This window comes from Lissotriton helveticus, chromosome 4_1, assembly GCF_964261635.1.
Source record: "Lissotriton helveticus chromosome 4_1, aLisHel1.1, whole genome shotgun sequence".
NCBI classification, from domain to species: Eukaryota; Metazoa; Chordata; class Amphibia; order Caudata; family Salamandridae; genus Lissotriton; species Lissotriton helveticus.
Genome location: NC_136063.1, coordinates 135,952,128 through 136,096,306, shown reverse-complemented (window position 1 = coordinate 136,096,306; position 144,179 = coordinate 135,952,128). Strand labels below are relative to the sequence as shown.

Below are 144,179 nucleotides of genomic sequence, written 5' to 3'. Positions count from 1 at the left end.
GCTTGCCTTTACCCTCTTTCGGGCGGGGCTGGTCGCGTCCCTGCTGGCCACCCTGACCTCTGCCGCCTCCTCCACCACCGGTCGATGAGGCCGATGAGTCCTGAAAAGAACGAGGAGAGCGTTGTTCAGAAACCTGAAACGATAAGGAGATTTTATCGTCGCGCGATCGCGCAAGTAATAAATACGTCTGTAGGTGCAGGCACTGGTGATGCAGGACGAGACCCCTGTTTCTGTTGCTGTTGTTTAGCCTGTTTTTGTTTTTTCTGCCAAATTTGCTTCTTGGCCTTGGCTGGTCAAGTGTTTCCGACTTCTGCCCTTGGGGTTGTTTTTTCTCTTTTGTAGAAAAAGTCTTGACACCCAAACTGTTACGGCCCGCGGTTTTATAAGCCGCCGTAATAATTCTCGGTAACTGGCGGGGTTTATCAGCATCGGGAACCGCCTGCAAAGCATTAGACACCTGAAAGCTTACCACATCTCCCTTGACATTTGCAAGTACGAGATCGGAAACTACGTCAAAACTGCCGCAGAGCCGCATACCCAATTCAACCGCTGCCTCAGATCCGTGCTCATCTTGAACACGCTTAATGACCGAGGGTAAGACGGTCATTGACGGAGTGCCGAAGCACCTCGTATACACCGCCGCAAAAATCTTACCCCAAGATTCACAGTCACCTGCCTATGGTATCAAGTCTTTTGGCAAACTAATAGTCAAAATCCTGTGTTTTTCAACAGGAGTCGTGTTAGGAAATACTGCTTCCAGCTGGTCAAATTTCTCGGCAAGCCAGAAAGGCAAATCATCCTTATCCTGGGGGCGCTTGCCCATCACTGCATTAACCATAACAGGACTAAGCTTCATACGACCCAGTCCTGCTGGAAGCCCCGAGATTGCGGGTAATGTATTGTACCAACGACCGAATTACACTAATGGCGACTGCATGTAGCGGCCGCAAGTCTGCAACGGGAACCGCTCCATGTCGAGGATGCGGTGTAAAGCCAGCCAAAACTGGCCAGGTAGCGCCTGGAATGGGCAAAGGACCTAATCGTGAGATTAACAAAGAGTGGGGTAGGGAGCAATTAAACCAAACTCGATGCTGCCAGGCATTAATCGGAACCTCCTGTGTCCTATATGGAACATATTCCTGAGGCATGGCAGTAGCAGTATAAGTGTCGAACACAATAGTATTTGCGTTCACAGCCGGGAAGGTCACCCACGAATAGAAAAGTTTGTACGGGTAAGCCACTTCCACACTCACAACCATAATAACTGCCATGCCCTCCAACCCGACATTATAAGCTTTCAAATGATTGCGAACTGCAATTCGACTATGCTGCGGTGTGTCTACGTCAGCCATAGTGACACAGTAAGATAGAGGTACAACAAAAACTATGTAGCACAACTGGGTAGTAATTCAAAAGGAAACCATTTGAAAAGATTCAAACTTGAAAAGACCTATGTAACTATAGGTAGGTTTGTCCAACACCACTGTCTTCCGGAAACAATAGTGAAGGGGGTTAAGGACTGATATAAGCACTACTCAAGTGTCATGTAATAAGACCACCAACGATTGGGCCCCATGTCGCAGGGATTCTGCTCCTACACAGAACTGTGCATTGAGACCTAGAACCTTAGTGAATTAGGGTGTACCAAAACTCACCTCAGTATCCAAAATCCCCTACCAGACTAGCAATCAGTGTCTCATTGGTTCTTCCATACCCCCAATGATTAGACAACCCAGAACATGGACTTAGAACACCTCGGTTAACGTGGAACACATGCACACTCTTTCGTTATACTAACATACCAAGCCAAAACGAGGAGTAAATGAAGACACGTGCAAGTTTGAAATGTTTCTTTTTAATGCCGTGTTCTCAGGCGCAGTATCTTAGCTAATACAAGCAAACATATTATAAGCAACAAGGTTATCAGCTTAGTTACTAGTCTTACCCTCCCTTGCTAGTATATTATATTATATCTAAAGAAGGTGTCTCTGGGTTTTAGAAGGGCGGCCCCATACCTCTGATCTTAGTGGAAAGGGATCACATCAACTTCCACCAGCTCTCTGCATGCGAATATTCATCAAGTGTGTGTGCATGCTCTGCGCAGTGCATTATTAAACGCGCCTAAAGTCAGAGTTGGCCGCAGCTGCATATGTGTTATGTCTAGAACGTGTGCAGATCAGACCTCACAACAACCACTGTGTTGAAATAACCTTGAAGGCCTCGGCACTCACTGTTCAGACATAGCTTACCAAGCAAAGCTGATACAATAGGAAAACATATTATTCTCATGTGAAGCAAAATATTCTACTAGGCTCAAAGCTCTAATAACAATATGTGCCATGTGTAGAAGCAGCAGAAGAGTAAAATGGCGTTTAAACTTCTAATAAGTTCATACTAACTTAACACAGTGCAAAGGCAACGCCTATCTATATGACAGTTCCTTATTTGAGTTGTATGAGTTCTCATAGAAAGAGTGGAAGGCATTTAAGATGATCGTAGTTGAGGTTTGGACATAGTTACATTCTCTTTATTGGACTTTTACTAGTTTTGCCTGCCTTGTTTCTCTCGCATAGTCTGTCTTTTATTTGCTTTCTGACACACGCTGTAGTGTTGATCTGGTTATTAATGTGTGCCTTCTCCATTGAACATTATAAGCTCTAGATTGTGAGTATGTTGCGTAACTTGCGCTCTGTAAAGAAGAGGCTGTTGTTCAACCCAGTCATTATCAAAGGGGCTTACTGCTCTCACTTGCATTGTGCTTTGGTGATGAGGACTTACTGCAACTGGGCAAAGGGTGTAGAGTCCAAACCTGCGTGTCACATACAGGCTCCCCGACTCTCCACCTATATGGTGTCAAGGCGCTGTTGGATATCCCCTCCATTGCTGCTGTTGATTGTTGGGTGTGCTGGTGCTCACTCAACATGGAGCTGTACATATACAAGGATCTTTGATGGAATTGATTCCTCCAGATTAGGATTCCCCCCCCCTGTTAAGACAGTTGACCATTGGTCTCAGTGTGCAACAAAGGCGTCTCGCGCAGAAGTCTCTCTGCAGCAGTCGGGCTCATGGATTAGAGCTAAGACATGGAGCGGCGATGTGTGTATCAGCGTCTAAACATGTAATGCAGAGTGTGCAATGCTTGCACACACACATAAGGTTTTGTCGGGGTTTCACTATGCAGTGACCATATTGCTACAGAGCTGAAGGAAAGATCGCCTGCACTTCTATTAAAGTTATGATCTAATAACATTTAACTGAAATTCCCTTTGAATTAAAGAAGGATCCGCTGTCTGCTGTTGTCTGGGATGGAAAAGACGCACAAAACATTCACCTCTATTCTAGAGATCTGGGTTAAATCCATCATCCTTATGCTCACCATTCCACCCTCAGAAAGACCTGGCCATATGCAAATCAGTCTTTTTGAAAAAAGAAATATATTTTTGTTTTGCGAAAACAAGAACCAAAAGAAAACATAACAAAATTAGGTACAATCGTACAGAAACATTCATGTACAAGCCATATCATGAACATCCCCACATTGGTATCCCTTAGGGCCACTCGAACCCTCAAGTCCCACCCAAACCCCCTGTTTTGTTGTAGCATCTCATGTTTCTTCCCCTTCAGGCTTAACGGGAAACAAGCAAACCTGTAGTCATGTTTAGGGTTACAGGAGGGTCCCCAAAAGGTCCATTACCCTTCACCTATACCCCATCGAACCCATAGTATGTTCTCTATTTGCCCTATACCCTGTGAAACTTTCTCGGGCAGCCTCTTGCCTTATAGGTGACTCGTTCAGCTGCCATATACATGTCCATTCCCGCCTTCCACTCTCGGTCTGAGGTGCCAGTGCCACTCCCCATGTTCGTGCTACATCCCGCTTTGCCACCACCAGTGCCAGCATCGCGAAAATGAGCTGCGGGCATCCCAAATCTACATCCCCAGGTATGCCCAGCAATATGAATTTAGGGTCTAGTGGTAGTGGTGTTTCTAAAACGTTGCTCAATTCCCCCAACACCTTTCCCCAGTAGGTCTGTATTGTGGGGCATTCCTAGAGGGAATTCCCAGACAAGACGGAAGTCCTCATCCTGGGATCATCACCCTCCGCCTGGGACGACTCCTGGTGGCCCCAGCCCTGGGCACCGCCCCCAAGCCGACAGACCACGCACGCAACCTGGGCTTCATCCTGGACTCCTCCCTCTCGATGACCAGACAAGTCAACGCCGTCTCCTCTTCATGCTTTCACACCCTCCGCATGCTCCGCAAGATCTTCTGATGGATCCCGATCGAAACCAGGAAGACGGTCACCCAGGCCCTCGTCACCAGCCGGCTGGACTACAGAAACACCCTCTACGCCGGAACCACAGCCAAGCTACAGAAAAGACTACAACGCATCCAGAACGCCTCCGCCCGACTCATCTTGGACATTCCTCGACGCAGCCACATCTCCGGCCACCTGAGGAACCTTCACTGGCTCCCCGTCAACAAGAGGATCACGTTCAGGCTCCTCACCCACGCACACAAGTCTCTCCACAACCTGGGCCCCAAGTACCTCAACAACCGCCTGACCTTCCACATGCCCACCCGCCAGCTACGGTCTGCTAGCCTCGCCCTCGCCACCGTACCACGCATCCGAAGAGCCACCGCCGGAGGCAGAGCCTTCTCCTACCTGGCGGCCAAGACTTGGAACTCCCTCCCCATCCACCTTCGGCTGACCCAGGACCACCTCGCCTTCAGGAGACAACTCAAGTGTTATGATTGATTGATTGATTGAGAGGGTATGATAGAAATCTCCCTGTTCACATCCACATCTCTGGCAGCTAGGGTCACTAGCACGGCCCATTCGTTGTAGTCGGGTCCTATCATATCTCGTATCTTGTATTGGATGAGGCGGAGACGAGATTTAATGGCCACCTCTCGATGATGCATCAAGGCTGCTTCCCAGTCAATGTTTCGAGTGTACCTACCTTAGTTTCCCAGGCCTCCCGCAGCCCACCCAACCTGTCTGGTGCATTGTTATTCAAAGTGCGGTATGTGAGTGATACTGCCTTAGCAAGCAGCTGTTCCTGTATCAGATGTCCCTCCAGTGGGGCATATTCCGGCAGCGAGGAGGATAAGGAGCTCTCCACCTGCCAGGCATGTCATAATTGCACATACTTTAAAAACTGGGATGCGCGCAACCCAAAATCTGGTGCAACAAGCGGAAACTTTTAAGTTTTCCTTTGGCTACAATGTCCCCTACGGCACACATGACTATGGCGTCCCATCCCTTAAAGCCCCGCAGTTTATGGATTTATTTTAACCAGGGACAGTGCCAGACAGGCGTCTGTTTAGTAGGTTTGAGATCCTATCCCAGTGCTTTCGACGCTCTGTCCCACACTTCTAACACGACTTGAGTGGCTGGGAGAAGTCGCCCTCTACCCTGTCCCCCATAGAGATAGTGCAGACAAGTGCGGTACACCATGGTGCCCCTTTCCAGTCTATAGGTGGGGTGGTCTGCCGTGAGGGATGCAGGTGCGGGTCATGAGGAGCACAGCGGCAAGGCCGGGGCCAGGCACTGAAGCGGCACTCAAGCAGCACTCAATCGGTGAAGGGGGGCGAGCTCTCCACACCCCCTGTGAGACTCCCCCCAGGCGTGACTCTAGACCACCAGGTGCCGCAGTGTCCCCACCATGTCAGGGCGGTGTTGCTCAGGTAATATAGGTCCCTTCCAGAGTGTCAGAGCTCTGGGGCCCGCAGCCAATGGGACAAAAGAGGAGCAATTCACCACCACCACAACGGAGACTGAGACTGTCTGGGGCGCGCCGCGGTTATATTGGGCAGGGTGGATCCAGGCCAGGGCATCCACTGTGGGGGGCACGGGGTCCGACAGTCCTCCCGATAGCCTCTCATGGGCCCCTCCTCTTGACAGCACAGCTCCGGATCAAAGGGCTTGCTGGGCCGTCTTCGCCTCAGGTCGGCGCCATTTTGCCAAGGCAGGCACAGAGTTGGTCCGGGACTGGCTGCGGTGACACGGAGGCCAGCAGCCCTCTCAAATTCCCTCAAAAGTGTGGCTGGGGTGTCCGCATTCCCTGGCTGTCAAACGCAGATGGTGTCCGAGCCTACAGACTGCCGGATTCTTTTCCGGATGGAGCTTTCAACCGGAGCTCGGTGAAAGCACGTCTTACACGGCCATGTTGTTGGCCACGCCCTCCCTTATGCAAATCAGTCTTGACCCTGTGCCTCATGGGAACAGTTATTTTTGCATTTGTCACTCCGAATGGGACGGGTATGCCCAGACGTGGGTCCTGTGCTGTCCATGCCACTGGAGTCAAGCTATCCAAGATGATGAGGGGTGAAACCCCAAAAAAACGGTCCTAGGATGCTTGTTTCCAGTCCAGGGAGGACCTGGACTGGCAGTTTGGGCTGGACTGTTCCCATGAGGCACAGGGTAAAGATTGATTTGCATATGGCCTGGTCCAAACTCGAATGGTATGGTGAGCAAAAAACAATGGATTTAGGCTCAGATCTCTGTACTGTGGTGAATGTATGACATTGCTCTTTATTCTGTCCATTAATTGTTCATTTTGCACCGCAGGATTTAAAGCGCCGGCCTAGCCAGGGGTACCAAGAGAGTGGGCACAGCCCAGACTCATTCGGCCGCAGACGGGCCTTGTCTACTCTTAGTACGGTGAAATGACAGGTGATGGGTTTAGGATTGGCGATGGATCCTGTTCCCGGGATCCCACCTTCCTAGGAGAAGGACCAAACAGCTTTAACACCTGAGCCCCGATTATAAAAAAGTGACAAGAAGGTGTAGAGAGTTTTGCGAGGGGCAACCAAACACCAGTGCATAGCCCTACTGTTCCCGGGGTAGGCCTTGAGTTTGAGTAACAGCTGTCAAAGTAATAAAATGTTGTACTGTTTATACTGTACAAGGATAGAAAAGGTTCCCACACAAAGACCCCCATGACATTGTTCTAAACCCCCCAGCAGGCCATAAAGGGTGGTGGGGTCTTCTAATTAGCATATAGGGACAAGTATAAAAAGGCCCCTTAAAGATCACTGCCCAAACACCCATTCAAAAAACCATTGGGAGCGACTTGCGTGGATTGTTCTGCTGCAGCCTGAGGACTCCTGCACCAACAACCCATTCAAAAACCTCTGGGAGTGACTGTCCTGAGTTGCTTTGCGCCACCTTGTGGGTTCCTGCACCAGCATCTATTCAAAACCCTTGGGGAGCGACTTGCGTGGATTGTTTTGGAGGCACAGAGCCAACCCTTGGAACTTAAGGCAAGAATGGACCTGAGCAACTTATCCCAGATTGACGCCGCCTGCGACAGTTTAAGGAAGGTAAATAAAGGATGGCGCAATGATGTATGTTTATGTGGTATTTAAAGTATATGGGGTGTACATGCAGGTTTAACAAAGCTGTAGTTTTGAAAATGCTAAATAGTACTATGTAGCATGGTTTGTAAACAGCTAATCTTTAAGGCGCTGCAACATTTTTAATGTGAATAATGGTGACAATGAAGGTTTTTTTAAAAGACGTGAATTGTAATGTAAATGTATTTAAAGTGAATAAAGGCTTTGTCGATGCAGTGAGTTTAAAGCTATGTGTGTAGGCATTTAATGTTAATAGAGGCGGTGTTGTTGGGCTGGCGCAGAGTTTGCAGGGTCTGTATTTAAGGAGTATAATGTTGTAGGCCTTAGGAGGGTACCTGCAGAGGGAAAAGTGTATTTTACAGCACATATAAACATTTTACCAGGCTGTTATACATTTAAGGTCAATAATGTAAGAGGCTTTGAGGCGGTTGTTATGCAATGTTACCAGAGGTCCTTTAAATAATATACACTGTTACAAATTCAAAATAAATAATGCATTCCTGTACTCACCAAGCCGTTGTTATTTGAGGGTCAGAAGCAGTGGTATGGATCCATGGAGGAGATCCTGCAGGGTTGGATCCTTCAGTGTGCTGGGCCAGGATGGTGTGTGCCCGGTGGTTTCAGGGTTGCTGGTCGCTTGGGCCATGTGTGTCCCGGTTTTTACAAATTAAGCCCCCGAGCCCACTTGCGGCTGGAGCTGCTCAGGGGTTCAGAGGATGGCTCCATGGTCCGGTGTGCGCTGGGGGCTGAGGGCTCAGTTTTGTTAAAATGACCTCCCGAGCCCACTTGCATCAGGCTCTGCTCGGGGGTGTTGTGGGGATGGCTCCATGGTCCGGTGTGCGCTGGGGGCTGAGGGCTCCATTTTGTTAAAATGACCCCCCGAGCCCGCTTGCATCGGGCTCTGTTTGGGGGTGTTGTGGGGATGGTTCCATGGTCCGGTGTGCGCTAGGGGCTGAGGGCTCTGTTTTGTTAAAATAGCCCCCCGAGCCCGCTTGCAGATGGCGCTGCTCAGGGTGAGGGGTCATGGTGTCCCGGGGGCTCTGTGGCCCGAGTTCCATGTTGTTCTGCTTTTTTTTTGTTTTAAATACCCCCGAGCCCGCTTGCGGCAGGCGCTGCTCGGGGTGAGGGCTCCTAGTGTCCCCTGGGGCTCCGTGCCCCCGAGTTTTGCCGCGTTTTTAAAAAAAATAACCCCGAGCCCGCTTGTGGCTGGCACTGCTCGGGGTGAGGGCTCCTAGCGTCCCCTGGGGCTCCGTGCCCCCGAGTTTTGCAGCGTTTTAAAAAAAAATAACCCGAGCCCACTTGCGGCAGGCGCTGCTTGGGGTGAGGGCTCCTAGCGTCCCCTGGGGCTCCGTGCCCGCGTGTTTTGCCGCGTTTTTTTACAAAATAACCCCGAGCCCGCTTGCGGCAGGCGCTGCTCAGGGTGAGGGCTCCTAGCGTCCCCGGGGGCTCCGTGCCCCCGAGTTTTGCCACGTTTTAAAAAAATAACCCGAGCCCACTTGCGGCAGGTGCTGCTCGGTGTGAGGGCTCCCAGCGTCCCCTGGGGCTCCGTGCCCCCAAGTTTTGCTGCGTTTGTTTTTTTAAATACCCCCGAGCCCGCTTGCGGCAGGTGCTGCTCGGGGTGAGGGGTGAGGGCTCCATGGCCTTAGGGCAGCGTTTATTTTTAAAAAAATACGCCTGAGCCGCTTGCGGCTGGCGCTGTTCGGGGGTGTCTGGGTCTGGGCTACGGAGGTCGTTCCAAGGCGTTGCAGGGTCCTGGAGCATTTCCAAGCAGCCCACATGGATCCCTGGGGCAGCGGAGGCATGGCGGCTGGGAAACTTCTTACCCGGGACTGCTGTGCAAGGCCCACCCCTTCAGTGATGTCACCAGTGCATCACTGAAGGGGCGGGCTTTGCACAGCAGGCTTGTGTGTGTGTGTGTGTGTGTGGGTGTGTGTGTGTGTGTGGGCGTGTGTGTGTGTTGGGTTGTGTATGTGGGGTTGCGTGTTTGGGTTGTGTGTGGGGTTATGGGTGGTTCAGGCTAGCTCGCTGCGCTCGCTCGCGTTACCGTGTCCCTGAAAAAAAATTCACAAAAAGGTGTGTCACCAACATGAAAAGTGTGGAAAGCTGTGCCTTAGGTCGTCGAATAGCACTACTGGAGCGACTTTATTTAGTGGTTTCCTGTGGTAGTTAGCAATTAGCTGCACCATTTAGTGTAGAAATATTCAACTTTCACTTAGTAGGTCCTGAAGAATTGCCACGGTATTAAGCAACCATCAGGCAAGAAACATGTTGACCCCAAGAGATGAACATAGCTTCAACTGAACCCCCACCGCAGGGGAACTGCCACTCTACATGTTTTTAATGAGGTGAATTACAAACCGGAATAAAAATATTACTGGAATATCTAACCTTTTTTAACGCACTCACTGCACTTCACTATATCTACACCTTCACAGGCCACACACCCCCACTTCATCATAATGCAATGGACGAAAGATCTCCGACAAAGAGCCCCTTCGCGGGTGCCCGTTGGGTGTTGCAGCGCCGACCCAACGAGGAGCCGGTCCAGATGATGAAGCATGACACCTAGCTTGCTGGGTGTGTGAGGATCCGAGTTCCGCAAGAGCGGGATCCCCATATCCCTCTTCCTCCTAGTATTACCCCACGACCACCACCTACCTGTTGGCGGGGGATCCACATATCTAAGTTAACTAGGCACCACGATTAGAGGAACAGCATCCACTTTTGCATGAAGGATCTGACAGGGCACCTATGCTGGACCTCTTTAAAAAGCCCCACTGTCCCTCTTTTTGATGAAGTGATAAATATCAGTCCCTTTAACGCAGTGTGCTGCGTTAAAGGGGTGTGCAATGGGTGTTCCCAGCAACATCCCTGGCCTTTTGACACTGCCCCAGATTTACAAGAAATCGTATCCCCAGGGCAGGCATAAGAGAGGCGCAACGGGGAGAAATATCTTTATTTCTCCTTGTTTTTCCTTTTTCTACGTGTGCTGCATTCTGCAGCACACGTAGAAAGACGAAAAGCCTCTTGTGATTATTTTGGTACAGAAAGGTTTCCCTTCCAGTACAAAAATAATCATCCCCGCAACGCAGGCACCCTTGCACCATTGTGCAAAGGTGCCTGCCTTGGCGCAGGAATGCGCCGTGTCTTATAGATACGATGCTTTCCTGCCCTTTTCTTTTGCCGTAGGGAAGTGCAGCAGGAAGGCCTGCTGCGCTTCCCTATGGCAAACCTCATAAATGAGGCCCAGAGTGTCTGTGCCCAGCCAGAACCAGTTCTGTCCTCTCTGGTGTAGCTTCCTGGCAGGGGTGGAGACAGCATTGTCAGAGGCAGACCAGGCCCATTCAGGTGAAAGGAAATCTCCTCCCCTACTCTAAATACAGCCCAGGTCTGTTCAGCCCTGACCTGACTCATCAGACTTTTGGAGCCACTGCTCCTCCCCAGCCCTTGTCATACAAAACCCAGACAGTCAATCCACAAACCCAGCAGAGGCCTCCTGGATGGCTGTGCAAGAAAATACCTACTTTCTAAAAGTGGTATTTTCACACACAGAATGTAAAAATCACCTTCAATAAAAGATGCATCTTTAGATTCTGAGTTCAGGCAGTTTAAACTTTATTTCTCTTCCTAGTTCCCAGGGACAGTTATATTTATAAGATTTTATAAACAAACTCCCCACTCCATCCTATGGGAACAAGTAGCCTTGCAATAGTGAAAAACTAAATTGGCAGTAATTCAATATCAGGGGAGGCAGAGCTAGCCTGAGACCAAGATGGCCGCTTGAGCCAAGAGCTGAGATATCCCGCCACACTATCCGTTCAGTATCCTGCATCTATGACCCACTCTCACCTGAAACGGTAATTTACACCCCCCTGGGGTAACACAGCATTGGAGGAAAGAAGCGCGACTCGGCTACCTGCCGGGCTGACCGGGCTCTGGATGCTGGAGCTGTCCGGAGCCTGATGTGGTGCGGCGATTTCCCCTCCCCGGCCGGGGGGTGACGTGTAGCCCTTGCGGAGGGGCCGCTGTGGAAGCCCTGCTGCTGCAGGACCGGCCTGACGGTACAGGGACCTTGCTGTCTGTGCCCACGCTTGCTGACTTTCTGCGCCCCCGATGACTGTGATGTGGAGGGCCGGCTGCTTGAAGGGAGCGGCGGAGGCATCCCTGCAGCAACCCGAGAACCGGCGCTGAAGAGGGAGCGGAGGCCGCGCTACCTCGAATGCCTCCCAGACGCACGGTATGCCGGCGGTGAGTGCGCCCCTGCTGACATCGAGGCCCTCTGGGGGTTTCTGCTGATTTACCAACGCAGCGATCCTGTGTGCGAAGACCCCCCCCCTTGGGCTGCTGGACTTTGCAGGCCTTTTGACCGGGAACTGCTCTGTGGTCTGGCCCCGTTCTGCACCTGGGTGTTGTCCACAACCTACTTGGAGCGTGTCTGTGGTGGTGAAGCTACACACTGCCTCATTAATCCCTGCTGGCTTCTGCAGACCTCGGCGAGTCGACCGCACGAAGACCGCCATTTTATGTTGAGCGCCCTACTAACACCATGAGAGGAGGCTGATCAGCTCTGAAATACATTACGCTTGCACCATTGTCTGGCAGTGGTGCGGCGGGACACCAAACAGCGCGCATGCCACTCTCTACCTACACGGCGGCTGGATAGTGGGCGCTGACTGCTATCTGAAGCCCCTTGACAACCCCCTGCATGTCACTGCTAGTGGATTGCTGCGGAGCAGCCCACCGGGTGGATAGCGAAATCTTTCTGGAGGTGGACGGGGTGGCCTCTGCTACTGGGGCGCTGGGCTGCGGGCCACATATCTAGAAGATTGTGGCGCGCCACCATTTTGTGATATTCACTCCCGCACCACTGTGTGGAGGCCCTCCTTCAAGGGGATCGAAGAACAGGTCCTGGTTGGACTGGGCGACCTCACCGGGCCTTCTGCAGTCACTGTAGCTGTGAGGAGACTCCAACGTTGCTGCAGCCCTAACACGCGAGCGGAGATTTGAAAGCGTAACGGCATCCACGTGAAACCAGGATGGGGCGAGTGGATAGAACGCAACCAAAATTGTCGTTCGATCAGAAGCGGTCCAAGTCCAGTGAAGCCACCGTCGAGGACAGAGCTGGAGAACAGGAACAGACCATTGAAGAACAGCGACAGGACATCCGCGGACTAATATTGGCTATAGAAAAGAATCTCCACGGCAGTATATCCTCTCTGGGCACTAAGAGGGATGCCCTATCCTACAGGATGGACTGCATGGCCGAAAGGCTGGACAAGCATGCAGAGCGGCTCGACATATCGGAGCATAGATTGACAGAGGCGGAAGAAGCCCAGACTGCCCTTGATACTGAACATAAACAGCTGGGCAGGGTACTTCAAGTCTTACAGGACAAAACAGAGGACCTGGAAGCCCGTTCCAGGCGCTGTAATCTTCGCATCACAGGCCTTCCGGAATCTACATCAACAGGTAACATGGAGCTCTTCACGGAAAGGCTCCTGAAGACTCTACTGGGTGATTCCTCATTCTCCAGTATGTTTGTGGTGGAGAGAGTGCACCACTCACTTGGCCGGAAGCCGGGAGCTACCCCAGACCAATTATAGCAAAACTGCTTAATTACAGAGATCGAGACGTCGCGCTGAAACTGACCCGTGAGAAACATTCACTACTCTTCGAGGGATCGACGATATCACTGTTCCCGAACTTCGTGGTTAGAGTCCAAGAAGCACGACGCCTGTTCGCCCCCATGAAGAGACAACTCCGTGAACTTGGAGCAGACTATGCCATGTTATACCCAGAGAAACTGAGAGTAAACCGGCAAGGCCACTCACATGTTTTTACCGATCCGAAGGCCCTATAAAAGGTGTTGAAAGACTGGATGAAAGAGAAGCGTCTACACCCGGAACAACACCTCCTAGATGAAGCGACAGGTGGCCCTATGGAAGAACAGGACTGATCACGCCATGGTGACACTAACTACTGAGTATGGCTGATATTACGTGGGGGAAGGGTTACGATTTCATTGGTAATGTGTCTGGGACGGAGGTCTCCTGTTTCTTGCACATGTAGCCCCCACTGCCCCGCCTTATGACTGGGTCGCCTTACCTGCCTAGCGGGGCAGCACAAAACTGCTCCTTTCCAGGAGGAGGGACATAACGATGGGGCTGCCGTCCACTACCCGACCCTAGCCTTAGCTTTGTGTGTGGATGGGGGTAATAATAGATCTAATGTGCCTTCTTTGGGCTGAACTCCTTATGGAATAACTCAGGGCTGAGGTCCCGATCAGCTTAGTGCCTCCTGAGGGCCTGCTGGGCTATGTTACCCTACACTATTCCACCGTTGCAAGTTTTTCTTGTGGCGGGGTGCGGATTATGGCCTTTATGGGCCTCCCACTCTTATTGTTGAGCGAGCTACATCCACCCCTGCGGGCATGTGTTTTGTTGTTTTGGAATGGGTGGGTTTTCTGTTCAGGAGGGAGGGATGGTATCGCAGTCAAGTTGGGGTTGGGCAGGCGTGGGAGGGGGCTGAGGGGAGTTTGCTATGTGAATTGCCGCAATGTTTACATGCACAGTTTGCCTTTACGTGCTGCATTATTTGTGGGTTGAAGTTACAAGGGGCAGGCCACCTTAAATTTGACCTGACATGGGTGGGGGGTGGGTGCATGTTGAAATTGTTTCTAGACGTATTCCTTACTGTGACATTCCATGATATGAGGCTTTACCGTGACGTAGTCCCGATGAGATCAACCTTGCTGCCTCTTAACTATATACTCTCTCATGACAGATACACCGATGACTTGCCATGACAACACTCTTGACTCGATGGTCCTGCTCACTTGGTATGTACGCAGCCTTAAAGACCACAGAAAGGTCCATGAAATTCTGAGCTATCTTTACAGACATAACATTGACGTGGCCCTCCTACAGGAGTCTCACCTACACCCGGATAGTCCAGTTTTGCATACTAAGGGGCTGCTGGGCAATGTGCATGCTGCGGGCTTCACTACTCATGCTAGGGGGGTCCTGACATGGGTAAATCTGAAGACATTGATGACGCTGACGTCCTTGAAAACAGACAGAGAGGGTAGGTTTGTCCTATCTAAATGTTGTGGGAAGGGACTGGAACTTTTTCTTTCAAATGTCTATGGCCCTAATTTTGACCATCCAGACTTCTATACTAACTTGACAATTCTGACCCAACCATACGCTCAGGAGCATATCTTGTGGGGGCGATTTTAATTTTGTCAGGAACCCGACTTTGGATAGGTCGGACAGCCCAGACAGACACCCCTCCGCCTCAGCCAGAGTGGTGGAGATGTCCCTGATTCAGTTAGACATGTGTGATGTGTGGCGGCACAGACATACAAGCCAAGGTGGGTATACGCATTATTCTGTGTATCATAATGTCCACACCAGAATTGACTACTGGTCTGCTTCACGACACTTATCCCAGCACATTCATACATGCACGATCCTTTCACGCACAACTATTGACACTTGCTTCTCCCAAGAAACGAATCCCCCCTTTCCTATGCCGCTTCCCGCCTTACTCCCTCCTTAATACTGTTTTTATGGAGGAACTTGCTATGTCCATCGAGACGTTTTTTGAGGTTAACATGGGGTCAGTTGACTCCTTCCAAACTGTTTGGGAGGTTTTTAAGGTATATATAAGGGGGCTAACAATTACAAACATGCGGGGTTCTTAAGTAGATTTGCAATAGGTTGGCAGCTCTGAAACGCAAATAGAAAGACCTGGAGACCTCCCGTGTGGTGAACCAGTGCAATGAATTCACCCTAGAAGTAGCGCAGACACTCCAGGAATATCCTGTGGATGCAGATGCAGAAATAAAACACCTCGGTAAATACGACATCTCCCAAACATACAGCGAGGGCGAACGACCAGGGACGGTTCTCGCACAACTCCTCAAGCATCACAGGGACAGAACTACGGTACCTGACATCAGACCGCAACCTGGGGACCCCCCGCTAATGGAGGTCCAGGTGGCGGAGCAATTTCGAACGTATTATGCGGAGCTCTACTCCTCCCGCGGCTGCAGCCCAGACGACCACATACTGGACTACCTGACTCACATTGAGCTTCCGTGGCTGTCCAAATTGCACTGTGAGTTCCTGATGCGACCGATCGAGCGTGAAGAAATAGTCCTAGCCCTCTCTGATATGAGAGCGCCGGGGAGTGATGGTCTTACTGTCGCCTTCTATAAGGCATTCATGGACCTAATACTACCACACTTATTTACATTGTTTGAGGACATATGAACCTCAGGAACGATGCCTGAGGCGATTATCGTGGCTATACTCCAGCCGGGGAAGCATTCAGGTGAGTGTGCCTCGTATCAACCTCTGTCCCTCATGAACATTGACGAAAAATCTTCGCGAAGCTGCTTGCCAATCGTTTAGCCCCACTTGTCTCTACCTTGGTAGCAACGGAGCAGGCTGGCTTTGTGCCTAGCAGGAACTTAATGTATAATCTGCGTACCATTTTTGCTGCCCTACAGCACACATGACCGGAGGTTCTGCTTATTGTCTTCTTTTTGGACATGGAAAAGGCCTTCGACTCGGTCGAGTGGCCCTTCATGAGACAGGTCCTTGGCCGCATAGGAGTTGGGGCGGTTTTCCTGCAGCTCCTCGCGACACTGTACTTCACTCCCACGGCGCGCATCCGGATTGGCTCCCTGGTCACTGACTCCATACGAGTTTGCAGGGGCACGAGACAGGGCTGCCCCCTATCACCAATATTATACGCCCTGACGGCAGAGCCCTTGGCCTGCGCCCTACGGGAATATCACGGGCAGAGGGGTATACGTTTCCCAAACTATTGTTTAATTGTCACTACGTAAGCAGATGACACGCTTATCTATGTTAGAGAACCTGAGACCAACCTCTCTCCGGTCTTGCGTGAAGTTGTCTTCTTCGGTTCCCTATCCGGTATAAAAAACAACTAGAACAAGTCCATCATGTTCCCCCTTACCCCAGCCACGGTCCGCTTTGACCCAGAATACCCCCTGCAGTAGACCACAGAAGCTGTGCGATACTTGGGGGATTCGGTTGCATACTGACTCAGAGGTTGTCCTCTGGGAGAACTATGGAGTTGCTATCTCCAAGCTCAAGGAGGATGTTGACAGATGGGTGTGCCTCCCTTTATCACTGATGGGCAGAGTTTCCCTTGTGAAAATGATTGTGCTACCACGCTTTCTCTTTCTCTTTCTCTTTACGAACATACCCATGGTTCTGTCCAGGATATTCTTTCAGTGCCTTCACTCCCTATTGGTGCGCCTGGCCTGGGCGGGTAAGCAGCCATGCGTTGCTTAGAAGATATTGACATTCACCCCAGTGTCATACGCTGATGACACCCAGCTGCTTTTCCCCTTCAACTCTTTCACGCCTGATGTGAAGAACAAATTCGCCGAGGGCATGAGAGCCGTGTCCCACTGGATGGCTACCAACTGCCTCCAGTGTAATGTCGGGAAGACCGAGGTGATGCTATTTGGCAAAGCTAACATGCTTTGGTCTCCCGACTGGTGGCCTTTAGATCTTGGCCCCGTCCCATGCCCAAAGCCAACTGTTAAGAACTTGGGGGTAAAACTGGATCAGAACTTGAGTTTAAAGGAACATGCTAACTATGTTACAGGAGCGTGTTTCAGAACAATTGGCCAGTTAAGACGAATCTTCCCTATGTTGCCGGACAATCACAAGAAGACCCTTGTACAAGCACTGGTGATTAGTCGCCTTGACTACTGCAACGGCCTCCTCATATCAGCAAATGAGGAGGCGTTAAACCGTTTGCAGGTGGTCCAAAATACTGCGGCCAGACTAGTTCTAAATGCTCCTGCAAGGACCCCGTCCAAACCTCTGCTAAGTCACCTCCATTGGTTACCTATACGACAACGTATTACATTTAAAATCTGCTGCTTATTGCACAAATGTCTTTATGGGCAAGGCCCCAGATATCTGGCACAAAAATTTCAGATATACAAACCTGAACGTTTATTACGTTCTAGTAACCAATGTCTATTGGAAATCCCCTCTGTAAAAAGAGTCAGACAAGGAGGACGTGCCCTATCATTTATAGGCCCAACCATGTGGAATAAACTTCCATCTGACCTAAGACACAATGACAACCACCTATGTTTTAGGAAGGCCTTAAAAACCTTTTTGTTTCAGGCAGCATAACCTTCCCTGTGGTATTCCGCAGAGACAATATATTTTAGAACTTTTGCGAGCAAAGCGCGGAGATACCTCATGGGTCGATTCTGGCGCGATACAAGCAATTAAAATAAAAATAAATAAAAATAAATTGGCATATGCGATTGGGTGCCTTGGAGCTTAGAATTATATTATAGAGCTGCTCAACGCTCTCACGCATATCACTGGATACACGGACGCCCAGACATTCCGCACATACGGATTGAAACCATAGTTGCTGCCCCCAGGCCTCTTCCAGCCCTGCTGTTCGCGCCTCGGGGTAGACGCAAAGGCATAATAGACTCTATAAACTCGGTCACACACGCTTGGCATTATATACTGGACGCTCAAGTCGGTAATATACTGTACGCTCCAATAGCCCGTCTTGATTGGTGCCACTGGCTTGCTCCGTGTAAGGACAGGGGAGTCATAACCGCATTGCAGACACTAAACGTACATACCGAGGGAGACCTCTTTGCGGAGGGCACTGCCCGTTCCTGGGAGGATGTTTCAGAAGGGAATGTAGTACAAACGCTCCTGGCACAATTCCAATTTCACAGACTTAGACATGCTCTCAGGGATTTACTGGGGGAGGATATGGCGGAGCCCCCGATGTTCCGGCACTAACTGCTGTTATTAAAGCACATGTTGAGTTTTTACGGGGTTATGCCCAAGTAAAAACTACCCGGCCTGGGTCATGATACAGTACGTTTACACAAATGGTCGGAGTAGTTAAAAAAATCAAATATTCATCAAAGTGCAAACAGAACACATGAAAACAAAAAGAGCGGACATTTAATTTTCAATATAGCACCAGCATTAAATGCAATTGTCAGTCAAAGCATTAATGGGTCAATATGCATTACTTATTGATAGTGCTCATAGGTGTAGGAAGCAAAAAAGTGGAAATTAGGGTAGTGGTAGTGAGTTGACGAGTGAGGGACAGGGTAAAGGTGTTTGTGACATAAATACAATACGCAATATATACAAATTGGCCTTTCCAGCCTGTAAAAGGTCAGTTAGTTCCTATATACATTGCTCATAGGTACATCTTCAGTCAATACATTTCGATCCATGAGCATGTGGAGGTTTGGAAAGACGGTCTACTTTTCGACCCCAGTGGCGAAGAGGGTTAATGGTTGCCTCACAACGGGGTCTTCATCAGGACAGATGAGCACCTACGGGTAATAGATAGAATTCAGTACCTAATACTGATATACTTGTGTGTGGTGAAAAGTCTACAGTAGGTAGGAATGACTGTCACCTACTTGTGTATAGGAAGGACGGGCGACAATCAGTCCTTAATGGGCGTTCACGAAGCTCCTGGCTCACTAAAAGAAAGACATGTTGTGTGAGTGTACATGTCAAGACAGGATTTCCAAAGCATAGGAAAGTCCGAGTGGTAATGTACTCACATGGATTAATGATCTAGCAGGGCACGGGGAATCCATCTCCCGATGCAGGCACTGGTAAATCCAGATAAGAGACTGAGGGAGGAAGGGATATATATTCAATCATGGTGAGGAAGAACCCAGTGTGGGTCAGGTACTGTCTAACAGGTTAAACACATTAGGAAAATGAACTAAGGAAGATTGCTGGCAGCCAGAATCATTGATGTGTCAGGTAGTTACAAACAACGGACAAGTGAAGGAGTTCCGTTATTCGGAGGCCGTCATGCCTGATGTGGTGGATAAAGAGGCCACCCCAAAGTGGGGATGTGGAGGATTCATTAGGCACAGTGTGCAGGAGACTACATGTAATAGGTGCGCTGCATGTAAAATAATGCTCGCTGATCGGCGTGTGTACCATTGATACTTAAAAACTGGCTCAAGGCAGAGGAATGAAAAAGCAAAATTGTGGGCGAAAAAAATGGATGAGAAAATAGGCCAGCATCAGTGTAAAAAGTGCATTTCCCTGGTGGTTGCTCCCGTGAGGTTCCTTCCTTCCTCACACACATTTTTCTACAACACCAAGTGCAGTGTTTGGAAGATAATATGTATAAACAACAGGAATCCTACCAGAGGAAAAGTGCTACCCAAGGAAGGTATGGGAGCACTCAAGGTTTTGTAAAATACCCCTCACACACCAAAAGGCCCCTTGGTGTCATGCTTCATCATCGGGGTCTTCGCACCCCTCTAACGGGATGCGGCGTGCTGCGACCTACGACTACGCGGGAGCACTTGTCAAATGACTATGTGTGGTGTGTGTGGTGCAAGTGAGTGATAATGTGAGTGATGGTGGGTAGTGAAGAGTTAAAAAGTACCTGGCTTGTAGGTGAAATTTTTTTTTTATTCAGAACCTCGAGCTGGCACTGTTAAAAGAAGTGATGTGCGAGGTGATTCTGTCGTGATAATGAACAGCACCTCATGTGTGCGTCGACATGTTTCGGGGCTGGCGCCCCTTCTTCAGGACGGGAGCACAACTTCCCCACCTTACTCACGTTTTACTATTTGTAACTTTAAAAATATGGTTAGTTAAATAAAAGTGACAAAAAAATGTACAAGTGGTATATAGGCTATAATGTGCCTACAGCGGAATTTGGCTCAGGATACATGCAATTGCATGACCTGAAAAAGAAAAAGAAAACAAAAAGAAGGTTACCCAGAGTCTGGGAGGTTCTACAGGTGCAGTCACCTGGAACAACCTTATAAAACAGTTGCCCTGTAAAGGAAATAACTCACAAAACATACAACATAGAGAACACATAAGGTACCAAAGAAAATGTAGGTCATACTCAATAGAAAAGAGTTGGTTGCTTCATGAGCTCATAGAAACGTCTGGGGGTTGATTGCTACTTTGTGCAATCTGAGTGGAGAAATAAAAGTAATAGGGACGAGATTTAGTTGTTAGTTCTTACTTGATATGGAAGTGAAGTCTTGTTAGCTCTGTTGAAATACTCACAAAGTAGGGACGAAATTGCCACCTTCTTACCCCTCGCGCTGCTCCGCTCGTATGATTTTCAGAGCCTTTGACTCGAGGTATATATACCAGATGGAATTGATTAATTAGCCCAGAAACTAATTGCCGGATTAGGTGTGGTGCCTAAATACGGGCTTTCCGCCGGATTGATTGCCGTTTGGGGGCTGATTGTAATGCCCAAGATTGATTGGTTTGTTCGGAGGTTGCAGGGACGCACCTATCTGAGCGAGCGCCACTGGCCAAAGTATCCCAGCCTCGCGCATGCGCGTGGCTTAGTGTGGAGCATGCGCATGCGCGTAGAGGAGTGACTGCACCTGTAGAACCTCCCAGACTCTGGGTAACCTTCTTTTTGTTTTCTTTTTCTTTTTCAGGTCATGCAATTGCATGTATCCTGAGCCAAATTCCGCTGTAGGCACATTATAGCCTATATACCACTTGTAAATTTTTTTGTCACTTTTATTTAACTAACCATATTTTTAAAGTTACAAATAGTAAAACGTGAGTAAGGTGGGGAAGTTGTGCTCCCGTCCTGAAGAAGGGGCGCCAGCCCCGAAACATGTCGACGCACACATGAGGTGCTGTTCATTATCACGACAGAATCACCTCGCACATCACTTCTTTTAACAGTGCCAGCTCGAGGTTCTGAATAAAAAAAAAATTTCACCTACAAGCCAGGTACTTTTTAACTCTTCACTACCCACCATCACTCACATTATCACTCACTTGCACCACACACACCACACATAGTCATTTGACAAGTGCTCCCGCGTAGTCGTAGGTCGCAGCACGCCGCATCCCGTTAGAGGGGTGCGAAGACCCCGTTGATGAAGCATGACACCAAGGGGCCTTTTGGTGTGTGAGGGGTATTTTACAAAACCTTGAGTGCTCCCATACCTTCCTTGGGTAGCACTTTTCCTCTGGTAGGATTCCTGTTGTTTATACATATTATCTTGTGGAGTAAGGATCCTACTTCTACTACTCTACCTCCCTTCCTTGTTGATTTGTGTTTGGAAGATAGTAACACATGCAGACACAGACACACAGGATTTTTTAGTAAACAGAAGTGAGGCACACTCTGTCCATGAATGTGTGTTGCAGACTAAATATATCTCCACACAGTAGCAGACAGGTGATGTTATAAGCGAGTTCCTCTGATAATCAGGACCAGGTTTTGTTTGTTGAGAATACTTTGAGTGGTGGGTAACCTGGGTCCTCTGTTTTCCCTCTATGCTCCTAATTGAGAGGGTTAGTCAGTATGCAGACAAGCTATTTGGGCATATGTAGCATATTGTTCATTCAAGCCATTCATCACACTGTTGAGTCGGTGCATCCGTTTGCATTCTCTGGTGTTGAGAATTTGGCATAGGTCCCCTCCCTGTTGGCCAAGGTGTGGTAAATAAATAATTAATTACCGGTACTATTTTTGAATACAGTGAATAAAACAGATAGCTCAATAAATAAGAGACAGGATTCGAGGTATCTTGAGTCTACAGGCTTTAATCAGGCATAAGGGACAGGAACAGGACAGCCTGCATGGGAATAGACGGATGGCAGCTGCCGGGGGCAGGGGCATAAGTGGGTTAACTTTTAGTAACAGTGCACAGTATATATACTTAAACAAATACATTACATTCAATACAGTAGGCGTAGCAGTAGGCGTAACTAGTAGCAGTCGCGAAAGATAAGGACAAAATGATGTAACAAGAAGGCGTGTACAGGGCGTATACATAGACATGTGATGTAAACGTAACAGAAGTGTCACAAACGGGGCGGAAACATGGAGGGGGCTACCTGAGCAGCCGAGACCTTTAACCTAGTGGTGCGCGCAAACGGGCAATGACGTGTTACCAGGGAGAACTGGGGGCTATGACTTCTGCGCTAGAAGAGGAGACTACAGTCTGCAGTGTCAGAACGACATGTACCTATATCATATCTGGTATCTGGTGTTTGGAGTACATATTGATAGAATCCAAAAGTTATCAGGGCAAAGGCTACTAGACACTAAGACGGGTGCGTGCATAATTCTACATGTATTGCGTGTGCGAGGAATATTCTATGAATATTAATACAGTATTTCTCTTACATGGAGACAGTAAGGCTAGACCATGGCTGAAACTGTTGATGCGATTCAGTAGCTTAGGAATGCAGAAAAGGAGGGCTGGACTGATAACTAGAAGCATAACATACTCTTGGCAGACAGGCAGGCAGAGCCAGGCCGGGCCGGGCACTGTGAGGCAGGAAGTAAGTGAAGGGTCAGGGATGCAGGTGGGGGCTGTATCGCTCCTCGGAGAGGGTTCAGGAGACAGGAGCTGAAACTGGTGTCCGGGCCCTTTTGAGGCCTAGAAACGGGGACAATTCAATGAATTAACGTGCACACTGTAAAACGTGGCAACATAGGCCCAATACTCGTTGCTTTCACGAGAACTGGAAACTAACATACTAGAGATGGACACAACTGTAATTGCGTCTTTAATCGATCATAGGGGGATACATGCATATCGATCATGCACATATAGCATAAGATGGGGAACACGTAGGCACATATAACATGGCAAAATTTACTTTTCCACATTCCCTCCTTGTGCCCTACGTTTCCATCAGGAAACATCAATATTCATGATACCATCTATCATTTCATATAGCATCATTTGCTCGTCTCGGATTGTCTTGGAACGGGATTTAGGACTAGGACTAGGAATACAAGAGGTAGCACACATGCCGCAAATCGCAGGGCCACATTGTATACAGAGGCAGCAACCGAATATGATCATTACTGCAATACCTAGAAATGACAATACTTTCCATCCCCAGGCAGATATAATACTCCAGAGCCAACCGGACCATGTCCAGGTGCCTGGATTCTGGTGTAACTGATGGGCAATTTTATGAAGTCTGGTTATAGCTGAATAAACAGACGGCGCGTTATTAGGAATGAAAATGCAGCAACTAGATCCGATGACTCTACATGCTCCTCCTCTATCGGCCAGTATGACGTCAAGAACGAGACGATTTTGGAGCACGACAAAACGCATAGCAGATTGCTCTTCAGTTAAGTTACCTAGAGCAGAAGTAGTCTCATTCACTACTGCTTCAAGGGTTCTGGTTAACCTACGTATTAACTTACTATTCTGGACAGGACCTATAAAGAAAAACAAACCTTTATTGAAATCTTGATATTGTTCTAGAGTAGTTTCAGTTTGATCGACAATTGGGGACTCGATCTCCCTTCTATGTCTGACGTCTATGGGAAAGACCTTGCTTGTCTGGGAAACATGTTCGATTCAGAAGGGACATATCAGTTGAGGATGACGTTAACGTGGACCATGCTCCACACGAACCATTATGTGAAAACGGATAAGGAAAAAGTGGCAGAACTCCCTTCGGTGTCTGGAAAGGGGGGAGTCGACCACACACCCAACAATTAGTGGCATTGCTGGTCTGGTGTGAATAGTGTAACATTCGGATGAATGTGTTATTACGCATAGCAAGACGATAGGATAGCTCGTGAGGAGGCAGATCACTAAATGTGTGCTCTACTGTAGCATTAGAAAACATATGTACATGTGAAATTGGAAAACATAAATGTAAAGCATAACTTGTGCATGTAACCATAAGACTCAAAAATAACAAGAAAAATAGAACGATAATACATCTTTTAGAGTTTTGACTAACTCTCTCACTGTGTGGGTCTGTCTCATACATGTCAGGAACCTGTCTAACCGTTTCACCCGAGAGGGACTTAGACAATTAAACTGGCTGACTTATTTTACTAGACCGGAGTTTATCTTTATACTCCTGCTGCGGAGTTTTCTCTAACAGGGGAAGCTTGAGTTCAGAGTCTGTTTTTAGGCAGTCTTTAGGAATAAGGCAGTCCTTAACAAAAGTCTTTTGTCGTAATCCATGGAATTTCTTGATATGGCTGGTGTGGACCCACCCCTTCCGGCCCTCTAGCTTGACCGCGGTCCTTGTTGTCAATAACACCATTCGAGGCTCTTTCCACCGGGGCTCCAGCGGACTTGAACGATCAAAATTGCGGACCAAGACATATTCTCCAGGAACGACTTCATGCGGTTTCACCTCGGTGTTGTCTGGAAATGCAGCGGCAACCTGTGAACGACAAGAGTGTAGGGCAGACATCAAGGAAGCTAGGTAATCTGTCAGCATATTACTGGAAACGTCTGTAATACTACGGGGTCTAGGTGTACCCCACATGTTTGGAGGACGGCCGAATACGACCTCATACGGGGACAGACCTGATCTGGAATGTGCAACCATTCTCATGTAGAATAGAGCAACTGGCAGAGCTACTAGCCAGTCTACACCTTTTTCTTTACAAACTTTAGCAATTCGGATTTTCAGAGTCTGATTATGTCTCTCTACGAGACCGGCTGCTTCAGGATGGCGTACACAATGGAACTTCCACTGGTACCCTAAAAGAAGGGAAACATGTTTCATGAGCTCGGATGAGAATGGCTGGCCGTTATCTGAATATACGACCCTAGGGAGTCCATAGCGGGGAAAGAACTCACGAACCAACTGCCTGGCAGTGGTCGCAGCTGTGTAATCTGGAACTGGATATGCTTCTGTCCACCTGGACAAAGCGCATACAACTACGAGGACATACTTGAAACCTCGACATCGCTCCATCTGAATATAATCCATCTGGAGGACCTCAAAAGGGTGGTCAGGAGGTTGGAAACCCCCTTGTTCCACCGGGACACTTTTACCTGGATTGAACTGACAACATATCATACAGGTACGGACTTTCTGCTTGGCTGCAGCTCGTAAATGCTTGTTGAACCAAAGGTTCTGAATACTGTCTAACATAGCTTTTTCTCCTAGATGTGCTGGACTATGTGCGGTATTGATAATGACTTGAACCATAGAGTCGGGGAGAAACCATGTGGCTTTTCCCTTCGTCAACCATCCTTGATCTGTCTGGACCCCTCCTTGTTCGGACCATTTCTTGATTTCTTCAGGAGTAGCATGTAACTGTATGTCTATGACATCTTGTGTAGGGTCCTTAACTGTCATACAAGTAGTCTGATCTGGAGTGAGTGTCTGTGTCGTGTTAACTGGAATGTCTGGAGTCTGAGCTGTAAGCTTGGCTGTTCGATCTGCTAGATCGTTACCTTGGGAAATGATGTCAGTGACTTTCGTATGTGCCTTGCACTTCATGATAGCGATAGCTGTCGGTAAATGTATTGCATCTAACAGAGCTTGAATGAGAAGACCATGCTGGATCTTGGTTCCATGAGAAGTCATAAAACCTCTTTCTTGCCAGAGCACTCCAAAGTCGTGTACGACTCTGAATGCATAACGTGAATCTGTGTATATGTTTACTTTCAGGTTCTTGGCACGTTTGCAGGCTTGGGTCAGAGCGACTAGCTCTGCTGCTTGAGCAGACAGGGTGTCAATACGATGTGTTTCTATAACTTCGGTTTCAGTAGTCACTGCATACGCGGCTACTAGTTCTCCTGTACTTGTTCTCATACATGAACCATCCACATAAAGTGTCAGGTCGGGATCAGGTAATGCAATATCTGTCAGATCTTGTCTTGGCTTTGTCATAGTGTTAACAACTTCCACACAGTCATGTGTGGCAGGATTTGAAGTAACTGACGGTAACAGTGTAGCAGGATTTAGAATGTTGCAGCGTCTGATTTCTATGTGTGGCTGAAACAGTGTCAGTTCATAACCTGTTAAACGTGCAATTGTCAAGTGCTGAGTCTGGGTTCGGTTTAAAAGAACTTCCACGGAGTGTGGAACTTGTACTGTCAGGGAATGTCCTAAAACTATGGAATCACTTTGTCTGATCGCTAGAGCTGTGGCTGCAACTGACTTGAGGCACGCAGGCAGAGCCTGGGCCACTGGATCTAATGTGCTCGAGAAATAAGCACAGGGCTTGTATTGTCCTGCTTGATCTTGTGTGAGAACAGATAATGCAGTACCATCACGTTCTGTGACAAAAAGTGTAAAAGGCTTACTGTAGTTCGGTGTTGCTAGAACAGGTGCTTGACATAAGGCTTTCTTTAGCTCATTAAAAACAAGTGTATGTTCCTGGGTCCAAGGGAGGACAGTCGATACGGCTGCCTCCTGTGTTGTTAACTGTATCAGTGGCTTGGCTAGATATGCATACTGAGGAATCCATTGTCTGCAATAAGAAGTACGGCCAATAAAAGCTCGTACCTCCTTCTGTGTCTTGGGCTGTGGAAGACTTGCTATTAACTGGATACGGTCAGGTGTCAACTGCCTACCCCACTTGGACAGTAAGTGTCCCAAGTAGACCACTTGCTGGACACAGAATTGTAATTTGGAAGGGGACACCTTGTGCCCCATCTCGGCCAGAAAATACAGGACTGTAAGTGACGCTCGCTCGCAGTCACGTTCAGAACGGGCTGTGATCAGTAGATCATCGACATATTGGAGCAGGGCAGTGTCAGTTGGCATGTGAATATTGTCTAGTTGTCTTTTAAGTGCTTGACTGTAGATGCTAGGACTTTCTGTGAAACCTTGAGGAGCTCGTGTGAATTTATAGCTTCTTCCATTTAAACAAAAACCGAAAAGGTACTGGCTGTCTGGATGAATGGGGACACTGAAGAATGCGTTCTTGAGATCGATAACTGTGAAGAACGTAGCTTCAGAATCAATGGCTGTCAATAGGGATGAAATATATGGGACTACTGGGTACTGGGGTATGATACATTTATTAAGTTCTCGAAGATCAATCACTAATCGATATACTGGAGGTGCATTTGGATCAGTACGTTTCAGGACTGGAATGATAGGAGAATTACATACATTGGAGTCAGTTTCTACAACCACTCCTTGAGCAATAAGCTCGTCAATAATTCTGGATAAGGCTGCTACAGCCTCAGGTGGCAATTTGTACTGTCTGATTCGTGGCAAAACTACACCTTGCTTTAGAGTCACACGATGGGGTGTGATATGCATACAACCTACATCAGTTGGACCTTGCGCCCATAAATGCTGTGGTACATTCAATAATCTTGGATCAAAATCACGTAATACATAATGACCTTTGAAGTCTCTCAAAAACAGGCGGACCCCCTCTGGGGAACAACAAATTACTGCTCCTAATTCTTTCAATGTCTTAATGCCTAACAACTTTTCTGGACATGACTTCGTGAGTAACAAATCAGTAGTTCGGGTCAATGGACCGACTTCTAGAGTAACTGGTTTCGATATTTCATTAACAATCGGCTTTCCTGAAAATCCAAGGGAAACATTTCTAGAGCCTGAGAGCGGAGCCCCTGGAACCTCGTCATGACTGATAGTAGTCCTACTTGCCCCTGTATCAATCAGAAACTTTCTGTCTTTCCCTAATACTTGACTGTGTACATAGGGACCCTTTTGATCTACAGGTATCTCGATGAGAGGCAAGCCTACCTCCCTCTCTAGGCTGTTTCATGAATATGGCTGATAATCTGGATATTCTGTCTGTGCATACTGGTACATCTGCTGTGTAACGTGCTGTGTTGCGGCGATAGGCTGCGGTGCTGGAACTGTCTGTTGTGCATTCTGTGGTAACTGAGAAGTCTGTGAAACTTGTTCTTGTCTAGGCGGACGTGGTCTTTCTTTAGTTTTACCAGTAGCTATGTTGTGTTTCAGAACTGCACACTCGTTTATAAAATGACCTGGCTGTTTACAGTAATTGCAGGTCCCTTTAACGGGAGCTGCAGGATGACTGACTTGATTCGGACCCCTCTTCTGACTGTCTTGTGGAACAGATTGTGCAACTAATACTTTCATTTTCGTGTCTTTCATACGTCTCCTTTCGTGTTCTTGCTCTTCCCTGATTCTGTTCTGGTGATACTGGAGCATTTGTAACATTTGTGACGGAGTATTAGCTTGCCAGGTACTTTCGACTTTCAATACTCGATTTTTAACTTGTGGACTTGAATTCTCGACTAGTTTGGTAACAAAAAGATGAGGGTACGATTCACTACTTGTTTTCAGACCACTGTTAATAATAAAACATTTTTCAAATCTAGAATAGAAATCACTAGTATCTTCATCTTGTTTCTGTTTACAAGCTGAAATGGCATCCCAATCTTCCTTTTTCGTGGCTAGTAATCTTGGCAAAACTTGTATCAATAACTCGGGCAAATCTTTAGCTTTCTCCCCAAGACCGGTACCTGGTACTCGTAAATTATCTTCAGCTTCTAGAGCTGTCCAATCTATCTTTTTCTCTCCCACCTCCCATTCCTTTTCTTTGAGTTTTTCATATACCCCTGCGGGCAACAGGACCTTTAACATTTTAATGATATCAGGATACGTGTATTCTCCCATACGGAGCATGTCTTTTAATTCGCAGTGGAACCCTGCTGGATCTTTATCGTGACAGGGAATTAACTTTTTCATCTCTAAGAGTTCCATTTTCGTGATAGGGGTGTAAACAAATACTCGTTCTAGATCACCACCCGTTGTCCTAACTGGGTGTACTTCTCGTAACGGATTCTGTCTATCTATGTAGAATGATTTACTTTCTGGGGGTGAGACGTGAACAAAATGTGGATTCAAAAACGTTCGATATTTGTGGCGCTGTTCTAGAATGATACTAATTAAATCAGTACCTAGACCTCTCCATCTGTACTGGAGTAACTCGTTCAAAACATCATGTAGCGGACCTGGATCAGAATGCTGTCCCTCATACAGTGTAATAAGGTGCTGGATCATATACATACCCACCAGTCGCTGCTCGGCTGGGGGCAGTTTCAGAAACATTTGTGCCACTATTTCGTCTGGAAAAGTGGTAGAATCAGTAGTCCATCGGACTGCTGATCGGGCTAGTTCTTGTTCATGCATTGTACTAAGCTCACTATAGCCTATTCGGGATTTCAGAATGTGATCGGTAGCTTGGAATACTTGTTCAAGGGAACCCTGTTCTGGTACGGGAGGAGGGAAAACTTTCTTGTGACCTAGGCGTGAATGTCGGTCGGAAAGTCTAGTTCTACCTACATACGCTATTCTGGAGGGATTCTCGTCATCTACCTCTTCAGTAAAAGAGTCGTCTTCTTTCTCGGTTACTTGTGCTGCTTCTCGTTTCTCGTGTAACTTTATTATTTCCCTACGAATTTTCTTGTACATACTCTCTATACAGTTCTGTGTCTTGTGTCTTCCCTCAGTTATATGGTCACTCCACTTGGTCAGGACTTTCATTTCTTCTGGATCTTTATCCGGATAATCTTGTTCTCTTATTAAACAATTAATTAAAAACTTTAAAAGCATAAGCTGGATCTCGACTTTTCTTTGAATCATGGCGTCGCGGATACTTTCTGGATCCACTCCTGTACGGATAAAACGATATATTCTGTCTAGATATTCTTTCATATTGGGCAGGGTGTCCAAATATTCGGTCACCCGTCTTAAACGTAATGAATATATGACCATATTACCATCGCCTGAAACTGGATCATAACGACATTCGGTAAGTGCTCGCTTGATATCTGTAAATGTTTGAGTTTTTGGCGTACGCTGTAACGCTCGTTCATGTAGCTCAAGTAGCGTCATACGTCTGTGTTGAGGCGGGGTTCCAGGAGGACTTCTCCCCGCGGCTCCTAAACTAGAATCGTCGATGGGTATTGTACGGGCTGGCAGAGTGACTGATGTAGCGGGCACATGTACTGTAGGCTGGACCGGGGGTGCCGTAACAGATGCTGTAACGGGTGCCCCGGTGGCTGGAGGAACAGGAATTACATTATTTACGGGAGCTAGCGGAACAGGGTTTGCATATTCTGGGACTGTATCGTCCAAATAGGACGAGAGAAAAATATCAGCTGCGGTCGGTTTGTGAGGTAGCTTAATCGGAACTAATGGCGGCGGAAAATTACATGGTGCTTCCGGGGTTGCTTTTGGCAAGCCCTCGGCAAGAAGAGGATACATACCCTTAATAAGGGCATTTCTCTGTCTGTCTGACTGTTCTGCTTTAACTCGTTCACCTACTTCAATTAATTCCCTTTCTTGGGCTCTTTCTGAGGATTCCCTACTTAATTCTGTTTTTCTGATTTCTTTTTCGGTTCTTCTATGAGATTCTTTGCGCCATAACTCGATGGCATCCTTCTGGGACTGTCTGGCTTTCCTTTTCCATAATGCTTCTTCTACTCGCATGATGCACTCGGCATCCCATGTACCTGACATGGGCCATCTATATTTCTCTTCTAACTCCTTGGTATAATCCACCCATAAGTCTAGATATAATATGGCACTTAAGCCATGCTTATGATACATAAAATGACCTGGACTGTCCCTAGGCGGGACAGGAACTGCTTCCTCTAGCAACCCTTTTCGGGTTTTTAACTGACATAACTTGGAGAATAGAGGCATTGTCTAGGTTGGAATTCGAACACAATACAATACACGATAAACACAATAATGACTGGAAAAACAAATCATTCATACCACGACATTGAAAACACATTAAATAACATTTAGAATAACAGTTCGGACAGAAATATTACCTGGTATACTGAAAACAGCGCCACATGAATTTCTCGAGAACGGAACTCACTAGATGCACTGCTAAACAGTACGAAACATACCGGTCCCATAAAGAGACACGTCAGGACCCGCATCCACCTAGGTGAACACTTCGGATTGGATCTGCGTACCCAAACCCACGGACCAGAGACAAATTAATTGACCCTGTCTAGATACTACCCCAGCAACGGTACTCACCGGGCAGCAAGAACGGAAGGCCTCGGACTGGACTGGACGGCTACGACGACGGACTACGAACTTCGGACTTCAGTTACAGGTGGGCCTCCGGATACCTCGGACCTTGGACTCTCGGCTTGGGCTCTGGTCGGGACTCGCCGCGTTCCTCACCGCCTCGTCTGGATGCTGGACCGCAACCTCCGTCTCCTCCGTGGGCCTGAGGGATACTTGAAGCAGAAATATCTGCACGTGCACGGTATGGTTCCGTCACGGCTGCAGAGGATCAGGGGGCCTGCGTGGCTTCACCGGCGCGTGGGGAAAGGGCAAGTCCCTATTCGGGCGCCATTATGTGGTAAATAAATAATTAATTACCGGTACTATTTTTGAATACAGTGAATAAAACAGATAGCTCAATAAATAAGAGACAGGATTCGAGGTATCTTGAGTCTACAGGCTTTAATCAGGCATAAGGGACAGGAACAGGACAGCCTGCATGGGAATAGACGGATGGCAGCTGCCGGGGGCAGGGGCATAAGTGGGTTAACTTTTAGTAACAGTGCACAGTATATATACCTAAACAAATACATTACATTCAATACAGTAGGCGTAGCAGTAGGCGTAGCAGTAGGCGTAACTAGTAGCAGTCGCGAAAGATAAGGACAAAATGATGTAACAAGAAGGCGTGTACAGGGCGTATACATAGACATGTGATGTAAACGTAACAGAAGTGTCACAAACGGGGCGGAAACATGGAGGGGGCTACCTGAGCAGCCGAGACCTTTAACCTAGTGGTGCGCGCAAACGGGCAATGACGTGTTACCAGGGAGAACTGGGGGCTATGACTTCTGCGCTAGAAGAGGAGACTACAGTCTGCAGTGTCAGAACGACATGTACCTATATCATATCTGGTATCTGGTGTTTGGAGTACATATTGATAGAATCCAAAAGTTATCAGGGCAAAGGCTACTAGACACTAAGACGGGTGCGTGCATAATTCTACATGTATTGCGTGTGCGAGGAATATTCTATGAATATTAATACAGTATTTCTCTTACATGGAGACAGTAAGGCTAGACCATGGCTGAAACTGTTGATGCGATTCAGTAGCTTAGGAATGCAGAAAAGGAGGGCTGGACTGATAACTAGAAGCATAACATACTCTTGGCAGACAGGCAGGCAGAGCCAGGCCGGGCCGGGCACTGTGAGGCAGGAAGTAAGTGAAGGGTCAGGGATGCAGGTGGGGGCTGTATCGCTCCTCGGAGAGGGTTCAGGAGACAGGAGCTGAAACTGGTGTCCGGGCCCTTTTGAGGCCTAGAAACGGGGACAATTCAATGAATTAACGTGCACACTGTAAAACGTGGCAACATAGGCCCAATACTCGTTGCTTTCACGAGAACTGGAAACTAACATACTAGAGATGGACACAACTGTAATTGCGTCTTTAATCGATCATAGGGGGATACATGCATATCGATCATGCACATATAGCATAAGATGGGGAACACGTAGGCACATATAACATGGCAAAATTTACTTTTCCACAAAGGGACACTTTCTCTAGTATTATCCATTTGATGGATTCCGGGGTGTGGGAGGCAGTCATGAAATGCTTTACTCGTAGGGCTCCAGCTTTCTTGCATCGAATCCTGCTGCAATGCTGTAGGATCCTCGTCTTCACCTTTTGTCGAGTTTGGCCCACATATATTTTGTCGCACGGGCATTGGATGGCATAGATTACGTTCTCTGTATTGTAATTTGTGTGGTCCTGCAAGGGGATGGTATGGTCTCCATGTACAAAAATCTTGGTTTCTATGCACATGGGGCAGGCCTTACACTTTGTGCACTTGTAATGTCCTTCCCCTTCCGGTAGGTTCCACATTGTCTGGATAGTCTGCTTAGGTGGGACATCTAGAAGCGAGCGTACAACTTGATCTTTAATGTTTTTGCCTTTTTTTGAAGCATGCATGGGAGGTTCTTGTACTTCTATGGTATTGAAAATCAATCCCCAATGCCCATTGATTATCCGTTTAATCTCATTGCTTCTGGTGCAGTAAGTTGTAACGCATATCATCCTGTCCAGAGAGGTAGTACGTTGTTTGGGGGTGAGCAAGGTTTCTTTGTCATTGTACCACGCTCTCTTCCTTGCTCTCTTGACCAATCTCTTCGGATACCCCCTTTCCAAAAGGCGGTTAATCAGGTCTTCTGATTCCCTAAAAAATTTTTTATTTTAAAGAACAGTTTCTCCTGATCCGAAGAAACTTGCCAAAAGGGAGATTATCACGAAGTCGTCTTGTATGGTGGCTTGTGTAACGCAGTAAGGTGTTTCGTTCAGCAGGTTTTCTGTAGAAAGTAGTATAGAGGTGATTGTCCTTAGCTTTGATGCTGATATCCAAGAAGTAAATGGTCTGTTTGTCATACTGCATCGTTAACTTAATGTCATCCGACCGGGCGTTCAACCAGGTGAAGAAATTGGTGAGTTAATTTTCTTCTCCTGTCCAGATCAGGAGGACGTCGTCTATATATCTTCTCCATTTAGTGATGTTGTTCCTGAATGGGTTATCAGATTATAGTATGTTAGTTGTTTCAAAATCGTCCATATAGAGAATTGCCAGGTCTGAGGCAAAGGCAGTCCCCATCGCTACACCTTTGCTCTGTAGGAAAAATTCATTTTGGAAAACAAAGAAGTTTCTTGTCATTGCAACCCCCAGTAGGTCTATTATGAATTTGGTGGGGATATAGGTGGGTTTAGATTTTCTCTCCAGCGCTTTCATCATATACTCCAAAGCAGGTGCTTGGGGGATACTTGTGTAGAGGGAGACAATGTCCATGGTCACCAGTAGTTGTTTATTCTCTTCAAAGTTCATGTTGTCCACTAGATTGACTACTTGCATGGTATCCCGTAGGTATGCTTCAGTTGACTCTGCCAGTGGTTTCAAAAAGAAATCAACATATTTGCAGACTGGTTCCAACAGTGACCCACATCCAGATATAATTGGTCGTCCTGGTGGTTTGAGTGGGTCCTTGTGCACCTTGGGTAAGGTATAGATGGTGGGTGTGCGGGGTTGGTTTACATTCAGAAAATCAAATTCCTTCTATGAGAGGTAACCCAATTCTTTGCCTTGTTCAGTGATACTCTTGATAGTCCTCCGAATTTCTTTGGTGGGGTCCATATTTATATGTGTATAGCTGACCCCATCTCTCAATTGGGAGTAGATCTCTGCTTTGTAATCCTCAACGTCTTGCATAACAATGGCTCCCCCTTTGTCTGACGGCCTGATGACAATCGCTCTGTTCTTCTTCAGATTGTTGAGGGCTTGTTGTTCACCTCGTGTGGTGTTGTATTTCACAAAAGGTTCTCGTCACACATTTTCATAACATCACGTAACACTACGCTCTCATACGTCAGGATCCTATGAGATACAAATGCGCTTGGGGCATGAACGTTGATGGTGGACGCATCCCAGTGTATGATGTTGATGATATTGGTAGGGAGTGTTTGAAGAAATGTCTTAAACGGATCTTGCGAAAGAACCTGTGTAGTTCTGCCTTCATGTTGAAGCGATTCGCATGTGATGTGGGCACAAAGGACAGCCCCTTCTTCAGAATGCTGGTTTCTTCCGGGGAGAGTATGTGGGAGGACAAATTGATGATTGGATTCTTTTGGTTTACCATCGGTATGCCCTCCTCCTGGTGTTGATCTCTCCGTGGTTCTCTTGTTGGACACGTACTTGTTTGGGGTTCTGTCCCTGTCCCTGTTGACATCCTGTGTCCCAGTTCTGTGGGTTAAAGCACAATCACCCACTAAGCTAGTGTCCAGAATATATCACACCACTGCCAGAGGAGGTGAATACACCTAACCGCAATTGGCACGGCAGCGAGACTTACAGGTGGACCTGACGGATGATAAGTGGCTCTACTGCTGCTCGAGTACTAAACGAATTTCACTCAGTGGACGTCATAGACTAGTTCACTTTAAATTCCTAAACAGGGTTTACTACACACCGGAACGATTATATGGCTATGGGCTGCGTGAGGGACCTCAGTGTGAAAGATGCGGGGAGCAATTTGCTGATTTCTTTCACATAGCCTGGGTTTGCCCGGGGGTTGCCCGCTTCTGGAGAGATGTTTTTACTGAAATTAATCGTATCACTTATATGATGCTATCCCCAGACTCGGTCCTAGCCCTGCTGGGCTATTCCAAACCTCATCCTAAAGCACACAGACGTCTAGTGGACATGGAATTCCTCCTAGCTAAGATATGCGTTGCACTCTGCTGGCTCCGTGGCTCGACACCTACAATAGCACAGTGGTCCAGAGACATGATGTACTGCTGCACTCAAACAGAAAACTATAGCAAGCTACTACCGCCCGCAACAGACCCAAAAACCTTTGGGCCCTATATATGACGAGACGTACAATCCCGACGACTACCGAATCTGACGATGCTCCACCTCCTGCGATGGCTTGCCCGTTGGCCACGATTCTACCTCGTAGCGTGACCCCCTCTTTGATGTTGACCACTTAGCCTCCCATGTTACTGCCCTCCAAGGTAAAGATACAGACGATAAAGAGCTCTTTGTCATTTTGGGAGCAGGACCGCCCAAATGTTTGCTGTACTTTCCTTTTATTTTAGAATGGTGCTACGATGTATGTTCATTTGACTGTCACATGCAGATAATATCACTTGGAATATCTCATTGTCTTTACTTTTTTTTTTTTTTTCTTGTACAAAATCTCAATAAACATATTAATAAAAAGAAATCACTATCAGGACATACCACACACATCAGGGCATGTCCTACCTTTCACATACACTGCACCCAACCCACAGGGGTACCTTGGGCCTACCTTAGGAGTGACTAACATGTAGAAAAGGAAAGGTTTAGGGCCTGGCAAGTGGGTGCACTTGCCAGGTTGACATGGCAGTTACAAACAGCGCGCAGACATTGCGGTGGCAGGTCTGAGTTACCTTTTTACCGGCTACTTCTTTGGGTGGCACAACCCGTGCTGCAAGCCTACTAGTAGCATTGGATTTACAGGCCCTGGCACTCTCCGTGCACTTTACTGGGGACTTACCAGTAAATACAATATGCCAATCATGGAATCACCAATCCATAACACGATTTACAACAGGAGCACTTGCACTTTAACACTGAACAGCAATGAGAACGTGTGGAGAGACAGTAAACCAGCAAAAACTGAGTCACAACCAGGAGGTCAGAAAGCAAATAGACTGGGGAAAAACGCCAAAGGATGTCAAGTCTAACACATATGAAAATGCATCAAGGGCAATTTCATTAAAAATCAACACTATAAATGCCGCAAAAACACAGGGGCTATTCTTATACCCCAAAGGCAATCTCGCAAAGCGCCTATGATTGCCAAGGGCGCTGAATGCGGTCAAGTCACAGTCCTCCGGAGCCAAAGTCTGACTTAAAAAAATATTAGAAATGTACTTGACAAAAGTACTTTAAAATTTCTTGCGTACTATATTATTTACCAATGCTGTCAGTGGCAGCTGGTAAGTTTTGGGAGGAGAGGGGTGGACGGGACACACACACGCTCACATACACATAACACTCACAACCAGGTGCGCACACACAAACACATTCATTCACAACACTCTATCCCAAACATTCATAGAGGCACGCACGCACCAAACAATTTAATAAGAAAATAAATCACACTTACCTTCAGCCAGCTCTGCTCTGCCTCGGATGTTCCAGGAGGCTTGGGACTGCTGCCTTCCCTCATTGGCCGACCTAAGGTCAGCCAATGAGGGAAGGCAGCAGTCCTATCGTCATCACAGAGTGGGATGGGGTCAGGGAGACTACTAACCCCACCCCACTCTGTGTTGAAGTGTCACTGATTGACACTCGACCCTGGGCGCTTCAGGGCTTAAATCTGAAGCGCCCAGGTGTGAGGCAATCAGTGACGCCATCCCTCGTCACTGAGGGGAGGGCCACCGCAACCTTTACTGAGTTGAGAAAGTCATGCCCAATGGAGCTGTAACTTTCTCAGCCCAGCAAAGTTCAGTTCAGGCAGCCAGGAGCGAGCGCTAAATGTGCATGTGTGTCTCCTGGCTGCTTAAACTGAAAGTGAGTAGTGTCTGTCAGACTGACTTTTGTTCAGCCTGACAGACACTGTTCCTACGGGGAAAAAGGGGGTAAGTCGGGGCCCTTCCGCCCAAATGGACCAGCCGCGCCTGAATTCTGTACCATGTGTGTTCTGTACTACAAACGTAAGGACGTTACTATTCAAATGTCTATAGTCCAAAACAATAAGATATGAACCGTCTGGTTTCAATTTAGAAAAAAGTGGATTATTTATTGACGAGACACAGGGCTCAATAACACCCTGATATTACAACTGAGTGAGAATGTCACCAAAGGACGCTTTAGCATCACGTTTATTGGGATATCGACGTTGGGGCAACGGAGTAGACTGTAGTGGAATAACATGCAAAGAAGAATCCTTATCCCAACCAGCCTGATTGCGGTACAAGGCAGGAGCTAAGGCAAGAGCCCACTCCGAAGCATAAGCCTGTTTCGTCTCATCTGGTACATACTGTGAAAAAGAAGCAAGAATAACTTCCTCGCCCCGAGGAGAAGCGAGGACAAAAAGGGGAGGCCAATCAACCTCCGCCTGTAAAATGTCATAGGAAGACGTCAAGTTGTCCCAAACAACTGCATTTATAGTGCGTTTCATAACACCCTCAATTTGAAGTTCTACATTAGAAAGTATATCTGGTGGAGCTACGTAGGTGTCCGAGGTTTGAGCAGTTATAAAAGTGTCAGTTGCGTTCGCCTCCAAAAAATGGTGGAGGGTCTGGTGAACTACAGTAACTCCCACCACGCTGTTGAGGAGAGTCACCGCCCAACTACTGTCTAGAGAGGGTTCTCACCATCTGGGGCATATTTCGATGTCAGATGCAATGTTTTCCTTCTGAAATGGGGATCGATCTTGAGGTGGTTCCTCCCATTTGAATTTCACGTCAAACTGGTGCTGCGGGTCTTGCCTTCGTTGCATCCCTGTCTGTGATCCTGTCGTCCCCCTCTGCCAAATTGTTGATATGACCTGATACCTTTCGAGCGTCTTAATTTTAGAGTGAGCACATAAATCATATCGACATTTAGAAGCTTCAGGTGGAGGAGAACCAGCACAAGACTTAGGCTTCTGTTGCTGCCTATTTCTGTCCCATATCTTCTTTGGAAAGATAGGATGGACCCTCCTTATCAGGAGGGGGTTCACCTTGAGATTGGATTGATGGCTTGACTCCCAAATTATTGCGTCCCAAAGACGTATAGACATCAGCAATAATAATCGGCAACTGACACTCCTGTTCTTTGCCGGCAAAGGCCGCTAGGAATTTTCGAACCTGTAATTAAACTGCTTCACTTTTAATGTTAGCAAGAATCATATCAGATACAATGGGAAAAATATCCGCTAATTTCATCCACAAATCCAAGGCTGGACCTGGCCTGGGTTCATCCTGTACACATTTTAGAGCGCTCTGTAGAAAGCTCATGGAGGGGTTGCCAAAACAAGTGTATACACTGAGGTGAACACTGTCCCCGAGGTGTTGCAGTACACTAAATGGGGAATCAGACCACTCGGTAAGCACATAGTAAGGATCCTGTGCTTCTCCACAGGACTAGTGTGTGGGAAAACAGCATCAAGCTGTTCAATCTTCTGAGCTATTCAAAACAGCGAGGAAGGTCCTCACGATTCTGAGGATGTTTTTCCATCACTGAATTAATCATGACAGGACTATTTATAAGGCCTCCACCATGTATCGGTACCGGGGTCTCAGCTCCAGGTGGAGCCACCAAAAAGGCACGAGAAATAAATTGGATCACTCGTCTATAGAGAAGAACAACCTGAGCGTATAGCAAACGTACATCCGCCACATTAGCATTAAGATAATTTGGATGTGGCGTAAAACCAGCAATACCCAATCAAAAAAAGTGAGAGTGTGAGAAAGGATGTCATTAAGCCATATCTGGTGCTCCCAGGATGTAAAAGGAACTTCAATCACCACATAAGGATGGTAAGCCGCCGGTGCATCAGCGACCGTGTAAGCATGAAACAAATTATCATTCACATCCACTGCAGGCAATGTAACCCAGGAGTAAAAGACTTTGAAGGGGTATGTTGGATCAGCCTCGACAATAAAAACAAGTGGAGCCCCCATATTGGGAAACCCATGCTGCGTCAAATGATGTGTAACTGCCGCACGGCAATGTGCCGTAAATCGCTATAGGTTGTGTCATTGTATATAACAAAAATAGTACAAAATGGTAGTGCAAAGTGGGTCAAAAACCTTGTAGAATTCAAGCTTTAAAAACCGACAGCAATAGGTAAAACCTGCAACCGGAGATGGCAAAGACCCGCCACAACGATGTCTCTGGTGGGAGGGTATAGTGGATGAGCACAAGCTCTACTCAGGGGTCTAGGGTATAAGTATCAGACCAAACGTTGGCGGCGCAAAGTTGCAGGGATTCTTTGCCAACACAGAACTATGCGTGGGATCCCATATCCAATTCGTCACACAATTGTATGATCAAATAATGATCAATAATTTTGCCCACTTCAATGGTCCGCTGCTCATAGACCATACAATTTGACAAACAATTCATAAACAGAGAAGCAAAAATAGCAACAAGAAAAAAAAATATTCTTGAGCCTTCAGTGTTGGAGCTGTATCCTTTTTTAATATGTGGAGTCAGAAAAACAGCGCAGCCAACACATTTCAACAGTAACAGGGCTTAATCAAGGCCAAATTGATTGCAATTAGTTTACCATAGGGTTTGGCACAACATCTTTCGAGAGCAGAAGTGGCAATTTAGTAACCACTACATGTAACTGAAAAAATCACATCTACCATCCAGACTTGATTTAACCCGTGCATGGTCCTAAGTTTCAGGTACAAACAATCAAATCCCATCCAGGAGTGAAGACCAGTCTGTCCTACCCCGTCGTCCTAATATCCCTCGAGTCAAGTGGTTGTAGTTTCTTACACAGGGCGTGTACGGCCAAGGAGCATCACTCTAACGAGACATGGACAACCCAGAATGCTACCACCCCATTTCCCTCATCAATTCCATAGTCAAGGTTCTGGATCGGGTTTTACTAACTAGACTTTAATCATGGGCTGACACTAATCGAATAATATCTGAGGTCCAGTTTGACTTTCGCCCGGGCAAGTCAACCATCGAGCAATGCCTTAATATTTACTTACTAGTAAACAAATATACGGTAGCTCAACTGGGAGCCCTGTTTTTAGCCTTTATGGACCTTCCATCTGCCTTTGACCGGGTTAACAGGAAGAAACTGTGGGACTTATTGCTCTCTCCTGGTGTTGAGTCCGCCACTGTATCCCTAGTAATATCCACGCCCATACAACAGCAGCAGTTAGATACTCACAGGGAGGGGGCCATTCTGAACATTTCAGTCACTCCAGGGGGATCCTCCAAAGCTGCATATTATCCCCTTTTTTATTCACTATCTATATCTTTCGTCTAGAAGCTGCCCTCTGGCCATTACAGTCTGATTGACCCAAAGATGAAAGGAAATCTCTGCCAGTTTTATTTTTTGCCGATGACGCTGTACGCATGACTCGCACAGCACTGGACCTTCAGGTCTTAATTGGACCTAACAGTCAACTTTACAAAGTCTTACGTTTAGGAAGTTAGGCCCTGGGCGCTCTCGTCTAAAACTTTTCAAGCGGGAATCAATACTCTTGCAAAGGTCCCGGCCTTCTCCTACTTGGGAATCCTAGTTGATGAAAAATTAAACCGGAAAATACTGATGGAGGGAAAGCTGAGCGACTTGAATAAATCTAAAGGGGCTATCACCAGCTATGCCCACAGACTTGGTTCATGGTCATCAGACGTGATTTTAAAGTTGTACCATTCTATTTGCACCTCCAAGGCCTTATTTGAGTGAAGTCTGGGGGTATACTTCAGCACATAAGATACAGGTAGCCCAAAATAAGTTTTTGAGATGGATTCTGAAGATCCTACAAAGCACTCCCTCCTTCGCTATACACGAAGAACTTAGCGTTAACTATTTAGCTGACCAGGTGGCAGTTAAGCCTCTGTTGTGCTGAGTGAAGATATGGTCCAGGGAGGTTAAGGATCTAAACCTCCTGATCATATCAGACTGCCTGTCACTAGCGCATTCTCTTAAAATCTCCTGGTTACGGTACGTTAAGGAGTCCCGTTTTGCTCTAGGTAGGGCAGATATTTTTCTTACACATGACTCAGGCCTCAGGACCATCACACTGTAAACAAATTGTTCTTCAAACACGCTACTGCCCACTGTGAAAACACAGAGCGTTTGAAACTAGCAGTTAGGGGGCATGCCTTGTTAAAGTCAGTCCAGGGCAGGGAAAACTATCTCTTTATCCTTACAAGTGCAAGTGACAGGTTTTTAGTAACCCGTTTTAGGTTCAACCTGCTTCACCATCTCCTGGCGTTCCCTTCTGGTTTTGTTCCCCGAAATGTGAGAGGACCCTGTGGGTGCGACTCTAGGTCTCCACAGGACACGTTATATTTCCTCTTTTTTGTAATTATTTTAGCTACCCTAGGAGGCAGTTTCTTCTGCCCCTTTAAAAATCTTTGCAGTTTAGGCAAGCCTGAGTAGCATTTATGTACCTGCAGCTTTTGCCTAATGATCCTATTCTTTGTGCAATGACAAACTTCGTGATGGCCGCCTATAGATCAAGACCCTCTAGACCAGATTAATTGCTGTGTGGCCTTTTGCATCCTTTGTCTTTTTTCTTTTTTTTTCTTCTTTTAATTACCCGTGACCTGGAGTTACTTTTATCTTACCTCTTAACTGGATCTGTAATTATATTTTTTATTGTATGATTGTATCTTTTATGGTTGCGATCACACCGAATGAATATTTATTTATTATTATTATTTTTATAACACTATCAACACTACACATCTTTCTTATAGGAGAACACCCAAACTGGGAACTCCGACCAATATACAAAATTCAAGATGGGTAAAAAATAAAAGCAATTTGTGCAGCTCGTGCTTTGTGGGGTTTTAATCCTTCGTGTTTAAATTACATCACCACCGATACCAGGTGTAAGAGTTTGGGTGCGGTGTTATCATAAAGTGATGATGAGGACAGAGAAGTTATAGTAGCATTTGGCTCAAGTTCTTTAACACTGTGTGGAGAAAAATATGCTGTTATTGAATGCTTGGCTTTGGCTTGTGAATAGGACATTAACATTTCCAAACCTTTATGTGGGGTAAGCAGAAAATAATCAGCTGTGATCAAAATCCTCTAGCAAGGGGTTTGATGGCACTTGGTTCTGCTAATGCTTCAACACTAGTGGCTTATATCGCCGAATGACTACAAGATGTTCTTTATAAACGTGAATACATTAGAGGAAAATGGAATGTCATCGCCGATTTTGTATCCAGAATGCTCTCAACCCTGATGAAGAATAAAGAGGAGGTACATTTAGTGTGTGATGGTGGAGTGTAGGCATTTAGCAAAAATGTATGGGTGGAAGATTATGGAAAGGATGCTTGCATTTACAGAAGGTGTTGTAGTGTGTGAAGAATGCCTGGCCTAAGAAGGTAAACCTGGAGGGCATCAGAGCATTTTGGGAAGTATGTAATGATTTGTCGTGTGTAGCGTTGTCATTGATCAGAAGCAACAGGTTAGTGCCATCGAAATCCTTGAGGGGTAAGATCATTTACTTGTGCCATGAAGGACATTTAGGAATAATGAAGACCAAGCCTGCAGTTAAGAACAATTCCAGGTTGCCTGGAGTTGACACGGATACTAACAGTGTTGGGTAGTTCCTATATATCCTATACAGGATCTGCACGTTCGGATAACATAAACTGTGGGTTTGGTGGCAAACTGGTTCCGAGCACCCCCACCGGATATGTTAACCTGTTTGCATTAGCTAGCTCACAGTGCCACTAGAATCTCCTCTTATCGGGGAGAGAATAGTTTCTGGCAACCTTAGAACATGACAACCCCGATCCCTCAGAATACTGGAAACAATATACTACTTTTCTCTCAGTCACTCGTGCTTACTTATTGAACAGTTGTTATTCTAGTGTAGAGTAGATTTGCTGTACCAACCATTAGACAGTAACAGAGATATATAAGCAGTACTACGAAAGTAAAGGGATGGTACAGTTCTACCATCTTGCAGTAATCATGAATATATACAAGTACATAAAACACATGATAAGAAAGTGCATACTCCTACAATGTCTCCCTAACTAGATGTACCTAATGTACCTAGCTTCAGTGTAGGTGTTATGCGCTATGCGGAGAATCCCTCTAAGGTCTAGTCAACCCCATTACCTGAGTAAGGGAAGAATATGGGACCCTGTCCTGGTCTCGAGTTGGACACCCCGGGAGGGATGTTAGACTACTGCTAGCTGGAGCACCTGCATGCAGGAGCCTCAGTGTCTCTGGTCAGTGTGTCAGTCGGGAAGTCACACTCTCCTCTCCCTGTCTAAGCAATACATGATGTATATATACCCACAGGTCTCCCCAAAGGTCCTACCTTGCTGTGTTACAGTGTCGGCCTAAAGGAATGATGTCAGGATTTAACTTTAACATAGATATATATTATACAGGAGATGTTCATCCTGCTGTGAGTCCTGCTGTGCTTCCAAGAAGCCTCATTCATAACATATGAGTATCGAACCAGGGAAACCACACGTTCTGAATGCAGTGTTGTATCTAGGTAAAAGGTCAGTCTCTATGAACCGTTATGTATGAAATGTTGGGAGGGATATAGGTGAAAGGTTGCAGTGTTACCTGTGCCTATATAGGGTACCTTAAAGATTATCGGAAAATGATCATAAACCATAAAAGATGCTATCTCTCGGAAAGAATTAACAAAGCTCATGGCTCCTCCAGGGAGATATTCAATACGGTTAAAACTTTTACCGACCCACAGGCCCTTAATTGACGACCCCCAGTCTCTCAGACCCTCTGTAATCAGCTCTCCGATTTTATCGAAGAGAAAATAGCCATAATTTATGATTCTTTTCCCACCTCTGATGGTCATGACACTGGGGAAATACTCCCAGTCACCCCAACATTGCTCCCCGTTTTTGCACGCTTTCAGGATATCCCAGCAGATTGTTCCCTCCAGGAATTACTTAAATGCAAGTCAGGGTCACCTAATGACCCTTGGCCGGCTAAACAATTTAAAGCTTTAGCAGCATTTCTCAACCCCTACCATAATAGCATTTGGAATGCTTCCCTGAGCTCTGGCATTTACACCGAGACGTGGAAACACGCTCTTCTGGTTCCCATTCTGAAGAAGGTCAATGCCGACCCCCAGAATTCGGCTAACTACAGGCCCATTTCTTTACTCTCAGCCCCGGCCAAGATTCTCGAAAGGCTTGCACACCAACAGCTTGCTAGCTTCATTGAATCTAAGGACCTACTCCATAATTCCAAACACGGGTTTCGGTCTGGCTATAGCACTGAGTCGGCCCTGATAGAAATCGCAGACTCCGTGCGGTGGACTTTGGACCGGGGATCGAGGGCGGTGTTGGTGCTGCTGGATCTTTTCAGCAGCATTCGACACCGTCTCCCACCCGATCCTTTTCAACCGCCTTCGAGACATAGGCCTTCAGAGCACAGCGCTTAAATGGATCGCCTCCTTTCTGACTAACCGTACACAACAAGTGTATACCCCTCCCTACACTTCTTCCAGTCGCCCACTTAAATGGGGAGTGCCGCAGGGCTCTTCACTGAGCCCGTTGCTCTTTAATGTTTATTTTACCCCCCTGGCCGAATTAATATCCCAGACGGGAATTAAGATGACATCATATGCGGACGACATCCAGCTCCTTTTCTCTTACGACGATTCCAATCTGGCCACCTTTGACCCACTGAAAAACTGTTACAGAGATATTGCAAACTGGATGGATCTCAATTTTTTTAGATTGAATGCGAGAAAGACCGAGGTTCTCTTTTTCAATCAACCCTACCCTTTGGATTCGAACCTCTGGTGGCCGGTAGACCTGAGCCCCGCCCCTCTCCCCAAGGATTCAGTTAGAAATCTGGGTGTCAGATGGGACAAGTGTCTCTCCTTCCATAACCAAATCCACACAGTCTCGGCTGCCTGTTTCTCAAAAATCATAATAATAAAAAAATGTATCAATTATTTGCCTAGTAACACCAGGAAAACAATAGTCCAGGCTCGTATTACATCTCACCTGGACTATGCCAACGGCCTGTACCTTGGTTTAGCATCAGGCTTGTGCCACAGACTTCAGATAGTCCAAATGCCGCAGCTCGGCTAGTCTGTGGCATTTCACTCCGACAACATATTTCTCCTTATTTGTGAAAGTTACATTGGCTTCCGGTCCACAAAAGGGTCGAGTTTAAAGCCATGACACTGGCTTACCGGGCCACAAAAGATATCGGGTCAGCCTACCTCTCATCGAGTCTCCTACCCTACTGTAGCTCCCGAACTCTGCGCTCTAATTTCAAGCTGCTCCTTATCATCCCTAGAATCAAAAAAGTGCGCACGGGTGGAAAGACATTCCAAGTGTGTGCTTCCTCCCGGTGGAATAAACTACCGATCTCTCTACGCCAAATTCAAGATGAACCGGCATTCCGTAAATTCCTGAAAACCTTCCTCTTTTGTTAATTTCCTTCCCCTGGTACGATCTAGTAGTCTGAGCAATAGCGCCGGGACACCCCGTTGGGGTCGCTGCGCGCTCTATAAAATACACAAATAAATAAATATATGGATAATAACACCCACTCCTCTTCCGACTGGACAACATATGTAACCTATTAGTGTACTACCATTCTAACTAGACATTGGTACGCACTAAAGTGCTGAAAACATTACTTTAGTTCAAAAAGTTTAAAAACATCTAAATATTTCTAAAAAGATTTTTAAAATGTTTAAAGGAAAGGTTTTTGTAGGCCCTAGCTCTAAAAGCTGGCCGCTGTTATAGTCCGAACCACTATAAGCATTGAAAAGCCCTTTATGCCCAATAAATGAAAAGGAATATAGTCAGCTTAACTAAAATAAGTGATAAATGAGAGGCCAGACTAACATAAGGTTGTCCCCTAAAAATCAGGGGCGGGTGAGCCCAATACCCTCAAGAATGTGCTTCTTTTGTAATGCAAAATACAATGAAAACCATACATGAACACAATTATATTAAAATCACATGAATTAGACCAAGAAAGTCAAAGAATAACTATATAGTTCCTGAAATCTCATTATTCAGCACTATCCCACAGATTCACATAATGCAGTTCCCATCCCTGGTGCTCTTCAGGCACCTCAGTAGTTGGTCCAAATATTGTTACTTAATATACAAAGACAAGTTCTCATTGGGAATCACATTATGGTCCAAATAGGTGAGCCTTGAAACAATTTACTCTGAGTGGAAAATTGTGTTACAGAGCCCTAAAAAAGAATTGTCATTCTGTACCTGGGAAAGTGACATTGCATGTCAAAGCAGTGTTTACAAGGTTGCTTGAGCAATTTTCCCTGAGGCGTACATTAACTAATGTTAGCTTAAGTAAACTGAATATCTTGACTTCAGTATGTGTTAATCACATTGTGTTAATGCAATTATACATTTAAAAAACTTTGCTATTACCCTCTTTAGCCAATCACAAAATTGATCATTATTTAATGAGATCATCACAGCAAGCAGAGGTTAGACATTACATCTGTTTTATTTTCGGGTCCACTAGCCCGCCTTGCTATCCTGCTTGTACCAAGCAGGGGGTCTTAATTTTCCCTGAGGCGTACATTAACTAATGTTAGCTTAAGTAAACTGAATATCTTGATTTCAGTATGTGTTAATCAAATTGTGTTAATGCAATTATACATTTAAAAAACTTTGCTATTACCCTCTTTAGCCAATCACAAAATTGATCATTATTTAATGAGACCATCACAGCAAGCAGAGGTTAGACATTACATTTGTTTTATTTTCAGGTCCAGTAGCCCGCCTTGCTATCCTGCTAGTACCAAGCAGGGGTCTCAATTTCCCCCATTCCAGGTCTTAGTACCTGAGCCAGGACCTAATTTTAAAAGGGTTATCCACGACCACAAATTCAAAAATACAATACAAATGCCTAGACTGGACGAAATGTTCACAAATTGCACTAGGAAAGGAGATAGCTCTGCAGTTGAACAAAATAAGCTAAACACATATTATTAGAGTTCTGACGGCTGTACTGGCCTTGCTTTTGTTTCTAATGGGGTGCAACAGACAGAAAAGAAAGACTACTCCAGCAAAGTTATTTATAAAAATTATAATTCTAACTGCTGTCTTGGAATATTTTGTGGAAAGAAAAAAAAAATCCCAGGATTTTAATATATGGTTATTTCATAAATCCGGCGAGCGCTGTCCTCAGAGCACCAGTGAAGACATAAAAGCTAGACACAGGTGGGCCAGGAGGCCCTGTAATCCCGTGAATGAAGGGATGACGTTGAGAGCCCCCCTCCCCTCCATCCTGTGCCGACAAAACATCCAGCCGAAGCCCCGCCTCTTTTCTCACCTTAAGCCGTTTTGACAGCTTTGCACGCCGACACTTCAGCCGTACCGTGATTGGTGACTTGATCCGCCGTTCCTCCTTTTGTTGTATTCTGATTGGCTAGCAGTGTGACGGCCAGCCAGGTGGGTGGGTCACGCGAGAAACAGAAGGAAAAACAAAGATGGCGGCTTGAAGTGTCGGCGGAGTCTCGGCTATCGGTTGTCTGGAGTCTTACGTTGTTGAATATGTCCGGAGTGGAAGACAGGGAGGCCGGTGTCGGCCAGGGGTCCTCGGGCTCCTCCTCGGCGGGACTGGGTGAGGCTGCGGGCCCGGTAGGCGGTGCGCAGGAAGAGGCGGGGGGCACTCTGCTGGGGACACGGGTTCTGCACCTGCAGGACGGAGACCCCGATGCGCCCCTCAAGAAGCGGCTCAGAATCGGGGCCGCGGGCAGCGTCAAGCTGGAGGAGCGGCTCTACTCGGTGCTGTGCTGCACTGTCTGCCTGGACCTGCCCAAGGCCTCCGTCTACCAGGTACTGAGCTCCCCTGCCAACTGTTGCCAGCTGCTCTCACCCTTCTTCCCGAACCGTTACCACCAGAGACACTGACTCCTTTATCATTTCTACCAGAAGGTACTGTAACTGACGGCTTTACATTTAACACCCAGAGGCAGTGACCCCTTTTACCATCCAGAGGCACCGAGCCTTTACTGTTGCAACCCAGAGGCACTGAGCCCTGTACCACCCAACCCCTCTACCGTTATCTCCCAATCCCTAAACCTCCCAATCCCTCTGGCGTTCCCACCCTGAGGCACAGACTGACACCTATATTGTTACCACCCGGAGGCACTGACACCTATATTGTTACCACCCGGAGGCACTGACACCTATACTGTTACCACCCAGAGGCACTGACACCTATACTGTTACCACCCAGAGGCACTGACACCTATACTGTTACCACCCAGAGGCACTGACACCTATACTGTTACCACCCAGAGGCACTGACACCTATACTGTTACCACCCGGAGGCACTGACACCTATACTGTTACCACCTAGAGGCACTGACCCCTTTACCGTTTCTACCCAGAGGCACTGACCCCTTTACCCTTTACCGTTTTTACCGAGAGGTGCTGACCCATTTACCGTTTCTACCGAGAGGTACTGACCCATTTATAGTTTCTACCGAGAGGTACTGACCCATTTACCGTTTCTACCGAGAGGTACTGACCCATTTACCGTTTCTACCGAGAGGTACCGACCCCTTTACCGTTTCTACCGAGAGGTACTGACCCATTTACCGTTTCTACCGAGAGGTACTGACCCCTTTACCGTTTCTACCCAGAGGCACTGACCCCTTTACCATTTCTACCCAGAAATATACCATTTCCACCCAGAAATATACCATTTCCACCCAGAAATACTGATCCCATCTACCGTTTGTACAGGGGGTACAGACCACTTAACCCTTATTACCAAAAGGTATTAAGTCCCTTACCATTACCACCCAGTAGTACTGCCCCCTCTCAAACATTTACTACCACTATGTACTCGTCCCCAAGCTTTAACTAGTACCACCACATGGAACTCCCGCTCACCACCCCAAGTCAAACCTCTCAGACCCCTAACCAACTACACAAAGTGCACGCCCATAACCCCCAACTAATACCACCACCAGTTACTGCCCCCACCCCAACCGTTCGTATCATCCGGTATTTGCTGCCTCCATCCTAGAGTCATACCATCCATGTTACCGAGTCCGGCTCCTGAAACACCACTTCAGGCACGGATGTCTCTCCATAGGTACTCTCCCACTCCTTCCCCGAACCATACTGCCCTCATGTACTTAGCTCCCTTCCAACCGCTGTATCCTGTCGCCCCCACTAGCATCTACCTCCCTTTCCCGAATTGCACCTTTAACTCCTTCGTCATCTGCCATTATCCCACCTGATCCCCAGTTTCTGTGCTTTTCCCCACCTCTTTGTTTAACTTAGAGCATTTGTCAAACCCTTGGACCTTTCTTGATGCTCAGTTACTTTTTGCCATAATGGATGTTGAAGCCTTACATGGAGCGACCGTCTAAAGTAAACGACGAGTTAATTTATCATGGTGGTGGCAACGCCCCCTGGCTCCAGTTTGGGGCTGTCAGCGCCTGATACAGTGTGTTGGCACCAAGGAATGCAGCAGAGAAAGGGTTGAATGTATAGTACTGAGATCTAATGGAGGGTACCGGACGCAAATTTGGGTTCTTTGATAGAGCGCCCTTTTACATTGGCAGATAACTGGGCCAAGTTGTGTTTTTGTCTCCTCGACGTATATCATGGCTTGTTAACCCTTTGCGCTGTTTTTAGCCTTACCACACACAGGGTCTATATTTAGCGTGAGAAATCTTGTAGATCCTGGAGCCTCGAGCGTTGTACTGTTGTCAGACTCTCATTTGGCCTTCAGGCGCTTTCGAACACCCCTCCTCGCATATATCTCTTTAACACATTTTATCTGCGGCCTGGTGCTGCAGTTGGTAAAGATTCTTTAGAGCTCACCAAGGTAGTGCAGTCGAGCGCTGTACTCCAAACTGAAGTACCTGTGATGTAGGGCTATGTGTTTTAATCGGTATGACCCTGGTGATTGCTGGTTGTTTCTGTTATTTGTTACACCGTGGTGCATTCCCATGGCGGCGCTTTTCACACAAAGAAGTCATTCAGTATAGATTGCATGTCACCTGGTGGCCCCTTGAGGACACATAGCTATTCTGAATGAGGTGCAAATAATCTTTATTAATTGTGTTTTAGCCACGAGAAGGAAAGGGTTGTTGTTCAGCCGATCTCGCTTTTGTTCCCCGAAAGCCACAATTATTCCTTAGCACCGCGTACAATTGCCTGAAAGGGCTCAATATTCCACTTGTAATTTACCCGGATTTAGCCGTGTTCACCATAACCGAGGACCGGCTGAGCTGCCATACGCGCTTGGACGGTTTGAATAATTCATGGTATTAAGTCAGCCGGGCTCGAGGAAGTCATGAGACAGCCTGTACACATGACCACCAGTATTAATTCCGGGCCAATCCATTTGTGTGTATACTTCCAAATCCGAGACTCTTTTAGCTTTTTAGTGTAATTTCTTCTAATAATCCAGTGGTTAAGCATTACAAAAATAAAGACATAAAAGTGTTGAACAATACCTCATTGGGTGCTATAAAATATATATATTTTTTTCCAGTCTAGTAAACCTTCTGTAACGTATTGACAGTGCAGCACTACAGGACTGTGTGTGTGTGTGTGTGTGTGTGTGTGTATATATTTATATACATACACGACTCCGTATGAGGTCGAAACAAGTCTTGTTTTCTGTGCCAACTAAAACACTTTAAGCATTTGAATCCGGGGTGGCTCCTTATTTTCACTGGACAAGTGAAAATTCATTTGTCTGTCTACCTCTCCTAGCTCCATGCATCTGATTTTCACACGTCATTGACATTTCCATAGCTATGATCTCAAATGGTATTTATAGAGCAGAGCTTGTCACTGGCGACGTTATCCAGGCGCTTGCTGCAGGTATCATTCTAATGGTGGAATAGGTACTACTTGTTGGATTCCTCATCCTGACGTGTTACTTAATCTAGCCCATCCTGTTCCAGTTAGAGAACACTTGGGGGTGTGATTGTCTGGAGCCCAGGTCTACTGCACTTCAAAAAGCAGCTTACTTAATAAAAAAATTGCACGTAAGGCCTATGGGCTTCCAAGTGGCATAGATCGTACGTAACACCAATGGTAGTCCATTCATCTAGCCTGACATCACCCAGACAGGTGGTTGATTTTACTTCTATCTAGGAGCATCATTGACATGTTTACTTCTTTTCTTTGAGGGCCCTTTGTTTATGTGCCACTCACAGATGCTTGTCATGTAGCACTCGGAGGAGAGCCACTTATCTGCCCACCTTTTGGAGGCATTGGTTCGGCATTGCTGATTCCACTCCAGCTCAGCAGGCCTTCCAGAAGAAACCAAAGAGAGGCTGTATGTGTAATCTCTTCTACCCCATTCTCCTAACGCATGGCCCAGTGTATGCTTTGCTGAGCTATTCAGACGAAGGGTTTAGTGTTAAAGAGAGGTGTTCTAGTTTTTGCATGGGCGTCAAAGGGCTATTGATCGAATACCTTTTAACGTAGGTATTGTACATGGAGAGTAATGTAATGCTGGTACAGATACATTTTAATATACAAGTAGTGCCAATAAACCAAATGTTTTTTGGATATCTCACTGAAAAAGAATGGACTGTCCTTTGTTCCCATGAGTTGCATAGCTGTGGCAGCAAATACTAAACTATGCCTCCTTGAGGAAAATAGGCGCAGTGATTCGTAACCCGTCCGTGAGCCAATGGGGTCGGCAAAGCCTACTGGGGGTGTCTTCAACTGCTTAGAAAATGAAATAACAGAATAATAAAGTGCACATAAAGAAACACAACATAAAAATGAAATTTAAAAAATGTTATGTAAATGTGAAGGAATTTGAAATTAGACGTTAAAAACTAAGTTTGTATCTTTAGTTAGTCACAGGAGTCGTGTAAGTTCATCAAGCAGAATGTAGTATGGATGATGAGGGGCCTCAATTAAATTTAGAAATGCTTCACCTTCCCATTAAAATGACATTTACATTTTTTTTATTTGTGAATATTTCATAATTTGTTGCCGGAGTTATTGTTTACTGTAATTTTAGTGTATTGTTTTACAGTTTAACTGATCACAAATGCTGAGGCCGGAGTTCCAGGCTTCCAGTAATAATTCATTGGGGTACCTGGATTCCCGCGATGATCCAGTGAGGGTTCCAGTAATGATTAAGGTGGGGATCACAGAAATCGAAAGGTTAAGAATCACTGAAATAGGTTTCATGTGAAGATGAGGTTTCTCTGATTGAAGAGCAGGTGTGGCAGCATCTCTGTTGCAAGACAGATTGTAACTGATTCTTTAAAATATACATAGATTGAGTGTTGGCTTCTCCTTTAGTAGTACTCTCTCATCTCAAGATATTTGGTCTATCATTCCACTTTCAGGAAGTGCTTACATAGGAATGCATGAGGGAGTATTTCACACCTGAAAGCGTATCCAATCGTCATGCTGTTTGTCGCATTCAGTTCTATACCTTCTATACACATTTTGCTAATATAGTAGTTTTTAGTTTTCGCCTGCAGTTTTTTTTTAAATCTCTTGTAAACAAACAAAAAAAAAAGCTTAACACGGGCTTAGAACCCATTACTTGCTTATCATTGGATGGCTGTGACATCATTCTTGATTCCTTGGTTCTTATACTTTTTTTAGGTGTCACCTACGCCAGCGCAACCGCTGCTTTGGAGTGACCTCTTGGAATCACTCCGGACTTTTTCGGAAACTTGTGCATGTACTGCACTGTTTCCGTGCATGTACGGCGTTTACCTTGCGGGAGCGAGCAGCGGCACCATCTGTTTGCAATTATCGCAACCGTGCTTTGGAAACAGATGGCGCGCTGCTCGCTCCCGAAAGGTAAATGCTGTACATGGACTGAGCCTCGAAGCTGCGCCCCGTTCTCCATCGTGGCGTTGCCGGCCCCGCTCCACTCAAACCTCCTTGAGTTGTGCCCTTAGCGTCCACAGGCATCTAGACCCCTCCACTCCCTTTGTTACTGCGGCCACAGTGCACCACTGGGTTCAGACGAGCAACACCCATTGTGCTGTAAAAGACGTTGCACTGCCCTGCACCCACCCCTCCCTCTGCTCTCTGCCCGGGCTAACATGTTCACTATTCAGATGCCAAACACTTGGCTTTGTCAGTGCTGGCTTCAAATGAGGAGGCGTCCGCGGAGACCCGCCTTTGAGTTCAAATGTAAATGTTAAACTCTGTTATTTTAATTGAGCCTGAGTGGATTTTTTTATTTCTCTTGCAGCAGAATGTTCACAACGTAGCCGCCCTCTGAATGTTTATTATACAGCGCTTGAAACAGCCGTTTACAGTAGTTGACTACGGGTCAGGCATATGTGTTTTTGTTTATTAACTCCCCGTCTTTCCAGTTTTCACCTCAGGCGAGCCGTGTGGGGCTGGACAATGTACTGTTTCCTGATTTGTGTCTGACGGGTGCAGCGGTCAGTGAGCAGGGGAGGGGATGTGAGGACACTGTGCACGTGCCAGAGCACACACACTAGGGACAGTGTCACAAGAGCCTGCTTTGTGCCCCAGCTGTGTGAGTAGTTTTGTAAAAAGCCGACCTGAGTGCCGCTGTACGAGGAAGTCTGAGAACCCGGCTGCTAATCTGTGCCCCCTCTCCCCTGTCCCATAAAATGGCTTCACAGTTCATTAGAGACGCCTGAAGTGGATGTAAAAGCCACCAAGCCCCTGCACTGGATACCAGGTACTGTGTGCATTGAGCAGAAGGGCTAGCTTTTCATGCGGCTCTTTGGTCCCTGGGACCACCAGTACAACAGTATGACAGGTTTTTCCAAGGCCCAGCCTCGCTTTCGCTGCTCTTTGTTCGTTCGATGAGACAGGATGCTGCTCTCTGCAGTGAGCCGCGATGCATTGCTTTTCTTTATTGAAGTGGACTGTGATTATATTTTGGCGTCTACGGGTCATTTAAGTTTGCCATAGGTCTGCGTGGGCTGTGCTGGTGCACTGTCAGCTGTTGTGAATTATTGAGGAGTTTTGTAGAGCCTGGTGTGACATCTTTCAGTTACTTCGTAGCGCTATGAGAAGCTACACTCAGCTTAGCCTTCATACCATGTGGTTATGTTTGGAGCAAGGAACAGGTCAGGATGTCAAATTTGGGCGAGGGCCTACACTGTTTGTGTGCATGATCTCTGAAAAGTTTTGGAGACATTGGTCTATGCGGTGTCAAGCCAGACTTAAAAAGGTGTCGTACTGCTTGTCATAGTCCCATCTATGCACCGCTTCCTTTTGTATAGCTTCATCAGCCAATTAGTCACGGTTTGCGACCAATGCAGCATTTATCCTTCAAAAAAATAAAATAAGCTTTGGCATAGTCACTAGGTCTCGCCTTTGGGACCTTATAAGTATTTATTTATGCAGTAATATCCTTGGGGCAACAACATCAACGGTTGCGTGGCTAACCGCTTATAAGGTCCCAAAGACGAGACCTATTGGCTATGCCAATGCTTGTTACTTGTAACATGCACTCTTACAGAGTGCATGTCTCTGCAGTCTGTCTACTCTCCCCTGCCCTTCTCCCTTTGTTACTGCTTCCTCCCTTGCGCTACTTTCCCCCTGCTGTCAGTTTCTTTCTCCCCACCCGCCCTCTTTTCACTGTCTGTGGTTTGTTCCACACCCCGCTCTCTTCTCACTCTGTACTTTGTTCCCCACCCGCCCTCCTCCTCCTGTCTGTGATTTGTTTTGTCCACCCCCCCCGCCCTCCTCCTCCTGTCTGTGATTTGTTTCGTCCATCCGCTGCCCTCCTATTGCTGTCCGCGGTATGTTTCGTACCCTCCTGCCATTCTCACTTGTGTTGCTTGTCTCCTGCCCCAACCTCCCGGAGTTGTTTTTACACATTGCACAGCAGAGCAGGCTGCTGTGTAAAATGGCTTAAAGGGGAACAAAGTGCTGTTACACGGTCAATGATGTCTGCGTGATAGCATTTTTTTGTTACTTTGTCATGTTGCACAGTAGCTCTTACTGCTGTGCAATATGTAAAATAAACATTTTAAGCAAATAGATCTCACTCAGGAGAAACCTATAAGTTTTGCCAATGCTTGTTTTCCCATCGTTGGCAAAGCCAGTTGTATTGGGTTTTATGGTGCTTGTTAATTATTTCGGCTAGCTCATAAGAGAGGTTTCGTTTGGAGCCTGCCTGAAAAAGTGAGATACAGCAAAAGCTTGTAAATTAACTATTTCATTACCCTAATGAAGGTATGGATTTGTTGCTTTCTACGCATATAATCTTTTTCCTATTTAAACTCCACCACTTCACTGTGATCAACAAGGCAAATATTCTTGGTAGTTGTGGGCCAACACCTATGTTGTAGCCTGCGATGAACCACAAATTGTAATAAACGGGTAAAAACTCTTTAGGCTCTAAATATTCAAGATAGTGTCTTTGTTATATGCACTTTTATTTTTCACTTAACAGATTTTAAAATTGTTATAAAGTTAGCTCCCCTAATGCACTGGTGTTTTGGACACATTTTTCCTACTGTTCCCTAGACACAGTGATTTGACTTGGAGTGCCCCTTCTGTCACACACTGTTGCCTGTGGTAGTCCGGACGCTCATCTGTCTGCTGTAATTAAGATGTTGTGGCGGAGGACGAAGGGAATGGTAAAGAGATGGACACCCCAAGGATGGAGTTGAAGCTGTATGCAGTGCATTACAGTGTCAACGTAAGTTGTATCTATGGTACAGATGATATTTAAGGTATTTAGCGTGGCACCAATTGCTGAAGGGCACAGAGCAAGGAAAAAAGGTGCAACAGAACCAACAGGAGAGGAAAAACAGATGTTCCTGTGAGGACCTTGTCAGATGTGCACTGTATGTGGCGAGGATGTCTTCAGCACCTGCTGCACTGGGTGACAGAGTTGCAGACTAGAGTTCTAACTTGAACAAGCTTGCATGGCATCAGGATTGAAGATAGTAGCATTTTACTCTGTTCGGAGAGGATCTGTTATAAGCACATAATTCGGTGAGGGTATTCAGCAGGCTAATCTGTCAGCGGATGCACAGAAGAGATCTTTGCAGACAAAGTAAGTAGCAAAATGCATAGGGAGTGTATGCTGTGGCCTGTGTGTCCGTCAGGGAGGGTGTTGGCAAGAAGAATGAGGGAGGCACAAGCTGGATTTTCTTCTCTCAATGCGACTACAAACCATAAATCCCAGATTTGGCATGGATCAAACTTTACATCAAGCTTAGTCTCTTATCGTTGCACTGCTGACTCACCACTGCTGCTATTTACATGGTAAGCAATGCGACTTACAAAATAGACATTCCTTTGGCCAATGCTTCATAATGAGCCTGCTGTGTTGAACAATAAGATGTTCATTTTGCTTCAATCTTGTTTTTTTTTTTGCCTTGCTTGTATTCTTGAACGCATGCATGATGTCTGCAGCAGCCACTTTCCATAACCAACCTCGGACTGAAGCAGCTCGAAACCTACCCACAAAGCCGGACACACATTCGACCCCATCTTCGCAGGTGGAACGAACATCCGCTCCAGCCACACCACGCAACCCCTCTGGACAGACCACCACTGCGTACACTTCACCTTCAACTCCACCACCGCACCCAAATCCGCCCTAAAGGAACTGGATCAAGATCACGGAGGAACTCCTCAGCGCCACCCTCCTCCACAACCACCCTCACCCCCCTCTAGCACGACCAACGCCAACTCCACAGCAAAAGAACTACACCGCTGAATCTCCAGCTGCGCTGACCAGCTCACACCCCTCCTCCACCCTGTCAATCAATGCCCCGTAAAGGCAGCCTGGTTCACCACCGACCTCCAAGAAGCCAGGCGCTCCTGCAGACGCCTCGAGAAACTCTGGCGGAACAAGAAAACCACTGAAGACCAGAACAATTATAGGAACACCATGAATGAATACCACTACGCATAAGAACCATCAAGAACAAAATCCACATCAACGCCAGCAACGCAAAGGAACTTTTCAACTTCATACAGCAGTTCACCAAACCCCCAAGCGAAGCCACTGACGTCTCTCCATCCCAGGACCTCTGCAACAAGCTCAGCTCCTACTTCCACATAAAAATCGAGGCACTCTACGACAACTTCAGTGAACAGACTCCCGACACCACCACCACCGACAACCGGACGATCATCGCCACCTGGAAATCTGCTACCACTGAAGACACCAAGAAGACCATGAAGAACACCCACTCGGTAGCTCCCACAGACCCATGCCCACCGCACATCTACCACAGAGCCTCCTCCGCCATAGCTCCCAAGATAAGCCGGAACATCAACACTTCCCTCGAATCCGGCATCTTCCCTGGCGACTGGAAGCGGGCAGAAGTCAAGCCCCTCCTCAAGAAACCCTCGGCCGACCCAACGGACCTGAAAAACTACCGGCTCATCTCTCTCCTTCCCTTCAAAGCCAAAGTCACAGAGAGATTCATCAACGCCCAGCTGACCACCTTCACTGAAGAGAACGCCATACTCTACTCCTCACAGTCTGGATTTCGCAGCAACCACAGCACCGAGACCGCCCTCCTCACCGCCACCGATGACATCCGCATGCTACTGGACCAGGGTCACACCGCGGCCCTTATCCTACTAGACCTCTCCGCAGCCTTCGACACTGTCTCACTTCGCATTCTCGCAGCCATACTCCACGATGCCGGAATACGAGTAACCGCCCTAGACTGGATCCGCTTCTTTCTCTCTGGCAGAAACCAAGGGATCAGACTCCCTCCCTTCCTCTCCGAACCTACGGAGATCAACTGTGGAGTACCCCAAGGATCCTTGCTCAGCCCAACGCTTTTCAACATCTACATGCCCCCCTCGCCACCATTGTCAGACAGCATGGGCTTAACACAGTATCTTAAGCTGACGACACCCAGCTCATCCTCTCTCTCACGAAGACACCAGACTCCGCTTCCAAGAAGGAATGAAAGACGTCGCAGCCTGGATGAGTGACTGCTGCCTAAAGCTGAACTCTGAGAAGACCGAGGACCTCGTCCTTGGACCCTCCCCCACAGCGTGGAACAGCACCTGATGGCCCCTTGCTCTCGGAAACCCACCCACGCCAATGGACCATGCCCGGAACCTCTGCATCCTCCTAGACTCCTCCCTCGCCATGACCCGCCAGATCAACGCCATCGCCTCGACTTGCTCCAACTCCCTCCGCATCCTCCGAAAGACCTTCAAGTGGATCCCCCACAAATGCAGAACGACCGTCACCCATGCATTAGTGACAAGCAGACTGGATTACGGCAATGCCCTCTATGCAGGAACCCACAAAACCTTGCTACACAAGCTCCAAACCATCCAGAACACCACTGCCAGACTTCTCCTCGGAACCCCACGAAACTATGTTATGTGCATATGTTATGTGCATACTCTTTTATAGCGCACAGCTACCCAACGGGTGTCCCGGCGCTTTTGCAAAGAGATCAGAGACCGGTGTATCCATTCAGCAACTCAGGTAGTCGGGACGATCACGCAGAAAAGAGCCACGTCTTTAGCTCCTTTCTAAAGGTAAAGAGACTATTGGCTTTCCGCAAAGAGATCGGAAGCCCATTCCAATGGAGGGCCGTTAGATAGCGGAAGGACCGACCACCCATCCGGACACGTTTGATGGACGGGACCACAATCGTGGCTGATGAAGCCGATCGCAGCATCCTCCTTGGAGCATAAAAGGCCAATCTCTTTTTGATGTACGCAGGGCCTACAGAATGCAGGGCCTTGAAGGCCAAAGTCAGAGTTTTAAAAATAACTCTTTTAGAAATCGGGAGCCAATGTAACTCCTTAAGCAAACTAGAAGCTCTGGCTCTGCGTGGGAGGCCAAAGATTGCCCTTGCAGCAGAGTTCTGGACTATCTGCAATCTTGCCAGCAGGTATTTCGGCAGACCTACATACAGGACATTAGCATAATCAAAACGTGATCCAACTAATGCCTGCACTACAATTCTCTTATATTGCAGTGATAACATCGGTAAAAATTTTCTGAGCATTCTCAGGATGCTGAAGCATTTCCCTGATAATGCATTGATCTGAGATCTAAAGGACAGATCTACATCGCAGACCACACCAAGATTTTTGGCCTGCATTGATACCGAGCCGGGAGGAAACATGTCCTGAGGCCACCAGGATTTCCAGCATGGGTCCGGAGCACAGCCAAAAAAAAGCAACTCAGACTTGTCTGAGTTGCATTTTAGGCTATGCCGTTGGAACCACGCAAAAACGGAACCAAGGCAGTCCCTGATCTTTGCCCCATCAAACGCCTCTCCCTTCCTGCACGTGAACAGGAGCTGGGTGTCGTCAGCATAGGATATGACCTGGGAACCAAAAGCCTCCGCCACCGCCGCCAGAGGGGCCATATAGATATTAAAGAGGATGGGGCTCAGAATGGATCCTTGAGGAACCCCCACCCCTAGCGGCGGCATTTCAGCGGAGAACGGTGGTGCCCAGATCACCTGTCGGCGGTCCGACAAAAAAGATCTAAACCAGTCCAACACCGTCCCACGAAACCCGATCTCCTGGAGTCTTAAAAGGAGACCGTCATGTGGGACGGTGTCGAAAGCCGCCGACAGATCCAGCATGACTAATACAGCCTTACCCCCTAGATCAAGCGTCTCCCTGATAGCTTCAGTGACCTCCAGAAGGGCTGTTTCCGTGCTATAGTTAGCACGAAACCCCGACTGTGTGTCGTGAAGGATGTTGTTGCTCTCGATGTAGTTGGTAATCGAGAGCTGCACGTGTTTTTCAACAACCTTCGCTAGAGCAGGGAGAAGGGATATCGGTCTGTAATTAGCATGCGTCATGGGATCTAAATTTGGCTTTTTGATTAGAGGCAAAATCAGTGCATGTTTCCAAGCCGGGGGAACCACTCCCGTAGACAAAGACAGGTTCAACAGAGGGTTCAGCAGGCTGTTAACAGCTGCAGCTACTCTGCCCAAGAATTTAGCCGGGCAAGGGTCCACAGGAGAACCTGACTGAAGTCGAGATAGAAGGTCAAATGAAGTTGAGCAGGTCATTTGAGGAAAAGCCGAAAGAAAGGGCATGGTATATTCACTCAAAGAAGAAGGTGTGGGACTATAAGCTGACAGTGAAGGGTCCGGAACAGGAAAAGACTCCTGAATTGCCTTAATTTTTTGAGCGAAAAAAGCAGCAAGCTGCTTTATCCACTCTTCAGAATGAGAGTGGGCAGGGGAGCAGGCGGCAGGTGAAGTAAACTCTTTAACTATTTTAAAAAGCGCTTTGCTTGTATTGCTGGCTTCATCTATTCTGTGTTCCAAACTAGCACATGACCCCAAACCTACGAGACCTCCACTGGCTCCACATTGAGAAGAGGGTAACCTTCAAGCTACTCACCCACATCTACAAATCCCTCCACAACTTCGGACCCAAATACCTCAAAGAAAGAGTCTCCTTCTACGCGCATAGGAGGAACCTCCGCTCCACCGACCTCGCCCTGGCAGAGACCCCACCCATACCCATACCCATACGCAGAACCACAGCGGGCGGTAGAACCTTCTCCTATATCGCAGCAAAGACCTGGAATGAGCTCCCAGTCAACATCAGATGCCCCCCCACTCTGCACACCTTCAGGAAGAGACTCGAGACCTGGCTCTTCGACTGACCTGGAGCTGCACCAGCGCCTTGCGACCCTCACGGTGAGTAGCATGCTTTACAAACCCCTGATTGATTGATTGAACCATAGTAATATGTTATAAAATGTGCATCCTTTGACAATATCTGTAGCTAGGGAGGAGATAAATTACCCATGTCAGTTCTTTCAGAGTAGACACAGACCATGGCTCCTTCAATGCCTTTCAGATATAGGCACTCTTCAGACTGCAAATGCTAGCAAATTATTATTTGTTATTTTTGAGACCGCATAAAATGCTGGGGGGGATGCTCTGAGTCCTTCACTCCTCCCAGATGAAATGCCATACTGAGTTCATTAAGGCTCACTGACTACTTTTATAGTCTGTGTCATTAGTGCCAGTAAATAAGACTCCGATATTTCAGAGATTTAAACCCTCTCACCCTGCCAGCCCTTTGTCTAAACTTCAAGATCTATGACCACATCACCTGGGCACACCAGGTTGACTGGCACAGTTTCATGTTTGACCATGTTAAGTGCTGCAAAGAGTTCGAAATGAAGTAGATAGTGGAGAGGTTTCTGTAGCACATTAATGTAAGCATTTAGACAAATGGGCGAAGACAGTTCATTGTGCATCACAGTCCAACTTGTTGTCGATTCTCATCAGTTTCCCCTGCTCAAGATGAAGAAATTGGATTAAATGGTAGTTGGTCTAGGGAAAAAATAGTCCTTAAAAATGAGCATGTTTCTCACCAAGTATTTGTGCTGACCCCCAGAGCATCATGAAGAAGACTGATCTGTCAGGGACTGGATGTGTCACAGCAATGCATCTTCATGGCAGCTTGAGGAGTACCAACTTCCTTCAGGGCTAGCCAAACATAGCTCAATGTGACACAGCACTGCATCAGCGTGACTTGAGGAGGACCAACGTCCTTCAGGGCTAGACAGAGCATAGCTCGATATAATACAGCAATGCATCTTCATGGTAGCTTGAGGAGAACCCACATCCTTCAGGGGTAAACAAACCATTGCTCAATGTTACATGGCCATGCATGATCATGACTCTAGGGGGTGTCGCATCCTTCAGGGATAGACAAAACATAGGTTGATATGACGCATCACTGCATCTTCATGACTTGAGGAGGAACCACGCTCTTCAGGGCTAGAAAAAACATAGATTGACGTGACACAGCAATGCATCATCATGGTAGCTTGAGTTGGAGCCACATCCTTCAGAGCTAGTCAAAACATAGCTCTATGTGAATCAGCAGTGCATCTTCATGGTAGCTAGAGGTGGAGCCACATCCTTCAGAGCTAGACAAAACATAGCTCGATGTGCATCTTCATGGTAGTTTGAGGCTCCACATCCTTCAAGGCTAGACAAAATATTGCAGCAGTATGGAACAGGAAGAGAAGAGCCCACTTAACTTAAAAAAGAATGCTCATTGAACTCTGCCATTTGTCTTCTATCTTTGTCAACGTCGTCAGTTTTACGACTAGGATCAATAAGAGTCTCCTTAATACAAACCCACCTAACACTATAGGCACTAAGCTGGTTAATATTTAGCTTGGAGAGTGCAATAGAAAGACATTTCTCACTCTTGTTTTCAGAACATCATGTGGGACTTTCACTCCACGCTTGTCTTGTCTCATACCCAGATCCACTTTGTTTGGCTAAACTCCACCTTTGCTCGATCGTAATGACTCTCCTTTTGCTCTGTTGTGTTTCAGGGCTTTTGAGTTACTAGAACAGCTTTAATGGAATAGCTTTTGTTCCCAACCTAGAGTTATAGACTCTGGAATGTTGGATTGCTTTCAAAACCCACCCTTTGGATACAAAAGCAGTTGCCCCTTCACAAACTGCCATCCGGTTCTGCCACAGTGTCATTGTAAAACAATGTATGTATTGAAATGAACATTTTTGTCAGTTCAGTTCATACGCTTTTATTCGGGTGTATTATACAACCATATAAGCAGGACATATATTCTTCAAAAGAACAACAAGACATAATAAAGTACAAATCGGACAACATACATCTACAGTTAAAAGACAATAAAAATACATAAGTCGTCAGACAAGATCATATATTCGTAATTTTGTTAAAAAAACAGTGGGGAAGGTGCATTGAGCAGTTCAGGTTTTCAGATTTCCTTTGTTTAAACAATACTATACATACTAAGTATTAAAAGAATAAAGTGCATCGTCCCATTTACTTTAGTGGTACCATAGCATTGTCCACATTAACAATAAGTAATTTAGGAGCAGTTAGCTGTACCCTCTTAGTTGTCAACTACAATAGATTTCCTAATGGCAATAGAATGTAATAAATAGGATGCTACATGAAAACATAATCCTGGGTTGTCCAAAGAGATCAACAAATTCATTGCAGTTGTTGTCGATCTTACATTATACTTTAAAAAGATAGGTTTTAAATAAAAATGTCCTTATATAAAGGTAGAATTTACAAAATAATAAAAAATGGCAGCAACTTTGTCGTGATCTATTATCACAAGGGCAGACGGCAGAAGAACGCTTTTTCATGACTGGGAATGCCACAAGATGATGGACAATACCCAGCCGAAGACGTGTCAAAACAAAGCGATGGGATGGTTTGGAGACAAAAGTTAAGTAATCCTGAAAACCATCAATAAGGCACAATTGCTGATAAAACATGAAAGTTAACTGGTCACCAATAGCTCTACAACGGGTCTTTATTTTATAATTAAGAAAAGAGGTTTTTATCTCCGATTTGGCAATTAAAGGTGCATAATCTAATTCTGTCTGTGCATCGTAATTAAAAAGAAGGCCGTACCAATGGTGGATGTAATTTAGCCAAGCGATTTTAAGGCAATTACCTAATCTCATACAGTCTTTAATTATTGATTGGGTAAAAGCGGTCTCGTTCTTATCCCAGATGGATCTCCAAAGGAGGAGCGGTCGAAGGGCAGCGAGATCTGTAATATAGTTAATACCCACTTTGCGGTGTATGAGTTCCGTCGAGGCTGATTGTGGAACACATAAAAGACGTTTGAGAAAAGGATTTTCATCCTGCTGTAAAGAATCAAAATGGCTATGGCCCCAAACCCCTGCACCATAAAGGGCAGCGGTAACACATCTTACATCATAGATGGCTACCATGTCGGCAATACGGCGGTCACCCAGTTTTGTAGCAAACCTAAAGATCCCGTTGGTGTTCCTAGTCCGCTTAGAGCGTATATTTTCCTGTTCGCACACCCATCTCCCCTTACCTGCAAAAGTAATGCCTAAGTAACAGAAAGACTTTACCACTTGAATTTTTGAGTTTTTTTATATAGAAGGAGCTATTTGCTTCAGGCTTCGTGCCACAAGCCATAACAAATGTCTTAGTCTTATTAATTAAAAGTTTCCTATTTTCGATTAATAAAACAAACTCATTAATCAGACGCTGCAGTCCAATAAGTGTACGCGACATTAATACAGCATCCTCTGCATATATTAAAATGGGTATAGCACTTCCCTCGACCATTGGGGCATCCGCAGGTATCAATCTCAAGGCAGCGTCCACATGATTAATAAATAAAGAAAATAATAAAGGCGCCAGGACGCAACCTTGACGGATTCCCCTTCTGACTTTAAAGGATGGCGTACATTCTCCCTTGAACCCATATGTAGAGCGTCGCATTAAGTCTTGCTAAAAAGTGAATAATTTTCTTGGGGGCTCCAAGATCTAGCAGTATTGGCCACAGTATAGAATGGTCGACCAGGACGAAAGCACTGCTGAGGTCAGCAAAGCAAAGATTCAGATTTCCTCCTTTGGCCATGGTATATTTTCCTAACAATAAATCAAGATTGACACATTGTTCAAGGGTTCCTAGGCCCTTTCTAAACCCGTATTGTACCGGGGACAGGATCTTATTGTCATACACCCAAGTTTCCAATCTCTTTAATAACACCCTACTCATAACCTTAACTGAAGAATCCAGCGATTCGAGGGGGGGGCGTGGCTAGAGAGCCGACATGGCGGACGGAGCCTGCTAAAGCTCCGGTGCCGCCGGGAGCAAAACGATCCTGAACGCCATTTCGGGGGGCAGCCCTGTGCCATCGAGGATTGGATTCTGATCCTACGGTGCCCTGCTCGCCTCGACGGAGTTTTTAAGGCCCTGTGAGTCACGAGCGCCAGACAAACCGACGGAGAAAGATGCGGCCTAGTCCCACGCTGTGAGCCGGGGACTCGAGTGCGGTCTGCGCCCGAGACGCGAGGACGCCGCCGGCTGAACCGCTGAGGGACTGCCTGGACGTCACTGCCTGGGGAGTCGACCTTGCTGCTGGTGAGACTGAGGGGGCGAGTGCACGTCTTCCGGGTTGGAATCTGCCCTGCAATAATCACCATGGGGCGAAAGGGCACGAGGGCGACAGATGGCAGGGATGGAGCACCTGCGGAACCTGTCCCTGATGCGACCCTGGATGGCTCCACGCCTCTGACACTGAATTCTACCGCTTCAGAAGACCACCAGGTAGATAAACTGGACCTGATCCTTAAAGAAATAAGAGATTCCAGGGCTGCGATGGAGGCGCAAATGGGCACCCTTACTACTAACCTCTCACTGCCTAAAGCCGATCATGCCAAACTGTCGGATAAAGTCAAGGATCAGGGACTGGCGCTGGCGGACCTTACTCCGACGGTGGCGGAACATACAGACGCCATCCAACGAATCCAACACCAGGTACAAACTCTTATAGACAGGGTGGAGGATGCGGAAGGACGCAATAGACGCAACAATATACGCGTCATTGGTCTGCCGGAACGCTGTGAGGGGCCCCACGCAACGGACTTTATGGAGCACTGGTTCCGAGACAATGTTGCTGCAGAAGGATTGTCCCCGTACTTCTGTGTGGAGAGAGCTCATAGGATCCCTACGGGACAGCCGAGCCCGGGCCGGCCACCACGGCCCCTGATTGTGAGGATCCTCAACTATAGGGAAAGAGACACATTGCTTAGGCAGGCCCGGTTGAAATCCGTTATAGAATACGAAAACAAACGCATATCACTCTACCCGGACTACACCAATCTAGTGCAGAAGCAGCGGTCTTCCTTCTACGAGATTAAAAAGAGACTCCAAAAAGCCAAACTCCGATACGCCCTGCTGTTCCCTGCACGACTCAAAGTGATCCACGATAACAAAACCCACTTCTTCGACAGCCCCACGGACGTGGAGGAGTGGCTGGAAGTGATGGACCTTGAGAAAGACCTGGACCCAACTCAAGGCTCGACGGCCAGCGGATCCAGAGATAGAACGGAACATGCCAGGAGTGGACCGGGAGCGCGTGGCGAGGAACCGAAAAGACGTAGGCCTCCTGCCCACGAACAGAAAAAAGGTCAAGATGACTCTGTTGCGATGGTGGGTTCCTTCAGGGAAGACCGTGGGCAAGTAAATACGGACACCGAAGACAGCACTGTACATTCGGATTCAGAAAACAGTATGGTGCTGTTCCCGACTGTGACACCCAGAGCAGCAGATGAACTTTTGGACACCGGCCTGGAATAATGACTGTTGCTGATATGATCTGAATCGTCAGGTCAAACTGGTATCCTTTTTCTTTATTGTAACCTTACTGCACGACCGTATTATGAGGGGGGTGGACGGCCCTATGGACGGAGTGCGCAAATGTGTTTATGTACTACCTGATGGCTCCTGAGGTGAGCTATCCTTGTCCGCTATGCACTGTCCCTGCCGTGCGGTCCGAGTGAGATCCCCATTCAAACCCAACACAGGCCTACAACACTGAATATGCGAGGATACAGGGCCCCCCCCCCAAGAGGCGGACAGTCACAATGATTGATTAAAAGAGAACCCTCCCGGCGGCGCCGTTGAGCAGGCGGCACAGATTGGCATGGTCCATCGGATATGGCTCAAGCCTAACAGAACCCCCAAGAGCGTATGCACTGTTAAATGTTTGTCTTTGTTTTACAGTTTCATGTTCGGCACAGCAAGGTTCAGAGGCTGCGCCTCCAGAGTTGGGGTTTGGGGTAGGGAGGGAACCGTCTTCGGGCTGATACGGCCAATGCACACACTGCACTACATAATGTTGCCCCCTTGGACATCTGTATTTGGATATGGCTGAAGAGAAAGGGAAGTATAGGCTGGTTACGTGGAATGTAAGGGGGTTAGGGGCGATACAGAAGCGGCATAGGGTGCACGCCTTTTTGATTCGCCAGAGAGCACATATCGTATTCCTCCAGGAATCCCACCTGACGCAGCCCGAGGTGCACACTCTACGAAAAAAATGGAGGGGAGCTGTGTTTTCCACAACGTACTCTGCCTTTTCCAGAGGAGCCACGATATGGGTACGTTATAGGGTTCCTTTCGTGGAGCTGGAGAGGAGAACAGACGACCAGGGGCGTTACCTTCTGGTAAAGGGCACACTAGACGGTGTAATGGTAGTCCTGGGTTGTATTTATGCCCCGAACTACGACCAGGACAGATTCCTTTCAACGGTTGGCAGGGCCCTGGCAGGCTGGGTGGACATCCCGTGGATTTTGGGAGGGGACTGGAACATGGTCCTAGATGTAGGTTTAGATAGATCGCACCCTCCCCTCCAGGCGACAGGTGTTCATAAACTGTCTGACTCATTTGGCACATGGCTTCAGGGGTGGGGGTTAGTGGATGTGTGGCGAACACTGTACCCAACACATAAAGAATACTCATACTACTCCCCACTACATAACCTGCACACCCGCCTGGACAGATTCGCTTGCACAAATTCCCTGACGGCGCAGTGTGTATCGTCAGCCTACCTTGCCAAAACGTTCTCGGACCATAGACCGCTAACGCTTGATTTACAATGGGGCAGGATTCCCTCACCGGTACCCACCTGGAGGCTCAACCCCACATTGCTTGAAGATGGCCCGTTCCGTGCTCACCTTGGGGACACGTTAACCGACTACTTCAGGGAAAACTGGGACACTGCGTCCTCAAACCTGGTAGTGTGGGATGCAATGAAGGCTGTGGTACGGGGAGCTGCGATTGGCCGGCTGGTGGGCGCCAGACAGGAAGTTAATGATAAACTTTGTACAGTGGAGAGCCGTCTGAAAGAGCTCGAGACTGTGGTGGGAACGGACCCAGGGCGCAGAGATGATCTACAACGGTGTAATATTGAGCATGCAGAACTCCTAGAAACCTTACGGGTTATAGACTATAAGGAATACTTGAGACAACAGCAGGCGGAGGCTGATAGGTCGGGGGCACTGCTAGCTCGTCTGATCATAGATAGCCCTGAGATCCCAGTAATTACGAGCGTCCGGGACGACACAGGCAGACAGGTAAACACGCAGATAGAGATTAACAATGTGTTCAGGACACACCTGGAGAGATTATATGCTCCTCCCCCTACTGATAATCGGGATGCCATGATGGACTTCCTGGATGAGTTGGTGATCCCAGCCCTGCCCCGGGAGATCCAGACGGCCCTGGCCAAACCCATCTCGCAACAGGAGATAAAAATTGCCATCCACACTTTAAATCGGGGCAAGACACCGGGTATGGATGGTCTACCCGGGGAGTTTTATCAAACTTACTCGGACACGTTGGTGCCTATCCTGGAGAAAATATACAAAACTGCTTATGAGGTCGGACATCTGCCAGCCTCGACTATGCAGGCCTTGGTCATATCCATCCCGAAACCCGGCAGAGACGCCCTAGATGTGGGTAATTATAGGCCTCTGTCTATGCTCCCCTCGGAACATAAAATCCTTAGCAAGGCTATCGCCATGAGAATACAAGCCCACCTCCCTGGCCTGATACACACTGATCAATGTGGTTTCCTCCCGGAGAGAAGCACTTCTCAGAACACGAGGCGCCTACACGCTCTCATGTCGACCACCCCCCTGGACTTACCACACGCTGGCGGCATAACCCTTGACCTACGACCAGCATTTGACTCCCTGGCATGGGATTTCATGTTTGAAACCTAACGCCATTTCGGCTTCCCGGATGCCCTGATAAAATGGATTCGTCTTTTGTACACGTATCCAACGGATAGGGCACACACTGGCAGACACACTTCCGACAGCTATGATGTTCACAGGGGCACCCGACAGGGATGCCCGCTGTCACCGCTGCTGTTCGTGCTCACACTAGAACCCCTGGCGATTGCACTCCGGGCTAGGGCAGCGGAGGCGGGCATTATGGTTGAAGATACTCATAACCTGATCTCTATATATGCAGACGACATAATACTGTTCCTTCGTGATCTACGGGGTGACCACACACACCTAGCGACTATCTTTACTCGATTCGAAAGAATCTCTGGCCTGGCTGTGAACCCCTGAAAATCACTGGGGTTCTTTTTCCGAGACGGACAACAGCCTACCCAAATACAGTTTGGCGCACACACGATCCAGGTAGCTCCAACTACATTTAAATACCTCGGTATTAACGTATACCGGAACCCTGAAGACCAGATTGAGGGCAATGTGCGGAGAGCGCTCAATGGCCTTCGGAGTAGCGTGACCTTCTGGGCGTCCCTGCCCCTCTCTGTAATGGGCCGGGTGGCGATTTCAAAGATGGTCCTTCTTCCCCGCATACTGTACTACTTTGTGAATTTACCGGTCCTCCTCCCACAATACATATTCACCGCGCTAAACTTGTTACTAATCAATTTAATTTGAGGATCGGGGAGGCGGCGGGTGAGTCTCCGGAAGTTACAGCTGTCCACCAGACAAGGGGGCCTGGGGGTGCCTGACCTGCGAAGCTACTACTATGCTAGCCAGCTCCAATGGCTGACGAGATGGGTGGCGGGCAGAGACCTCCACGAGATCGCCTTCACGGCAGACAAACTGGCGCGTGGAGAACTCCATTCCCTCCTACTGCCTGCGGCCCGGATTCCCAGGGATTGTCACCCCCTTCTACTTGTGGCTCTGAAATGTTGGCGGAATGCACTAAAGTACACTGCAGGAACCCCTCCCTATGCAGACAACATCCCCCTAATTGGCCTCCCGACTCCACAGGGGACTCTGTCAAGACGCAGATTACAACCCTGGACGGATGCCGGAGTAGACAGGGTGGGAGACTTATTTGGTGACGATAACCTGTTAGATCATGCTACCTTCGCACAATCCACAGGGGCCCCGCAACGATTGTACTTACTACACGCCTCGGTGACCCACTATGTTAGACGCACCTGGGCTCCACAACGCACTAAGCCGGACCAACATGAACTGGTCCATCTCCTCCACTATATGGGGACGGGCGGACACTTAGTGAAGTGGCTCTATGTGGGCATCAGGGAACACGCAGCTTTGCCCCTCACCGCACTGAGGGAGGCTTGGATCACAGACACAGGGGAGGCAATCACAGACGGAGACTGGAAGAACATCCTTGGTCACCCTAGGAGAGTGTCCATGAACGTTAAATTCAAATTTATACAGACCATGGTTTTGCACAGGGCGTATCTCACTCCCCAAAGACTACATAGGATGTTTCCCAACACCCCCCACACCTGCCCTAGATGTCATGAAGATTATGCTAATATTATTCACATGTTATGGACATGCCCGAGAATACGTAATTACTGGGTGACGATCAGAAACACATTATTCACTATAACTGCGCTGCGGATCCCTGAGGGTGCATTACCCTGTCTGATAGGTAACAGGAAGAGATCCAAGGCCTGTAAGGCACAATTGAAATTTATAGACTTGGCTCTCTTGTTGGCACTACGAACCCTCACCATGAGATGGAATTCCCCCAGGCCCCTGGATGTAGAAGTATGGAGGTCCGACATGCTGAAATGGGGAAAGGCAGAGGCTGCGGAGCTGCGTAGGGAGGAAGAGAAGGGCCGCCGTAAATATCCTATTGCACAGGAATGGGACCGTATGTTAATAGAACTGGAGGATGCTGACCCAGAAATGTCACTGGAAGATATTGCTTGACCACATACCTGGTATGGGGAATGTCTGTATGCGCGGCTACCTAGCCTAGTTACACTGTTAACCACGCCTACCCATTGTAGTATTCATTTATGCAGACATAAAGCTGATCTATCCATCTTATGAACTATGTACACGGGACCTGCCAGGAGACGGGAGGGGGGAGTTGGGAAGGGCGGGAGTTACATGGGCAATGCAATATTCTAAAGACGCGTAATACATGTTATACTGAAATGTTATATGGGAACATTACGAGAGCTGACGAACAAATTGTTGCAAGGAACAATATGCCAAAGTTAAATTACAGAAAACGGAAAAGACTGTTAATATGTCAGATGATTAAGTGTACAATGTATGATTGCCACAGTCATGAATAAAGAGTTTTAAAAAAAAAAAAAAAAAAAAATGAAGAATCCAGCAAGGATATTGGGCGGTAATTACAAGCTTCAGTTTTTAAACCTTTCTTAAATATTGGATTGGCTCCAGGAGTTTGGGAGATCATTCTCAGCAGCAGCATTAAAAACTCTGGCCAATAGCGGGGCCCACTGATCCATTTCACATTTATACAGGTCTACAGGGACCGCATCTGGACCCGGTGCTTTATTTCCCTTACTGCTAACTAAAGCATCATGGACCTCCTCACTACTTATTGACATAGGCAATGCCTGCCATATTGTGTCCAATAAAAATGAAGTACATAAAACATCCCTATCTGATGGGTTAAAAATAGTAGAGAAAAGTTCAACCCAGGCATTACTGTTCAATGCATGGATGATAGAATCCCGGTTGTTGACAAATACATTGTTATAAAAATTGACCAACATCATATCACTGCCTTCTTTAAAACATAGCCACATAATCTGACTATGGGCACCAACTGTAAAGCACTAATTCATTGTAAATGCAGTCAATTTGATAGAAACAAGAATTAACAGGCCTCCCTTAGCTCTACCAATTGTTGATGCTACAGCAGGGAGCCAGTAGGATGTAAACCCCTCCACATAGATAGATTCTATACACCAAGTCTCTTGTAGACATATAATCTCATGCTCGGAGGCAATGAAATCCATCCAAGCTGGTGTGCCCTGTTTCTTCTTAAAACCAGCTATATTCCATGTAGTAATAATATACCCCTTTCTTATGTTACTTGCTTCTATACCCTTATGGTCAACTGATGACTCAATTTTTGGTCTGTTAGAAACTCCACCTGAGCTGATGGTAGATGGCCCTGCAGATTGACCATCCGGACACAAATCTACCAACAAAATGGGGGTCTCATCCGATGGCAGAAGTGAGGATGAAACCACCTCCAAGATATCCACCAACCCTTTGTTTGCTCCCGTTTCCTGACTCTCCTGTCCCTGTCTATCTACACCCCTACGTCAATCTATTGCATCCATATGACTCAGAGTCTGGAATCTATTAAAGACTGGGATGTTGATATGGGGGGGGGGGGCATAGGTAGCACAGGGAATTGAGGTAGTCTATTAATGGGTCTAGGGGCTGCATCATTTTGGGGCATCATTGGGTGTCTATAAAAATAACCCAAAGGCAGGAGAGTAATGCTATAATCTCTCCTGGATGGCAGTGGGGCATTATTTAGTGAATTACGAGCCCATTTTGGTGAACGGAAGTGTATAATTATATATTCCCCCTCGAATGGTTTTATTAAGGGGCCAATCCATTCTACTCTCTGTTAGCAAAATCTGATTTGCCCCGGCCAACATTTTTGTCTTTTCTCTACAATGACCTCACTGTGCAATAATCACACATTTATGGTGTCTACCCATCTTATGTATCATATCAAGTCAATACTACACCTCTGGTGAAAGCTACACAAACTTGTATTGGCAAAGCCATTTAGCAATGCTGTATCAAGTTGTATCGGTAAATAAAAAAAGAAAATAAAGTAGCACATAAGCATTTAATTTATTTTTCAAAGGAGGTAGGGGAAGCACTACAGGTGTTTGGGATCTGATAAAATGTTAGTCCAGAAATTTGGATCAAATTTATAAATGTGGCTCAACCTTTCAATTACCATTACTCACAGGATCAGGACCCGTACCCACGCCAATCTCTACTCTCTCATGTGATGGATCTTTGCCACTGTATTTTGATCAGAAGAGCTGTATCATTGTTGCAAACAATTGTAAATGCCATAGCAAATTTTGAGTCAATAAGTTGTGGGTAGTTTTGAAGGGCTTTATTTTCTAAATCGATTCTAAAGAAATCTGATTCTTTATTCATTAGTCAAATATCAATCCGGTTACAGAATTGATTAAAAAAAATGGTTGTGAGGGAGATGTGAGCCATGTCGTATGCAGTAGGAGTGACCTAGGAGTGAAGTGCTAGAAAGAAGACGTCGCGTTGTGCTATCGGGTGATCTGTGCCAATTAAGAGAAGGGGAAAGTGGATGAGTGAGACCAACCCAAAAACTCTTGATGAAACCCCCTCCCCCCCCCCCCAAAATGAGAACAGTTCGAACAAGTACAGTGAGCAAAAAATAGTCCGCCGTCCATCGTGTGGCCAAAAGGAGGGCCCCCCCGCCATCAGCAAAGATGCACAAAGAGGGTCCAACATGTCAGGGTCGTTCATTTTGCGGTTGAGTCTTCTCCGGCGAGGGCTTCCGTGGCTGCGGTTAGTGCTGCTTGTTGGCCTTTGATGATTTCTGACTTGTGCGGTCGCCTACCTTGACGATGCCATCCTGACGGGGATATCTCCGGTCCTGAATGAATGCTGCGGGCGTCGGCATCTTCGTTTAGCGTGGCGAGGCCCAGCAGGCGGCAAGCATCTATCAAGGAGTGGAGTTGGTGGAGTTGGCCACTGTGGCGAAAGATGAGGCAAAAGGAATGTCCCCAAGAGTATGATATCCCTTGTTGCCGGAGATTTTCAGTCACTGGGCGGAATTACCGGCGTCGTTGTAATGCGATCAGGGCTAAATCCTGGAATAGTACTGGAGAGTGACCCTGAAACAGGATGGGATGAAGGGCTTTTGCCTTAGTGAGGATGACTTCCTTGACATTGAAATCTTGGACGCATTCCAGGATGTCTGCCGGTGGAGCGTTGGGGGCATGCAGAGGCCCCACCCTATGTGCCCTGTCCAGGACGATGTCAGTGTCATGTGAGTCACCTAGAATGTGGGGGAAGAGACAGTGTGTGAAAGTCAAGAGGTCTCGGGTGACTTCTAAGGACTTTACTCCGCGGATCCGGAAGTTGTGTCTTCGGGACCGGTTTTCTAGGTCCTCCAAGTGTGTCTGAATGTCCAGGTTTTGGTCCTGAAGCCTGATTACCTCCTGTTGAATTACTGTCATTTCGGTTGCTATGGAGTCGCTTTTCTCCTCAAGGCTAGCAACTCCCTCTCCCACAATATCCACGTCCCTGCGGATCTCTCTGACCTCCGTGGCAAATTCAGTCTTCACTGATTGAAAGTCTTCTCGGAGGGTGAGGAATAGCGACTCCAGGAAGGCTTTCGTGATGGGCTCGTCTCCAGCCGATGCGGGTTGCTTCGAAGGATCGGCCTCGGGAGCTGTGGAAGCCATATTAGGATTGGATTGCAAACGTCCAAAGATGTCTTTGAGGGGTTTTGCCTTGTTGGTTCTGGCCTTGGACATTCTTTCCTGGCTCAGTCAGCTGTGTGCTATATCGGTGGTGGTAGTCAAAGTGCGGTCCCGCGCGGAGAGGGCCGTCGATCAAGTAGCACCCGGCGCGCCACGAGGCCCACGTTTCATGCTGCTGATCCTCAGGGCCCCCGACACCGCTGTAAGTCAGATGCCTGAGGAACGAGGAGGGCGGGCCCCTTGCGTCCGATGCTGTCTGCCCCTGGGTGTTTTCCGTGTCAGGTACTGGCGCTAGTGTTCAGCATGCCCCGCTGAGGGTGGTTGGCCAGACTGGTAAATACATTGGTGGGGGGCCAGAGACCCGGTCGCTCAAGCGGGGACCCCACCCAGTCTGCTCCAGCTATGGGAAGTGCTCTTTGCGCCGGCCCAGCTGCAGTGTCTCCGTGGGAACAGTCCCTTCTCATGCAGTGGGGGTCCCTCTAGAGCGCTGTCCCAGGTGTGGATGTCCCTGTTGTGAGTTTGCCAAGAGGAGTGTGTGGCAGCTGGTTTTGGGTTCTTTTAGGCCCCTACATCCGTGATGTCACAGAGGGCTCGGGCTGCGCAGCGGGTCGGAATGAGAGACCCACCATCTTGGGCCACAGGTCCGGGTCACTCCCCCAGCGCCACGGGAGGAGATGTAGCGGTTGGCCCAGTATTACCCCGGTCTTCTTTGGCGTTCTCAGGTCCCACTCGGGGTAGGTGCAGAGGTCTAGGCAGGCGTGCGGGCGGGGACGGGGAAATCCCAGGATCCGCCCCTCCCCACCGCCGGGCCACCCAAGCTGGGTTCAGCAGTCCCAGTTACCTAGGCCCCACCAACGTCCATCGGGTGAACGTGGTTCGCTCACTGTGTGTCCTGAAGTATGCGTTGGTCAGTGGCGGCTCTCGCTGGGCCCTCGGGGCACCTCCTTGTCCCGCGTCACAGGTGGCATGTGCCGATCGCCGGGCCACTGTCCGGTCTAGTGGCGTCGAGGGATGTGTTGGCCGTTGTATTGGCAGTCAGGGGGAAGTCCTGGGGGACTCGGATCCCGGGGGTGGAGATCCAGGCTCTTCGCTGAGAATCCCTCTGCCGAGGCCGCGGCCTCTCGTAGTGCACTGCCAGGCCCTGCGCTTCTTCTGTGGGCCATCGCTAACTAAAGGCCGTGGATTGTTGCGGCCCAGTGCGCCAGCAAGGCCCTAAATCTGTCCGCCGCTCACTGCCCAGGAAGAGTGACGAGTCTTGCGGGGCCCCCCCTGCAGCCCCGAAGGGTATCAGTAGTGCTGCAATGGAAGGAGCCCTTTCTCCTGTGGGGCAGGTGTGGTAGGTCTGGCGGCGGCGCCGGGTGCGGTCCTTCCAGCATGGCGCCCGACGACCGGGAGCCACGGCACCAGGGAGGCCAGTCGACCAGGAGGCTGTTGGTGAGAGGGCCGGGAGAAAAGTAGCCTGCCTCGGTGGTAGAGTCCACGGCCTACCTCGTTTTCGAGGCCACCCCGTCACGGGGAGGCCCGGTGTGGTTCTCCACGGTTCCCACCGAATGCCTGCGATCGCCGCCGAAATTTCGGGCCCTGGTCAGGTCCGGTATATGCAGCAGTGCGTTTCGGGATCACCTTGAGCTTTTGGGGCCCCGATGGAGCTGTGCTATGCCAATGCGAGCGGGCGACGGGCAGGAGCTAAAAGCAGTGCGTCCTACATCGCCGCCATCTTGGCCACGCGGGTCCCTTTTAGAGCGTTTCTTTCGATCATAGACCACGTAGATGGTTACTGCACTGGCTGGTCTAATCTGAGATATTTTGTTAACATTTTTTTGATCATGAGCATTTGTTGCACTTCCTGTTTCACAAGCTCATCATCGAGGAGGTCTACATGTATGGATATTTTAATCTGTATTGGATTACATCAGCCTGTTCCTGCCAGGCCAGAATCAGCACTACCTAGCAGCGATTTGGAAATAAAACTCGATTTGCTAGTGGTGTAGCGGCTTTGTAGATTCTTGCACCAAAGATGGCTGGCTTCCTCCTCTCTCCCAGCACCCTCTTCGTTCACATTGTGTGTACTGCTGCAGATGTGTGTTTACAGTGGGGCATGGGGACGGGGAGAGCTTTGTTGTTTTGAATCACATGCCAGCGCTTATGCAGCATTGCCCCTCTTTGAGTCAGTCCGAAGTGTTATGCCGGCCCTGTGCCAACAACACACTACAGAGTGTCTTTGTGTGGAGCTGAGTTCCGGATTTCATCGCTTCCTCTAGGTCTGCCCATGGCTCTGTGGTGTTTGTCTTGAGCTCTTTTAATCCCATGAGTGGTGGACTCTTTCCTTGAAGGTTAGAGGTGGGCTCTGGCTCGGTTTACATTCAGGCCTATTTGCATAAAATTATTTCTAATGCATTTTCACCTTCACCCGTTAAGGGGGTATTATACATGTGTTTGTTGCGAAAGAAGCGTGCATGTTGAGGCCATAAACAGACATTGCAGGATTCTCTTCATGTTGCTGTGCAGTCTCCTTTGGGGAATGCTGAACAGTTTGACACCACAGCTACAGGGCCTTCCGTTACTAAGTTAATGGAATGTCATTAGCTACAGATTTCTTGGACACCTAGCTAGGATACGCAAAAATGATGGGAGCAATGCTTGCAAAATAGTCTAAACCGCTGTCACTTTCTATGGTAATCGCTCCCACCCAGGATTTATTCCTACTTGGTCACCATAGACACTAGCCACCTCAAGATCAGTACTGACACTGCTCCTATGGGATCAGTCCATCCCAAACTGGCAGATGAGGCCCCCTCCAGAAGGAAAGACAAGCAGCCCCATGCAGGCTTCAGGTTTGTTGGCTACTGTCTGCTCCTCCACAGTGCTATCTTAGCGTATGGGCACGCTGGGCAGTTGCCCAGGGGTGCCACGAGCATAGGGGCCCCATACAGACCAAAATTTAACACACATTTTCCGTTAAACATTTTTATTCCCGTTTAGTTGCTCTGTAGGCAGGGCACTGCTTTGCATGGGGGGCTATAATGCTGTTAAGAAGGCCCTGCTTATCCAGTGTCTTTCCATGTAGTACCTCTTTAATTTTAAGATCGAGCCTACTAGACAGCGCGTGTGCTACCTGTTGTGTGACATATTTTGGGTCTATTGAGAACATACCGAGCTTGGAGCCCACTCATTGCTTACCATTGGTTGACTTTACTGTCACTCATTTTCCTGCTTCTTATTTGATTACTTTTTCTTCAGTCTTGCGTTTGACCTTCTCGTGGAGCATTGCCTTTTTTTACATTATATTTGATTTCTTGGTTCTCTTGCTTAGAGAATTAGTTTTTTCTTTTTCTGTAAGCTCTCCCTGAGAGTGTACATGTTTTTCATGTCTCTACTATCCCTTCTGCGATTTTCCCTTCCCCAAATTGACTTGCCCATTGCTCATCTCTCCGGTCTCCCTGTTGCTTCTCCCCAAACAAGCCCTCCTCTCTCCCCTGCTTTTCTTCCCTATCCCACTGCGTTGCTTCCGACCTCACTGTGTTGCTGCCCTCACCTGCTGTGTTCCTCTCTACCCCGCTGTTCCTTCCACCACACCACACACTCTGTGTTGCTTGCCTACACTGCATTACAATAAAATTGCTTGATAAAGCAGCTTCTTTTTACCTTTAGCCATGACAACCATTGGCTAAGCCAATAAGTCCATGCGAATGTTGAATCTACTATGGCTATAGCAGCCTTTTTTTCTTTAGCCATGCTTCACAGTATCGCCAATAACTATTGGCAAAGTCAATAGGTCTCTGCGAATGTGGAATCTACTGCGGCGGATAGGGTACTCCACAATAGGGCCCTGAGTAAATATTGTTGGGGTGTCTTTCTTTTTTTTTCTTAGCCTTTGAGATAATGGCACCAAATAAATATCCATAATCTCTTCGCCTGTATTGATTCACAAATCAGCTAAGAGGTGAATAGAGACAGTTGTTGGTCTGTGTGAAACTGCAGTAATGATGATTTAAATAGCACACAATACTAACAAAATTGTTTATCGGAACTTCATAATAGGTGTTCCAGTTCATGTAGTTGTTTGCAGCCGACACATACCTCTTTGAACTACTTTACCAGGGTAGAAACTTGTGACGCAAAATGTACACATGAATCTCTGCAGTAAATGACTGGTCTACGAAACTATTTTCCTAGGATGCAAACGTCTAACTTGGGGGTTACTCATTGAATTCTGCATCAGATACATTAGCTTCTTGAGATGGCTTGCCGGTATACCCCGAAACTGGTTGGATAAACATAGATTTCTACAGAAGGTGCTTTACCTCGTACAGTGGCCTTAAAGGTGTTCTGTTTGTGACACTCGAAGTAGTACAGAACAATTCTACCGTCACATTTCACCTGTTGTCAATTAATATTCATGTACTCTTTGAACTCTGCTTCTCCTGCCCTAGCCCTTCTTAAATCTAACCCCAGATTGTCGGTTTTCAGAGTAAATGTTTTCCACTCAAAGCATTGCATCAATTGAGAAGTATCCCAGAGACATTCCTATCTGTCACAACTCTTACATCTGTGCTTCTTTTAGTGATTCACCTTATATGCATGTTTTTATCTTTAAAAATGCAATAAAACAAGTTGCAAAACCTATGCTTTTTTAGTTTATCTATACTTTGTTTTTAAACTGGTGAACAGTTGAGTTGCCCTACTTGAACCTCGGCGTAGGGTGTCACTCAGGCATAGTGTAAATATGACAAAATAATAAAATAAAAAAATTGTGAAAATTAGCACTTTTAAAGTCGAGGCGCCATCTTACATTGCAGTTTCAGCCTGCAGCTCACAGTGGCTTTATTTTCAGCAGGCCAGAGTTACGTCCTGCTGCCTGCCATTCATTTCTTGCCCACCCCAAAACCCTTCTCCCGTCCTGCCAATTCATATCCCTTTCATCCCCTGATGGGCTTTTCAGGGAAATCTAAAAATAACGGCCTAGCGTGTTGTTTATTTTGCAACACTTCCGTGACGTATACGCATGCATCTGACAGTACTTAACATACCGCCCTTGAGTTTCCAGGGAGGAGAAAGTAAGTGTTGGCAGGTGCCCCAGGGGAAGGGGCATGTAGCCAGGCTTCCTTCAAGTACATGTTCTCCTTGATCTGGGTTACTTTTAGTAAGAGTCTGGTTGTAGAGGGCAGCGGTGCGATATGCACAGTAACAGGCCCTATATATATATATATATTGAACCCTTGTACTCTAGGTTACGCTGCAACAGCGAGGCTCTATACTTAGATGATTGGGATTTTGGCGTTGTGTTGGCACAGCGGGTTAATTTCCCTGGTAGTGGTGCAGGGAGAAGGACCCCATTGGCAAGGGGTACTGGGGTAAACGGACATAGGGCCTGTTAGGTTGAGAGAGGTAATGGCTGAAGGTGTCCAGGATCCTTGAAAAACCATTGTGGGGTTTGACCACGATGCATCCTCGCTACGTTAACGTTCTTAATTTAGGGCTTTACCTTCATTGATGGGAAAGTGGCATTCTAGGTCCATATGGAACATGGGCCTAAGTGGGGGGTAGTCTGATATGGAAATAAAGTGTGTTCAATGTCCCTAGAGCAGACCTCAGTCTGGCCCTGGAGGAAAGAAGATTCCAGTGCAGCTCCCACTCCTTCTGACTCAAAACAAACTTTGCAGAAAGCTGCCTCGTAGAGAAAAATGACTCGTAACACACACAATGTAAATTGTTCTGTTGTTCAGAACAAGGTTTGGTTCATCGCCTTGGATCCAACCATTGGGTTTTGGCTGTAATGTCCTAGGTCCTTGTAACAGTGGGAGCTCATGGCTCTTGCTTCTGTATACTCACTCTCCGGGTATTGGTATTTTATTTATGTAGAAAGTTTTGTCTAGCACGAACGTGATCCTAGAGGGTATCAGAGCACTTTACATGAAGAGAATACAATTAGTCATTGGTCTGATCAACATGCAAACAGAAGTGTGAGAGCCAAACACATATCATAAAATACAAATAGGATAAACAGTAGTTGGTCTGGTATAGAGCCAGTACTAAGACGGACAGTGTACATAAGAGTTTGGTATCTATACCTTTTCAGTGTCACCGATATAGTGACTTAGGGTAAGAACTTAGTCAGTAGATAAGATTTGGTTTCTCTTTTGAAGGCGGAGGTAGAGGGAATTAGGGGGAAACATCCTTTACAACGCAACTTTTACCACGCAGTGCCTTTACGATGCAACTTTTACAACGCAAACCATTACAACGCATTTCGCTGGGGGGCGCTCTAGGATAGGGAATAGATTTAATTTACTATCCAACACCTTCCCTACTATCCACGGGGACTGGAGTTGGAATAGTAAATTAAACTATTCACTATCCAGCGCCCCAAAGCACTATGCGTTGTACAGGTATTTGTTGTAAATACCGCGTTGTAAAGGCATGCGTGGTAAAAGCTTGCGTTGTAATGTCATACATCCGGAATTAGGCGACGGTTCGATGGTAAAGAGTTCCATATCTTGAATGCGATAGCTGATAAATTAGCCCCAGTTATCTTTTTGTGAGTTTGTTGGGTTTTCAGAAGCAAGGTGAACGCACTTCATGAGGATCTGCTGCCCCCTGATTTTTCTAGCTTTTGGACCAGGTAACTGGGGGTGTTGAAGTGTAACGCTTTGTGCGTCATGCATGCAATTTTCAGTTGAATTCTTGCTTCGTATGGTAGTCAGTTTAAGGTTTTGAGGGCTGGTGAGATATGCTCATTTCTTTTGGTTCCGAAGACAAGGCTTGCTGTTGCGTCAAGGGAGACTCTTAGTGTCAAATCAAAAATGTTCTTGAGGTTGTCTCTTCTGTTTTAGGTTAGTGCCTGTTGTGGAGCGGTGAGGATCAAAGTGTTTCATCCCAACACCGTTGGTGGGGAGAAGGATACTTCAACAGGACCAGGGCATATAGTGAGTGAACGGGACTCTGGTCTATGTTTATTTTCCAAGGATGTATTTGTTGGCTAAGTAATTCTGCTCTTTCTACTTAAGGGGCTCAAGCGCACCTAAAGGGTAAACAGTAGAGAAGCCACTGAATTCCAGAGAGTGCTCAATGGTCTTAGGGCTTTGTTGTTAGGAGGCAGACAGAAATGGAAAGTTGGTCGTCAGTAAGTTAATTTCCAACAGCTGTCTTTCTTGAGGTCTCGTAGATTATATTGTGAATTCTGGATTGCGAGGTGGAAGGCCTTTTCTACCAGTTGTTTGCAGCCATCACTGAAAGGCACGTCTGTGGTGACAGATGTAGGCTGCCGTTTGCTTGTGGCAGTATCTAGTTGCAGCAGTGTAGGATTACCGGCGTGTAGTGTTGTTTTCCTTGTGTTTTCCCTCTGGGCTCATTCATGAAAACAACATGGGTCACATGGGCCTTCAGAGAGGCGATTGGATGAAATGGTCTTGGTGTTGACAGGTGTTTGTAGCCCTGAAAGGCTTGCTGCCAGCTCTGTGAATAGCATGCCAGTCGCATCACAGTTTTTGGTGGGGTTTCAGCACTTCTTAATTTAACAGGGAGGTCTGCTGTGCAGGAGGAGCTCTGCATCATCCCATGGAAGGTAAATCTAATGCCGGATGAAAAGCTAGCTTGATGCAATGAGGCGCAGTTGGTGATAAAGCTGCCTTAGAGAGAAGAGTTTACCTATGTTAGTGTTTTTCGCCTTCAATTATTTTACTACGCTTAAATTCTGGAGTTAACTGATGTGATGGTCTGTAAACACGACCTTACATGGGACTGCTTTGAAATGTACCTTTAGACATGATCTGTTGGGTGGACTGTGGAACTTTGTGTTAGGGTTGTGGATGGGTACAGGTGGTGGGTCGGATGTGGTCCTCTGGTGGTAGTCCGTAAAGGACCTGGGGCTTTTCATATTGCACATCATTGCTTGGGCAGGTCAAGACCCCATGTGGCACCAAGAGAGTTGGAACGTTGTCCTTTCATGTTTTTTGTCTAGTTGGATAGGCCAATGACAATGGTAAGGATACAAGATGAACACCAGATCTATTTGGAGTCCTATGTCTTTGACATGGCACATACTGGGCCGATATGAATCAGAAAGCCTAATTAGACTTAGACAAGTGGGGAGGATATGTACCAGATGGCCTAGGTTGACTTAGACAAGTGGTGTAAGAAGTGTGTGAGAACTATGCAGATTGGTAAAGCTCCAGGGAACTTGTTCTCTCAAAGCGTGACCTGTGATACTATAGTGAAGCATTGGTTGTGGGTTATATATCTAACTTAGACTGGGTATTACCATAATAGTGGGGAGTTTGAGGAACTAGTTAGAAGGACCACCCAGAGACCAGTTAATATTGTTTAGAGTGGGTGTGGGAATCCGTGTTGAGCATGAGGTGAATATAAACGAAGAAGTGTGGCGATCAGATATGAGGCTGGTAGAGTTGTTGCCTGAATGGCAGACTACATTTGCCTTTGATAAGTAAAGTAGACCGGGACTATCGTCCAAATTGGAGGCGTCCCTCAGGGTTGCAGGATGGAAACTGTGATACTTTAATAATGTGGTTTTTGTGGGTTTTCTATACAGTGTGTGGTGCTTAGTTTACCATGTACACATTTAATTGGGAGGTTGAATCGTCGTTGACCCGCAACAAACAGGCTTAGCCCCATTTATACTAAATGAAAAAGATGCTGTGGGAGCAGATTTCAGGTGTTCCTTAGCAAATGTTATCCTTGTCTGTCTGTTCTTCATATACACTCTTGGATCTGACCCGTTTTATCTGGTTTGTGGGAGCAAGGCGGGCACCAAGCACCTTTCTGACACTTTGTATGTATGATGTTAAGATTTTCAGCACATATTGAGATTTACTAAAAAAACTGTGGCTTAGGTCAGTAGAGAAAACGTTTGTGGTATACAGTGGCAGCACACTGTTATTTCATATAGATAAAGTGTGCTCACTCTCCAGATCAACCGCTTAGAACACCCAGAATAACAAAATCTAGAAATACAAAGTTGAGGTGCACTGTTAATTAGACTAGTAGTTTCATAAAACAGTCACTCGTGTCCCTCTAATTACACCTCTATAGCTGAAGAAAAATATAAAATTCAATGAAACATTTATTGGGTATCGAACACTCTTGTATCATGAAAAAAAAACAAGACATCCGGCATGTACTATCCGTATTTTTTTAAAAAATTCTCTTCACATAAAATACATCAGAAAGTACAGCTAGCGCGTTTCATCCCAACAACCTGGGGACTTCTTCAGGAGTGTTACAAAACACACAGAACATGACTTTAATTACAAAACACTAAGAATAAGCTTATTAGACAATAAGGGCAATATACAAATTAATTAATACTTTAGGTCCATAGACACAAACAGTCAGTGAATAAATTGGGTAACACCTAAAAAGATGTGAAATTAAAAAACACATTTCTTGTATCAACAGTAAGTCAATAACTTCTTCCTCATATCCATGATACACTTGTAATACGGTTGATAAAAAACACAGGCAAGTGTGAGTCACTGTTTAACATTTCTTGAGATAGAAGTAGAACAGCATGGTTGTGCTTATAAAATTTAATATTATAAAAAGAACAATTTCTTGTCATCCAGTTTCCCAGCATCTCATTTATAAATATTACATTTTGAGGAAGTCACAAAATATTCGGTAGAAGAGAGTTCGATTTGATAGTATTGTTTTAAAAAGCTATAATTGCACCCCACTCAAATAGTCCTCTTAATGTGTAGACAAAAATTACTCGCCAACTAATTGTACATGTTGACCAATTTCATTGCTATGGAATCGCTGCCTCGGAAGTCCATAGTTATATAAGTAATATCTGAATTAAAAATAGAAATATGACACTAAATGATCCCCAATTAATTATGTTGTAAACTTGTTTCCTAATGGTAATCAAGTGGTAAATTACCTCATTCCTCTTACCAAAAAGACTCTATTCTCAATGATTGTCACACCGAAAAACATTGTGCATATACTTGTTGCACCTGTCATGCAGGTATTCATGAACGTTTGACCACATATCCCACTAGCTTGAAATTAACCCAAACAAGCAGTAATCTGTGTGAAAGAACAAGAGAAACCAACTATGTAAATCTCTCAGTAAACCAGAATATGTTAACGAGTTACGCCATTTACGCAGTGAAGGGCACTCACCAATGGTATTTATGCAGTCCGATTGCAAACATTGTGCATATCATTTTTGGAACACTGTTTGGTATCTGAATCACGGAGCTATCGAAAAGTCATATAAAGTTTGAGAAAATAAAAAAACTAGAAATATGTATGAACATAGGCATTATTGGATTGAGGTGACTACTTTTTAATTAACATTGTGTATTGATATTCGATTGATAGTGATCTTAGGCATTTTTCTCAGCTTCAATTTATTTTATTGAGGTTACTAGAGTTTACCTAATTTATGTAGGACCCATAGGCCTGATGAGTGCATTCTATATGAGATATTCTCAAATATATGAACAGCGGTTTACATAATTTTGAACTATTACATGATGGCCGACACCTTATCTGCTATGGCTATAGCCGTGTTTGTGTCTTTTCACGCATGAGTAAAAGAACTGATGCTCATCGCGGGGTTATTTAAATGACATGCATTTGTGAGCAGGGTTTCGTGCCTGTCATTTCGGACTGTTACTCAGAAACTAAGGTGAGGTCTTAGAGGTTATAAGTACTATCGATAGCAGTTAGCATGTGGGAAGCTATGTTTTTTTTAAACTTGACTCTAACTGGTTCTTTTAGCAAGTGAGCTCTCCTTAGTTTGATATGGGACTGTTTAAAGCACTAGTCGTATGTTGTAGCCGTGCTGTTTGTAATTGGACTGCACAAATACTATTGGTGAGTGTCTCCGATTGATCGAATGACACGACTCGGAAGCACATTCTGGTTTACGAGAGATGTACATTATGGTTTCTTTTGTTATATTTTTTAGGTCGAGCTGACGTTAGCATTCATGCAAAGCATGAATGCTGTCAGCTCGACAACTAATGTGATCCGTTTTCAGGAGAGTGGACACCAAAGTGTTACGAGCGTCGGATTTGACCTCGGGAGCGAGCGTCTGGTAGCTGCGCATGCGCAAAGCCGCTGCGCATGCGCAAAGCCCTTGCTCACACACAGGCAGCCCCCACCTCTCTGCATGCACGCACGCACACACACACACACAGGCGCGCGCATGGACACGCAGGCATACAGCACCCATACAGGCACACATACAGGCACACTATCCCCTACCTCTCATTCTCTCTCAATCACACACAGTCACGCATGTGCACACACGTTCCCTCGCGCACACACTCCCCCCCCCCCACGCATACAAACAGGCACGCACGCACTTTACATCAGCCCTGGGCCCCACTCACCAACTGCGCTCTTCCGGCGGGGCTCCTCACGGCGCGTCTCCATCTAAATCGGGGCTCCCTCAGGTCAGAGGAGCCCCGCAACAGGCGCCACACTCCTCCTTCTCCCCGGCCCCCTCCTGGGGACCCGGGCTACACCGGACGGCAGGGCGCTCCATGCGCCGGCAGCTCGCGGACCTGGGGAGGCGGGACTTCCGGTCGGCCGCGAGCGGATTGGCCGGCCGGCCAAGAGCTTCCGGGTCCGTCTGCAATGGCGGTCACGAGGCATCAAGACTACTGAAGTGCTATTCGCACATGCTGGGTAAACAAATGTATTGCACGTAGAGACTGGAGGCTTTGCCAGCCACAGGTATCCGTCCCCGTTAATAGTATTTCTCTCCTTATTTAACCGTCCTATCTAAGGTTCTACTCTAAGCTGTGTTGAGATGCGATCTCTAGGCAAGCCGGAAGGTCAAAGCGTGTTTACAGACATGGCACCACGTGTACGGCAAAAAATTACACCGAACTGTCCTGCCGAGCACTTAGAAATACATCGCATTGTAGATAAAATAAGTGCGAGTTACCTCTTTAGTCTCCTTCATTAGTGAGCGCATTGCCTACCATCTTCCAGAGGCTTCCTTTCATGTCGGAATATCCCAGGGTCTAGTAAATAGTTCCCAGTGCTGCCTTTGTGTTGTGTTGTTTCATTGCAAACAGCTGATGTGAATAACTCGCACCACCTTCTCTCCTTATTACCGCAGTGATTAGCCTTTTGCTTTCTTACGGAATAGCTCGTGCACCTCTGTGTCGCGGCTGGTGTGAAGGTGGTACATTCAGCTCAGAATCAGAGCTAGCACTGCAGTCTCTTATAGGGAGCGATGGGATGACGTAGTAACTCTGTTTATTATTATTTCACAAGGCTGCACTAGTCCCCTTGTGCACCTCTGTGTCGCAGATGGTGTGAAGGTGGTACATTCAGCTCAGAATCAGAGCTCACACTGCAGTCTCTTGTGGGGAGCGATGTTTTTTTCCCTAAAAACCCCGGACTCAAAACAGCTCCCTGGCATCCCTACCCTTCCCATCCACTGCCTCTCGCTCCTTTCTACCTTCTGTCTCTGCGCCTCTTCTGTTATTTCTTAACCTACGCTTCCTCCCTCATTTCTTCTCCGCCCTCCACTCTCTCAATGCGTTTGCCTTTATCTGCCTCCAGTGATGAGTGAGTCCTGTTATTCGTTCTCTCCCACTCACCGGCGTCGCCCCAACAACTGGTTCAAATATGTTCTCTCAATGTTTCAAGCTTTATTACAAATGTCACAAAAAGATGTTTATATTGCACTTCTGTTCTTGTATTTTTGGCACAATAAAATACACTGAACATAATCTTCACAAAAGTTATTTACAAAAGTTTAAGCTATTGCCATTATAAATTACAATAACTTGTAAATATTAATTATTTAAAAAAAATAAAAGCCATTGTTATTTGTAATATCAATACATCTTAGTCACGTAAATACAATACATATTACATTTCAAATGCTATAGGTGTCACATTTGCGAAAGTTAAAACTATTGGCATTGTAAATGACAAAACTATTAATTTTGCTATTTTCAAAATAACACATAAATAAAAAAATTGTCATTTACAATACCAATAGCTCAAACTTTCCTAATGCGAGACCTATTGCATTGCAAATGCTTGTGATACAGATTACTGCTTGAATGGGCTAATTTCAAGCCAGTGAGGATATGTTGTCTGGCATTCAAGAACACTTGCAAGAGCAGTGCAACAATTATTTGCACAATGTTTGCAATCGGACTGCACAAATAACATTGGTGAGCGCCACTGACTGCGTAAATTGCGTGACTCTTTAACATACTCTGGTTCATAGAGCGATTTACATTGTTGGTTTCTCTTGTTATTTCTTACACATATAACTGCTTGTTTGGGTTATTTTGGTTAGTTCCAAGCTAGTGGGATATGTTATCAGACGTTCATGAATACTTGCAGGAACCGTGCAACAAGTATATGCACAATGTTTTTCGGCTTGACCATCATTGAGAATTGACTCCTTTTTGTAAGATGAATGAGGTAATTTACCATAATTCAGATATTACTTGTACAACTATGGACTTGCGAGGTAGCAACTCCATATCAATGAAATTGGTCAACATGTACAAATAGTTGGCGAGTCATTTTTGTCTACACATTAAGAGGACTATTTGAGTGGGGTGCAAATGTAGCTTTTTAGAACAATACTATCAAATCAAACTCTCTTCTACCTAATATTTTGTGACCCTTCCGTAAAATGTAATATTTATAAATATGGGATGCTGAGGAACTTGATTACAAGACATTGTTCTTTTTATAATATTACATTTTATCAGCACAACCATGCTTTTCTACTTCTGTCTCAAATGTTATACAGTGACTGTTAAAATGATTGAGGCTTGTCAACGACATGAAACTTCACTGTGTTTATCAACCATATTGCAAGTGTATCATGGATATGAGGAAGAAGTTATTAACTTCCTGTCTGTACAAGAAATGTGTTATTTAATTTCACATCTTTTTAGGTGTTACACAATTTATTCACCGATTGTTGTTTGTGTCTATGGACCTAAAGCATTATTGAATTTGTATATTGCACTTATTGTCTAATAAGCGTATTCTCAGTGTTTTGTTATTAAAGTCATCTCTTGTGTGTTTTTTAACAGCCCTGAAGAAGTCCCCAGATTGTTGGTATGAAACGAGTTGGCTGTATTTTCTGATGTGTTTTATGTGGAGAGAAATTAAAAAGAAAATACGGATAGAACATACACAATGTTGTGCTGTTTCTTCATGATACAAGAGTGTTCGATAACCACTGAACATTTCATTGAGTTTTAGATTTTTCCTCCGTTATAGAGGTGGGTTTAGAGGGGCACGAGTGACTATGGATCCCTGAGGAGTTAGTACCTTGGTAAAGTTCATATTGTGACTCTGACTAGTGCAATATGTGATGCCTTGAAAACGATAATGAATTTTGAAATCCGTCCCTAGTGAACCCTTGTTTTTCAGAATTAGGTGGAGAATGATGGCAGTCACTATTGAAGGACGTGGGTGTGTGAGACCAGACGGAGAGGGGAAAACCAGAAGCCCCAGAAAGAAACTTCAGTTAAATGACCCACTATCTGTTGAGGTTCGATAGAATGCATAAAGATGCAATGCTTACACGACCCTCTGTTCCCCCAAGGTAGCATCCATGAGCTTGTTGGGGATGGCTGGCTATCGGTGAATCGGGGTCACAGCTTAATTACGGGCTAACGCTGTACTCTTCAGCCTCAGTGGGGTTGTAGCTGAAGCAAAAGGTCATTTTAGTTTTCTAATCTTCATTTGGTTTCTAGAACTTGGAAATAAAATCAGGCGTATTAGAATGTAATCCACCCATGGAGTCGTTCAGTACCCTCCCATTTTCTATTAAAAAACGTGCTATCTGATAACTACACGAAAATGTAGGTGAATGAAGGGTGAAGGAAACCGGATTTTCCCCATTGCGGAATGTGCTGCAGGCCGGGACCAGTACTGAGCAGTAACATCGCCTTGCACTTTGTTTAGGGCAGCACTTTTAATTTGTTTTCATGTAGTGTTCCGGCTCTTATTTTGTGGTTGGGTCATGCTCTATGTAACATTTTTTAATAAGGCACAGAATGTTCATTGTTTTTTTTTTTTCAAAACATATTTTATTAGGTTTTGGTAGTTGACAGTATAATAGAAACAATCCACTGCTCCCTAAGTAGCAGAGAGGCAGCGGGCATATAAAAAAAAACATCACATTCAAATACAGCCAGCTAACATTCCCCCAGTTCCCACCCACCACTAACCCACCCGGATCCCTCCCTCCACCCCGCACGGTGTCTGAATTGTCCATCTAGAGGAGCCTAGCAATCGTAAACGCTGCACGTGAGCCAAGTCACCCTAAGCCAGTACGGACGCGATCTGCGTCGGTGACCCGAGGCTCCGGGGGGTCCAGCAGAAGGCCTCTGTAGTCAGCCCATTTCTTCCATATCTTATAATGTTTTGCAGGACACCCCCTCGCCTCAAATATCGGACGTTCTAGTCCCATATTAAAGTCCAAACCTCGTTTCCACACCTCCAGCAGTGGGGCTCTTGTAGCCTTCCAGGCCCTAGCGATGTCCCTCTTGGCCACTATAAGTCCCAATAGGAGCAAATGTCGCTTGTAAAAATTCCCCCCCACCTGTTCCATGACATGGAGAAGGCCCAACTTCGGCGAGCGGGGAAGCTCCCAGCCCAGCACCTCGTCTAGGCACTCCCACACTCCTGTCCAAAATCTCTGCAGTCTCACACACTCCCACACCGTATGAAGAAAGGATCCCACTGCACTGCCGCACCTCAAACAGTCCGGGGAGGCAATCAGACCCGCTTTCCACAGTCGTTCCCTCGTGTAGTACGCCCTATGGAGGTACTTGAATTGAATGAAGCGCAGGCGCACCGCAATCGCTGCTCCCCTAGGGGCCTCCAGGGCCTCCCTCCAATCCTCCTCTTCCAAACTCCCCAACTCTCCTTCCCACACCAACCGCAATTTGTCTAGGGAGGGGGAACAATGGGTGACCAGTGTCTGGTATATACTAGAGATTTTTTTTGTTTCCAATTCCCCCATGAACAATTTAGCCTCAAGAGGACTGAATTCTGGCAATGAAGTCAAGTTCGCTATGGAAGGGGTCAGGGCATGTCTAAGCTGCAGATATCGAAAGAATTGGGATTGGGGCATATCATATTCATCTCGCAGAGCCTGAAACGACTTTAGGACCGGGCCCTTCATAACATGACCCAGCGCCGAGACGCCGATTGCGTCCCAGCCACCAGAATGTTCATTGTTTTGAAGTCTTGTGAGCAATGCTGGGTACTCAGTCATAGACTTTAGAGGGAGATTTATAGCAAAATGTAAGCGAACAACCCACTGTTAAGGTTAATAAGCTAGTTATTTTTTACATGCCAGCACAGAGGAAGGCTTTCTTTGAGTTGAATGCTCCTGGTATATATTCATATATTCCTTTCTGTGCCAATAATAAGCACAGCTTTTTTTATGCACGCAGTAATTGCCGGGAAGCTCTTGATTGACCAGCAGTTGTCTTACTTACAATCATGTCTTGAAAGACCACCACCAGACCAGCAGTTGTCTTACTTACTATCATGTCTTGAGAGACCACCACCAGTAGAAGTGTTGGCAGAAAAAATTAGTAAGACAGCATGTAACCCTTGAGCCCCATGTTCTTTTCCCCTCTGGCCCTGCTTTGCTTTGTATGTTTCTCGGAGGCTTATTTTCCTTTCCTTCTTTACAGTGTACTAATGGTCACTTGATGTGCGCTGGCTGCTTCATCCACCTACTAGCGGATGCCCGGCTGAAGGAGGAGCAAGCCACGTGCCCCAACTGTCGCTGTGAAATTACTAAAAGTCTATGTTGCCGAAACCTGGCGGTTGAAAAGGCTGTGAGCGAGCTGCCCTCTGATTGTGGCTTTTGCATGAAGCAGTTTCCTCGCTCCCTGCTGGAGAGACATAAGAAAGAGGAATGCCAGGACAGGTAATAGGCAAGCGTTTTTTCACTTACTCCTCACCGTGGGTTATATTTTATCATTCACTGTGTCTCAAAACGACTACATTCTATTGTGTTGTCACAATCAGCCCCAACTCTTTGATGGGCCACTGCCGCTAGCCCTTACCCGCCCTGTAATCTTCAAGAACAACCATTTCCCACCAAACTTAAATCCAAACCTAAGTAGCCTCTTCCTACTCTCCATTTTTACGTCGAGCCTAGCAGCAACGCGCATGTGCTGCTCGCTCTGTGAGACTGCTGTAGTAGAGTATGAGAGAGAGGCCATGCCCACTCCTCCCATATTTTTCATTAGCTTGTGTGTTTGTCTTTCGTAAATGCTGCCTTCAGATCTGTTAATAGGCTTGTTAGTCCCTCCTTAGTATGTCCTTTTTTTTTTTGCAGAGTTTTATATAGCGCGAACTTGACCCGAACCGAATCGGGTATCAGAGCGCTTTACATAGCACCAGTTACGTTAGATGTCTTCATTCGTACCCTCCCTTTGCGACAGGCCCTTTTACTTCAGTTGTTACACAGGACCTGTTATTTAGTCTTTAAGCACGATGGGCCAGATGTATCAATATTGCATTTTGCGATTTTAAAAAAGCGAATTTTAGCAATTCGCTATTTTGGCATCGCAAAATGCAATGTATTTAGGTTTCGCAAAAAAAAGCGATTTACACATATTCCTTAATAGCGAATTGCAAATTGCCATTCTCTATCAAGGAATGCATTCCCATTCATTCCTATGGGCCTCGAGTCCCATAGGAATGAATGGGAAGGCATTCGCAATTTGCGATTACCAAATAGGTAATCGCAAGTTGCGAATGCAATTGCAGTGGTGCCAATGGGACATAAGGCCCGACTGATGCAAAAAAGGTAAGTGTGCACATGTGGCGCGCACACATGCCCTAAGGGCATGTGTATGCGCCACATGACACTTAAGAAAATTCAATTTTGTGTATTTTCCTAGGGATTTGAAAATTACCACCAACTTGAAGTTGACGATTCCTTAAAGCAAAGTCGCATTCTGAGAATGCTTGCATTACATTTAGGGAATCTCAAATGGCGATTCCCGATCTACATTCGCAAAATAGGTAATTGCAAAAATTGCGATTACCTATTTTGTGAATGCCTTTTAGGTTTATGCATCCCAAAAGGCTTTCTACAGTTCGCAAACGAGCGACGGGCAAAACCCTTGATACATCTGGCCCTATTTACTTTGAGTTTCTCGTAATGCAGGCCGGACATGCACTGCTTCAGCTGAAACCGCTTGTGTTTGTTTTAGTTTCAAAAGTGTTTTTATTGAAAATTTCAACAGGTGTATAGGGAGACATCTCTACAAGAAAAGTAAGCTTAGAGCATATAGCGGGCGGGACAGACCAGCATGTCTTCCCTAGCATGCCAAAACAAGCAATGAAAATATGCCCAATAGGTGGTTCGACATCGTGCGTGGAAGGGCAAATAAGTGACATAAGAAAACCAACAAGAACTAAAAACCCCCACCCCCTTCCCTCGCAATCCCCCAGCCCCCCACCCCGACCAGTGTGCCTGTGAAAGTCAGTGTTACCAGCATGGCGTCGCAGAAGCGCGACGGGACCAGAAGTAAAGTCACCGAGAGTCATCGGTGGTGTTAGTGAGGCGCATAACCCTAAGGTATCTGGGGAAGGTAATTTCATTTAATTCCTTGGACAGAAGGTTCAGCAAAGGAAGCCACGTTTTACGGAAGGCGTCTGTGGAGTTAGTGAGAGTGGCGTGAATGCGCTCCATCCCAAGGGTGAACCACAGTTTGTGGAGCCATCCAGTATGTGTAGGTTTAGTCGTAGAGCCCCAGAGTGACAATATATGTTGCGTGGCTGCCTGCATAGCGATGCCCATCTGTCTCCCACGCAATGATTTCAGGGGGAACATTAGTGCATTGGGTAGGCCCAACACAGTATACGCAGGGAATCTCGGGACTTCAGTCTCGAAGGTGGAGTCAATCTCATCTAGGACTTGTTTCCAAAAGTCTCCCAGCTCCGGACACTCCCAGAGGATGTGGGTTAGGGTACCCTGTTCCCCGCACCCTCTCCAGCATAGGTCGCTGCGCTTCGGGTTCCCTTGGTGTAGTCGGACTGGAGTAAGGTGCCAGTATATGGCGAGTTTCACTGCGGTCTCCCTTGCCTTGGTGTTGCGTGTGGTGTGTGAGGCTCTATAGTAGATGTACCCCCATTCTTTGGGTGACAAGGCCCTCCCCAGTTCCGCCTCCCAACGTCTTTGGCTAGCTGATTTAGCCAGGGCGGGTAAAGGTGCGAGCATTTTATAAAGTTCGGAGATGAGGTGTTTGTCTGTAGTTTTGGTAAGCAGCCATTTCTCAAAGTCCGTCATGGGGCGGCTCACCAGGGTGATGATTTTAGGGTCAGTGAGCCAGTGTCGGAGTTGTAGGTATTGGAAGAGATGGGGACGCTCTAACTCCTATCCTTGCTTAATGTCCTCAAAGGTAAGAAATCCGTTCAAGTCAAAAAGGGCACCCGCAGCCTGGCATGCCGAGCCCCGCCACTGAGAGAATGTGCCTGTGCCCTCGCCTGGGGGGAAGTCAGGGTTGTCTAGTACGGCAGTGAAGGGGGAAGGGAAAGTGGTCAGCCCGTGTTTAAGTGCTACCCGATTCCACACCTGTAGAGTTGTGCGGGTAATGGGGGACCGCAACATATATCTCGGCCTTTGATGTTTAGCCAGGAATGGGATTCTCCACAGCGGCGCTTGCGCCATGGCTCTATCCTGGAAGAGCCATCTTTTCTCTGATTCGGGTCTGTACCACTCCACCAGATATCGGAGTTGGGATGCCTGGAAGTATCGCACCAAGTCTGGGACTCCAAGGCCGCCCTCATCCATGCTTCTGTACGTGAGCAATTTGTGAAGTCGTGCTCTCTTCCCTCCCCAGATAAAATTAGATAGCAAGTCCTGTGCCTTTTGGGGGCATGATAGGGATCGTTTGAAACAAATATAAAATCCGCGGCAGGATTGACATTTTTACAGCTGCCACCCGTCCCAGCAGTGAAAGAGGTTGTTTGGACCACCTCGCCAGGTCCGATCGGACCTGGGTGGTGAGAGCGGCGTAATTGGTGGAAACTGTGAGATCTGTCGAGGGAGTCAAGGTTATTCCTAGGTATTGTATTTGGGCGACTAACTGAAGGCCACTAGCGTGTCCTATGGTCGGGGCCTGCGGGCGTGCGTGCTTGCCTAGCGGTAAAATTAGGGATTTTGTGATATTAATGCGGAAGCCCGAGACCGCCCCAAACGAACCCAGTTCCTCCATGAAGGCAGGTATAGAAGAATTAGGACTGTCTAGGGTGGCTATGACGTCGTCCGCGTAAAGACTGATAGGATGGGGTTCGTGTCCGAAGTCAATGCCCTCTATCTTTGGGTTGTCCCGGACTCTCTGTGCAAGCGGCTCAATATACATTGCGAATAGGAGGGGGGAAAGGGGGCACCCCTGCCTGGTGCCTCGTTGGATCTCGAACGGGAGCGAGTGCAGGCTCCCCAGTCGAACCGTGGCCTGCGGGCGATGGTAACAGCCCGCAATGCGTGAGCAAAAACGGTCACTAAGGCCAAACCGGCGGAGCACATGCTGTAGGTAGTTCCAATTTACGCGATCGAACGCTTTTTCTGCGTCGATGGCGAGAAGCGCAGAGTCCGATGTCTGAAAATGTGTCTTATCAATAAGGTGGAGTACTCGTTTGGTGTTGTCGCTACATTGGCGGCCAGGAACGAATCCGGATTGATCAGGTTCCAAAAGACCAGGCAGGCACGGGCCAAGGTGTGCTGCAAGAATACCGGTATAAAGTTTTAGGTCTAGGTTTAACAAGGAGATGGGACGGAACGCGGAGCAGTGCGTGGGTTTTTTCCCTGGTTTAGGAAGCACCACTACTTCAGCGGCCAACATGTCCGGAGGTATGGCTCCCGCCCCCTCAAAGGAATCGAAGAGGCGGGCAAGCACCGGGGCCAGGCGCCGGCTGAAAAGTTTATAAAAGCCGGCCGAGAAGCCGTCCGGCCCTGGGGATTTGAGTGGGCGCAGTCGAGATATGGCAGCTAGGACTGCTTCTTGGCTTATGGGGGCGTCGAGAGCCTCCGCAGTAGACTCGGGGAGTGCGGTGACGGCCGCAGTGGCCAGGTACGCCTCTATATCCCCGGGTGAGGCCTCCTCCTCCCCGTACAGGGAAGCGTAGTAGGAACGAAATGCCTCGGCTATCTGTGCATCGTCCGCGAGTACCTCACCATTATCGCCGACCAAGGTATTGATTTTGGCCCGCTGGGTCTTAGCTTTTAGAGCGCTAGCCAGTAGGCGACCTGTCTTGTTCCCTCCGACATAAGAATGTCGTAGGCGGAGAGCTGCGAATTCCGCCCGGTCTATATCCAGACTAGCGAGTTGAGCCCGAGCCGCTTTCAGCTGTTTCCACACGCGGGGGGCACAGGTGCGGCTGTGTACTCGCTCCAACTCCGCCACCCGTGCTGTAAGTTCCTCTCTTTTGCTCTTACGATCTTTAGCTTCCGCTGCAGCGATGGCTATGAGTTCGCCCCGCACGACCGATTTCAGAGCCCCCCAGAGCGCCGTCACCGAGATGCCAGGTGTGTTGTTGGTGGCTAGGTAGGCATCAATGCGGTCACCAATACTTTTAGTGACAGCAGGTCGCTGTAGCAATGTTTCACGGAGGTGCCATGGGCCTCGGGGGCGGTGGAGTGTGCGGAAAGTGAGGGAGAGTTCCACTGCGTCGTGGTCAGAGAGGGCTGCAGGTATTATGGCAATCTCCTTAAGTATCTTAAGGAGGTCCGAGGAACCCAGGAAGTGGTCAAGCCTGGCGTAGGTGTGGTGTACATGGGAGTAGAATGTGAATTGTGAGGCGGTCGGGTGTCGGGCTCTCCAAAGGTCTACCAGGTCCCTGTCCGACAGCCATACACGACAGGCGGAGGACAAGGCCCCAGTGTCCCCGTAGCGGTGCCCAGATCGGTATGCATGTGTGTCCATAACGACATTGATGTCCCCACCTAGGAGTAGGGATGCATGCGGGGTTTGAAGAGCTTCGGACACGGCACCTTTTAAGAAAGCCTCTTGACCTGTGTTCTGGGCGTAAAGGGAGCCAATTGTAAGTGTTGTGTCGCCTAAAGTAAAAGTGTGTGCCAGGAGACGGCCTTTGATTTCCCCCACCTTATTACCCACCCTCCCCCTGAAAGATCTAGAGATCAGGATCGCAACCCCGGCATGTTTTGTTGGAAGGGAGGAAAAAAGTTGCTGTGGGAAGGCTCGCGAGTGCATCCTGTGCCAGTCCCTCTGCAGGAGATGTCTCCTGCAGCAGGCAGATATCAGCTTCAGAGTTTTCCAAGTAGGAGAGAACAGCTCTCCTCTTGATCGGGTTGTTAAGCCCTTTTACATTGAGCGTTATGACCTTAAGAGTGGTATTCGTCATCGCGCAGGGGGCAAGTGACACAGCTCAGAGTGGGCCATCGTCATGTTATGGGAGCATGTGGTGATGTGTGGCAGGTAATGTGTGACTCGGCGCCTCGGCGTAGCTGGACGCAAATAATGCGCGCGGATGTGCAGTCTATCTCGGTCCCCACACTTCCGCGAAACACCTCTCGGTGTATGAGCAGGGTTAGTGTGGCACACTGGTCCCCCCCTGGACCCCCCCTAACCCAACAGCCCCCCCTGAACAAACCCAGAGCCACCACAGTACATAAGGCAGTACACACAGAGAAGAATGGCAACAGCTTGTGTTTTTTTAAGCAGTAGGGTCGCCCTGTAATATGGGTGCCCGCTTTCAATCACCTTAACCCGGCAGTATCTCGTGTCTGTTTCAAACCACCCCTCCCCCCAGGTAAAATTAATTAAGAAATTATTAGCGAATTAAATTGTGCGCATTTGCTAGAGTTTAAAGCTATTAGTATTGTAAATGACAATGCATTTTATTTATGTTTTAAAACCCAAAACATAAATAAAAGGCATTGTCATTTTCAATGCCAATAGCTCACACTTGCGTGAATGCGAGACCTATTGCATTGCAAATGCTTGTTTCTTTACTTCTCTCTTGAAACCAGTCTCCTTCCACTGAGAGCATGAAATATCTGCTCGCCCACTTGACACCTCAAACACCATGCAATGGTAGTGTGTTTATTTATGTTTGCTTGCTGTGAGCTGGTGTGACTTGTGCTGTTTTTCTGCTGATTTTTCAAAGGATATTTATGTTGTGACTCAGTCTTCTAAATTAAGTACTGTGCATGGGCCAGTATTATGCCAGGGGTCCACCTGCATACATTTCCATTTGTCGATGCATGATTGGTGAGGATTATAACATGTCATTTTTACAACAAACTGTGCAGTTTTGGGTATGTGTGAGTATTACACGTACTTGCAATCTGAGGAATAGGAAAATAGTAATTAACAAGATGTACGGTTCGTCCCCAAGTGATGAAACGTGGCTCAAAATCCACCTTTCTGGATTCCAGAATCAGAAGGTTTACCAGGCCATGCTACTTTTCATGCCTTTATCAGTTTTAAACCATTCTTTATAGTTTCATATCTTTGGGTAGGCTGAACAAAATTGGGTCCGCACACCCGTCTTACTAAAAGAGACACAGTGTGTATGTAAGCTTCTTTTCATTCAGTTGTGTGCTTATTGCTCAGCTGGTTGCATCTTCAAATGCTGTCTGAAGAGTTACATTTTCTTTGCGAAAGCACCATAAAAGGCAATTCTTTCTCTACATATTACAACTGTTCCTCCTACTGTCGAGCAGAATTTTTGTTGTGGTCATGGTCATGTTAGCCTGGTCTAGAAAACTCAGTGCTCCAGGTTTAGCTACCTTTGAGTGGACTGACTGAATCGCCATCCTCTCAGTTGGTCCCAGAAAATATTCTGCACTTTCCTGCTGAAAGGCACAAATCGAATTCAAACTTATCTGTATTTGTGCTATGCGATTACTTACTTTGTCTTCATGGTAATAGCTTGAAAAAACTCTTACTAAACCTTAATATACACTTGGGTCCTGTACATTTAAATAAGACTGTTCTCACAAACTAGTATATAAATCTTTCTTGGTCACTTTATTTTGTACATTATTTTAGGTACCATTTGAATAGTGTAATCATGTGATACATCGCACACTTGAAGAGTGTAAAATTCTCATTGCAGTAGAGATAAACTATTGAAACCTTGCAGATATTCATCAAAGCTTTATTCCAGGAAAAGAACTCCATTAATCTTTGATCCATGCAGTTTTCTCACAACAGCTCTATTTAGAAAGCAAAACTGGTTCATCAATAAACACTCTAAGATCTACAGAACAATGCAGTACTGATGAAGCAGAGTTGTCGCAAGGAAACCCAAGATACCCCACAGATGTCATCAAAGACTAACTATATGGTAGAGGCATGACATTGTGTTTGTAAATGCATCATTTTTATTCATGCCTTGTTTTACCAATTTTTTTCAGAATTAATTTGCTCTCAAGTATCGCAAAACGCATTGGAATGTGTGAAAAATATTGAACTCCTATTTAGTATTCAAAGAAATAAATATAAAATGATCATCGATATTAAGATGAAAGCTTTTCCAAGGAAGTCTTATGAAGACCTTAGGGAAATAGACATAAAACAAAAATGTAAGAATTGTTTGTGCTATTCAACTTGAGATTTCAAGTTTTCTGGGGTTAGTCGTCTACAGATTGAGTGTACCGGGACACTGTACCTATGTGCACATATATTCTTCAAAGCGTTTGACATTTACCAAAATTCTGCATAATGAGTTGGACAATGACAAACAAAGTGGTGCTACTGGCTGTCATATTTCAGGTAGCTGTACAGGATTCAGTGCCCAAGCAATTAATGATTTATTTGCAGTGTTGCTAACATGTTATACTATACTATAAAATGAATGTTGCCTACTTTACTTGATTATTTCGTCATAAACTGTGAGAGCAGTGAATCTGGTAGAGATTAGAGATAGAGGTTGATAGAAGGCTTTAGTGCTGAAGTCTCCCTGCAGGATTGTTAAAGATCATGTGTATATGTTTTTGGCTAGCATCAAAATAGTGTTTTTAGTATTTTTTGAGGTTCATTAGAACTCTTGGCTGTAGTTTAGAATTTACTCCATTTGAGCAGGTGCAGAATCTGGAGGTCTGGGGCGAGTAGTACTTGGAGTAGAGTAGTTGAATTACTAACTTGTTGCAAACTCTGTAAATGCAGCAGGAGGGTGATCCTACCTGCGCATTGGGAACTAGCAATACAGGGCATTATGGCAAACTGGCTAAGAAGATGTCTAGGTCTTCTAACCATATGTAGACTCGTTGACCTGAGCCTTTTCCCCTATTGAGTCTCTATACCATTTGGCACAAGCCTTTAAACACTTTAAACTATGCTACCCACTGAATAAAGACATGGTGCCCTTGATCCTCTCTCAAGGTTCTACTTAATCGGCATGTTGTTTTTTTCTGTTGCCTACCATCAGTGTTCCAGTCTCTGTGGGATGTAGGAGTGACTCTTAACAGTAGTACTTTTTCATGATTGACAGCCTATTTTATAATTTACGGATACAGGTCTTCTCCCTATTACTCCAATGTGAGATTATCTACTGCCTCTCCCTTTCCAAGTCCCTATAGTCTGATAGTAGTTGGTCTCCGATTTCCAGTGTGAGAGAGTGAATGGAGACATGATGGGTGTGATATCCCAGTATGGGAAATCCGTGGAAGAGAAAGATAAAAAACAGAAAACGGTAGTAATACATTAGGGCAAATATCCAGTATATCATCCTCACCTGCATCCCGGCCTAAGGTGGGGCATATGAAAAAGCTTATAAATAGGTACATAAAGCCTTGAAATAACGTTCAGGAAATGGAGCAGGCAGTGGCCCAGCCTTGGATCTGGACCTTTATTTAGTAGAAGCTTTATAGGGCACGTGCCAGACTTAATAGATGACCAACCTCTTAAATAGGATAAGGTTACAAGAGCAACAGTACAAATAATGACTATAAAGAGGAACATACAGAACGTTAATTTATAAACAACATCACATCATGTACAAACAATCAGCATAACAGGAAAGGGCTTTTTTATACAAAATAAGAGTGATTTTATTTTTTGTCTAGCTGAGATCAGTAATTTACAGAAGCAGTTGAAGTTAGTTCATAGGAGAAAGTGCTTTTTGAACAACAAACCTTTCCAGTCCTAGGATGAGATTACCCTGCGAACCAGTTAATAACATTCGGTGCAGTCCTCAAAAAGAATTATGTCTTTTTACATTTAACAGTGTCATTATGAGAAGAAGTGATTCACTGAGTCAAGGGTTGGGTTGACTAGTTGGTGAGCAAGGTAGTTTAGAGTTTCAAAATGCAGCACTTTAAAGAAGAGTTGTGGTGTTTTTGATAAAAACACAACAATGAGCCTTTTGTAAGGGAGCAACGAAGGAGTGATGTGATCTTGTTTTCTCAAGCCTGTGTCTTCATGTAGACTGGCAGCTTTGTGAAGTGCTTTGAGAGGGGCCAGATATACTGTGGGTATGCCTAGGAATAAAGAGTTCTCACAGTCTACTTACCTAATACAGTGAATTATATCACTTTCTCTTGAACTCTTCTACAGAAATTAATGATTATTCCATGTAAGATCCTAAAATGGCAGTGTGTCCTTTTAGACAGAGAATCAGTGGCTCTTTGAGATCTAAATTCTTCTTCAAAATAAATTGTACAGGCTTAGTGCATTCAACAATAGAAGTGCTGACGTTAAGCATTGCATTGGGTCAAATTTGTATGGGAGAGTTTGGATCTGAAGGAACTTTTTTATAGTTTGTGATCATGAAGGGGATCATCCAACATTGAATATCTCAGAGAACCTCAGCAAAGAATCCAGTGGTGAGAGGTTGGTCAAGTTGCGTTCTGAGGAAGGTAGCCTTTGTGCACCTGATGTGTTTATTGTAGAGGCATCTCCGGGATCTCAATTGGTGTAGGTGTTCGAGGGAGGGATGGGAACGCCATCGCCTTTCTGCCGATCTTAAGTTTCTTCTATCGGAATTAAGACTCTCATTGAACCAAGGTTTGGAGGCTTTGAAGGACTGTCTTTTAAGCTGTACCGGTGCAACAGAGTCGAGTATATTAAGCATAGCCTTGTTCTAGTGGTCCGTAAGGTCCTGGACGTCCGACTTGTTTGATGGCGGGGTCAGGATGTTATCGCAAAGGTCTGTCAAATCTTGAGAGTTGATGTTCCGTAGACTTCTTTTAATCTGTTTAGGGTTCTTAGTCTGGGCTCCACTTGCACTACCCGAAGTCAGGGCGAGGAAGGTGATTCAGAAGTGATCTGTCCAATCACAAGAGAAGATAGACTCCAGAAGGATTGCATTGGGTTTGGCAATGACAACCACTGCGTACACTGCTCCTTTGACAAAACCAGTGCTCACAAACCCACACCACGCCCCCATGAAGGAACTGGAGCAAGGTCGCTGAGGAGCACCTCCACTCCACCCTCAACTCCGCCACGACTGATGTCCACTCTGTAGTGAACAACCTTCACAGATGGATCACCAACTGCACCAACAAGCTCGCCCCTTCCGCAACTCAGACAGAGATCTCCCCATGAAAGCTACCTGATTCACCACCGACCTCCGAGATTCCAGATGCACCTGCAGACGTCTCATAAAACCATGGAGAAACAGCCAAACCCTGGAAGCTTGGACTGCCTACAAGAACCCCATGACAGAATACCACTACCGCATCAGATCCACCAAAAGGACTTTCATCCAGGAGAAAATCCTCGCCAACTCCAGCAACTCGAAGGAACTTTTCAGCATCATCCAGAATTCCACCAAACCCCCCAGCGAAGCCTCAGACGTCACACCTTCCCAAGACCTCTGCAACAAACTTGGCTCTTACTTCCATCTCAAGATCCCTCTACGACAATTTCAACAAACAGACTCCAGACACCGAAACCACCCCTGCCCCCATCAACGCCAGCCAGCCTACCATCTCCACCTGGATCCCGGTCACCACCGAAGATACCACCATGAACATAAAGAGCATTCATTCTGGAGCTTCCATGGACCCCTGCCCGCCGCACATTTTCCACGGAGCCGCCGCCATAGCACCCGAGCTACAACACACCATCAATGCCACCTTCGAATCCGCACATTCCCCGATGACTGGAAACGCGCAGAAGTCAAGCCTCTCCTCAAGTACCCACCCCCTCAGCATGGGACAACTCCTAGTGGTCCACCGCCCCCGGCAAACCCCCCACTCCCCTGGACCACGGCAGGAGCATCTGCATCATACTCTACTCCTCCCTCACCATGACCCAAAAGATTAATGCTGTTTCCTTCAACACCCTCCGCATCCTTCGCAAGACCTTCTAGTGGATCCCCCCCCAGACTCCAGAAAGAACGTCACCCGCGCACTCATAACAAGCAGACTGGACTACGGTAATGCCCTCTATGCCAGAATCAACAATTCCCTGCTCCGTAAACTCCAGATCATCCAGTACGATCATCCAGGCGTCCCATGGCATGAACACATCACCCAGCACCTACAGAACCTCCACTGGCTCCCCATCGAGGAAAGAGTAACCTTCAAGCTACTCACTCACGCCTACAAATCCCTTCAACACTGGACCCCAATACCTCAAGGAAAGAGTCTCCTTCCATGTACCCAAAAGTAACCTCCGCTCCGCAGCCCTCACCAAAATCCCGCGCACTTGCAGAGCCAGAACAGGTGGAAGAGCCTACTCCTACATTGTGGCAAAGACTTGAAACGAGCTGCCGCTCAACATCAGATGTTCCCCTGCTCTGCACACCTTCAGGAAGAGCCTCAATACCTGGATCTTCGACTGAATCGGAGCTGCACGCCCCCCTGCCCCCCACTCCCTTCCTCCAGCGCCTTGACACTCTCATGAGTGAGTAGAGAGCTTCACAAATCCCTGATTGATTGATTCATGCATCACCCTCTGAACGTAGCCAGCTTCCACACTTCTTGGGTCAAGAAAAGTCTCTTAAATAACTATTTGTGTACTTCAGTCAGCTGTGTCTACTGGGTGTCCTCTTTTTATTCCTTCCCTTTGTGTGGACTTTTCTTTGTAGGTTGATGCGTGGGGCTGGCCTTGTTTGCCCCCTTTTCTCTTGGTACTTTTTAACATGGATGTTCACATGGTTCTGTAGTAGGGGGATCTCTGTGTATAGTTATAATCTAGTGAATAGTCCCGCCTATGTGCGTGGACCCCGGAGCAATCAAAAATAATCTCTTAAGGTGTCGAAAAATGCAGAACTGCACAGACACTTAAGAGAATTAAAGACAGATAATGCCGCCTATATCCACAGGCTACACTGTCCAGTAATTCAACTAGAAATTCCACCAAAAATCCACAAACGGCAAAGCCTGTCCAGATTTCCCTTGCTTTAACAGCAAAAACCCTCTGGAATGATAGAGAGGAAGACATGGACAGACAAGCCCCATAGGCTGCCATTATGTGGCTCAAAACAGGATACTGTGCCTTTAAGAGAACTTTCCAGAACCTCACAGTATCCCAGAATGCACTGCAGGTCCCTTTTACTTTCAGTTCTTTTTTCCGGCTCCTGCAAGCAGGACCCTGGAGCATTGAGCTCTCCCTTTTCAAGGGTTTATTGGTGATTGTTTCACTTTTTTCAAGTTATTTGAGTACTTTTCTGAAGTACTTTGGTGGTTTTTCTTCCTGTTTGTCTTTTGGTGCACTTTTTGGTTGTCCATATGCCTGCATTATTCGACAAATGTCCAGAGTGCTCCAGGAAGAAGGCCAAATCGGACCCACACGAGGTGTGTATCATCTGCCTTCCCTCTTCTCATGTCCCAGCAGCAGAATTGAGGGCAGCCCTAAGAGGAGCCATCTTCACTCTGCGCAAGCCACACAGCGTAGCACTACCGTAGTCCAGCTTTGAGATCACTAGGGCTTGCACTGCAACCCTAAGGCCAGGAGCAGGAAGGTAGGGTTTGAGTTTTCTGAGGATGTTGAGTTGGTGGTTCGCTACTTTGGTGCGGGAACTGATTTGTTTCTGCATGTTTAGGCTTTTGTCTAAGATGATCCCCAGAGAGGATGCCGAGTCCACTAGGTGAGGTCTACAATACAAGGCAGTAATCTGGGACAGCCATTGGTCCATGTCTAGGGATATTTTCTGAGGAGAGATTAGGAGGAACTCAGTTTTTAAAGCATTGAGCTTCAGGTGATTGCGTGTCAGCCAGCATTGTGTTTCCAGCAGGATTAAGTTGAGGGATTGAACATCCTCAGTGGAAGCGATCTTCAGGTAAAGTTGATGTGATAATGAATGTTGGATGATTTCAAGATTTCTGTCAGAGGCTCCATGAACAAGTTAAAGAGCGTGGGAGATAATGCTGACCCTAGTGTAACTTCAAGAGTAACTGGGGCCGGGTGAGATAGGGATTGGTTCACCTTGATGCATTGTGATCTATTGTGAAGGAAAGAGGAGAACCAGATAAGTACAGGCTGGACAACCCCATCCTATGTTTAAGGAGGACAGTTAGGTTATCGTGTTTGACCGTACCAAAGGCTGAGAACAGGTCTAGAAGGATCAAAAGGCGGCCTCATTATGGTCCAACATTTTAGGTCCATCATCTACGAAGTGCGTCAACGCTGACTCTGTACTATGACCCGCGCGTAAACCAGATTGACAATTGTTCAAGAGTTGGAAATGATCGATATGGTTACAGAGTTGGGCGAGCACACATTTCTCCAGTAGCTTTGCCAAGGTGGGGATGTTGGAAATTGGGCGAAAGTTAGGAAGATCTGTGGGATCCGCGGATGATTTCTTTAGAATCTGGGTAACTTGGCCCGCTTTAATGCAATCAGGAATATTACCTTGACTGAGAGAAGCATTTATGATCCTGGTCCAGAGTGTTAGTAGGGAGGATCTGATTTCCGGTAACAGGTTTGCAGGTAAAGGGTCGGTGTAATGATTTGAAGGTTTCAAGGACATCAGCATTTTGCGAATAGTCAATTCATCCACCGTTTGGAACGAGCTCCAGGAAGCATTGTTTTTGGGGAGATAGGGGAGCATATGGAGTGTATCTGCACTCGTGTGACGTAGGGTGGTCTTTGGGCAGCTCCACAGTTGCTCAAGGGCAGCGCGTAAGTCAGATTCCATCTTAAAGGACTTCTCCAAGAAAATGTCCGCAAACTGTTCACAACTCGGCAGCGAACCTTGAGCCAGTGGTGAGAAGTTGGAATGACTGTGAGTTTGAGCCTTGATGATTTCGAACAGTTTTTTTGTCCGGTTTTTGCTTGGCCAAGTTGCGTTCTGAGCAACGTAGCCTTTGAGCACCTGATGTGTTTATTGTAGAGGCATCTCCGGGATCTCAATTGGTGTAGGTGTTCGAGGGAGGGATGGGAACGCCATTGCCTTTCTGCCAGTCTTAAGTTTCTTCTTTCGCAATGAAGACTCTCATGGAACCAAGGTTTGGAGGTTTTGAAGGATTGTCTTTTAACCTGTACCGGTGCAACAGAGATGAGTATATTAAGCATAGCCTTGTTATAGTGGTCCGTAAGGTCATGGACGTCCGACTTGTTTGATGGCGGGGGCAGGATGTTATCGAAAGGTCTATCAAATCTTGTGAGTTGATGTTCCGTAGACATCATTTCATCTGTTTTGGGTTCTTAGTCTGGGCTCCACTTGCACTTCCCGAAGGTAGGGCGAGGAAGGTGATGCAGAAGTGATCTGTCCAATCACAAGAGAGGATAGACTCCAGAAGGATGGCGTTGGGTTTGGCAATGACAAGATCTAAGGTAGCTCCTTTTATGTTAGTTGGACTGTCACAGAGTTGAATTAAGTTGAGGTCACAAAGGAAGGATTTGAGGCTATTAACCCCAAATCATTTTCATCATTTCAGTGCAAATTGAAATCTCCCAGTGCCGTGGAAATCCTCATTGTCCGTAATGATGTCCATGAGCTGTTCAATAAAGGGGAGGTTGTCTCGAGTTGGGTGGTAAGTGTGCAATTTGCATAAGTGCTTATTTTGACTGAATACTTCAATACGCAGATATTCACACAAAGGCAGTGGGTCAGCATGTAGAACCTTCACTGATAGATTGCTACAATGTAAAAATGCAATGCCTCCCCCTTGGCCAGTAGCTCTGTCCAGCCTGATGATACCAAAATTGGGAGGCATGGGAGCAGCTGAGTCATTTAGCCAGGTTTCCGTAAGCATAACAAGGTTGGGATCCTGGTCAAGGAAGAGGTCGGCAATGTCCGCTGCATGTTTAATAGCGGACCTGCAGTTAGGAGCACGCACTTGAGATTTATGTTGGTGTCTGTTGGTGTAGGTAGACTGGTGGTGATTTTATATGTATATGAACATCCATTCCTTATAATTTGGACTAAATTGGGGCATTCTTAATAAATCTTTTTTTACATCTATGGTGTGGGTTTCTTGTATGCCCTCATCTTTGGGGAAGAGGGACTCTGGAATTCAACAATAAACAATCCTTTCAGTCTCACAAGACTGAGTGTTAGCCTAAATGCACCATTCCCAATTAGGTCATGGAGCTACATAGGTTACAGTCCACCTGACGTCCGTGCCGAAGTTGGTAAGTTATTGTAGAATAACAACGGGGTAACCCTGTGTCTCTCAGAACCTGGGTGTCATTCAAAAAAGCTACAATTGGTTCTGTCGGGAAAGAAAAGTTGCTTACGTGATCAAAGATGAATCATAAACATTGTTTAAAAAAGTAACCGCATTACTAGAGAGAATAAGGTGGAACAAGAGGCCAACAATTTATGCAGAGTTGTAAATATTTACTTTTTCTCTGAATTAAATCTTTTTTCATGCGGCTGTCAACATTGCAATAAGAACAAGGGGATAATAAATGAAGTGAAGAACGTGCACAAGTGACATGGGAGAGTAAGTGTCATTTACATATTGGTGAGACAAGGACATAGACTCTATATACAATGTATACAAGGGAATGATTTTTCTCCAGTATTCAATCTTTCATAGATTCACATGCTTGTATCTTCCCCGTCGTCATGGTGGGAGTCTCCCGGTAAATGATAACCATAGCAGTAGAAGAAAAAACTGCCAGGAAGCCATAGAGTAGTGAAACCACTAGGTAACCTCTCCTCCTCATTATGTGGCCCAAACTGCAGCCAATCAGCAGCCAGCACCAGCCTACACCATTCCCAGCAGAGCCACCATACCTCAGATTTCCAACCGCCTTCGTGTGAGAAGGAGTCTCCCTGAGCTCTGCTCAGTTTATTCTCTCTTCACTGAACTTTTGACCTTTCACAGTTGGAAGACAGGTACTGTTCTTTTATTATCAAGCTCCATTTCATTCAAGATGTCTGAAAGCTCCAAGAAGAGTCTTTTCAGAGCTTGCAGGTCCTGTGGCAAGGCCAGGCTGTTTTCTGAGGATCCTCACAAGGAGTGCATGTACTGTTTGTACCCTAAGCATATTCCTAAGGACTGCAAGTATTGCCGCACCTTCTCTGCCAAAACACTGAAGGATAGAGAAGCGCGCCTCTTATTATGGCTTCAGAAAAGGAAAACTCATGACTCGGAGTCTGAGGGAGAAGCCAAGGGACACACCTCTAAGAAATTAAAAAGAGGGTCCTCTGAGGAAAAGGGAGATGTGAGGAAACAAAAAGCAGGAAAATCTAAGGAAGGTGAACCTTCTACTTCACTCCCTCCAACTCCTCTCAAGCCTTCCACAGAAAAGAAGGCTCCGTCGTCGCTTCCGTCGACGAAATCTACCGATATTCCAGTCAGATCGCCGACGAGGCCTTCGACGACGACCATCTCGTCGACGACGACAATCTCGACGACGACAGCTTCGTCGATGACGATGACTCCGTCGACGGTGAGTGCCAGACCTTCGTCGACGGCAAGATCTTCGTCGACGAGTATCCCGTCGACGATGCGGATGATTATTCCGTCGACGGTCCCGTCGACGATGAAAAAATCGTTGACGATGCCATCTCCAACCAAGATAACTTCTACATATATTTCCATTAAGAGGATTGCTCCGTCGACAGGAGCGTTGACGAGCAAAAAAGGGGAATTTTCCACGCCGAAGATTTCACCTTTACTGCCCTCTACCATTCTGGATTGCCAGGAATCAGAGGAGGAAGGATCCTTTGGTGTTGCTTACAGTCCTTCGCAACTCCATATTAAACATCAGGATTCCGAGGAGGAAGACCACCAGGAGGCCCAGGAGCACTTCTCTTTTACGGATCGGCCGGTCCAAGGCCAGATGAGATACGAGTCTTTTCACCAGGCCTACCACTATGATGATGAAGAGGAGGTGGATACGCCTGTGCGGGAAGAGGCCATGTCGGTGCCTACTTCTTTAATATCAGACCTAAGAAGCATGATTGATAGCTATTATCGTCGCTTTCCGGAAGATAATGCTTCTGTGGCCGCTGAAAAAGCCTCTCAGCCAGCAAAGGAGACAGCCCTGGCTCAACCGCCGCCTCCTCCTCCTCGGACGGAGGTCCAAAATGTTGTTACTATTCGGGATGACTTAAATGATTCCGATCAGGACGATCAAGAAGAGGAAGGGGAACTTCCTCAGGATGAGGGTGTTGGAGATGAATGGGACCATTATATTGCTCCAACGTCCCCGGTGTCACCTTTGCCTCAATCAAGCTCTCCTCCAGAGGACATAGCCAGTTTTCAAGATTTGATGGGAAAAGCGGCTAAAAGATTCAAGCTTGATATGCCGATCAAGGAAAGCGAATGTTTCCTTTATGATTTCAAGGAGTCCTCCAGGAAGTCGGTAAGAGCCATTCCTATTATTGACCATATCTGGGATGAAGGACTCAAACTGATGAATACTCCAGCCTCAGTCCCAGCATCCGTACCCAAGCTGGACAAAAAGTATCGCGCTGTAGAGACGGCTCCAGCATGTCTTATTGGTCATCCTCGACCGGACTCGGTTGTGACTCAAGCAGCGCAGAAGCGCTCCAAGAACCCTATTGCTACATGTGTGGCGCCTCCTGATGAGGAGGGCAAGAAGATGGACGGCATAGGTAAACGTTTTGCAGTCATGGCAGCAGCCTCCATCAAAGCTACCAACGCGATGGCCCTTCTGAGCCGGTTCAATAGACAGATGTGGTCTGACATCGCACCATTCCTGTCGCACCTTCCGGAGGACAAGAAAGAGGAGGCGACTACCATCCTGCAGGATGGAGCCAGAGCAGCATCGGAGTCCATAGACGTTGCAATGGACATAGCGTCTATAGCTTTCCGCCAGATGGCTGGGGCAGTAACCCTACGGAGGCAAGGATGGCTCAAAGCTACATCCTTTCGTCCGGAGGTCCAGTCTAAAATCTTGGACATGCCATTCGATGGCGAAAGCCTCTTCGGTAAGCAGATCGATGAGGCTTTACAGGGGATAAAAGCAGATACGGATACTGCTAGATCCTTGGGATCTTTACAGCAAGGTCGTTATCAGTCCTTTCGTGGCCGAGGATCCAGAGGACGTTTTCAGCAGCAACGTTCCTCTTTCCAATCTAATCGGTACCAATCTTACAACCAACAGGGTTACCGCCAGTACTCCTCCAACCAGCAATACTGGTCCTCGAACACTTCCTTCCAACAACAAGGAAGAAGAAAGTCCGCTGCCAGAGGGAAGCAAGATTCTGGTCGCAGACAGTGATATTTCTCAGGCGCCTCCAATTCCGCTTCAGATCGACTAGTTCCACTACCTCTCTCAGTTTCTCCCGCATTGGCAGTCCATAACATCGAACAGATGGGTATTGGACATCATTACACAGGGTCACACCCTGGAACTTTCACAAAGGCCTCCAAATCGTCCACCTCTCTGCAGAGTTCATCAACATATAGCAGCTCTCAAAGCAGAGATCTTATCACTCATACTGAAAGGAGCGATAGAGGAGGTCCCATCAGACCAGCGAGGAACAGGTTTTTACTCACACTTTTTCCTTATAAGGAAAAAGCAGTCATCAAAATGGAGGCAGGTACTGGACCTCAGAGATCTGAACACATACATAAAGAAAAATTCTTTCCGTATGCTGTCCTTACAGGAAATTCTTCTACTACTCCGCAAGGGAGACCACATGGTCTCTCTAGACCTGTTGGATGCATACTTCCACATTCCGATACACAAAAAACACAAGAAGTATCTGCGATTTATGGTGGCGGGGCGCCATTACCAGTTCAGAGTTTTGCCTTTCGGCCTGAAGTCTGCCCCCAGAGTATTCACAAAATGCATGGCTCCAATAGCGGCGCATTTAAGGCAGCAAAGTCTCCAGGTTTTCCCATACCTGGACGACTGGTTAATAAAAGGACCATCGTTCCAGGCAACACAGAGATCTCTACGGATGTGCACGGATCTCTTCCAAATATTAGGCCTTCGGATAAACAAAGAAAAATCATTTTTTCTCCCGACTTGTACTCTACAATTCCTAGGAGCAATCTTGAAAACACAGGAAATGAAAGCTTACCCATCAGAAGAACGGGTAACAAAAATCTTGAATCTGACTGCATCTCTGGCAACAAAAAAGTCCACTTCCATCAGAATATTCAAGTCATTACTGGGAATGATGTCCTCTTGCATCCCATTGATTCCCAATTGCCGTTTACAGATGAGACCGCTGCAAGAAGCCCTGGACAAACAATGGGTCCAAGCCCTGGGTTCCTTCGACGACAAGCTGGTCATAACCCATCAGATCAAACGTGCAATGTCATGGTGGGGTATCAGGAGCAATCTAACAAAGGGCCTGTTATTCGAACCTCAATCTCCAAGCTACGTCATGACATCAGATGCTTCATTACGAGGTTGGGGGGCACATCTACAAGACCTGGAGATTCAAGGCCTTTGGTCTCCTCAAGAGACAAAACTTCACATCAATCTCTTGGAATTGAAAGCCGTCTTCCTGGGCCTTCAGGCCTTCCTTCCCAGGATCCAAGGTTCTTCGGTCTTAGTGCGTACGGACAGCACAACAACAATGTTTTACCTGCGCAAGCAGGGTGGAACGAGATCAAAACCCCTGTCGATTCAGGCACAAAGGATCTGGAAATGGCTATTGTGTCAGAACATAACGCTGCAAGTGGAACATGTTCCAGGGGTAGACAACATAAAAGCGGATCTGTTAAGCAGGTCATCCGACATTTGCCACGAGTGGGAACTATGTCCAGTCCAGCTGAATCGGATTTTCAATGCGTGGGGCAAGCCAAGTCTAGACCTGTTTGCAACTCGGAGCAACAAGAAGTGCAGACATTATGCCAGCAGGTTCCCCCAACAGGGTTCGAGAGGGAATGCTCTTCACCTCCGATGGACAGGGATGTTTGCTTATGCCTTCCCTCCTTTTCCCCTAATTCCCAGATTACTGAGGAAAATGAGATCAGAACCTTGCCAAATAATACTGATAGCCCCAGCCTGGCCGAGGCAGTTTTGGTATACAGAGCTTCTTCAACTGTCGGTGGAGCCAAGAATTCAGCTCCCAACGACCAGGGATTTGATTTCCATGAACAGAGGCCAAGTACTTCATCCGCAATTGACATCTCTAAAATTGTCGGCTTGGAACCTTTTGAGCACGAATTCCAGTCATTAGATATCACTCCGGAATGTCGTGAAATATTGCAAAGTTCCGCAGCGCTGTCTACCAACAAGACATATTCTGCTAAATGGAAACGATTCTGTATTTGGTGCCTTGCTCATACAGTGCATCCTTTGACGTCTTCTCCTGAGCAAATTCTTCCTTACTTGCTGCATTTAGCCAGATCAGGGCTTGCGCACTCATCTATTAAAGTCCATTTAGCAGCAATATCTAGATACAGAAGATCTCCAGGATGTCCATCTCTGTGGTCTAACAGACTAATGAAGGAGTTCTTAAGAGGACTATTCAGAAGGTTTCCTCCAATTAAGCGTCCTCCACCCACATGGCAACTTAACACAGTCTTGTCACAACTTATGAAAGCTCAGTTCGAGCCGATCCACAAAGCTGAACTGCAATTCCTGTCATGGAAAGTAGCATTACTGCTGGCGCTCACATCGGCCAGAAGGGTCAGCGAGATCCAAGCTTTTTCTATACAGGATCCCTTCATACAATTCAGGCCAGATAAGGTGATGCTAAGGACTAATCCGAAATTTGTGCCTAAAATACCTTCGTCTTTTCATCTAAATGAACCAGTGATCCTGCCTACATATTTTAAAAATCCTTCTACAGCGGCTGAAAAAGCTCTGCATACTTTAGACATTGGCAGATGCCTAAAGTTCTACATTGAAAAGACTAAAAGCTTTCGCAAATCAAACCAACTGTTTGTCTCCTACTCGGGGCCCAGAAAAGGTCTGGCCCTTTCACGTTCCTCCATCTCCAGATGGATTGCATCCGCCATTGTTTTTTGTCAAGAGAAAGCAGGAAGACCTCTCGACATGAAAGTCCGTGCCCATGATACACGGAAGATGGCGACGTCTTCTGCATTGCTAGCAGGAGTACCCCTTCCAGACATATGCAGAGCAGTGACTTGGTCGAATGTTCATACATTCACCAAACATTACTGTCTGGACACGGAATGGAAAGCAGATGCGGCAGTGGGACAGGCAGTTCTGCGACATCTCTTTAAATAAGGTACATGTTTATGAATTTTATTCTACTGTTTTTGTCTATATAAAGTGTTTTTTTCCCTTTATGCTAATATCTGAAATAGCAAAGTTTGATGTTTAGTACCTTTTAATTTGTAATGAGTTATTTTTTCCGAAAGGAATTTATGGCACACAGCCCCGAGAAAAGAAAGGGGTCTAGCCTAGAAACGCTCTAACTACAAGGACTGCTATCTACTCTGATACAAGCATGTGAATCTATGAAAGATTGAATACTGGAGAAAGAACTAGTTACTTACCTGTACACTATGGTTCTCCAGTATTATCTTTCATAGATTCACATGCGCCCGCCCGCCTCCCCGTTTCCATTAGGTAGACCATTTTTTTTATCTCTGGTTTCCTGCATAGCTCACTCTTGGGCGGTAGGAAATCTGAGGTATGGTGGCTCTGCTGGGAATGGTGTAGGCTGGTGCTGGCTGCTGATTGGCTGCAGTTTGGGCCACATAATGAGGAGGAGAGGTTACCTAGTGGTTTCACTACTCTATGGCTTCCTGGCAGTTTTTTCTTCTACTGCTATGGTTATCATTTACCGGGAGACTACCACCATGACGACGGGGAAGATACAAGCATGTGAATCTATGAAAGATAATACTGGAGAACCATAGTGTACAGGTAAGTAACTAGTTCTTTCAATTCGGCCAGTATGAAGATGAGTCTGGTGTCTTTGGCAGATTGTGTAATTGCTAGGCAGTTTGAACCCAGAGGATCCGGTTTGACTGGAACGATATAGAACGTCTATGTTTTGACCCTGATGTATGCGTAACTTAAGAGCGTCAATGGCGGGTCTTCTCCAGGACAAGATGAAGACAGGACAGTCGATTCTGTATGGAATAGATCAATCTAACAAGAGGTAGCAAAACGTTGCACCGAATGTATGCCGGAAACCCACTGGGCATCTAATTCTCTGTGAGTAGGCAGACGCGTGGAGACAAAGGATGACACTCAATGATGGCTAAGAGGTTGCTGTTAGGGTTTGATTTTGATTGGAGTAAAGGATGGGCGGATGCACTGATGAATCTGCAAGCAGGCGGAACTCTCTTAGTTACTTGGAGGTTTCCATCAGCCGGTGGATATTCAAGGTCAAAGTCCCTGAGTTATTGTAGCGCGTCGGTTTGAAAGTCAGCAGTGAAGTGGAAAGTTGGCGTCAACCTGCACTTTCTAAAGGGGTTTGGGTGTCTGACACTGAGCTGCATTTGCTGGCACTCCGGATTGATATGTTTCTAAATGCTAACATTATTTATGATGTTCGAGTGAGTTGTAACAGTCTACATATGAAGAAAGGCATTGTTGTGTTTGCTGCTTGCTTACTAGCCATGTATATTATACAGCAGTTGCTGGTCTGTTGAATGTGTTCGAGATCTTAAACATCCAGTCCACACCGAAGATATACAATTAGCAGTATTTGATTGATTTGAATGAATAGTCTTTAACAAATACCTTGGTCCCAACAGGTGATTCAGCCTGAAAGATGAAGGATTTGTTGAGTTCAGTTGTAACACTAGAATAAACTACACAACAATTGAAGCCTATTGTCTAGAGTAGAGCCCCAGTTTCATTTCTTGCTGAGATCCTTCTGCATGTTTGCATGCAGCTTTCATCTTCAGCGTTCCTCCTTATAAGTGACATCATTCACATTGCATCCAGTAGTGTAGAGTGCTTGCCCTGTTCACCTCCTTTTCCTTCATTTTCTGATCCATTTGGATTCCAAGTAGTACCATACAAACAAGAGTTGGAAATGTGCATTACAAATACTTTGGAATGCTATGTACTCTAAGAGAGAGATGAGCAGAACATTATTGCTTTTGTATATTTACTTTTACTTTTTCCTCCAGTAAAGAACGTGGTCTGAACAGCACACCCTCGCAGACAGTTTTTTTGAAACATCAATTGGTTACAAAGGTCAGCAGGCAATTGAATTGCGAAATTTTGTGGTGAAGCCACTAATCTGTCATAAACCATTCATTTGTTTGTGACTAGTCCTAGTCCAACCAAGTCATGTTGAGCAGAGCCATCTATCTGCTTCTCATCCAGCTCTTGGTTACTTGTGCATCAAAGTCTGAAAATTGCAGCGTTCTCAAACAAATGTGTCCAAAACAAGGACGCCTTCTGTTCGCTTATTTATGCTGGGGATCCCACTCCTTCCCATTTGAAAAAGATGTATCCAGGATGCACCTTTGCATAACAAGCGAATGTTGGAAGGACCATGGAATGCAAGAGTTCCATCTGTGCACCTGGTGGCCTTGTGCTAGACGGAGATTCTGGAAAAGTCATATCTGCCATAATTAAGGACATCGTCAGTGGAGGACTCCGGTAATAACCAGTTTCTGCGCTATATAAATATGCCATACAATACAATACCAATAATATTGTTTCAGTTGCCGTTTAAGCTCATAGGCAGCATGGGATTTGAGAATTGTGCCAGTCTTGCCCCTATTTTTTTTTATTATAAAGCAAAGCACCATTTAAAAAAGCTATACTTTCGATCTTCAACGTTCCAACATACATATCATGATCGACATTAGAATTGTACGAGAATCAAATCAAATTACCTACATCACAAAGCACATCTCTATGGGGGCTACATAAGCTTACACACAGGACATCGAATTGGACTTAACTTCCATGAATACCCAGGCTCAGTTTGTGTTCTAACAAAGAAACCTAAATCCAAGGAGGTTCAATCTGTCTAGTCAGATGTGAGCGAAGCGGGCCCCAAGTCCGTGCAGGTGGAGATGTCCTTCAGCAAATCTGCATATTGTGAGTATCTAACCCACCCCTACCCCAATGTAACACAACCCTATTCTAACCTAGCAGCATTGCAGTTTGAATCAGCTTTCTAGATTTTTTGGGAATACTTTTAATCCAAACCCAAGGAGTGCCTCAGAGGGGTCACGCTATGGGGTAGGCGCTCATCGCCCATGCCACCTGGAATACCAGCAATCAAAGTGCATTGACCTTCAGGCAGTCACAGGCCAAGTGTATACAATCTGCTCTGATATCTCGTGGCCTAGATCCTGATCCCAACTCACCTAGGCTCGGAGTCGTAGATCTTTCATAGTGTTCACTATGCAGTTTTATGTTTTCTTGTAATTGGTCCTCCGGACTTGGGAATAGCAATGATCAGGGAGAGCAATCCCCACTCCTCCAGCTCTTGCAGTACTGAAGGAAAAATGTCAACGATATTGTGACGTAACCTATGGTATGTCAGCACGTTTAGTGAAATGCACTGCTTACCAAAGGATCTTACATTTTTCATTAAGGAATAGCTTACAAAATATGCTCAGATGCTTCTGTTGCAGCTGTCTGATCATTTTGGCTTTCCTGGTGACTTCTATATGGGATCTGAAGGGAGTACATCACATCCACTCTATACCGTAGACCGTCTCATCCAAGCCCAGATGGTGCATTACAGTGTGAATCTATCTGTTGCGTTGGTGCGGTGCAAGCATCAAAACAACGTTAAGTAAGATTGGGGCAGAAAGCCCCATCTTAAGGTTGTGATAAGAGGGCCAGCCAGTCTGATAAAGCCAGTGATGCACATATTCAGCTTTGGCAACCAAATAGTAAATGTCAGAATTTTTAGCAGTGAACTCGCCCTACCTGTAGGTAAACATTATTTTTTTGTCCTATACTGGGTTGCTTGCCCACCATTTCTTACTTAGTAAACAAAATTAGTGCCAAGGTCCTTTCAGGAGGCCACTAGACCTTGCACCACCCATTGCCAATGTCCGCGTGACCAATGGCAATCCAGACTTTTTATACATTAAAATCGACTAATACCTGCCGCCCAAGCTATTCCTTTATTTCTTTGGGTGGCAGGTATTAGTCGCTTTAAATGAATATAGAATTATTAAACAACTGTTTGTGTCTTCATCACAAAATTAGGCAAACAGCACCACCATATGACAGGCTGTCATAGGTGCCACTGTTGACAATTAAGTGCCGGTGCTGAGAACCGGAAACCACCAGCTCAAGTTAAGTACTGCAGCCTACTTGCATATGTCAAAAAATGTTCTAGTGAGAGGGATAGGACATTTCTTGAAAAGGTGAGGCAGCTTAGGCAGTAGCACCATTTTCATTAGAGCTACACTAACTGCCACTGACGGTGACAGTTTGATCCACTTATCGGTAACTGCGTGCATTTACCATAGTTCCACCATATTTTCAATATCCCAGTAATAGTGACTGCAAGGTATCATTTCCATCTGTAATTTGATTTTGAACTCCAAATTAGGTTGGAATGTGGTTTTATTTAAACTGAGCTTTCCCGATTTTGCACCAGTTTCAGTGGACCAGACCGTACGCTTCAAGGAATGATTTCTCAAATAATTGGGTTCCACTTTTTTTTTGGGTCTTTACTCAGTAGTAGGATGTCGTCTGCCTACATTAATAGTTATATCCTATGTGCTCTGAACTTAATGCCACAAGTTTGGAGGAAATCTTGTAGGATGCAGGCAAGTGGTTCCACTGTCCCGCAAATTAAATAAATCTGTGACAAGGGACCTCTCTGCCTATTGCTCTGCCTATTTCAGTTAGAGAGGATAGTAATAATAATAGTAAGACCTGTAGAGCATATGGCTACTTCGAAGTGTCTCCGCGCTAAAGCAGCTCTTGGAGGCCCAATGACATCTGAATTAGCGGTTTGTTTATTTTAATACTAGCTAACTGGTATATAGGAGTTTAATTGATTTGAGCATGGCCTTGCCCTTGCCCAACGAATCAAATGCCCTAGCTGCATGTAAGTACTAAGCAACTGCTGGTATAGTCGTATTTATTTGGTGGGTGATAGCAAATACTGTGCTGCTATGGCTCTGCCAGGTATGAAATCCGATGGATCTGATTTGATCAAGAACGGCAGGAGAGACAGTAGTCTATTGTTCACATTAGTCAATGATCACGGTCTGCATGAGTTGCATTGTTGTGGGGGTTTGCCAGCCTTGAGCAGGGCAGTAACTTTGGCCTTGCAAAGTGTTAGGAGCAGTATCCCACTCTTATTCGCCCCCCCCCCCGTAAACCTCCAGCAGGAACATGGCTAATTCTCCCTCATATTCTTTGTAGAATTCAGTTGCCAGTCTGTCCCCGCCAAAGTCGCTCCCGTTCTTCATGTTCCTTATCACTCTTAATTTCCTCTCGAATGATGTGGCAGCACATTGGGTCATGTTCCTCAGCTTCTAGCTGCGCCAAAGTTGCTCAATCAAATTAGTCCGGTGTGACCGTGGTACTTTGGTCTGACCTTATGGAATATAATTCGGAGTAGTATTAAAAAATGTTTTAGTATTTCATTCTGGTGTTGCAAGAGTCCACCTGCTTCTGTTTCTAGTCAAATAATGTCCGCTGTGGACAGATGCATCCCACCCGAACCCGGTTGTTTCCCCTCCACATAACAACTAGCTGCGATGTACTAGCCCATTCATCTAATTTCCCTTTTGGCTTCATCTCGGAAATCAAGCAGATTAGGGTGAGAGTTCAGTTCAGTTCAGTTCATTATGTCTTTATTTCGAAGTAAAAATTCATAAAAGACAACATTCAATACAACAAAAATCTAAAACTGCTGTGAACATATCCCAAGAAATTTAAAAAAAAGTTGCAAGCATACTACATACAAATCATATCATAGCAGTTAATCTAAATAAGTAGTCAATTTCTTAGTACGAATCAGCCACACCCAACCCAAGAACTTGGCTACACAAATCACAGAAAGCTCGGATCTAATATTACGAAGTTTCTGTAGGGCATCGAGATGTCCCCGACAATCCATACTTCTGTATAGAGGTTTCAGCCATTTGAGTCTGGGGGCACGGTATGCAGGGCAGGCAAAAAACATATGGCCAATACTTTCAACATAGTCGGGACACCAAAAACATTTGTTACTTACATTCTTCGCCCATGTAGTAGTAAAAGCATTAGTGGGTAATGTACCTACACGAAACTGATGATACAGTTTACGATCCAGGGTTTTACATATTAAATCCCAATAGGGCTCAAGAAAAGGTGACAATTTATGTGTTAGGAAAAGCCCCGTTAGGTTCAAGTCTGAAGAGTGGGTAACCAGAGTAGTTATTTTCGAGGCCCAAAAAAGGTCTTTAAAATCTTGTTTTGATGGAAAACAGGATTGCCCAGGATTATTCCACAGCTCAGGAAGGCCCATAGTGTGCAATACATGTTTGACTTCCCTGAGCCAGGGGATTCTATGGGCACCCCACAACGATTTGACCTCATCCAACTCGCGAGCGAACAGGCTAAGCTCTGGAGTCGTCCAGAGGCGACGCCAAAGTGCCACTACTCGGAACTGTGCCATCTCATCTAAGGGTCTGCAACCTAGATCTAAAAGCAGAGGTTTGGTGGGAGTGGATTGAGGAAGCCCTACCAGGTTCCGTAGAAACCTATTCTGGGCTGTGATCAAGACTGACAGGACCTTATAACCCCATATGTCAGCTCCATAGAGGGTTGCTGCATTGACCTTGGCTTCGTAAATTTTTAATACTGGGGCAATACGTTTAGTCAAGGATTTCTTCGATTCATGCAATAAACAACCCGTGAGGCGAACAAATTTGAGATTTAAAACCTCCAACTGGGGTTTCCAACTAAGATGGTAATCAAGAGTAACACCCAAATATGTCATCTCCTTGACCTGTTCAATTAGAACTCCATTCAAACTAACTGAACTTTTGATAGGAATTCTATTGCTAAAGACCATAAATTTGGTTTTTTCGACATTGATCTGCAGGTCATTTATCTTACAGAACTCTGCAAATCTATTCAAGGCTGTCTGTAACCCTCTCCGTGTTTTTGAAAGGAGCAGGGTATCGTCGGCGAAGATTAACATTGGGTACTTTAACCCGCCCAGGGATGGTGCATCAGTCTGTGTTTGGTTAAAAAATTTAACTACCTGGTTTATAAAAAGGAGGAACAGGGTGGGAGCCAACACGCAACCCTGGCGCACCCCTCGTTGCACTGGGAAACTGTTGGTCACCTGACCCTGCTTACCCCACCTTACACGGGCGAAGTTATCCTCATGCAATCTCATGACTAAATCCAAGAGTTCAACCGGAAAGCCCATGCATCTTAGTGCTTCCCATAATTTCACCCTTGGAACTAAGTCAAAAGCTGACCTGAGATCTACAAAGGCAGCATAAATAACCCCTCCACCCAAAAAGACCACCTTCCAGTAGAGCATGGTGAATCGGAACACCTGGTCTATGATGCTGGTGCCCAATCTGAACCCTGCCTGCATAGGGGAAAGTATATTATTCTCTTCTATCCATTCCTGGATTCTTGCTAGGATCATTCTTGCTACTATTTTTTGTAATGAATCGATCAAACTTATGGGGCGATAATTATTTGGCTTTGATCGATCCCCTTTTTTATATATGGGTAGTATCTCTGCCCCTTTCCAGGATTGTGGAATTCTTGCCCCTGCTGCAATGGCATTAGCCAAAAAGGTAATGTATGGGACCCATAAATCTAGGTTTAGTTTAAAAAGGTCCGCTGGGATAGCATCTAAGCCCGGGGCTTTACCTGACTGGACGGATCCTAAGGCATGCATCGTGTCCAGGGCAGAAAATATGAGTGGGGCCCCGGAGTTAGGGTGTTGTACCCCCAAAGTGGGCTTAACTACCAGTTCAAGCTCGGCGCCCATATCTTTAAATTGTGCTGAAAAAAATTTCACCCAATCCAGGGCAGAAACATGGTTGACCGGTGTTTGGGAATCAGGATCCCTGCCCCACCTAACAGTTTCCCAAAATTTCACTTGATTAGATGACTTGCATGCCATAAGTAACTCAGTCCAGTAGGAATCATCCCAGTCCCTCTTGGCTGTCCAGAGGACCTGTTTGTAGAACTGCCTAGCTTTCCTAATGTCGTAGGAGATCCTCGATTTAACAGCTGCTATTAGTTTGCTGTGGGCTTCCCTGCAGCACTTATTATACCATCTTTTGTGTACCTTGACTGCCTTATTTTTTGATGGCTTGGTGAGGAGGCTTTTAAGATCCGTAAAGCACTTCTCGTGGAGACTGATAACTAAGGAGACGGGCCCACCAAGGGGGGATAAAGCTGTCATCTTATCCCTCGTATCTAAAATCAGCTCCTCTATTTCCCGTGTAAGTTCAGGATCAGCTATCACCCTAGGCCATTTAACTCGTCTTCTGTTCTCATACAATAGTGTGTCGGACGTTGGGCAAATTGTTGCCAATTGCCCGTCGACCAATCCAGGAACCCTCAGTCCCAAGGACAGAGGGTTGTGATCACTCTCCGGCCTAAGCACTACCTCCATGTCCAGTACGTGTGACCAAAATCCTACATTAACCAGAATGTAGTCAATGCGACTCATGCTGGTCCCATTGTCAAAGGTTGGTTTTCCAGATTTGTCCGACAGAGTGCGGCCATTCGCTGCCCGAAGCCCCCACTCCAAACAGAATCCCAACCAGTGTAGGGCCGCCTCCGTACCCCTGACGCCATTGCTTATAGTTAGCGGAGGGATATTCCAAGCAGTGTCTTCATCAATTCCCACATCTTCAGCCAAGCTAAGGATGGGTTCATAAGAGCAATTCAAGTCACCTGCTACTAGGATAAAATGGTCTCCACTGTACTTCTTCAGAAGGCTGTCAAGATCATTCAGGACTGGTTGCTTCCGGCCACCCTGACAGCCACGGGCATAGATATTAATTAAGAGGATGTCCTTGCTGTTATCCTTTCTAAGACTGATACATAGAAGGTCGGCATACTCTACCAAAATTTCCTTGACTTGGAATCCCAGGGTGTTTTTAATCCACACCGTGAGGCCTCCAGAGGCCCTACCCTTAATGCCCTGTATGGCGGGTTTATAATAATTCAGATAACCTGCTCTGAACAGAGGAACAGTTGCCCAGGTTTCCTGAAAGACGACGATATCATAAGTGTCGATAAAATCGACCCAATCGTCGTTATCAAGGCGGCCCCTTAGTCCTACAATGTTCCAGGAAGCCACCCTGATAGATCCCACCATACTACCAGAAGGGATAGTCTCCGAAAAGCCCAGATCGTCCGCCCTGATCTCGGTAGGAGTGATAACATGACCAGGGACTGGGCTAGGGCCTTCGTGGAGAGATAGGATACCCATACAAGCTACTGAGGGGGTGGGGGGGGGGGCGGGCAGCTGAGGGGGATTAGGTTCTAAGGCATCAATCCCCCCAAGTCAATCAACCTCGTCTAAACAACCGAACATATTGGAAGTAGGAGCCCCTTCCCACCAGATTTTTTGGCCTTGCCAGCCATCCCGACGACTTTTCCGTCTGATATTTTGGACTGAAGTCCAGGTCCCTCTATCTCAGCTTTCTGTCGTGGAGGGTAAAAAAATGTGAGGGGTCTGACAACAATTGATAAATTATCTTCTCGTGTATCCCATGAACAAAGATGGTGAGCTGTCTGGGGATCCTCAAAGGACACTACTATGCAATCACCAGCAATAGACTTACGTGAGGGGCCTACCCAAGGCACTCTCCGTACCATTAGTATCCGGCTTCTTAGGTGGTTTGGAATCTGTCGATTAGCATTAAGCCAGTGAATGACCTTATTTTTTAGCGACCAATGGTTCTCCTTAATTTGAGGGTCCAGGGCAGGCACGCCGGCTAACACGGTAACATATGGGCTGGCTTGTGGTGGCAAATCAATAAAACCCCCGCGAAAATTCGGTCGACTCGGTTGCTGGGAAGGTATACGAATGGTCGCTGGCTGAGTAGGCTGGTATGAAACTGCAAAGGGCCCCTGTTTTGATGGTGCAATGCTTTGAGGGGGACGGGTGGTTGGGGCTATAGTACTAGGGATTGTGGCAGTGGGGTTACAAGCTTTTGTTCGGGGTTTGGGTATGGGTTTGGGTAATAGGGGGGGGCGAGGTCGGAGGTTCTAGCACCGGAGTCTGCGAAATACAATCATCACCCAGGGAGAGCTCAGCTTCCATATTTTTTAGACTAAGACTAGCCAAAGTGACTATGGTTTTGTCCATTTCTAATAAGCTGTTTTCAATACAAGAAAGTCTGAGTTCTAGGGGAGTTAAAAGCTTTTTCAGGGTAACCCAAACGATTTTAAGAAACTCTTCGTCACCCCCCTGATCAACTGAGAGTAGGTTGAGCGAGCCAGGGTATGATCTGTCATCATTGTTGGCTAGAGAAACCCCCATAGTTGGATCTAACACAGCACTAGATGGGCCAGACCCATTTTCCTCTCTCAGTGAGCAATTATTAACCTTGGGAACCTCGTTATCTACACCATGTGGCCCCAGGGGTCGTCGACTATTAAAAAATTGGGACCTCGCAATTTTGGCCTTTTTGCGTGCATAGGAGGATTTGGCAAGACATTTCCTTTTGTAGGTGGCATATTTTTTTTGAGCGCTAGCTGCCTGTTTAGACAGCTCAGTTTTACTGGAAAAGCCTATGCCTGACCCCGGAACATATGATGCAGACACTTCGGTACACTTTAGGGGAGTGGGTAGTGGAATGAGAGGAGGCTCAGGTGAATATGTGATTGGGACGTGATGGATATCCGCCTGTATTAACAAGGGTCGGGGCCAGATATGCGCTCAGGGGTTACAGCTGAGGTGATTTTCCCTAAAGATGATTTTTTGGAGGACGCTAGGTTCTGGGAAAGCCTTCGAGCAGCTTCTAATTCCAAGGATACTCTATGTTGCATCTTACTAATTTCTGCATCGATGGCCAAATTTGTCTTAGTGAGAAAATCATCTAGAGTCCCAGTGGGCTTCATCACCCCCTTAGCCGTTTTGCTACGACTGGCCCGTGTACACATACTTAATACAAAATATAAACAATATAACGGGGATAAATTATCGCAACAGGGAAACAAGGGGGGTGGGCCAGGCCAGGCCTCTCAGACCTCGGACGGCCTCAGACGGCCCGCTCTTAGTCCGGTCTTCGCCCCGAGCTGCGTCCCGCGCTGCGGGAGGATGAATCCTTAATGTAATGATCGTTATGGGCAATGGGCGGTCCAACAGGGAGAGCGGACCGGAAGCTGACACTCGGTCTCGCAGGGACTCCTGGGTAATGGAGTCCCTGCTACGCTCGCAGCCCTGCTACAGCCCTCCGCCCGGTTGCAACACTCCACAGCTCCCCGCAGGGTCCAGAGTCCAGCCCCACGCACAATCCGGCGATGCGGCACCCGCGAAGCGGGTGCGGCGAGGTCCTTGGGCAGGTACAGCAGAACAGCACAGAGAGACGCTAAGAGCCTCCAGGTAATGGCTCCAGCCAAAAGTAAGCAAAATTCTCCCTCATATTCTTTGTAGAATTCAGTTGCCAGTCTGTCCCCGCCAAAGTCGCTCCCGTTCTTCATGTTCCTTATCACTCTTAATTTCCTCTCGAATGATGTGGCAGCACATTGGGTCATGTTCCTCAGCTTCTAGCTGCGCCAAAGTTGCTCAATCAAATTAGTCCGGTGTGACCGTGGTACTTTGGTCTGACCTTATGGAATATAATTCGGAGTAGTATTAAAAAATGTTTTAGTATTTCATTCTGGTGTTGCAAGAGTCCACCTGCTTCTGTTTCTAGTCAAATAATGTCCGCTGTGGACAGATGCATCCCACCAGAACCCGGTTGTTTCCCCTCCACATAACAACTAGCTGCGATGTACTAGCCCATTCATCTAATTTCCCTTTTGGCTTCATCTCGGAAATCAAGCAGATTAGGGTGCGAGTTATATAGCCAGGGTTTGCAGAAATGCATAAGGTATGCTACAGTGAGGCATTTTTTTTTTTTGTGAGCTTAGCCTATAATGGATTAATTTGAGAATTCTATGACACCGAACGATGCATTTCTCCTCAAATAACCACTGTCAACCCCTCCCATAGCATGCCACTAGTGACTTTAGAATCCTGGTTTATTTCAAATTAAGGCTGTATTCTATTTCTAATCTCTTCTTTAAACATTGGATCAAGTAAGGCCGCTGGCAACACATGACTGAAGTGTGATCAGGCAGTGTCCTGGGGATATGGTTAATGGCGGTAACCCATTCCACCATATCCCTAGGACAAAAGTGTATTCTAGATGAGGATCATGTACTGTAGAGTGAATGTAAACTTGCTAGCAGATGGATTTCTGGTGTGCAGCAAGTCTACTAATTGATGCTGTTGCATAATAATAAGCAGCATGTCCCTTTTGCGTACTTTTGCTTACTAGCTCCGCTTCCGTTACTATCCAATTCAGCTTGTAAAGCGAGATTAAAGTCACCACCCCATGTGATTCTCTGTATTGAGAGAGTAGAACCTTTCTTTATTACACTGGAAAGAAATTCAGGCTCATCCTAATGTGGGCCATACACATTCATGAATGTGACATGCAATATACCAAAAATCCCTTGAATGATTAGATATTGCTCATCTGGGTCCGATATAGTGTTAAAGAGCCTGGATTTTATGTTCTGTTTTATCAGGATGGCCACTCCCCTAGAGTATGTGAAATAGGAGGAAATCTGATTACCTAAAAAGCTCTAAGGCTACAGGTAGCAACATGTGTCTCTTGTAGACAACCAAAATCTACATTTCCACTTTGTGTCTATTTAGGTAGTCAATTATTTGACGAGATTTGCGATGACCATTCAGCCTTCTCATGCTCCATGTCATCATGCTGATTGCCAGCTCAGGCTTACCCTCTACTACTAAGGGTGCTGTCTATGTCTAATTCCATTGCACTATGATGCTGTAGTCATCATGACTTGGTGCTTTAATGCACATTACAGACTGATTTTATTTTTATTATTATTATGCCGTTAATGCCCAACTCCTCCTCCCACCCACCCACACTGACCTTAAACTTCTCTTTGGCAATCTCGAAAACTATTGTATGCCATAAGTACAACTCTAAATACCACTCGGCTGACAGCAGCTAACAAGGTCATCTAACTAGCTCAACGCTGGGGATGGCCAGGGCAAAAATTTTAAATGTGTTGTTTGACCTTCTGGTTTTTGTCTATTTAAAACCAAGGAGATCCCCTGCTTCTTCATATTCAGTATTAAGCGATTTGCAGAAATTCTTAAACAGTGAAACAAGCAATAAGGAACATCCTATAGAAATCTGAATACAGCCAATAGGTTGTCACTGGAAAAGTCCGGAAACTAAATTCTGGCTCAACCCAATTAAGGGCACAGTTAAAACGTCTATCTGTAACTACTGGGCTGATAAAGTTTCGTTCTTCCTTCAACATCGCTGTGTTTTTGGATTGCAACTCTCCATCTCCTGCCACTTTCAATGTGTTTGAGATGTATTATTCAAGTCTTCGTTCTTCACTTTAATCTTCTCAGTCGCCACCAACAACTCTTTTTTTTTTTTTTTTTTTTTTTTGCTGCTTAGATTGGAAAGCTGTGTCCGCTTTAGCATCTGAAATCTGATTTTCTGCCATGTCGATACATGTGTTTGTCCAAACTGTCCTTCATATTGCCTAAGCGCTTGTTCAGTCTGCCTTTCATCTCCAAGAAGAGCCCTCTCACCTCCATGTCATCATTGTATCCACCCTAAGATGCCCCCACTACAGGATCTTGGTCACAAGGACGCTCCTGTGAGCGTGCACTTTTTTGTTGTTGATAATTTTGACTGCCTCGCTTCCATTTTGCCAATCCTGTCCAGATCTCATGGGGGATACGTCACACCACAACCACTCATTTTCTTGCACTGCACCTCTTACGTAGCAGCATGTGGGGGTCCACCAAAGCACTCTAAGCACCATTTACCACTTGGGGCCTCAGCCCACTGGTCCGTATGAGGGCCTAACAACGCTGGGGTCTCTGTATCAATGGTATCACCGTAATGTCCCAGGGGAACAAGTTCCACACAGAGTCAAAGAGAAGCCCTATGCAATGATCAGACTTCTCAGACAGCAGTCCCCAATATAGCACAAGAGGGCACAGTGGCAATTCCCTGCAACAGGTTAGTAGCACAGCAGGCGCAAAAATATTTTTGCGCCGTAAGTGGGAGCCCCAATTCTCACAGTTCTGTAGGGTGGATGCAATTACAGATCTTCTGTTGACTGCGATTGGGCGGCAGACGGCCTGTTGCCAGTATGCTGCGTCTTGCAGCCAAGCAGTGTAGCATATCAAAGGGCTGTTTTTCCTGCCATAGCGTAACTGCAGGGCAAGGATGGAGCTCCGGCCATCGCTGCTACACTGCATAGCTACAGGCAAGTGCAGCATGGCGTCCAGCTCCTTCAGATCACAAGTGGACTGTGACCTCCTGCTGTCATCCAGAGTCCTAGACTAAGCTCTGAGTCAGCAGGCCGTTTGGCAGGGGTGTTCTTCCTCTGGTTCACACTGTGACCTGCAGCTTGCTAGCAGGTCGCCTTTCCACACATCACGGCTATGGTGTTCACCAACATATAGGCAGTGCCCTTTTGGGTCCTGATGTGTGCTGTGAGTGGATATATTTGATGGCTATTTGCTCCATATGTTGGAACAGTTTCAAAGGGAGGCCATCTTGTTGACGGCACTCTGGCTACCCTCCAAAGTAACATTTTTAAACCACCCCCATTGAGGTATTGCTCGAAATGGAAGACTCTGTAAATGAACAAGCAGTCAGAAGATCTTTGCCATTTTCTTCCATTTATGTTGGCTGCTCATTTTAAAGAAGCCCTTGCACTCTGAGTTCATGATCACCACACTTATGAGGATAAACACTGTAGTGGGTCAGAAGAAGTAGATTGCGAAGTAGGGCAGAGGTCTATGTTCATTTAATCAACATTTTTTCATATTACTATGATCCGTAATGTAGAAAGTAATATAAACTTGAAAAGAAAGAATGTTCAAATTAAGAAAGCTGGGTGCTGGCACTGTCTGCCATTAGTACATCTTCTCTGGGTGAATTGGTGGGGATTTCGACTGGAATATCCTTTGAGAATAAGCAATGGAAACTGAGCTTATGTATGTACTCATTCCGATGCAAGGATGTGCATTTCGTCAGAGCAGGTGGTATGTGTGGAAATTGTTGTAGCATGACGTAGGCTTGTTCTCTCCTCAGTGTTAACTGTGATTTAGTGCACTGACTTATGTTGTTGTCCTTTTGATGTAACTACGCTCCACTGAGTCAAGGAGTGACACTTTTCCCATTATGTTTAATAATAGGGTGACACAGTGTAAGTACAAGAGGATCGGTTGTCCATGGCAGGGGCCTTTCCATGAGCTGACCGTGCACGAGTCCGAATGCAGCCACCCCACCAAGACTGGGAATGAGCTCATGGATATCTTGGACGAAATGGACCAAAGCCACAAGAAGGAGATGCAGCTGTACAACAGCATCTTTGGCCTCCTGAGCTTTGAGAAGATTGGCTACACAGGTAAAAGTGACTGCGCCCTGCAAGCAGATGTGGGGTAACAGCAGGCCTGATTGCTTGCCGCCCATCACAAATGCTTGTGGGGTGAATTTATCTAGTTTCCTCTTTTTCATGTGTACATTTCATGGTAAGGATTATGTGATTTTCTCATTCCTCTCTGAACCTGTGCATCCCATCCATTAGTTCTTGAGTGTATTGAATTAATTGTTTTGTAGTGAGCTTTTCAGGGAATTCATCCGCAGTATCGACCCAGCATCGACGATTTCCACCGGCGTTCCATTTCCATGGAAGAGCACTCCCTTGGTGTGTTGTGCGTGGGTGGGATGGGGACGTTTGAGGTAGGACTGGGTGTAAATTGTTCTTCAGTATAAAATATACTGAAAGTGGTGGGGGGGGGTTGGTGATGTAATGAGAATCCTGGCAATAACCCTACAGTTGCAGCAACAACGAGATGTTCTAACATGGCAACTGATTTACAGACTTGGGCAGTGGAAAGTTTTTCCTGTGAACATGATTTTTCCAAGATACTTTGGGTACTTATGGTAAATTTAATGACTTTAGAGCAGGTAAGACACTCTGGTGACATCCAACTGTGGTATGTTCTCAGTTCTTCCTTTCAGCATTTTCCATTTGAGAAGAAGTCTAAATAAAAAGTGTAAAACAAAGCAAACCAAGGCTTTTCAAGAAGAGAATCTTTTTTAACTGCACTCAAACGGTGATCGTAAAGCTAGGCGTTTTTGTTTGTTTGGGGATTTTTTGTTACATTCACTGGAGCCACATCAAAGGAATAGCTTGCTGAGAAGAATTAGCTAATGTAGACAGATCAAGGAGAGAAATATAACTGTAGGATCTTTGAAGTTCTAGTAGTATCAGTAAAGACTTCATAACCATCCTGGTGGAGAGATGTTGTAGCTACAGGTGTAAGTAGGGAATATTGTGGGCGGAGTTTATTGCTATGACTTTGTGTTAGCTTCCCCTTTTGCTTTAATCGAGCCATGCTGAAGCATCTTTTATCTGCTTATTTACCTAGTCTCTCTAAGTTTCTCTTTGCACTTAGTTTTGTTTGTGTGCATATTTCAGCATGTTTTGCATTTGTAATTTTGCTTTCACTTCACCCTTTTAACGTTCCGAGTGCTTTACTGATCACTGCATTTTAAATGTTTGTCTCTAGTCCTTCACCGCATTTTAAATCTGTTCACCACTATTCTTTCATTGCTTTGCGCTACTGTTTTACAGCACATTTTAAATATCTTCGCCCCTACCCCTTCACCACATAGAAATATGCATGCTAAAACCATTACATGTCGTCTTGCCCATTCTTTCCTCCGGCATATTGTCCCTATCGTCATTGCTTCCAATTTGTGGCTGCTTTTTTACTTTTTACACCTTTTGTCATCCCAGCTCCCGCTTCGTTATTCCTTCTCTGATTCCACTTTTTCAATGTTATCATCAGGAAAGTTTGTTTGTTTGTACATAAAACTTATTCTATCTTTACGCTCATGTCATGTCGTTTGAGTAGGATTTTTTTTTTAAAGCTGTGTATCTTTTGTTGATTTGTGTATTTGCTGAAACAAATAAAGACTTGGCCTGTTCGATGTGAGCTAATAAACAGTTGTAGTTGCATCCCAGGGCTGCTCAAAGAGAAATGCCTACTGTATATGGTCAAATACAAAATGATTTGCTTGTCTTGCTCTTTTCTATTGAAAGTCTAATGTCTCTGAAAGGTTTTCCTGCTTGAACCTAACACCATCATTTATTGAAAATTCACCGCGATTGAGATGACTCGACCTAAAACATTGTCTTGTTTCGCTTTTGGCCATGCAGAGCAGGAGGGCAAAAGCAATTAGAAACCTTTGTAAATGGCTTTAAATGTCAAGGGAAATGTGGAAGGGAAACAAAATGTAATACATGAATAAACCTGAAGAAAATATCTCAAAAACCATTAACAGGTAATACTCCTCTTGCTGACTTGGAGACTATACACATGAGTAATCGAAGGGTTACTGGAATTATTACTTATAACCTGGCTTTGCTTTTGCCTGTTGAAGAGGTTATGGAAATGCGGAAGACTTGTTTGAATCAGTGAACAATAAGCCTGCCATGTCTTTGTTGGGCATTGGGTGATGTTGACTTGCATATAGTTTTGAATTCAACCGTCAATGACAGTTTCTTTAGAGGTCGACGTCGCAGTATTTATTGGTACCAAAAAAGCTGCAACCAAGGATCTCCTAAACTCACCACAAAACATGGTCATTGTGTCTTGGGCCAAAAGGCGGCATGGTTTATGGATTCTTAAAGACACAGAAGTGCACATCTCCTCATCCTCAAGAGGTGCTCTGGGTCATCTCGCGTTCTTTGAGAAGCACAGGCCCAGAAAAACCTGCACCTTAATGAAGACTTTCGGTTAGAGGAGCTGGTGTATAGTGATGGCCTACAGAGAAGGAAGCAGAAGCTGCAACAGAACTTGTGAGTTTCAAATCAAAAAGAAAGCTCTTCGATTTTGAGTAGCAAGATTCTTGAAAGCAAGGTAACTGAAGCTGGTGACCTTGCATGTTTCATCATGGGGTTTACCACTTTTAATCTTGGCGTTACAATTTCCATGATGCCACTTGTAAGGGGCTAGGGAGTCCTGAAGAAATGTAGGCAAACAAATGAGCATAATATGTCACTCGGTGAGTATACATGTCCTTCGTGCTTAAAACATAAAAGGAATGTTCAGCATTCTTCTAAATGGGCCTGTAACCACTTTCTGAATCAAGATAATCGGTAAAGTTAGGCCTGGGTGGGGTCGGTATTATTACAACTCTGGCATGTCCCAAATACACAGGTAAGTCTACGCGGTGGTCTAAAATCCTACGTCACTCTGTGCTGGAGTTTGTAAGTGCCGGCTATAAAGAGAAATTACAATGATCGTATAAGAAGAAATGAAGATGGCAAGGAACCAATATACATGGTAGATGAATGAATGAATGGATTTCTAGAAACAGAGCTTACTTGGGTCCCATTTCTTGATTTGTTCACTTTGTAGAGAGCAAATGTCACTAAGTGGCAATCTTTACAGGGGCAGAAGATGTGGGCTTGAATTGGATGACTATGCTGAAACATTGTAACATGAGTGTGTGGAATGTTTATTTCTGCTAAAGAGGCAGCGAGCCCAGTCCTCTCCTCAGCTGTGTTTCTGATTAACTCATTCTTCAGCTAATGTCTGCTGCTGAAACTTTACCAGCCCCGTATTTGTTGTTCATGTTATGTATGCAGATTCACTATTCCCGCTCGAGTACGAGCTACAGTTGAGAACCCTTTTTCCCATTGCGTAGGTATTTGTTGCGCCCAAGTGAAGTCCTACTGCATCACATTGGCACATGATGTGCCAAGTAAGTTCCATAATGAATTACTTGCTATCACCAAGTGAATTCCATTCCTTTAAAAGATAGTTGCTGCAGTGAAGTAGTCATGATAATTGCATTAATATTTGCTGCTCACAGTTTGGAATGTTAAAGGCACTTTTTAAGAAATCCCACTATCTCCTATGTGGAAGGATTTTCTGAGCTAGGCAAGGGCGCTCACATTCTTTATGCTGGAGTTAGTGTGGTCCATAGATCTTTGTCTATTGCATAGTATTTGCTTTGGCCAAACAGTGAGCCAGCAATTAGCTGATTTCTTGCAACAGATTCTCTCACAGCTGCATTGCGCTTACAGTAGATCTTGCAAATTTCACCCCATTGCGACGCAAATATCTGTATCTGCAGTTGTATCCAAATTCTTGTGATCCTGCTTGTGAATTAAACGTTAACCCAACCTCTCCTTTTGTAGGTTTGATTCTAATTGCATCAAATGCTGCAACTTGTACATTAATGTTTGCAAGTACTAATTGGAAATGATTCTGGTTCATGCAGGTGGAGGAGTTGGTGGAAGAACTATGTGAGCCCCTACAGTATTAAATCTCCATTATATAAAGGGCCCGTAAGAACGGGCCCCTCAAAGACTTCAGATCAACTCTGCGCCCTCACAGGGTAGACTAAAAAGTATGAGAATGTAGTTTGCAAAAGCTGATCTCACAGCTGTTGGGCATAAAATAATTTCTCTTTTTTGACTAGATTCTTTAACATCATTTATGGAAGTCATTTTTTATGCTGGTTGCTTTCTTGAAAAACTAATGGTTGTGTAATTATCAAGTCCTATCTTGTTGTGTATTACTGAATGCTGTCTTAATTCGCACAGAGTTCTATCCTGTGTTTTCCACTCTTGTATTACACGAGTGTTACTATTGATTTGAATAAAGTTACCCTTAATCTTTGAACTGCGTTGTGTGTGTGTCTGGTGCTTGTTCCCATGGATGTTCATTTTTTTACATGTATATCGAAAGGGTCCAATCTATATCCTCCTTCTGATGTGGCAGCCACTTACCTTTCACCAGCTATTAACGTCCTTGGTACATCGATGTTAGAAGCCTCCATTTCCACACCTTTATCTCAATGCCGGAAGACCGTATACAACAAAAGCGAGGGAGAGGATTCCTGGAACCATGAGCAGGGTTTTGTGATTCAATATGGAACGGCAATGACTCTTGCAGGCTTGATCCTTTACTTTCAAGATGTTTGCTAGGCCATCAGTTTGCATTACGCAAACAAGTAGTGAGCACATGGGGTGTAGCAGGAGCTGGGTGGTGGGGCTTGTGATAGGCATTGTATCGGTGCCCACAAAAACTTGGATTTACAAGACAGTAGAGTGATGTCTTGGCCAAAGTATTTCAGACATTTACAAATTCTGATGCCTTACCCACTTGTTCTTTCAATTTGCTATCAAACCAATCCCAAAACATACCTCGTGCTCGGTAATTGACACATTGAATGTGCTTCTACGTCAGTGGTGTAATCACACCATCGCCTTAATTTAGTGATGTTCAGCCCTCATATCAAACAGATCAAACCGCACAGCGACTGAGTGGCCAAAAGCTTGAATGTCTTGCCATGCCTGTTGCTTAACTGTTTCAAGAGGTATGTTTAGACTTGACCAACTAATCGTGTTATTTTATTTTTTAAGCTCATGCAATCAGAAAGTGCTTCCTGTTAGTTTTGCCTACCTTAAAAAATTTATTTTATTTCCTGGTGAGTTTGATTTGTTTAAAAATGAGATCTATTATTATATATGTTTGTTTCTGAACTACACTGCATTACCTACTATTACTACTCTATTTTGATGTACCATTACATCTATTTTTATTAGAGAACAATTATAAAGGCAAATATTCTTGTTAAACTAAAATCATGCATTTGGACTTCTGTCCGACCTGCATGTCAAATCTCTTCCAGTTGCTTTGAAGTTTCCCAAGACGGTGTGCTTCCTCCATTGCCACAGGTAAAGTGATCTTGTATTGAGAATCTCTGAATCCAAAGCCAGTGTTTAACTCCGTTTTTTCTTTTTTTGTTTTTGTTTCCTTTTCTCTGTTCCTCTATCCCAACGCGTTGTCTTGCAGAAGTGCAGTTTCGCCCATACAGAACAGATGACTTCATCACACGGCTGTACTATGAGACACCTCGCTTTACAGTGCTGAACCAGACCTGGGTACTGAAGGCCAGGGTGAACGACTCTGAGCGCAACCCAAACCTATCCTGCAAGCGCACACTATCTTTCCAGCTCATCCTGAAAAGCAAGATCAACTCGCAGATGGAGTGCTCTTTCTTGCTGCTTAAGGGGCCCTATGACGACGTGAAGATCCACCCTGTAATCTACCACTTTGTGTTCACAAATGAAAACAATGAGACTGACTATGTGCCGCTGCCTATCACTGACTCCGTGGAATGTAACAAACTGCTGGCAGCCAAGAACATCAACCTACGGCTCTTTATATTCCAGATCCAGAAGTAGGCTAAAATTTAGCGCTATGACATCCACAAAGCACCACTGAACCATAGTTACCTCGTCAGACCGCCTGTGCCAATGGTGGAGAGGTGGGATGAATCCATTGTCGTACGATTTGCATGTGTATGCCACAGCAGAAGCAGTCTAACCATCTCAGCATCCCCTTTTCCACACTTCTGCTGGTCTGTACTAGATTGTCTCGTGCAGTCTCCCATTTACAAGCCTTTCATTTTTTCATGCAGTACCAGCGTAGAGTTGAGAAGAGAGAGTGATTTCTCCAGAAGAACGCTGATTGAGACCCTACCGGTCTGTCATTCTGTTTTGAGCATGCAGTGAGACGAAGATGAGAAGTAATGCTAACCTTTCAGCTGTTAGCCATCATGCTTCTTTAGATGTGATGCACATTGAGTACTTTAAGCAAAGATGTGGGATAGATATTTTGTGAAGGAAACCTGTCCCCTTTTTAATCTATAAGAGTAGGGTTCCATTGTTGTGGCCCACAGCGTTATTTAGCCTATATGAAAACGAGTAACATGAATGAAGAGATGTACAATGTACACATGATAATTTGCCCGATGACACCCCATCAACAAGAGAGGCTGTTAACCCCTTCGACGCTCATGACGAGCTGGGCTCGTCATGCAGTAGCCTCCCAGCACGCTCATGACGAGCCCAGCTCGTCATGAATAATGGGTTTTTGTAAATCCCAGCGCAGCAGCAGAATATGATGAGCTTCCATGGGGTTAAAGCATACTCTCATACTCTCGCTTACTTGCGATCAGTAACTCATCCAAAGATTGGTTTCCCCTGCTGAAAGGGCACCATGGAATCTGCCTGGATGCTCCTTTTTTTTGTCCAGTGTCATTATTACAAATGAAGCTCCTAAGCAGCCTCTTTAATGTGGAGTTTCCACCTCTACATTGTTTGTGAGGCTGAGCTCATCTTCCACTCTTATTTCCGCTTTTTATCTAGAGCGAATATTTAGGCCTTAAAAGGTGTCTTGCTTTGGCTGCTAAGCATATTGCTCACTTTTAGGTGGTCCGGGCCAGGAAAATAACACTGAGCTGAAAAGAGATCACAAAATAGATGTCAGAGTAATATATATTGAAAAATCTGTCAACAACACAAAGGTAAATGTCATACTCCAGACCAATCCGAAGAACGAATAAAAGAGTGCAGAGAACTTTCAAAATTATATATGGGGGCTCCCGTCTCGTAGGACGGAAGAGCTTCAATTTTTAAAATAAAAAATCTCTAGTGACAAGACCCTAAACCTTTGTTTCACTTAGAAATAAGTAGTTTGGTAAATAGAAATCATTTCCATGTCTTTTTCACCCAACTGATAATCCATAGCTGAAAACATTTTGGGGTGATTTATGTTGCTTACTTGTAATCGCGGAGAAAGCTAACCTGAAAAGGTGAAGTTGCTGCAACTATAATATGGACATTTGCTGAACAGGTTATGTAGCTGAGACCAAACACTAAAAACATGCAGAGTGAAAGATTTTTTGAAATCCTTTCCAGGGATGGGGAAACGGAGAGCGAACTTCACATAAGTTAACCCTTACAGTCACAACTGATAGTCTTAACTGCCCTGCATTAAAAAAAAATTTTTCTTTATATTTATAGTCCTATACTTTAAAAGTTTTGATTTTGAACTTCCTTTGGGCAAGGCTCCTAGCCATCTATCATTTGTTAACGGCACTTGATTCCTGAACTTCACCCAAAGCAGTGGTTCCAGGCGCGTGCTCTCCTTAAAACTCACTTGTGCACCAACTACATGGCCTGTCCCTTTGTACCAGACTCTTACTTGTCGCCTGTCATTACTTACGTCTGTGGATCCTGGGGCATGTTTGGGTAGGAAATGCACCCTTTCAGATTTTGATTATTTTATGTAGGATTTCATGTAGTTTTGTATTTTTATTACTTTAGATTTTTATGGTCATTTTAACATTCTCTGTAAAGTTTTCAACCGATTGTGCTGAACCAATGGGTAATATACAGCAAGAAATAAGTGGGGAATGTGCATTGTTCTTTGCATAAAGTGAAGTGGGGAGACCAGGCAGAACACAGGTTGAATTGGAGTGTAAATGTTACACATATGATTATTTGTTTTAAACTATTAATCCTGCATATGTCAGTCATTGATAGGCTACCTGCTGTATGTAGATTGAGATTTTTTTTTATGCCTTTTCAGTACACTTTGGTGATATCTGGAATACCTAGATATCAACTTGTCTTTAATGCCATCTGGTCGATAACTGCAGCTTTATGATTTTTTTGGGGTATTAAAAGTCTCAAATTTCAATAACAGGGTTTAGTTGTCCAATACTCTTTTATGGCTCTAGTGATAACAAAAGCACTTTTAATTCAGTTTATGACTGATAATGCCAGGCCTGAGCATTACACTACTACCATGAATTAAACATGTTCTCTTCTGTTTGACTTGCCTGCACGTTTTGCGAGAGCCTGTGTTCTTTATGATACGGGTGTTGTGTAGTGAACTGCATTTCTGCAATTGTGAGTAGCATAAGTAATGCTTGTATCATTAATAATGAGAAATGTGATGGAGTCAAGTATGCTATTTGTCCATTTGTACTTTCCTAGTTTTGTTTAACTATTCATTTGTTATTGTATTTGTTTTTATCTCTACATTGGTCAAAAAGCTACTTTTTAATCAGACTTCTAGCATTTGCTCGATTAAAGGCTTAGGTTTGGGCAAATAAATTGAAACAATTGTGTGTGATTTGCGTTTGTTTATTTCCTTTTGTTTTTCTGACAAGCCTTTAATGTACCACTTATTTTTAAGGCCAACTTTACGGTAACTCACTTTGCAGTTCGAAATGCTGGGGGACTTCATGGTCCGCACTACTTCCATTAGTGCAAGCCCTACTGATGAGAATGAACACAAATGGGTTCTGCTGAATAGTTTAAAGTCTGCAGCACAAGAGAGTTTCTTTGGGAGCCTCTGAACTTGTGAATTTCTTATTTGATGGATACAACTCTTCTGGAGAGGCAGTCACAAGTCTTGGTGAACATCAATCTTATATTGAAAGAAGAATCTGGAAAGAAATCAAAGGGACGGGTTGGGTTGTTCAGGGGAATGTGCCACCTGTATGTAACTGCTCCATTGAATCTGATTTACAAAGTGCTTGGTTTTTATTTAGGCCTTCACATGAGCAGAAGGGCCCATGTAAAAGTTAATGCATGCTTACTTTGCTTTATGCGAAAGGTTCGTTCTTTGACGTGTCCAGTATTAAAAAATATTGCATCTGATATCGCCATTGGGTGTAGCTATTGTAAAATAAGGATCTTACCTGGCAATAGCTTCCTTTGTAGGAACGTTGTTCCTTGAGGTCAAACACAAGAACATTTGTTACTAGAATATCAAATTAGATTTGTAATTGTGCATTTTCAAAATCTGGTGTGCAGTTTAGATGTTTTTGTTTTCCATATTTCAATGTGTATTCTGTCTAAAGGATACGGTTGACACTATACTTGTGGGATGTTTTTGTAAACAAGAAAACTGAAAGCAATTATGTTTTTTTTATATTGAGGAATTGATTTAGGTTAGAGGTTGTTTCATTGTTGCCTTTTGTTTCGTATGAGCTTCAGGATCAGGTGATAGTTCTGCGGCCTGTTCTTTCATTCGCTTACATTAAGTGCATGCTTCCCATAACCATTCTAACCTGTCTCCTGCTGCTTTAATTGTAATGAAGCAGGTTGCCTCTGTGCCTACTTTGCTGACAAAGATGTGTACATTTGTTGGATTTTTCCTGGATTCAAAGATGCATTCTTAGGTGTCATTTATTACCCAAACCCACCCGGCCACAATTAGATGTCCGCCATCAGGGCCCGATGTTGATTTTATCCTTTTTATTTATTTCTAGTTCAAATTAAAAAGAGCGCTATACATACTGTTTGAGTTCTCTCGTGACTGTCTATTAGCGCAGAGTAATTTCAGAAGCTGGGCGCATAATGATCAGAAATGGGTGGTAGAGGTTTTAAATGCTCTTCTCCCAAATACTTATCTTTTTGTGTCATCTGCAGATACAAAGGTGTGGTGATGACTTGTAGAAGCTATAGTCTCCTAGAGCGTAGTACAGGCCATATTTTGAGCCATTTTAAGGACCACCACTAGGAATACTGTTTCTACTGCAGTGTGTAAGGTCCAACATGCCCGTTTGTTGTTTCCATTTTGTGTGATGAGACCCTTTACGAAGATTTAAATTACTAATTAAAGGAAATTCAAGCGAGGATCTATTTATTGTTTTGACATCTCAAGTATCAGAATTTTGTAGAATATTGATGATCTTTCACCAGGTGGTAGGTGGTAAGCCCAATAGCACAGCTTGAACAAGTTCAGCAACTAATGGTGACAGAACAAGGTCAGTTGTCCTTGTATCTTGTGTGCTTCCAGAGTTTGTCCACATGTGCACTAATTTATTTTACAATTCAAAGCTGATGCCGTTCTCAAAACACTCCGCACGCATTTAAATTTACTTCATAAACCATTTTATGATTATTCCTTGGCTTCTTTTCTTAAAGTTATAAAACAAGTTATAAAGAAACATTATTTTTGAAGAAACTTACATCACTTCCCCCTTTCCAAGTTTCATTTGAGTATGAAAATGTGGACTTTTTCCAGTATCCTTAGATGACAAAGTGTGTTTCTGCGTATTAGTGTCATCATGTTTGACTTGAAGCAGACTAATATTGCAGGATTCAAGATGCTATTCAGCATTGATGACATTTGACCAGTATTGATGTCTTTGCTACTGGATGTTTTTATTATTTTCCGAAGTGAAAAACTTCAGCAATACCTTTAGTAGGTGTTTGCTTTATCAGATAGTATATAAGCCGATGTATTAGGTGGACATTTAAAATGCACATGCATATCTCCAGACTGTTTTTCCTTCTTTTAAATTGGATAGTTTAGGTTTTGATATATGTCTCATATCAGATATTGTAATCTCTCCACATAGCTGTGTGAAGCTAAGACCCTGTCAACTTCATGATAGAAAATTGGCTTCACCTTGGCAGGCACGCTATCCATAGCGGTAATATTGCCTAATTTGCTAGATTTGAAAAATGATGCTTTAATATTATACTGAAAAGCATTAGATCCCAAATGAAAATATTGTGTGAACCATTTTCACTATACCTATTGTAGATGTCGCCCTTTTTAAACTGACATTTTAAGGTGTAGTTTTGATGTACGGGAAGCCAGATCCTGGAGGTACTGCTGTCTCAGCCATAGGAGCTTTTGAAATCTGGTCTCCTGTGAGCTCTGAAGATGGCACAAAATTGAGATTGTATAGTGCGTCACAAACTAAAAGCTCTTTAAGTTCTTATATGTGAAGGAAGACACTGCTAAAGTATTTCTAATTTCCTAACAAAGAGTCTTTTCTCCGCTTTTCCTACTTTTGGCTTCCCTTGGTTCTAGCAGCAATCTGCGTTAATTCAGTGCTTGGGCTTAAATAGGCAATAACATGGAGGTTGTTTATGGCCGTCAACACAAGTTTGTTTGCACCTGTTGAGAAAAAAAAAGGTATGTTTAATTCACTAAAAGTGTGTTGCACAGAGGTTTTATTAGATGTGCACCTTGCAAAGCAATTCAATGGAGCGGCTACAGCACACTCGCCATGTGGAAACGCACAACAGTCTTAGAATGCTGTAGCTCACTATCCTATTGCTAGATTATAACTCCAAACAGTGTTTTTTTTGTAAAGGCAGTAAAAATACACGGGTACAAACAGTGATTCACATTTTGTGTTTTCCCTACGTGGAGGTTTGCAGGCTCCATAATACCGGTGCATTTTTCTCTCAGTTGATCAGGTCTTGAGATACTGTGCAAGTACACACACAGCTGCTGAACCATGTCTCTTTGGAGCAACATAACTGGACCATTCAGACTGTAAATTGGCTCTTCCTACTTGTGTGGCAGAACTTCAGACCTTCCAGTATTTGGACTGTAGCTACTTTATGTAACCGATGAATGTAGAATTGAAGAAATGCATTAACAATACAATCTAACTGGGACCCAGCTCCCTTTCTGTAACTGATTTAATATTATTGAAATTTTATTTGGTTGTTCTCTAGAAGTTTATAAATGTAGAACTGTTTGTTTTCTTCAAACCTGTCTGGAATGTTTCCTCCTGTTTATTTTTGTGATTCATGTTTTGTTTAAAAATAGTTTATGTAAATGTAGAGAAGAACAAAGAAAGCAGATAAATCTTTTGTCATTCCATTCTGGCTGTCATGTCTCATTCTTTTGAGGAACGTTTTAAGAAGCTCAAGATGAAGGATCTGTTCGAGATCTGTAGATTAACAGACCCAGCCCCTTCGGTGATTTCAGGCTTTGCATTGTATTTTGTCCCTACCACATCTTTGGCTCCACAGGATAAATTCTTTTCCAGTGGCACATTGAATCAGTGCTGTGCTCTCATGCTTCTTGGACTCCATTCTCACTCCCTGAAAGCTCCATGCAGCCCCCTGCCACCTATCAGTTCAAACACAACCACGCCATCCCAACCACTGAAGATCTTTGTTGGTTTACCAACAAGCCTGCCTGTACAAATCACTTTGCATCACTTGAAGACTATCCATATTAGAATTATGAATTACTAGCTGGGACAGCTGTTCCTCTGTGGCTGCAGTTAGGCAACAGTGTACAGTACTAAAACTGGGAATCTGAAATGGAAAAATGAGAAAGCAGGCTGTCTTCTATGCTCTTTATATCTAAATCAAACTGGTCATTCATCTGAGCTGGCATTCCTATCTTTCACGAAAGAACTAAAAATACCTCACCAGTGTCGCTCCACCCCCACTCTGTCACTGTTGGTTTGGAAATAAAATTCAATTGAATCTCATATCTTTCTTCTGAATTCCCTTTTATTCAAGGCGGTGGTCTGGAGTCTCTGTACGGTAAGCACAATGGACTATGATCAGAGATAGTCTTACCCCAAATACTCAGCATGCTTAATTTTAAACATTTTGGATCTGATGGCGTAGTGGACTAATGTGTCCACTGCAGGGGTCTGTGTTTGACTTCATGGTCACAGGTTCATATCCCGGCGGGTTCACTCTGCCTTTCATCCTCCTAGGGTCGATAAAATGAGAACCATGGTGTTCGGTAACAAACATCTGTTATTTAGTGCCAAGATGCCCATAAGTGAACGTGCGCTTTACAAATACACTTTTTTTAATGGTACATTTAGGGCTCAGGCAGTTAACCATATCCATAGTTAAGAACCATATCCAGTCAAGTGTATAGATCAAACCTGGATGCAAATTAATATTGCTTCCTGGCATGTGGGTGGGTGGCACTTCCTGCCAACAAGTGGCAAGTCACCCAAGAATTTTTGTAAGTGCTTTGCTGTCCTTTCAGATCCAGCCCTGTTCAGGGGGTTTAGACCTATCTATTACTTCATCAGTCACACAATTACAGTTGCTTCCTATTTGTGCTGTGTAGTCTATCAATATCAAGAGGGGTTAGGATCTCGTGATGCGAATAGTTAGATACATAAACGTTTAGAATTACCTATTGGGTTGGTATTTAAGCATCCTGCTAACAAGCATCTACCAAGAGTCTGTTGTGCTGTAATAGTGTAATTGGGACATCCAATCTGACCCATGTAAGAGTCCCCCTTACGTAAGCTGAATACACTGAGCCCAAGACATGAATTTGTCACTTTTTAGCTAGTTTTCCAAGCTGGAGTTTTGTAATGTCTATTGTCTGTAGTGGTGCAAAATGTGTCCTCCCCAATAGAGATATGCAATGACCCTATGCCTCTTCACTGGGCTGCACATGCCACGTACATTTCAGTTAGGAATGTTTATTCAGGAGGGCTAACCGTGAGCGTGGTTGCCCACTCTGTCCATAAATGTTGTAAAAATGTTGTAAAAATCCTAAATAAGGTGCCACAAGTAACCGATATAGAACCAGGCAAAGTCCAGTAGAACATTAATAATTTTGTTACCAAACTCCGGGTCCCAGGGAATGTCGGGTGGGTGGCGGGGGGTTTAGGGGTAGGGGAATAAGTGATGTAAATGTATGGTCACATAACACTTCTTGCTGCCCCCGGTCATTTAGTGCTTGTGGCATCCTGAGCTCATTATGCACCAGCATGTTACCAAATAGTTCGTTCTACAGAATGCCCATTATGTCGGAGCACCAGACCCACATCAGGTTATTGTATGCTGATCTAAGGGTGATATGAGACAGTTGGGCCACATCAGAGTTTGAGTCTTCAGAGCAAGCTTTATTGCTGGTTGCAGTTACCTGGGAGTCCGATGTAATTGGTGGTTGATGCAGGGGAAACTGCATTAACAACGCAGTCGGAACCCCCTGTACCGTTACAATGCAAGCATTACCACGCATATGTTTTTACCGTGCATATTCTTTTACACGCATGCCTTTACAATGATCTTCGTTGATAAGGCAGTAAAGGCTTATGCGTGGTAAAGGCAGTTTAGACTTGGATCAAATGGGTGGGAGTTGTTGGAGACTTCCTGCCCGCGATTGGTGAGTAGTTTTTTAGGCAGTGTTGGGGTCTGGGTAATTTTCAGGGCTGGGTTTTCAGGCTTATGGTGGGGGGGGAGGGGGGTGGATCGGGATGTTTTTACGGCTCCGGGCTGGGGAGTTTTTAGGGCTTAGGCCGGTTTTAGGGCTTAGGGCAGGTGGCTGAGGTGAAACTTTTACCACATGCATGCCTTTGCAACAAATTTCACTTTAAAGGCATGCTTGTTAAAGGCATGCGTGGTAAAGACTGGATCGGGGTAAAGACCTTGTTACGGCATGCGAAGTGATCGCATGCGTGGTTCCATCATACAATCTTGATGCAGTGCCGATGAGCCTTTGGGACCCTATGTGCCCACTCCACTATAAAAAATTTCAAGAGACCTCACGGTGCCACTGTCTGAGATAGCCAATCTTTCAGAAACAACTCCATAATTTGACCCTCCACTTTCTCTGGCAAACCCACTGTGCTGATTATTTTGCTGCAAGATGTTACTTTGGTGTCCTTTGCTCTGTATTATAAGGTTTGAATCCTTTCAAGTAGTTCCATTACTTGTCCCTGCAACTCTGCCACCTTGGGTTTAATCGCTGTTAGGCTGGCTGACTTCAGTCTCGGAGACATGTCTGCTAATTTAGATTTGTCCATCCCCAGTAATCCCAAGTCATGGAGATCAGGTCTATCTTGTGTTAAAGCATCTTGCTTATATCATGTGTAGCACTTAGGAATATGTCCAGCTTGTTAGCTGGTTGTTTCATATCAAATTTCATTCTGTTATTGACTCAAATTGAAGATAGGAAGGTGCAGCTCAGTTCCTATGAGGTTTCCCCCCAACCTGCAGCAGTGGTGATTTGTGTTGTTTGAGATTACACACGTCGCATTCGGTCATTGTTCAGTTATGGTTTTATGGCGGACAGCCTTGGTGGCCTAATGGTTACTCCAGGCTTCCTCCTGCATTCCACAAGCCTTTAGTCTAAAGGCAGCAGTAGCCCTAAACCTCTAGTGTAGTTTGATTAAATTAAAGCAGACGACCGGTCACACAATTGCAGCAGTCGCTCAATGGAACATATTTGTGCTCCTCAGTCCATTCATGACTGCACCCGGCACTGAGCAGAACCCATGATCACATTTCTACCACAAACGAAGGTGCAGTCTGGCACCCTATCCCACTCCAAGTGGGAAGGCAAGGAACTTGCATCCTTCCTAACTGGATACGTTCACCCTATCGTGCCTGCTCGTATACCAGTATTAATTGGTTGTGGGCTCAGTGCATTGAATCATCACAGCATTGCCCAGCATATTTTTGTTCTGCCACCCATGATGGCGGTTGCTTATCACTTAGATCTCACAGAGGCTGCTGCACTTGCTGAGGCCTGTGGCAAGTTATCCAGTCTGTGGTGCTCAACAGCTGTGGGCTCCAGATGGGGGAACCAGACAACCAGTGACATGCATAATCTCCAGTCTGCAGTTGATGGCTTGCAGGCTCCATTGTGTCTTCCCAGGCAGCATGTTAGCACTGTAGGCCTCACACCAGTCGACTTTCATTCTTGGCTGTTGAGAGATGTTGCAGGGGCC

The 144,179-nt window shown here is 45.8% G+C and overlaps 1 protein-coding gene across 1 annotated transcript; it reads left to right on the top strand.

Moving 5' to 3' along the window:
* The first annotated feature begins 47,825 nt into the window (after positions 1–47,825).
* ZFTRAF1 (zinc finger TRAF-type and ring finger containing 1) lies at positions 47,826–134,237 on the top strand. Its single transcript, XM_078686546.1, has 4 exons — positions 47,826–48,211; positions 91,072–91,310; positions 128,015–128,226; positions 133,700–134,237. Exons 1-4 carry the CDS (start codon positions 47,927–47,929, stop codon positions 134,089–134,091), a joined length of 1,128 nt encoding a protein of 375 aa, XP_078542672.1. The 5' UTR covers positions 47,826–47,926; the 3' UTR covers positions 134,092–134,237.
* Positions 134,238–144,179: the final 9,942 nt, after the last annotated feature.

Excerpts from the sequence above, each read along its gene's own strand:
- ZFTRAF1 (XM_078686546.1), top strand. The coding sequence starts at position 47,927 with ATGTCCGGAGTGGAAGACAGGGAGGCCGGTGTCGGCCAGGGGTCCTCG. Across the intron at positions 91,311-128,014 it reads AAAGAGGAATGCCAGGACAG|GGTGACACAGTGTAAGTACA; the intron begins GTAATAGGCAAG and ends GTTTAATAATAG. Across the intron at positions 128,227-133,699 it reads TGAGAAGATTGGCTACACAG|AAGTGCAGTTTCGCCCATAC; the intron begins GTAAAAGTGACT and ends GTTGTCTTGCAG.